The sequence below is a fragment of the Meriones unguiculatus genome, chromosome 3 (assembly GCF_030254825.1).
Source record: "Meriones unguiculatus strain TT.TT164.6M chromosome 3, Bangor_MerUng_6.1, whole genome shotgun sequence".
Classification (NCBI taxonomy): domain Eukaryota; kingdom Metazoa; phylum Chordata; class Mammalia; order Rodentia; family Muridae; genus Meriones; species Meriones unguiculatus.
Window position 1 is genome coordinate 148842234 of NC_083351.1, and position 142899 is coordinate 148985132.

Here is a 142899-nt window from a genome sequence, read left to right on the forward strand (position 1 = left end):
CCATAAACGGAGGCCTTCCATTATCACACCTGCTAGAACCCATTGGTAACCATGGTTATGTAGTCATCTGGCAGAGCCTGGTGATTCCAGCTACTTGAGCAGCTAAGGGTGGAAGATCTCAAGTTTAAGACCTGCCTAGACTACAGGGGAAGTCAAAGGCAGCCTACAACTTAGTGAGACCCTGTATCAAAATAAGCAAAACAACAGGGTGCAGTTGGGGATGTAGTTCCATGTTAAAGCACTTGCCTTGAATAAGCCTAAGTTATATACCAGAGAGAGACAGACAGACAGACAGACAGACAGACAGACACAGAGAGAGAGAGAAAGAGGTGATGGTGGCACATAGCTATAATCCCAGTATTTGGGAGTCAGAGGTAGGTGAATCTTTTTGAGCTCGAGGACAGCCTAGCCTACAAAGTGAGTTCCAGGAAAGTCAAGACTACACAGAGAAACCCTGTCTCAAAAAAAAAAAAGTGTTAGTCATTTTTGCTGCCCAAGTGCCCACTGTGTATAGAAACTGACAAACAAACAAACAAACAAACAAAACTGACTAAAATTGAATTGAATTTCAGTAACAACTGCCTTCCATTTCTATTTCCACAGACAATATTGAGTTAGGCCTCATGTTTTAAAATAGGCACCACTGAAATATTTTGTCTCTTGTTGACAACTAAATACACGTAAAGTCCTGGCCAAAGTTATTCTCCTGCCAATATAAAGGGCATGATGACCAGTATCAGCTGTACTGTGGAATATCACGAACTTATCTGATCTCAAACAAACAATAGGAAGAGAAAAGAAAGCTCCCACGTGAAGAGCCCTCTCTAGAAAGGCAACCACTCATTGAACTTCGTGGGCCATTACTCTTTTCCTGAGATGAGCCTATTTTTCATTCATTATTGTTGTCTCTGAAGTATTAGAAGTCACAAAACAGAAAAACAGTGTATAATTGAGATAGGCAATGTTCTCTTTATGGTGACAGTCAACTACCAGACAGTGAGTAAAATTTCAGTAAACAACGATCAATGAACAATTGCCTTATCTTAAAATTTCTAAATGCTGTACTTCCTGGTTCACATAAAAAAAAAAACATCGTAATTTGAGCTAGTGATATGGCTTAGTGATGGAGCCCTGTGTGAAAGTACGCCCTCCCAAAAGGCAGGGAGACAATTTGCCATTTAGATAATAACAGCAAAATAACTGTTACATTTTGTTGCATATGAATATCCTTGAGAAAAAAACACACACACAAAAAAAATAGCACCTTGAAAACTCGTTCAGAGGATTAGATAAAGGTGCTTGTTATCCAAGCTTAAGGACCTGAGTTAAGATCCACCGAACCCCTGTAAAGGTAGACAGTGTGAACTGGCCCCCAAAAGTTGTTCTCTGACCTCCACACATACACTGTACACACACACAATAATAGATGATTAAAACTGCGTCCAGAATTATTTTCCATTTACATTTGATTCATGGCTCACTTATTTTTAAGTGCGTGTTTGTGTGTGCTCACAAGTGCGTGCATGTGTGCGTGTTCGTGCGTGCACGTGTGAATGCATGTGTCCTAGAGGCCGTAGGTATTTGATCCCTGCAGCTGGAGTTAGATATGGTTGTGAGCCCCCATTGTGGAGGATGGGAACCAAACTTGGGTCCTCTGCAAAAGCGGTATAAGCTCTTAAAGACCCTCTCTCCAGCCCCCGACTTACTTTTTGAAACTCCTTTTGTAGTTTACTATGATAAAATTCTGCCCTGTCAACTGCTATTGACTGATGTCTATTGAGACACCAGTGCTCTCTGAAGGGGACGCCAGTGATTCCCAAGCATCCGCAGAGGACAATGCTGCTGTGTGTGTCTGCAGAATCAGGCCCATTGTCTTGCTCAATCATTTGGCAGTCACTGAGCTCATCGGCTGAATCCAATGGACTGACAGAGAACTCAGACATGGGGAAGCAATGGTAATGTCCTAAAGAAGGCAGTGACTGGCCTGCCTGGAGCAGTCAGAGACAGGATGGCATCCAGCATGCAGCCATTACAACATTCAGGGTGGACTCCAAGTCAGCTCGAGAAAGCAAAACAGCGGCTCTTGTTTTCAACCCAGTGTAAGTTATAGAAAAGAGGGGATGTGGATACTGCAGTGTTATGCTTTCTAACCTTTACTATCTAGCTGTGGCTCAAGCAGCTGCACACTGTCACAGGCAGACAGTGGATGGAAGACCCCGCCATGATCCCAGGGGCAGCAGGCCCAGGACAACCTAGCCAAGAGGTCTAGAAGCAGGGACTTGTCTCTAGCCCCACGTAATGCTCAGGCTTAAATGCTGGTTCAGGATCAAGACAAGGCCTCCAACTGCCCAATTCTTCATTGTAGAGATAACCGTTCTAAGAAGCGTACTACCATAGCTAGGAAACTAGTAAGTGGAAAGGGGTTCAAAGTTGGGGAGCGGAGCACAAACAGTTAATGGGAGGGGAAGAGACAAAGTAGTAGATATTTTCCTCATCTTTGCAATCTAAATATCTATGTGTATGAGTATACTGTGTGACAAAACCTTTCTTAGGGAGATGCAACTGTGCATTAACCCCAGATAGGGAACCCGAAACAGACCAAACCACAGGTACCACCAAAGTCCACCCTGGTGAAACAATTAGTTTTTATTGAAGTTGCTTCTAGGAATATAGGTAGGGGGGTTGCTTATAAGAGCAGAAATGGCCCAAAGACAGCTGTAGCACCGAGGTCCACCCCAGCATGGCTGACAGCTCACAAAATCTGGGAAGCCTGGAGCAGACTGCACAGCCTACAGGCAGCTCAACAGGTTGGAGAACGTCCCCCTTCCGAGTTCTGCTTGTTCTAGGCAGCAGGTCTGCTCCCAGAGTCTTCTTTGTAAGTTCAGCTTCCTCCTCCAAGAAGGACTCTCATATTGCTTTCTATGGCAAGGAGGGGCCTAGTGAATCGGGTTAGTTTCAAGGACTTCCTGACTGTGTTTTGAGTCACTTACCTTCCTGCTTAAGGAGTGCCCCTGAAGGATGGAACGTTAGAGTCTCAAAGGAAACTACTGTGCACCAGCGTTGCGTGTGAAAGTGTGTGTGCACAGTAGTGTGTTTGAGAGTACGGGTGTAATAATCTGGAAAGGGGGTGTCGATTATTTCAAAGCGTCTTCAGAAGACAATGCTTCTGTGTGCCAGGACTATCAGTTTGACATACACATACAATCTGGCGCACGAAAGCAGAAATGGGACTGTTTGGTAGAAGAAATCAGGGACAGTAGGAAGCAGAAAGAAGAGCTGGAGGAGAACAGAAGGAGGCATGATCAAGATATGTGGATATATATATATATATATGTGTGTGTGTGTGTCTGAAAATATCATAATGAAATCCATTATTTTGTACACTAAATTAGTTGAAGGAGCTGGAGAGATAGCTCAGTGGTTAAGAATCCTTGAAGCTTATAGAGGACCTGAGTTTGATTCCCACATGGTGGCTCAAAACCACCTACAACAGTTCCAGAGGACAAGACACCCTCTTCTGTCCTCTTAAGGATACTCTACACAAAAACTCATGTAAAAATACACATATACTACAAGAATATATTAAAGGGGCCTAGGAGGAGATGAGGCAGGGAGGGTGGCATTGGAAGGGGAGGAGGGAGGTGAGTACAGCTGGGCTACAAAGTGAATAAACTGTAATTAATGTAAAAAAATAAAATCTAATTTAAAAAAATAATATATTAGGCCAGCCTCAAGTACAGAGCGTTCTCCAGGCCAGGACAGACTACATGAGTCTGTTTAAAATAAAGGAAAAGAAAAAAGTTTTACATAGTTGTGCAGATTTAATGACAATTTTCTCAAGAGTCTTTGCACACGCCAAACTGTTGCACAGAGGCAAGAAAGAACTGTGCCTCAGTGCGAGCTGTGGAGAAGCCCTTCTCCTTCCCATCTCTCATTCAGCACTGAGTGAGTGCCCACTGGGCAGAGCTGTTTGCAGTGGCCCTAGTGGCCCTTCATCCCTTCCAGGAGCTGTCATCCAGCAGGGAGAGTCATACAATAAACAAACCAACTCAGCACATTACAGCGTATGGAGTAGAAAGCAATAAGAAAGCCTTAAGAGAAAAAGTGTACCTGGTCTGATAACAGGATGGTAGTACAGAGTAAGGACTTTGACCGGAGAAGAAGGAGGAGGAGAAGAAGAAGAGGAAGAAGAAGGAGAAGGAGAAGAAGAGGAAGAAGAGGAAAGTGATATCTGAGGCAAGCCCTGAAGCTGAGGGAGAGAGACATAGGACTTCTCCAGGAAAGTCAGAAGGAAAGCTGGGGGCCTCTAGGCCTACAGCTGGAATGGTCAGAGAGGTTGAGAAGGCCTTATGATGGAGGGCCTTCATGCAAGGTCTCCAGTCCTTGTTCTGACTTACAAGCTGCTTCACAAGTTGCTTACAGGCGGAGGCCAACATTTGTGCTTATCACTGACATCTTGCAAAGCAGTCTGTCACACAGAAACAGGAAACCCAGAAGACTCAGCGGATTCAGATGACGCATGACACCTAAGCTATTTAATTCTGGTTTCCCCAGAGCCTGACGCAGAGCCTGGCATCTGCTGGCCCACGTCAAAGCTCAACACATAAATGAATGGAAAGATGACCCACCAGGCAAAGCGCAAACCTGGAGCAGTGAGAGAGGTAAGCCCCGTGGCGGTAGTATCTAGTCCCCGCCCCCTTCCAAGACGTGCATCCTGACTCTGTCCGGAGAGAAATCCCTTTAGACGCCAAAGTTACTAGCACCCAAGGCCCGGCCATGCCCTCAGCGCGCAAGTTCTCCCTCCCTAACCCTACCTCCTCCTCCTTCCCCCAACTCAGCCTCTTCACACCCGCTATGTCTCACCTTCACAACGATTCTCAAGTCCACGCACTCGCTCCTACCCGGCACCCCCACCAATTCCACCTAAACTGGTAGTCGCCAACACGCTCAAGTCCTCCCACCTCACATCCACGCACGCGCACATCCTCGGGCCGGGGGAGGAGGGGACGCAAGCGCACCTGTGACGCGTCTGAGAGGTCGCGGTGCGGGCAGGCTCTCAGGTGCCTTATGCGGGAGCTTTGGTGGATCCGCTTCTTTTATCCCGGGAGCGTGACCGGGAAGAGGGGAGGAGGGGCGTGGGAAGCGCTCCGGGCACTGGGGGACCCGCAGGATGCCGCGCCGCTGTGGCCACTGTGTGCACCTCTGCGCGGGCACTGCAGCGAATGCGCGGACTTGGGACTGGTCCAGCTGCACATCCTGGGTGCCCACACTCTGTCCGTTTTGGTCTAGGGACACCGACCGCTGGAAACTGTGAACTGGGTGAAAAGAGGAGAGGGCCTTAGCTTGCAAGTGCAGCTTGCACTTGAGGCCGGAGGATAGCAAGTTGAGGCCATTCTTGGCTGCAGTGTGAGAGCCTCCCTGAGAAGAAGGAAGGAGAAACAACCGTGGCCGAATGCTCTCTGCCACTTCCCGGTGTTTCAGAGCCTCAGTTTACCTGTCCGTGAAATGAGGAGAGCCGGGCTTTCAGCACGTATCAATGCTCATCTATGCGAATTCTAGTCTCAACTGTGGGCTGGATGTCTGACAAATACTGGGAATAAACAAAACAGATCCAGTTTCTGCTTGGGTGCAGTTTGAAGTCAGCTGGGAAAGATTCCCAAACTTGAAATTAAATCCACAGTAATGCAGACTGATGGCAGTGAGCTTCTGAAGTAAAATGAAGAGATTTTAGTTTTATTCTGAGCGTCCTGTGTTCTGGGCACGGGTGCATAAAAGCGCTCAGGCTCCCTATCCTCCTCTTAATCTGTCCTTTTGGCCACAGTTTGGCCATGTTTGGCCGAGCTTTGGAACCTTTAAATATGTTGGAAAGCCACACTAATCAAGGGTTAGAATATGTGTGTGTGTGTGTGTGTGTGTATAGATAAAGAGTACATAATAAATGTACCTTCCTCACGGTGTTACTGTGAGAAATAAATACTGTGTGACGTTTTAGCCTTCTGCCAGGCACACAGAGGTGCTTGGTACATAAATTGGTTGTGTTATTGGCTGGCAGAATTGTCCAGATCCCCACCTTAGGCAAATGGGATCTGACTCTCAGCCCCGCCATCTCTGGAGAACCTAGAGTATGTCTCTGACTTTCCGTAGGCTAGGGGCTCTGCTCCACAGACATAAATGATGGCACTTCTTCTGGGAGGGCTGCCGGGATTAAATGAGTCACACAGGCTGGGCTGTGTTGTCTCCCTGACACAGAGAGCCCTCCTTCCTGAAGTGAGTGGGCTAGGTGAGGTATTCCCGCCACTCCTCAGATCCCTAAGACTACCCAGAAATGGAAGACTGCAAGTCTCCAGAGTGAGCAAAAAAGCCTTAGAGCCTAAAGGTGAGAGGTCTGGGAGAGTGGACTTTCCTCTGGCTGGCAGGGTTCCTTAAAGCCACATCCAGAGCCTCTGACACTTCCTGCCTGAAGGATTCAAAGCTGCAGGTGCTGGGTAATAATAACGACAATAATGAACAAACAAACAGACTTTAGGCATGGTGCCGGGCAATTCTTAATTCCTCACAAACATTTGAGAATGGTGGCTTCCTCCCCCCCCCCATCTTTCACAAGTTCAAAAATTGAATTTCTTCTTTCACTGTCTATGACTTCTTTTCAGCTCTCTCGGTTTAAAAAGAGAGGCTCTGCTCTTGTGTCCTGCCCCTAAGTTTTTTGATGGCTAGAGACTTATTCCTCATGTTCCTGGCTGGATTCTGTTTAAATGTCATTTCAGGCATTTTTTTTTTTCCCCAAATCACAGAGCTCCCAGGGCTTTCTTTCATATTCGCATGACCTTCTGTAACCTACCAGGTCTGAGGTGGTTTGTTGATTCATTTAACACATTAGAAAGTCCCAAGGGGTTGGCACTGTGCTACTGAAGTCTCTGACTCCTGAGCCTGGCTTATAACAGGTGCTCAATACACACTTACTTTTGAGAAAGGGAAATGATGCTGAGGATCAAACACAGCACCTCTTTGCCCATCAGACAACTCCTTCACCACCAAAACACATCCCTAGGCCAATACTCTTTTCATTTATCAAAGGATTGAATGAAATTTATGGGGTTAAGCCCATCTCACTTCAGGTTCAGGAATAGGCTTTTCTCAGTACTTCTTCTGGCTGTAAATCATGAAACTCTGTAGTACTTTGGTGGGGTTGTTGTTTTGTTTGTTAAGACAGGGTTTCACTATGTAGCCAGGCTGACCTAGAGCTCACAGAGACCCAAACGTGTGTGCTACCATACACTTTGGGTGTTTTTATAAGAAGCTCTCTGGGTGGTTTTTATAGATGACCAAGGTTGAAAAGGAGAAAGGCTGAAAAGTTTTTTTAAGGAACAAAGGTTCACTCTCATGTGTGTAAAATGAAAAAGAAATATGAAAAGGATGTGGCATGGCTGCAGACCCCTTATCTGGCATATGCAGTGCTCTGGGTTCCCGGGGGGGGGGGGTGGTGGGGAGGATGAAAGGGGGAAAATACAGGGAAAAGGGGGAGAAAGAAACTTGTTTTGATCCCTATAATTATGCAGCTAAATCAGCCCAATGCTTGCATCGAATTTAAGGGACGTAGGGAATTGGTATTCTGTGAAAACTCAACAACTCCCTGCCTCGCCTGCTCCCCTTATGCAAACGCACCTCGGCTGAAAAGAGTAGCGAGGCTGGGAAGTGCCAGAGGAACTGGAGCCGGAGGGAGGGAGGTGGGGCATTTGCTTCAATTATCCGGATAATTGTCCCCCACCTCAGGCCATTGTTATTAGAATGAAACAATATTCTATTGGATACTGTCTCGGCCTTTTCATCCGGCTCCCCGTGGTGTCTCGCACACGCTGGGCACAGAGTAGGCACTCAATAAATTTTATTTCGGTGACAGACAAGAGCTTTGAGGGTGGGAGAGTTGTGCCTGGTTAGAATGTGGAGGTAGCAGTTAAGGCGAAGTGGGGAACTGAGGGGAACTGATTTGCTGCCATCAAAATTCTCTTCCTATGGCCAGAAGGCCGGGAGACAGGCAGGCTGCTTTTCCTGAAATTCTGAGCCAAACCCCTGACTCTTTTCTCAGAAGACGGCCCCCTCCCTCTCTCAGAGGGCTCAATTGAACTCCTGCAACTGTGGTGAGCACAAAGGGGAATTCAGGTTTCTCAAAGGCCCATCTACCCTGAATAAACACCAGGCAGAAGCAAAAGCACTTTTGGTACTGCCTCAGCATAGGGGCTGCAACCTGTTACCTCTCTGGATCCTGATCTACATTAAAAGCAACACCACGGGCCTTTCTGTAGCTCACCGCTCAGCCAGTGCAGGAATGTGGGGACTGGGACCCACGGCTTTCACGGTGGGGAGGGGAGGGAGAAGGCGTTTCGTAATTGCACCCTTGCCTTTAATGAGATTCTTTTACTCCCCACTAACTCGTTTGCAGGTTATAGCCTCATCTGGGGACCCACGTTTTCCACATCCTGGGAACAATCGCCTCTCGAGGGCCTGAATGGAAAGCGAGCGCCCCATTTCTACTGAATGGCCGTCTCAGTTCCTCTGAGGCTGGAGGGCTTTTGATGGTCACAATACAAGTTACGCCCAAAGAGTGTCTCTTTGGTCAGATCGACAACGCTTGGTTTCACGTTTGCAAGTTAAACGGGCCAAACCCCAGCTGAAACTCCCACGCCAGACGCCAGGGACATTTCCCTCCACCCTGCTCAGAGCAAAACTAGGGAAAGGGTCTGGGCAGGGGGAAGAAAGGGGGGTCACTGGCAGGGAGGAGGGGTGGAAGAGAATGGGTCCTGATTCTCAGCAGCAGTCTAGAAGTAAGGGGAAGTGCGTTTTCTTTAGTATTTCTTTCTTGGTTTTTGTTTTATTTATTTTTTTTTTAATTTTGCTTCACTGACAGCTTTAAGCAACAATAAATAAATAAATAAATAAATAAATAAATAAACCGAGAGCATTTTTCTCCTTGTCTTCACCTAGGTAGCTGCTTTCCTCCAGCCCCTGAAAATGTGACTCCTTCATAAAATCAAAATTTATGATTATTCAAATCTTGAGGACTGTGAAAAGAGAGGAAGAAAGAGAGAAAATTAATATTGCAGCTGCTCTTCTGATTAATGAGAGATAATTGCTCATGAAAAGTCACCCCTGTGGCATTTTGTTGTCTCCTGGATCTTTGTTCTTTTCCACTATTATTGAGGACTTTCTTGAAGACTAAGCGGTTCTTTTCAATTTTTGGGTATTCAGAAAGGGTTGCCTGGTTACAGAGAATGGGGAAATCTCGGGCTATATCGGGTAAGATGTGCCACAGACAGCATTACCACAATGCCACTTGGAGAAAAGGATGGATACAAGTTAACGATGCGCTTTCAATAAAACATTCATAGACTTGTTCACGCTTTGATAATGACCTCATTAAAGGGAGCTGGGGGCAAGTAAGTCCTGTCTCCTGTTTGTATTCGGCTAACAAAACCCAGCTTTGAGATCATTCATCGCTTTGGAAACTAATATGAAATCAATGTAAGAGGAGCAAATAAATCCGAGGCAGTCCAGCCAACTCCCCGGCTGTCCAGCCCTGCCTGCAGCCTCGGTTTGTAGCTGCAGAACGACAGTGGGCAATGCTAAAGCAGAGAGGGGAAAAAAAGAACTGAGGCTGGGAGGGGGAGCGCTTTGGGGGGGGCACAAAACGGGAGTTATGCTTGAAAAAAAAAAGAAAAAGAACGGTTAAGCACATCAACAGGTCAGAACTCTGGGGCCTGCTGAAAAAGCCATGCTACTTTGCCCATGAAAGGGAAAACTGGAAGAAAGGAAATTGACAGAGGAATGTGAGGCTCTGGTCAGGTTCCATCACGAGGTGTGGGGGGTGGGGTTGCGATGGGGGGGTTGCTATAAAACCATTTGAAACCTAGAATCCATGTGTTCAAGTCTCAAGGCTGAGCTGGAAGGAACCCAACCTCAAAAAGCCCAGTGGCAAGAAAGCACTGTTGTACTTTTTACAGCTGCTTTGATTCCTTTCTTTTCTTTTTTTTTCTTTCCCCCTAACTGGACCGGATAAGATGCTCTGTCTTGGAATGGGGAAAAGCAATTTTGTTATCTTTGCATGTGTGACACTGCCTAGCGCTCAGGGAAGACAAAGCCAGCCTCTACCATCCTCAGCAAAAGAGAAGGAAGCCAAGGCTTCCCCCTCCCCTTAAAAGAACTAATTTTCTCCTTGAATTATGAAAGTAATGGCTAAGGTAACAGCCTGTACTCTGTACCCGACTGCTTAATACGGAATAAATCCTTCCACGTGGCTCCCCGAGTCCTGGCAATTAGAGCTCATTATAGGCTCATAAGAGCCCTCATTTTGGGGCTTACTTAATGGACAATGAAATTTTATCAGACAGAATCACTGAGAAATAAAATTGTGCACTGGGGCAAGCACTTTGGACGGGTGCTGCCAAGCCACCCGCCTGCTTGGGTGCATGAAGGTCCTCCTTCGCTCCGGGCACTTTGCAACTCTGCCCAGGATATAGAAGGTTTGCTTGCTTGGGGTGGGTTGGCATGGGTGTGGAGCTGACCTCTGGAAGAAAGGGGAGGAAAAAGACAGGCACAGAGGACTGGGGGAATGAAAGAGCAACCGTTCTGGGAAGGGATACAGCCCCCCAGTACTTGCTCTTGGTGGGTCTAAGCTATTAGGGAAGGGCTTTGCTGAACAGCTCTCAGCCTGCTCTGAAGCTTCTGTCCCCCTGCAGCCATCGGCATCCCTCCCCAGGCCACTCGCCTCTCCCCAAATCCCTTGCGAGTGGACACTGAATGCATCTATAGTCCAACATAAACCAAATAAGGTGTGAGCCGCCTGCCTATGAGTCCCTAAAATGAATGGATCTGCACACAAACATCATTTCTGGAACATTAACAGAGCGAGATTCTTCTTGGAAGCACACACCAGAAGCCACTGAGAAAAATGTCATGCAAGCACCGGCCCCAGGCATGACTGTAGATAACCTGCCCAGTCAGAGGAAGAAAGAGGAAAGGGCTGTTTCCTCAAAGCACCAACCTTTTTGAACCCACTGAACAATCTAGGCCTTCAACAAGTATCGTGGAGCCAGAGAAATGGCTCAGTTAAAGGCACTTGTTGATCTAGCAGAGGATCTGGATTTGGTTCCCAGGACCCATATGATAGCTCTTAACCAAGTTCCAGGGGGAGCTGGTGATTTCTAGCCTCTGAAGGCAGCAGGCACAGTTGTGTGCACATCCATCCATCCACCCATCCATGCAGGCAAATCACTCATATACATAAAATAAGTGTTAAAAATATTAAATAATAACCAGCCACAAAGCTCTCTCAATTGTTGAGCTCCAAATACTTCTCTTGGTGTTAGAAAAACTGCAGTGCAGGAGCTGCCTGGATCTTCTCTAGTCGGAGAGAGGACGTTGGTTAGGGCTGGGCTGGACTGGGTGGGCTGGAGGAAAGCGAACATCTTTGAAGGCCCCACAGGCAAGCCGTGCAGTGCAAGAGTAGTTTCAAGTGAGCGGGGCCCCGTGCTCAGCCCTTAGACTCCTTAATTGTTGTCACAAGATGTTGGATTAGCACATTTCTGGAATAGCTGTCTGTTTACACTGCGGAGACCCACCGTCCACTAACCACTTTCTAATTGAATTCTAATCACATTCAAATAGCTCAATAACCAGCCTCAGCTGCAATTCATAAAACTTTAATTGCCATCCATAAATCCTGGGCTCCCTAGAGCGGGGCATCCCTACAACCCAATTATACTCCTCAGGCAGGCAAGAGAGAGGTGGTCACAGAGATGGGAAGACAGGAACCATGCCTCCAGCCGGTCTTCCCTCTCCTTGAGCACTTCTCAGGCTGAGAAAATCCTTGTCAAGTTTCTTGCCACATCTGTGAACTCACATTCAAAGTTAGCCATTTTGGCAAAGGGGCAGGGAAGTGACAAACTGCTGTCCGCCCCCCCCCCCTTGACTTCCCCGCGAAGATCAAGAGCCTTAGAGGCAGCAGCTATCCTCTCTCTAGCTGTTAGATGCACAAGTCTTCCTGAGCCCCCGAAGGGAGTTCTGGTACCAAACCATCCTCATTGGTAGAGGCAGGATTCCTCCCCTGGCTGCGGCCCCTTTCACTTTAGGATTTGAGGATGCCAAAAGCATCCTTATTGAGAAAGGTGGGGTGATATTACCACATCAATCGACTTAATCCAAAAACCTCCTCCAGCTCCTACTCCAGCGTCTAGGAGAGCTGGTGTTCCCTCTTCAAATTTTTTTGCAGCGGAGTTTCCCGGAGATTAGGCTTGGAAACTATGTAACCACTTGAAATAAGAAAGGCCTGATTTCTCAGGGCCCCGGGCAGAAGGCCCAGCTGCTGGTTAGAAAGGTGAACAGGGAAGGCTCCTGGGTCTGAGTGACCTCAAGAGAACCCCCAATACAAAGGCATTTGGGACTTGGTATAACATCGGTCTGGAGGGCTTGATTTCTAAACTGGAGGCACACTCGACCACCGGAATGACCTTGGCCAAGTCTGAATGCTGGGGAGCAAGGGCAGGTACGAATATGGTGAGCATTATTACCAGCGACCTCCACTCCACGCACACACACCCTGTTCCAGAGAACAAGTCTCAGGCTGTACTGCGCGGCCAGGGTTGGCGCGGAGGAGCTTGAAGGCATTGAGTATCTCAATTTAAATGGCCTGAAGGTCTCCACCTGTGCGTCACAGCGAAGAGTTGGACCGAAGAGCAGGCAGGGGAGGGAGGCAGGAAAGAGGATGCGTCGCTGAGACAGCTTCTCTGCAGAAAAGGATGAAAGAGGGAGAGGAGGTCGATCCCCCAGCAAAATTAACAGACCCTACACTTTGCGGAGTCTCCCCCTCCCCCGCGTTCTTCCCTGCCTCTCCCCCCCCCCCCCCGCCCCGTTCAGTTTCTGTTGTGACTCGGGCAGCCTATCCCGAGGGTGGGGAGCTGCGGAGGAGCCTGAGCTGAGCGGTACTCCGCAGCATCACGTGCCGGGGTGGGGGCTATAAAATCCTGGAGCCGGGGCGCAGGGCGGGGGACGTGAGGACCAACCTCTCTCTAGGGACCCCTTTGTTCGAGTCCCAGACGCCGACACCTCAGCGTCCCCGAGGGCTCGACCGCCCGCGTCCGCCCAGCTCCCCGGACAGAGCCCGGCTCACAGAAGACGAGAAGGGGACGCAGCAGCCCGCAGGACGAGCCACCCTCCCGCTCCCCTCGACATGTCGCGCTCCTTCTATGTGGACTCGCTCATCATCAAGGACTCGTCGCGGCCGGCACCCTCGCTGCCGGAATCGCACCCGGGGCCGGATTTCTTCATCCCCCTTGGCATGCCGTCCCCGTTGGTGATGTCGGTGTCCGGGCCCGGCTGCCCGTCCCGCAAGAGCGGCGCTTTCTGCGTGTGCCCGCTCTGCGTCACCTCGCACCTGCACTCCTCCCGCCCGCCCTCAGGAGCCGGTGGCGGGGCCGCGGGGACCCCAGGGGCTGCGGGCGGCGGGCCGGCTGGTGGCACGGGCGCCCTACCTTTGCTCAAGAGCCAGTTTTCTCCCGGGCCCGGGGACGCGCAGTTTTGCCCACGGGTGGGCCACGCACACCATCACCACCACCCTCCCCAACACCATCATCACCATCACCAGCCCCAGCAGCCCGGCTCGGCCGCTGCTGCGGCGGCGGCGGCGGCTGCGGCGGCGGCGGCGGCGGCGGCCTTGGGACACCCGCAGCACCACGCACCTGTCTGTGCCGCCACCACCTACAACGTGTCTGACCCGCGGAGATTCCACTGCCTCACCATGGGTATGGCTGGGTCCCAGGGTTACCTTCTCGCTCCCGGAGATAAACTTTGCGCCGCCAGGGCTGGGTGGAGGTGGGAGCCCGTGGGCGGGGATGGAGGGAGGTGGGATCTTTTTGTGGGACTGTTGAAGCGGTCCCCGGAAACGCCAGGGGCGGAGGTTGATAACTTGTCAGCCTCTTGCCGAGGCCTTGGGCGCTTCGCTCTACAGGTGCACAAGTGTCCTGTGCTAGCTAGCTACGGGCTCCGGGGACCTGGTGGTGACTTCAAGAACACCAGAGGTTCACTGATTGAGGTTTGGGGTGGGTGGGTATGTTTGAGTCTCCGTCTGGCATCTTAGCATCCCAGCTGGTGAACAGCGTTCATGCCTTTGGCCGAGGCTGCTGGCGGCTTGGCTTTGCTAGGCCGGTGAGGACAGCAGACAAGTGGAAGGCAGCAAGGGTTGACTGGTTTCTGGAGACCCATCCTTTCCAAGGAGGATGGAGACGCCTTTCCTGCACCTCACCCCTCTCTGGCTCTCTTTTGGGTCCCTAGGAGGCTCCGACGCCAGCCAGGTACCCAACGGCAAAAGGATGAGGACGGCCTTTACCAGCACGCAGCTCCTGGAGCTGGAGCGAGAATTCTCCTCCAATATGTACCTGTCCCGACTGCGGAGAATCGAGATCGCCACGTACCTGAATCTCTCAGAGAAGCAGGTGAAAATCTGGTTTCAGAACCGTCGCGTGAAGCACAAGAAGGAGGGGAAAGGAGCTTCGAGGAACAATCACGCCAGCTGCAAGTGCGTGGGTAGCCAGGCTCACTACGCGCGCTCGGAGGACGAGGACTCCTTGTCCCCAGCCTCGGCTAATGAAGACAAGGAGATCTCCCCCTTGTAAAAGCGGAGGCTCCTTCTCCCTCTACCTGACCCCGGCGGCGGGTCCCTGCCAAGTCAGCAGAGGGACCAAAGTTCTAGTTCATTGCCCTCCTCCCACTCAGAAAAGAAACTCAGAGAGGTCCGGGGAGTTCAAAGCTGGGCCCAACTTTGAAGCTCCCTCTTGACTTTCTATCTGGGACTGCATTCAGAGCTACAGCTATTTTTTTATGTAAATAATCTAGAATTCGAGCCAGTCTCATATAACAGGAGAATACAGGGTTGATATAAGTTTAACACTGTATGGGGGAGTTGGTTGAAGCCGCATGTCATTTGCCATCCCTGTCTTTTTAGAACTTGATCAGAACAGGGGTTTCTTCATTGTTTTTGTTGTTGTTGCTGTTTAAAAATGAAACCATTGCAGTTGCCATTAATATAGAGAGTTAAAAATCCGTAGGTCTTGTTTTCTGAAATTTCTCACGGGGAAGAGTTTTATTCCAACTCTCTGGAAGTCCCTTTGTATGTGAATAGTTTTATATAAGATACATATTTATATTTATTTAAATAAATGAAACAAAACGAACGTTTTTAATTTGTTGTACTTGTCTTCATTACACACACACACACACACACCCTTACCTCACCAGTCACGTGGGTAAGGTAAGGACTTGGAGGTTAAGTGCTGACTGCAGTTTCATGTGGGTCACTCAGCTGATGGAGCTCGGAACTAAAGACCTTGTGTGTAGCAGAAACTTCTTAACCAAAAAGACCTCCAGTCCTCATCCCAGGCTGCTCTCCGGGTAGTCTTCCTTTCACCAGCTGGCAGGGCAGGGAACTCTTGGGCGGGTGGGTGGGGGCACTGACATGCGAGGGAAATGAAATGTGAAAACTCCCACACCCATGGTGTCTTGTTTGTTTGAAGCAGGGTTCAAACTATGTGGCCCAAGGTGGCTTTCCACTCCTAGGGACTCACCTGCCTCTGGCACCCATGCCAGGCCTCCAAACAGCTTTCACTTGCACATGATCCTAGCCAAAACAAACAAACAAACAAAACAAAACAAAACAAAAAAACTAAAAAAAAAAAAACCCACAAGACAAAAAAACTACTTACTTTTTTTCTGGCAACAAAAAAACTACTTACTTTTTTTCTGGCACTTTCTCCTCCTTTCTGGTCTCTCATCTTGCTCAGGACTAAAACCCAAATCCTTTGAAGCAATTCACACTGTAGGGACAGTTTTTAGAAGACCCACAGTCCACCAATCAGATCAGTGTGAGGAAAATGACAAATGACATCTGCGCATGACTGGAAACTTCAATGTGCCTGGTGGCTTCTGTCAGTCAGAGTTAGCTGGGTATCCCCACGGCTGAGGTAACAAAAGCCAGGAACAGAGAAGTACCTTTTCTAAATATTTACAATCTCATATTTCCAAAACAACCCAGAGGGTATCTGGAGAGCGATACTCTCCTCAGGGAGCAAACTTTGTTTATTATTTCTGCCTCTGTTACTCAGTCAATTTTACCTGACCGTGTCCAGGAGTTCATTCCTGCCAGCCAGTAGCCCTTCTCTCAGCAAGAGACAGTTGGCCTAGGTGTCTCAGCCTGGACCTGTGTCTGTGGGAGAGAAGTAAAGAGAAAAAGTGGTTTAGGCAACACCTACCAGTGGGATTCCTGATCATTTGTATAAAAATGTCACCCAATAGGTTCAAGTTACAAGAATTGTTTAACACACATTCCCTTCTTCCCTCATCTCCTCATTTCTGATTTTTTTTTAAGTCCTGTTCTCCCCAGCAAGAAAAGGGAGGGAATGTGATCATTGCATTTATGATCCTCACATTTTCTGAGTCAGTTACTCCTCACTCCAACCCCATAAGGACACACACACTCATACACACACACCTCACTGCTCAGGACAAGCTCATTCTCAGACCCCTTTAGGGCACCAGGCAGGAGGAGGGACCACACAGTGCCCTGGCCAATGGGGACCTGTGAGACCCTTTGTGCAGAGGCCCAGGCCTGCTTTTGTGCAGTAGCCCCAAGCCAACTAGTGCTCTGTGACCAGAATCTCTGTGACTAGGGGAAGCAGGGGTGTGGCATGGGGGGGGGAGTGTCCTGATGGCTGGCACAAGCTAGCTGTATTTCCTACTTCCTGAAAACCAACCTCCTCTCTCCCCAGGAAAAGGGCCACTAAGGCCAGTGGGAGGAAAGATGTTTGCAAGGGCTAGGAATAGCCTTTAAAGAGAGTCCTTTCTTTGCAGGAAGTAAGCAGGACAAAGGGCCCCTGCCGCCTTGCTGCCCATTCCAGCCCAAAGCAAAACCTCTTCTGAGAAGCAGGCAGACCCATTGCCTTTCCATTTCTACCCTTGCATGCTCCCCATTGTCCTGCACTTGAGTCAGGCTCACATCTAGAGGTTGCATATCTTGTGGCCAGATCTCTGAGTCACTTTTGCCAGTCCTGGAGCTGTGAGGGGCCTGGCTCTTGAAGCAGGTGAGAGGAGAGCTAGCAAGCTCTGCTATTCTGACTAGGGACTGCTATGATGCTGCCTTTCTCTTTGTGTCCCCTCTTCAAGGAACATCCTGAGGTCCCTGAGGTCATTCTCCACAGACAAAAAAGACTCAGCCAAAGATACTTATGTAGAGCTTGGATGTTCTCTGATTAAAAGAAAAGGTCCTCTAAGATTCTCAAAGAAGTCCTTTCAAGACATTCATTAGAAGGCAGTTTCTGTCACTTTAACAATTGAACTAGGATAGACATGGTGTCCTCTTCAACTCCTACCTGACCTCTCTCCCAAACCCACCCCAGTTAAAATTTTAGAATTTAGAATTTAGAATCTGATCATTCACATTGGGTTAAAGGCCTTTAAGCCAACTCTCAGACACTAGGCTCAAGCACAGAAAGTCTGCCAAAAAGCTTCAGATCAAAGCCATGTCCCCTTGGATGCACTGGAGAAGGTTTAAGACATTGGGAGCCACTGTGGACAATGTCTCCTGGGCTCATGCTTTCCACATATCCCACTTGAAACCCACCAAACGCTCTTTATCCAAAACACAACCAATCAGAATCTCTAAATACAGCCAGAAGAGAGAAGTGAAAATGGGAAGTAGAAACCAAGAAAGTATTTGACTAAAGAGAGGGTAAAGTGAGAACCACCCATGGTGTTATGTACAACCAGGAGAACCCTGGGCAGCTGGGAGCTCAGAATACAGAGAAGATGACTTTTTTTTTCCTCTGTGCCCTGGCTCAACCAAGAGAGGAGAGGAGGAGCAGAGTTCTTCCCCTTCTACATGCAGTGACCAACATGTGCTCCAGGCCAAGGGTCTGACAGGGGTTGTATCCCCAAGCAAGGCTTCTCAACTGTAAGACTTGGCAAAAGGGACCCAGCAGCTCATTCATGGATGGTCAGTGGTCCAGGTGACTGTTACACTGGTGCCAGTAGGCCTGTCTTCTCTGGAGTTCTAATTCCAGACAGGTTTGCCTTGAACTATGCACCAAAGCTCTGTTTCTTTTCTGCTTTCTTCACCAAATAAAAACAAAATTTGGAAGGCGGGGTGGTCTCCCCTTTCTGGCTTCTTCTGTCACACAACCCCCCCCCCTTGACTTGCCACCACTTCTATCCAATTATATCTGATTAGGATTGTGCCCATGTGGTTGGGCCAAGCTGACTGGTCAGACAGTTGCCAGAAAGGTAGTAGTGCCAAGTGAAAGTGGTCACAGGCGGCAAAGGGAGTTGTGTGTCCTCAACTATGCAGTGATGCAGGTATCATGCATGCGTGCTTGAGGCATGCACACACAGAGAAAGAGGAGTGGGGAGAGAACTAAGAAGTAGTGATGGAAATGAAAAGCCAAGAATAAGAAATAGAAGAATACTAGTCTTTCTTGCTTGCTTTCCTTTAAATACAGCATCTCTAGCCCATGCTGACTGCAAACTGCCTTTGTAGCTAAGGACAACCTCTTCCCTCATCTTCCCAAGTGCTGACAGGACCTGGTTTTTGTGATGCTGGGGCTGGAGCCAAGAGCTTTGTACAGACAATGGCCGGCATACTAACTGAGTTCCAGATCCAGCTTTTTTATTTTTTCTCTTCCTTTTTTTTTTTTTTTACAGGCCTCACTCCTTGAGGAAGAGATGTCCTTGAGGAAGGTGAGAAGGCGCTCAGTGAAGGCTGGGGCTTGGGGAAAAACGAGTGAACACTGGGGTGAAAGGGAAGAGAATTCTAGGATGGGAGCTAAAGCCCAGCCTTCGGGATGTGAGGTAGAGAATGACACTTCCAATTGAACCCATTTGCTAGAGGAAGTTGGGTTTAAAGGAGCAATCACTTCTTTAAAAGGAGCTCCTCCCATCTTTCCCAAACAGAAAGCTGCCCCAGAGGATGAATGCAGCTCTGTGCATCAGAGCAATTGTTCCTGTTTTCATTATTCACAGAGAATCTTTGAATGTACCTGTTAAGGTGACAGACCTTTTAAAAGGGAACATTTTCCCCCTGCAATTAATTGGCGCATTTACTAGGCTTCTATTAACATAATTTAATATAAATCTATTTTATAAGTCTTTAGGCTCACATTACTAAAATTGAGCTCTTTTTAGAAAAAAAAAAGTGCCCACAGATGCCTCTTTCTTAAATTAGGTAGAATGAAATCCAAAAGTTGCTATTCTAAGCCAGCTGGAAATAAAGAAAAAAAAAAGGCAAAGGAGTCTTTTGTATTGTCTTTGTTAATGGGGGAGGTTTGGAGAAAGCAGGGGGCTTATATCACAGGAGAAATTCCAGCGGGCCCTGAGCTCTGCGACCCAGAGTCTGATACTTAAAGAGACTCAGGCAAGCTGCCTTTGAGCCAGGCTGGAGAAGAGTGAGAACTTAGAGATACGTCCTAAGAACAGAGTTGAATCAGAGCTCAGATGAGAAGCAACAAAGGCAGAAAGAAACAGCCACAATCCAACTGCCCAAGAAACCTGAAAGTAAGTTTCTCCTATCTGGAGAAAGGAAACCCAAAAGCCAGGGGACCTCACAGCTCCTAGTGGCACTCTACCGTAGAGTGTAACCTTGGCTCTTGGGGTTCAAGTGCACTCTCCAAAATTCTGGGCGTCTCATTGTCTCTAAAAACAGGATCTGTGCTTCTTTGATGTACTGAGGTCGGTAAGCCGCCTTCCCCTCCATGTTTTCTTTTTCTCCTACCTGAGTCTGTTTTCTTGAACCCAACTGTAACTTTTGTTGAACTTTCCCATCCCCAAACACAGGAAGGCCACAGGGGCTGTCCACAGAGAATCTGGACAGGTCGGAAGTGTGTGCTGTGTGCCCAGGAAAGGAACTAGTTTCAGATTAATGAAGCAGTGACAATTTCAATCTGCTTAAAGGCGGAGGTTGGCACTGCCCAGGCCCAGTGCGGGGAGCTCGCCAGGCTGGGCTTTATATTGTCCCCATTTCTGAAGAGCAGACAAAGATGGATAGAGAGACATTGAAAAGGAAAGAGAGTATTTAAAACAGCCCCATAAAGCAAGCTGTCACTTTAAGACAAGAACCATAGTGCTTTGATGACTTTGTATTTGCGGCACCATTTCAAATAAGGGACTCCAGTCTCTAGAGAGAGGGAAAAAATGAGAGGGAGAGGGGTAAAGAGAAGAGAGGAGAGACAGGGAAGGGAAGAGGAGGGGAAAGGAAAAGAGAGAGAGGAGAGTGAGAGGAGAGAGAGAGAGGTGAGCACCGTAGCGAGACTAATTCTAGAGCAGCTTCTTGCTTTCTGAAGTTCTGGGAGAAACAACGCACAGCAGGTGCAGGGCTAGGGGTCTGGGGGGGGGGGGGTAAGACAGGTGGGAGTTGCCGCGATGGGAAAGAGCTCCCAGCCCGAGTGCAGCCGGCAGCTCCGAGAGCCGCGTCCAGTTTGGCCTCAGTTTGCTGGGAAGTGCGCGAGAGAGCGCTGAGCAGCGCCCGCCCCGCACCGTTGGGGATTATAATGGAAATTTTTGAGGGCTTGAAAGAAAAAGAATAGGAAGGGGGGGGGGAGGGCTGCTTTAAGAGACCACCTTCACAAAGCCTAATTTAAATTGTTTGGGGTCAAGCAGCAAGCCACCTCCCCCTTTTCCTTCCTAATTAATGACCACGATTAATTATTAGGCATCTTCAAGCTTCAGCGGGCTTTGAGTAGTTTAAAAGCTAGGAGCTGGTTTTAACTTGGGAGAAGGGAGTTGGAGTGAGGTTTGTTGTTGTTTTAAGGGTCTCATTCTGAGGCCCCAGGCTGTCCTGAAATTATCTACGTAGCCCAGGCCAGAGCAATCCTCCCACGTGATAACACGAGACTGGAAGGAAGGACTTTAGACTGGTCTGTGCTTACACTGTCTGTCTGCTTCCCTCCTGTTCTCTTTTAGGTTGATTTTTTTTTTCCTGTCTTCATTTCTTCCCCTCTCTCCCTCTTTTCTTCTTCCTCCTCCTCTCTCTGTCTCTGTCTCTCTGTGTCTCTTCTCTGTCTCTAATCCTGTGTCTCTCCCTCTCTCCCTCCCTCCTCTCTTTCCCACCTTTTCCTTTCCTTTCTTTCTCTCCCTACTTTTCCTCTCCCCTTCCCAGTCCCTCTCTCCTTTCTTTCCATTGTATCCACCCTGGCCTCAGCTCAAGTCTCCTAGCTGGTACCCAGTCTTCCACCGACGGCCTGAAAGCAATGATGCAGGTGCTGCAGATAGCATTTGAGGCGCAGGCTTTGAAACCATGGCCTGGCAGTGGGTGGGGCAGAGTTTCACCGGATGTTGGTCCCTTGTATATTGCTGTTGTTGTTTTGTTTCTACCAAGGACACTTTTTTTTTTTGTTACTTTCTATTTTATTTTATTTTTAAGCCTCAGAAACCGGGATAGGAGACCGGGTGGGCTTTGAATGCCGGCGAAAGGGCTCCCCGGTCGGTGGCGCTGGAGGGAGACACATTTAGTCACTGTTTCATTAGACACTATTTGAACCTTGCAACATGTGGTACTTTCTGGGCAAGCTGAAAAGGGAGGATTATGTAGGAGGGACACAAGGAAATTAGCGAACGGTTAATTTAACTCGTTTTCTGCTAGACTTTTCGATACATTCCTAATTGACTGAGGGGCAGGTGAAGCTCCCGCCCCATGCAGGCTCATTCACGGTGGGAATAAATGGCTTTTTCAACTCACACTGCTCACAATATATCATCAGGGAAAAGACATGCAATGAGTATGTTGATTTTTTTTTATTAATGGAATTACACCCTGCCATGCAGGTGTGAGGGTAAAAAAACCTATACTGCAATGAAATAAGATTAACAATGAAATTAGAATTTTATTAGCTTTCTATGTCACGTAGACCTGGATTTGAAGTGTCAAAACAAGCAACAAGAAAAGATAGTCTGTAGGCAGCCCTGCCAATCAACCAAGAGAAACGAACCGCGTGGCCTCTAACTCTAGACCCGCTTGCAGTTTCTTTGGCATCTCCCATGGGCTGCAGGTAGGAGGCTGGTGCTTGGAGGACTTCTCCGCCTCCAGGGAAATCTCTCGGGCTTGGATTCGGAAGGTTGAGTCCAGAACAAGAAGCAGGGGACGCTGCTAAGGCCTAGGGTGGCCCCGAGGCAGCTCCGAGGTCAGCTGCGCCCTGCTGGCCTCCAGCTTTGCGTCCTCCAGATCAGCTGCTGGGGCTGGCAGTGACCCCTGGGAATAGAGAGAAAAGTCCGAGGGGGCGGGGGACGCAGGGCGCGAGGCCCGCAGGGCGCCCCTTGGAAACCCCGGGCAGTTTTGTTAAATGGGGGGTGGAGGGGGAGCGCCGGAGCGTCAGCGCAGCTACCTGAGTCTGGCAAGCGCAGAGGTGCCCTATGCAAATGTCTCACTATTAGACCAGAAAGAAACACTTCAAATGGCCCTTTGTAACCTTCTATAGAAAATCGAGGTACTCTGCATGACAAAGCACAATTAAGCTTTCTATTCAGGAGTTCTGCAGCTGGTAGCCCATTGGGAAAGTGGGAGGAAACCAGAATATATTACTAGTGTGGCAAAAGTTTTTTTGTGTCTGTGTCCTTTTCGGGGTTGGGACTGGGGAGGGGCGGAGGGTGGACCCCGAGGGGAAGAAGGCTCCGCCTTGGATCCTTGCCACCTGAACGACCGTCGCCCCTGCCCGCTGGAAAGCTCCTCTTGTCTGGAAGCCAGAGTCTTCTGAATGGTCTCCACAACTCCGCGAGAGCTGAGCCGGCCCAGGCAGACCCCATACCCGGGCTGGGCAGAACGGGTGTCAGAGTGCAGCCTCCAAGCCCGCAGCCAGCTCCGTCCAGACGTCACGCCTTGCACCACTTCGCAGAAACCAGGCGTCCCAGGCTCTGCCAGGGCCTTGGGACAGGATTGCGCCCTGGGGTGGCGCACTAGCTCCCAAGAAGATGCGGGGAGGGGTCCACATCACTTCCTGTGGATTCATTTTGGCATTTCCCCTCCTCCCTCCCCCCCCCCCGCGAGAAATGTTTGATTCTAACTGAGTGAGGTCCTTAACCGACTTTACCATTGGCTGTTTACCAGTCTAGATCCCTCCCATCCTTCTCTGCACTTGTTGGAGCCCTGGGACCCTGCCTTGATAGACCGCATCGATTTTACGTGAGGTACGCGGCGGAGTCTGCAGGCCTTGGCCAGTGGCTTCGGTCGGCTGAGTCAATGAGTGACACCCCAAGTGACCTAACAACTTGAGGGGGCGGGGCGAGGCGGGGCGGGGAGGGCCCGTTGGAAATGGGGCTTCATCCCAATTGCTGCTTCTCTTTAGAGATTCTCTTTCACACAGAGACCTTTCCCGAGAGACTCTAGCATTTAACCAGGCTCCCCTCGAGCCCTCAGGCACGAGTGGAAGTTTCTTCAGCTTCTGCTGATTCGCGAATCTCTGCAAACAGTCCCCTTTTCTTCTAAGTTTGACTGCACTAGGGGCCGAGCTCGGAGCCTCCACACAGGCTAGACAAGTGCTCAGACACTGAGGGGCATTCCTTAGCCCCCTCCCCCCTTTAACCTCAATTAGTTAATTACTTTAAGACAGAGCCTCTAGACCTATGTCGCTTCAAGCTAGATGTGCCTGTGCTACGGCACATGCGTAGAGCTCAGAGAACAGTTTTCCAGAGTCTGCTCTCTACCGTGTTAGTCCTGGGGATCCAACAAGGGTCACTAGTCTTCATCCCCTGAGGCGGCTCACCCACCCCTCATTTCACTTTTTACCTTAAAATAGCTCTAAGATGCCAAAGCTGGCCTCTGCGGAAGCAGTAGCTCACCAACACCCGTGCTGTTCACTGTGACGTCAGTCTTAGTGGTCACTGTGGTGGTTAGTTGTAATGTCCGCTGTGATGGTCAGCCATTGTGGTCACTGTTGTGCTCACACTGTGGTGGTCAGTTGTAGTTTTCACCGACAACTCAAAAGAAAAAAAAAAGAAAAGAAAGCCAGTTTCTTAAAGAAACCCAGCTCAAAGGCTGGCGACGTGTAACTCAGCAGCAGATCTGGAGGCTTCAGGTTTAATCTCCAGTACTTATAGATGGATGGATGGATGGATAGATAGATAGACAGATAAATAGGTCCTAGGCAGATAATTGGGTTACAGGTAAATAGATAGGTGGATGGATACTAGATAGATGATAGCTGAAGGATGGGTAAATGATAGATAGATAGATAGATAGATAGATAGATAGATAGATAAAGAATATGAGGCTGGAGAGATGGCTCAATGGTTAAGAGCTCTAGTTGCTCTGCAGAGGACCTAGATTCTATTTTCAGCACCCAAACAACAACTCACCGAGCATTTGTGACTCTGGTTCCACAGGATCTGTCACCTTCTGTCCTCAGAGGGCACCGCATGCGTGTGGTACACAGACATACAGACATACATGCAGGCAAAAAAAGCCCACGTGCATGAAATAAATAATAAAAAAAATTAATTAAGGAAACAAAATAAAGCCAGGCATGGTGGCACAAGCGTGTAGTCCCAGCATAGGCAGGCGGTGAGTTCAAGGCCAGCCTGGTCTACAAAGTGAGTTTGGGACAGCCAAAGCTACACAGAGAAACCCTGTTTCAAAAAATAAAAACAAGAACAGACAAACAAAAAAACAAGAAGAAAAAAAGAAAAGAAAAGAGAAGAGAAGAAACAAAATCAATGAGATTTTGGAGGGGGCATGGGACAAGGCCTGGATGTTTGTGTAATCCCTTTGCTTAGGGAGTAGGGCCTCTAGGAAGTGACTTGGCGTCCCCGAGAATGAGATCTGTGTCCTTGTAAAAGAGGCCTGGGTGGCTTAGTGGGTACTTGCTGACAAGCCAGATGGCCTAAGTTTGGTCCCCTGGTTTCACATGATAGAAGAGAGAACGGAGCTTTGAAAGTTGTCTTCATATCTTCTCATGCTCACTGAGAAATAAGTAGAAATAATAAATACCATCAGCACAATATATAATAAATGTAATTTGAAAAATTTCAAACCCTCCTTGGAAAGTCTGAGACCCTCCTACATGAGGGAGGACACATGGAAATGACAGCTATGCAGAGTGGGGCCTTCAAGCAGACAGGATAGGCCTGCTTCTTCTTTTTCATGTTGGATTTGCAGCTCCTAGAACTGTGAAAAAAATACATTTCAGTTCCGTAGGAGCTATGCATTTCACAGTGTGCTGTCACAGCAGGCTGTGCCACCAACTACTGGACTGTACGGGGAAAGCATGGACAGCAGAGAGAGAGAGAGAGAGAGACAGACAGACAGACAGACAGAACTTGTGTGAAGAGCTAAATTGTTTCTCTAGCACTTGGATAAAGCGTCTAAATTTTTGAATTCCTAAAGTCTATCAGACCAGCAACAAAGGGAAGAGAGATAACGTTTTCTCTTTCTCTCCTCCTCCTCTATTGGAAAATTCCCAAACCTGTAAGGAAGTGTGCAAAGGAAATATTCACCATGTGAAGAACACCACTGTAAAATGTACACCCCAAAAGAACATATAGTATATTTTAATTGTATTCTGGGCAACAGCTTACCCTCAATAATGTATGAGTACTTGTTTTAATCTATCAAATTCTGAGGGCGGGAGGGAAAACAACATGGTTTTGAAGGTCTATTTCATAAATTCGGGACCTTTTTTGGTCAGAGGTTATCCAAATGGGTTGCACTTGCAGGTGTGACTCACACGCTGTGGTTTCTTTCTCTTTTTTAAAAGCTGGATGTGCTGGCACATGCCTGACATTCTTGCAATTGGGAGCCCAAGAGGATCTTTGTGAGTTTGAGGTCCTACATAGGGAGGCGGTGTCTCAAAATGAAGAAAAAAATAATAAAAAATATAAATTAAATTGGGGCGTGTTGCCCACGTAGACTTAAGCTTACTAAATGTCTTTCCCTAGGAAGCCTGCACTCAGGACGAATGGCTGACGCCTTTTCTCTGCCTTGCTTCTGAAGTAATGCAAATGAAATGGTATCTTCCTCAGAGCTCCTTCATGCTATACAAATTCAAAGTTATCTTTGAAAATCAGCCTCCTCTTTCAGTCTTACCAAGAACTTTGAAAACGTTCCACTTTGAAGTGGAATAGAAGGCAAGAAAGGAATACTGAGCCAGAGGATAAAAGGCCCGATGGGCTTTAGCCCTGGCCTCTTCATACAAGCCGAATGTCGCTTTGTGATCATTTTACCTCTTTGATCTGTACCTTCCCTTGTCCATAAGAGTGAGGGTTGTAAAGATTAGATGAGATACGATGGGGACAGTGCTTTGCCGCAAACACTGGGATTGTCCAGATCCCTACAATGTTGAGAAGCAAAAGATAAAGGGGTTTTAATATCAGACTTACGCAATGAATGAGAAGATGGTCAGGGTGGAGAAGGATGTGGAGACCGTGCCATCATCACAGGTGTGGCTGAAGGAACTAAAGGTCAGCTAATGTTGACCTGGGAACATCCCAGTGGGGTTACAAGGACGGTTGGCATTTCCAAACGGGCCTCACTGAAACCCTGCCACGTGGTTTGGCCTTCACCAGAACTATAACTTGGACCTGGAGTCTACACCAGGCTCGGGTGCTGAGGCTTCATTCCCAAGACAGCTGTGTTCAGAGGTGTGACTCTCGGGAAGGACCGAACTGTGAGGGCTCTGACCCCGGCAATGAGGATCACCTATTAAAATGTTGATAGTGTATAATTTGATGGGCTATTGGGACATGGTGGAAATCTAGGAATTGCTACCTTATCTACAGAGAGTGGCATTCGGGGTGCTCCCTTGGGAACTATGTCCTGTCCCTTGCTCCTTCCTGGACACCAGGAAGTAAGTAGCCTCTGCTGGTCACATGCTTCTACCGCCATAAGGTCTGCCTTGCTTCATGGCCCAAAGCAATGGGCTAAAATCTCTGAAACCATGAGCCAGGGTAAACCGTTTCTCCTTCAAGTTGACCATTTCAGGTTTTATCAACAAGAAGCTGACTAATGCAACCAGAGCCACTTTTTTTGTTTTATTTCAAGATAGGGTTTTATTAAACTTAGGTTGACCTTGAACTCACAGCAATCCTCCTGCCTCAGCCTTCTGAGTCCTGGAATATAGATATGTGCCATCATGCTCGGCTGAGACTTCTTAAAAGTATTGTTTAATTCAGACATTGAATAACTACCTTTTCTCCCTAAATTTCTTCTCAACATCACCTGCCTCAGTTTAGAAATCAGAATGAGTGAATGTCTATGTCTTCAGATGTCCTGGGTCTCTCTGTGGGTGTGGATTTCCCACCTGATTCTTCCTCCTCTTCCTCCTCCTTCTTTTTCATCATTGTCTTCTTACAGATGTGAATCAGCATGCCTGGCTTGTGTAGAGCCATTTCAAAGTCAGGTGACAAAGTCTGGACTTGCCCCAGAGGTAGGTCAGCATTAAATCCTGATGGAAAAGGAAATGAAATGGGAGAAAGGCAAAGACCTAAGTTTGGCTGCTGAGACCTACGTGGAGTGGGAAGAATCTGAGGGGAAAGATCTGGGTGCAGTTGGAAAGTCTCAGAAGGAAATGACTGAGGCCCAGTGAAAAAATTGTTTCCAGATGCAGACTGATGTTTGGAACATCAATTCCATACTACACATATGATATATTTATATCATTCCATCAAATTAAGATTGGTGTCTGGGACATCTGTTCTCAGCCTCACAATCTTCTCTCTTTCTCCTCAGAGAGTCAGTCCTTTCACCTTTGCTTACTTAAGACACAGTGAATTTATCTTTTGCCTTCTCAGTTTGAAGAAAAATCTGTTGATGTTTCACAGGCAAGTAAAAAAGAGGAGCTAAAAGGGTCTTATTAAAAATTTTCAGCCAGGTGGTGGTGATACACACCTCTAATCCCAGCACTTCGGGAGGCAGAGGCAGGTGGATTTCTATGAGTTGGAGGCCAGCCTGGTCTACACAGTGAGCTACAGACCAGCCAAGGCTATAAAGTAAGGCCCTGAGTCAAGAAAATATAAGTAAATAAGAAAATAAATATATTTATATAAATATATAAAAAAAATACAGTCACTTCTAAAGATCCCAAGAGAGGTTCTTTTTAATTTTTTCCCCTCATAGCTTATTGTCTTTTTCTGAATTCTTTTTTTGTGGATCTGTCTTTTGTGATTACCCACAGGTGTAGCAGCTCCCGTATCTGTGGGTTCTGCCAAGGTAGCCTGTTGGCCCCCGTCACAGCTGTCAACCCATAATTAAGCTGTCAGAAACGAGCTTGTCACTTATTTTCAATATAAACAATTGGTTGCTGGTATCAAAGTATTTGTGAATGCCAGGATTAAAAAGAAAACCATTTCTGTGCCTAAAACAGCATCCTTTTAAAAAAGAAACTTACAAAATAGTCGAGGTTTCATTCAAAACATGAAGATTTAATTTGAGCTGCAATGGTTGGCATTATAAAGAAGCACAGATTTTGAGAGACTCAAGTGACCTTGTTGGATTGACAGGTACACACATTATTGTAATAGCATCACCATTGCCACAGGTAACAGCATCACCATTTCCACAGGCGTGGCTTCATTATACAGAAAACACAACATTCACTTTCAATGGCCAGAACTTTGCTGTTTGGAGCTGTTCTTTCTTTCACTTGCAGAGGGATGGATATGGTTTACTTTATATGTGTGTGAATTTTTACCTTTATCCAAGGTTTAAATAAAATTAGCTCCAATTCTTAGTCTTCATTAGCAGGGACAACAAGAAAGTTAATTTAAACTGTAAGGAAGCATTTCCCTCCCTGGCCAAGATTGGCCATGATCCAGGGGAGGTGGGCTCTTTGTCCTGTGCAGCAAGGTGAGTCCAGTCTTTATGAGAAGCACCGGCCTTCGTGGCTTCAATACTTTCTTCTATAAAACTGCTAATCAGGCTGGTCCTCCCTGTCTGTCAGGCAGATTCAGAGATGAGGTGCCTGCCATCCCTGAAATGTTATAGCTTTGGAAGCCTTCCTCAGGGTTCCTGAGGCTGTCATGCTTGCTGGCCAGCCTCACTCACTTCATACAGCCCCACTCAGTAGGAGGCATGTACAAACAAGCCATAAATGGCTACCAATCCCGGAACTCACCAAAGGCTGTGGTCATGGCATAGTAGAGCAGTGCCTTCTCACTATGAACAAAAGCCTGGTTGGATTCCTCAGTACTTCAAGGAAGAAAGAGAAGGGGCTGGAGAGATGGCTCAGAGGTTAAGAGCACTCAGTGACCTTCCAAAAGATGATCCAGGTTTGATTCCCAGCACCCACATGGCAGCTCACAACCACGTATAACTCCAGTTTCATGAATCTGATGCCCTTCCCTGGCCTATGTGAACACCAGAGAGATACACAGTGTACAGACATACATGTAGGCAAAACACCTACATATATGAAATAAAATTTAAAAAGAAATAAAGAGAATGAAGAAAACTAGACATGGTGGTTCCTGGCAGTAATCCTAGCATTTGGGAGGCTGAGGAAAGAGGATTGCCCATTGTATACTTCTCTACCCTTTGAGTCCTCTCTCCCTCAGAAAAGGATGTGAAGAGCAAAGCCCAAAGACAGTTTGGCAGCTTTCATCTGAAGTTTGCAGACAGTATCTATCAGCATCTCTCTATGTGTCCCTGTCCCCATGTGCTCTCTACTGAGGTACCCCAGAGCTGAGAGGGAAATCTGGTCTACTTATGGGTACCTGACAGCAGACACATCACTCTCTCCAACAACCTCTCACCAGAGAGAGCAAGAGACGAAGGAATGTTCCTCTCCCAGGCCTTCGAGCAGGCTTGCCGTGTAGCTCTCCTTGGCTTTAAGCTAAGCAGTGGAGGGCGGCCTTGGACTTCACAAGACTGAATCACGTATGCAGGAGCAGGAGAATCACAAACCCATGGCTGTCGTGGGCTACATAGAAAGTCTGAAACTAAGCTACAGGGGGAGTTTCTATCTCAAAACAGTAACTGTTAGAACATCAGCAATACAGGATGGGATGTAGCCCAGTGCAGAGTACATGTTTAACATACACAAAGCCTGTGGTTCAATCCCCCACAACACACCAACACACACACACACACACACACACACACACACACACACACTAAAAATGGTCATAGGAATGGGCCCTAATCCAAAAAGGAATATAGCCTTTTAAGAAGAGAGGCCATTTCAACCCCTCTCTTACCAAGGACAGTGAGAAGACTGCCATCTTTAAGCTATGACAAGAGCCCTTACCAGTCCCTTACTGATTAGGCTGGCATCTTTTTTCCCTTCTAAAGTTTATTTGTTTGTGAATTTTATGTATATGAGGACTTTGCCTGCATGTACACCTGTACACCAGAATTGGGCACTGGATTTCACTGTAGATGGTTGTGACTCTCCAGTGTTGTTGCTGGGAATTGAACTCAGGACCTCTAGAAGAGCGGGGCAGCCAGTGCTCTTGACTGCCGAGCCATCTCTCCAGCCCTGGGCTGGCATCTTGACATCAAAATTTCCAGCCTCCAATACTGTGAGAAATAACATTTCTGGTGTTTAAGCCACTCTCTGTGGTATTTTGTTACATTATCTCAAGGAGACCAGTATGGAGAGCTGATCTTCTCTTCACTGCCCAATCCCTGCTTTGCAGACAGTTGATAAAGATTCTGCCAACGCCTTGTTTCCAACCTATGCCTTAGGGAAGGAATGGAAATGCCAGCAGCTGAGGCTGGAGGAAGGGTCTGTTCGGTGGGAAAGGATGAATGTGCATTTCAGGCAACTGTGAGCCATAACAGGTCAGATGACGGCAGTCTATCTGGACAGTGAAAACTATCTCAATGCTGAATAGAAGCACCAGGGTGGGAAAACGGACAGTTTTTGAGCCAGGGAGGTGAGACCAGGTCAATCTTGCTTTTAGGCCCTGACATTAAATCTTTGAACACAAACTCTGCTTCCTGACTGAGATGGTAGATGTTACGTGTCACTTTGACTGGATCCTGGGTACTCAGATAGTAGAAACTTTGTTCTGGGATGTTTGCGGATGAGATTAATGTTTGCTTCTGGTGCACGGGCACGCTTCACCCAGAATGCTGAAGGCCTAAGTAGGAAGGCTGAGTAGGAGGAACTTTTTTCTCTCCCTGAGAGAGATGAGACATTGGTCTCTGGCTCAGAGTGTGTGTGTGGGTGTGTGTGTGGGGGGGGAGGTGGCTGTACCAATGTCCTGGGTGTGGACTCTTCAGTCCCTATAAGCCTGTGAGTCGGCTCCTTTCAGCAAATGCTTCCTGGAGCTGCTCTCTCCAGTGCTGTCTTCCCATTGGCTCTGTTTCTTCTGTAAAACTCTAAGAAGGCACTGACCAAAGGACAGAAGCAAACACACTATTGAGCAACCCACACTAGTGGCTTTCTGTTTTCCTTCTTTTCCTTCCTTCCTTCCTTCCTTCCTTCCTTCCTTCCTTCCTTCCTTCCTTCCTTCCTTCCTTTTTGTTGTTGTTGTTTTGTTTCTTCAAGACAGGGTTGCTCTGTGTTACAAGAGCCTTGGCTATCTGGACTCAATCTGTTGACCAGGCTGGCTTTGAACTCACAGATCTGCCTGCCTCTGCCTCCCGAAGTGCTGGGATTAAAGGCATGCGCCACCGTGACCGGCTTACTAGTGGCTTTTCAATCTCCATGAAGGAGCATGGATTGACTTCACCTAGATTTCACTGTAGAGAAATCACTTTTCGGAATTTGTAGTAAAGTAGCATGTGCTGTGTAGACGCCACCTTCAAGCTCAGCTTCTGACTGTCACGAATGGGTCACGCTTGAGGAGTTGAGGCTCCATCTTTCCGGAGCCAGAGAGAGGTTACAGTTATATTAACAGAAGTTGTGTGAAAGTGAGGAAACAACCTGCCATCCCACCTTTCTCAAGATGGGGATAGCGTGACCTTTCATGTTGTCGTTTCGACAGTTTAAAGTCACCAAGGAAACAAGCCTCAAGTCAAGACTGTGAGACTAGATTAGGTTAACAGAACTGATGGGGGAAGACACAGCGGGAGGGCTCTTTGCAGATGGTGCTTCACACTCCTGGATTTCCCACACTTCGCAACTGCAAGAAAGATAACGTTCATCTTAAAGAACAAGCCTCCCAGTCTCAAGCACTATAAAACCGGCATTTATTTCTGATAACTAAACAGTTTCCCCCACACAACATAACTATGGGTACTGTGGTGGTTTGAAAGAAGATGGCCACCATAGTCTCATAGGGTGTGGTATTAGTAGCAGGTGTGGCCTTTTTGGAGGAAATGTGTCACTGTAGGGGTGGGCTTTGAAGTCTTATATACTCAAGCTATGGCCAGTGTGACTCACAGTCTCCTTCTGCTGCCTGCAGATCAAAGACCTCTCAGCTCCTTCTCCAGCACCATGTCTGCCTGCGTGCCACCCTGCTTCCCACCATGGCAATAACAGACTAAACCCCTCAACCTGTAAACCAGCCCCAATTAAATGTTTTCCTTTATAAGAGTCACCATGGTCACGGTATCTCTTCATAGCAATAAAACCCTGAGACACGTACCAAGTGACGTATTCAAAACGTTGTTGTTTTTCTTCTGTTTAGATAGAGTTTGACTTTGTAACTCAGGCTGGCCTAAAACTCTCTATGTAGCCCAGGATAAACTAAGACAGCAATCTCCCTGCTTCAGCTGGGACTTGGGGCTAAGGTTCTGAGCAACCATGCCTGGATTTTTGGTCTATGCCCCTCTTCATCCCTGATACATGCTCATCCCTTCCTGCCCCAACATCAACAGTTTTCCAAATGACTGAAAGAATCTTAATTTATGACGTGTCCATTTCTTTCCAGGCTCTGGAAGGAAAGCTGGCTGTCACCCAAAGACCATTAAGACCTCCTTTCTTGCCAAGCAGCTACTGTGGTTTGTTCTGAATATATTTGCAGAGCTGCCTTTAACATTTTTCCCATCCTCAGCCAAGTCCATATTTCAACTTCTCAAAGATTGCATGGTGCGTTCAGAGCTTCAGTCTGTGACCTGCCGGCTTCAGTCTGTGTGGCAGCGATGGAGAGTTTTGCATGGTGCTACAGTTAGGATATAGTTTCCTCCCCCCCAAAGTTTCCTGTGCTGGGTTCCCAATGTGACAGTGTTGAGAAGTGTCAGAGTCCTTAAGAGAGACCCTATTGTTCTAACCCTTGGGACTGGATTGGTTCCTTGTCCTGCCTAGTTTTATGTCAACTTGACACAAGCTGAAAGGAAGTAACCTCAATTGAGACAATGCCTCCATAAGATCCAGCTGTAACTCTTTTCTTATGTTTTTTAAATTTATTATTTATTACAGTTTATTACTTACTACAATTTATTCAATTTGTATCATGGTGGTTGCCCCCTCCCTCTTCTCCTCCCAATCCCTTCCTCCCTCCCTCTTCTCTCCCTATGCCCCTGTAAGCCTTAATTAGTGATTGATGGGGGAGGGCCCAGCCCATGTGAGTTATAGCATCCCTGAGCCCGTGGTCCTGGGTTCTTTAAGAAAGCAGGCTGAGCAAGCCATGGGGAGCAAGCCAGTAAGCAGCACCTCTCCATGGCCTCTGCATCAGCTCCTGCCTCCAGGTTCCATCCCACATCCCTCAATGATGGATTTTGATGGGGAAGTGTAAGCCAAATAAGCCCTTTCCTCCCCAACCTGCTTGTGGTCCTAGTGTTTCATCATAGCAATTGTATCCCTGTAGTGGTTAATTTTACATAAACTTGAATAAACTAGAGTCATTTGAGAGGAGGAAACCCTAACTGAGAAAATGTCTCCATAAGATCTGGCTGCAGGCAAGCCTGGAGGGCATTTGCTTAATTAATTGATTGATTGGGGAAGGCCAAGCCCATTGTGGGTGGTGCCATCCCTGGGCTGATGGTCCTAGGTTCTAGAAGAAAGCAGGCTGAGCAAGTCAGGGAGGAGCCAGCCAGTAGGCAGCACCCCTTCCTGCCTCCAGCCTCCAGGTTTTGGCCCCCTGCCCTGACTTACCTCAAGGATGGACTGTGGAAGCCGAGTTAACCCTTTCCTTCCTAACTTGTGTTTGGTCATGGGGTTTCATCACAAAAATAGAAACCCTAACTGGGACACGACTCTGAGGTGTTGTCAGTGAGCCTGCCACTTCCCCTTTTGTGTGTGTGCTATTGTTGCTCTCATGGGAGCCCCTGTGTTGTGATACAGCGTGGGGCCTTCACCAGAGACCGATGCTGAGATCCTCCTCTTATGTCTACAGAACCGTGTGCTCGCTCAATCCCTTTGCGTTATGAAGTACCCAGACTGAGGTATTTTGTCATTAGCAACACAAATGCATTAAACAACGTTGGGCGTCTTTTCCTTCTTCTGTCTCCACATGTGAATATTCTGAAAATTCTGTCCTTTTTTTCTGTTCCTTATTCTTTTCTCAGATCTCCCACTGTTTTCATGGGAGCAATCATTTCTTTCATAGGGATAGTTAGAAGATGCAGCATCTTCTGTGTGTACGTGTCTATATAAAAATAATGAATATATCATTATGTACATATATCATTAAATTTACCACTTATGTCAGGCATGAATTAAGATTCTTATACTTGTCAGGCATGGTGGCACACACCTTTAATCCCAGCACATAGGAGACAGGGGCAGGCAGATCGCTGTGAGTTCGAAGCCAGTCTGGTCTACAAAGTGAGTCTAGGACAGCCAGGACTACATAGAGAAACGCTGTCTCAAAACAAGATTCTTATACATTTTTTTTTTCTAAGACAGGATTTCTCTATGTAGCCTTGGCTGTCCTGGACTCACTTCGTAGACCAGGCTGGCCTTGAACTCACAGAGATGCACCTGCCTCTGTTTCCCTGAGTGCTAGGATTATAGGCGTACAACATCATGCCCAGCTCTTATACATTTTTTTAAAGACAGGATTTTTCTATATAGCCCTGGCTATTCTAGAACTCACTGTATCTACATTTAAAAAAAGAAAAAGAAAAATAGAGAAGGAAAGAAGATACAAGAACCTTAATGTAGGCAGCTACAATCCAACAGTCTTAAAAGGCTGAGGGTTGAGAATTCCAGGCCAACCTGGGCCAAAAGCCTACTCCCCCATCCCAAAAAAAGAAAGAAAAAGTAGACAAATATTTTACTTTCCATTCATATTTAGTGCTACTCTTTGACTTTAGGCCCCTAATATTTATTTCTACCTATTTTCACTTTATTGTTCTCCATTCTACTGAACCGTCTGATGACAGCGCCTTGCCACTTCCCTTTCCAAGCACGCTCATGTTTGTTGAATGACATCCAACTTTCCCGGCTACATGACCAGGGCTCCCTTCAGCTTTTCCAAACCAACATTTCTTTTTCTCTGAGACAAGGCTTCTTTCTGCAGCCTGGGCTACTTCACCTTCACAATGTAGATTAGGCTGGCCTCAAACACCTAGAAAACTGCCTGGCTCTGCCTCAAGGTATGTGTGCCATCGTACCTGGCTGCAAAACCAGAGTTGTTTTCCTGTTGGTGATTCTCATATAGCCCTGGTCTTGTCAGGCTTGATCCACTGTACTTTTATGAACGTCTCTGTGTTATCAAGGCATGAGCCCTTTGCTCTGCTGTTCTTGTCTAAGGAGTCTTTCTCCTCCTTTGTGGTCTTTTGAATGACAATGACCCTCATAGACTCATATATTTGATTGTCTGATCCCTAGTTGGTAAACTGTGTGGCCTCCTTGGAGGAAGTGTGTCATTGGCAGTGGACTTTGAGATTTCAGAAGTGGAGGTCAGGCTCGGTCAGTCAGTCTGTCTGTGACCAGGTGTGAGCTCTCAGTTACTACCCCAGAGCCATGCCCTTCATGCCTGCCTGCTGTGTTTCCCACCATGATGAACATGGACAAACCCATGGTTAAATGAATTTTTTTTAAGTTGCCTTGGGCATGATATCTCTTCACAGCAATAGAAGAGTAACTAAGTAACCTGTATCTCTGACCATCTCCTCCAGACAGTTTAATGTCGACTCAGCATGCTCTTTTTCTCTCTCTCTTGTGGGATTCCCTACCAAGTATTAAAAACTTTCTTAGCGGTAGTAGGGCACACCTTTAATCCCAGCACTTGGGAAGCAGAAGCAGATGGATTTAAGTGAGTTTGAGGCCAGGCTGGTCTATATATAGATTCTAGGACAGCCACAGCTACATAGTAGAGAGAATTTGTCTCAAAGAAAGTTAAATTAAATTAAATTAAATTAAAAATCTCTTTTAGGGGCCAGAGGGATGGTTCAGAGGTTAAGAGCACTAATAGTACTTTCATAAGACCCAGGTTCAATTCCCAGCACCCACGTTGCAACTCACAGCCATCTATAAGCTCAGTTCTGAAGCATCTGATACCCTCTTCTGACTTCAGTGGGCACCAGGCATGCGTGTGATATGCAGATATAAAAAGTGAACAACCAGGCTAGGTGTCTACAGTGCTAGGGAGGGCTATGTAGTAATTTAGTGCTTTGCAGCATGCTCTCTGCTACAGTTCCCTGACTAAGTAATATTGCCAGCCACACTCTTGGCTTTTAAGATGTCTGCAGTTCAGTGGGGCAGTAGGAACAGGTGGATCACAGCAGTTCCGTGTGATAACGGCCTCAGGGGCACCTCCGAATGGCTGGCTGCCTGGATGAACTGAGAAATTCAATCTCCCTTGCAATTCTGCTGCAGAGGCCCCTGAAGTCACAGCGTTGCTCACGGGTGATGATCCACGATTTTCACAACTGATATTTCTGTCTCCTTAGAGAAGCTGCCAATGTTTTCATGCATTTTCCTAGAGACTCCCATGCTGGTCTGGTCATTTTATAGCAACTCGATACAAGCTAGAGGAGGGAACTTGAACTGATAAAGTGTTCCAGTCAAACTGGCCTGTGGGCAAGCCTGTGATTGGCACACACTTATGCATATGTTCTTGATTGATGAGTGATATAAGAGCGTCCATTTCACTGTGGTTGGTGCTGACCCTGGGATGGTGGCCTTGGGTGCTATAGGAAAGCAGGTTGATCAAGCCACGGGGAAGAAGCCAGCAAACAACGAACTCCTCCATGGTGACCTTTGCTTTAGTTTCTGCCTCCAGGTTCCTGCTGTGCTTAAGTGCCTGCCCTGACTTCCCTCAGTGATGGACTGTTACCTGGAAGTGTAAGATGAAATAAACCCTTTCCTCCCCAAGCTGCTCATGGTCATGGCGTTTTATTTTTTTATTTTTATTTTGTATACATTGATTTTTTTTGAAAGATTTATTTATTATGTATATAGTGTTCTGCCTGCAGGCCAGAAGAGGGCACCAGATCTCATGATAGATGGTTGTGAGCCCCCATGTGGTTGCTGGGAATTGAACTCAAGACCTCTGGAAGAGCAACCAGTTCTCTTAACCTCTGAGCCGTCTCTCCAGCCTGGTGATGGTGTTTTAATTTTTTACAGCAACAGAAACCCTAAGAAGAGCATCTTTAAACATCTTTAAAAAGGGGATGTATTTCAGTTGATAGAGCGCTGGCCTGGCATGCATGAGGCCCTGGGTTCATTCTCTAGCTCCGCCTAAACTAGACATGGTGATGCATACTTGTATTTCCAGAACCAAAAAAAAAAAAAAAAAAAAGAAGAAGAAGAAGAGGTGGGAGGATCAGAAGCTCCCAGATTCCCATGGCAAGTTTGAGTCCAGTCTGAATCATGTGAAACCCTGTCTCAAAAACAACCTGCCCCCATCTTTAAACTCCTGATTATCAGGAAAAATAACCAGGCCCAAATGAGTTACAGTAATGAGCCTCATTATGTCCAATACCTCATAGAAAAATACCAGCTCTCTAAAGGATGAAGCAGGAAGATTGCTTTGGGTTCAAGGGCAGACAGTGCTACATAATGAGCTCTACACCAGCCTCAAAACTAAAAGAAGTCAAAGTTATCGCTGGTTTTATATAGTTCCTCACCTGGAAGAAGCAAGGTTAAGTGGCCTGAGACCGGGAAAATCCCAGAAGTCTGTCTGATTTAGGGGAAGGGGTGATTTGGAGGATAATGCAAGTGACAGCTCAAGTGCCAGTACCCAAGAAGAGGAGAGGGAAAATTGGAAAGATTGGGTGATTTTTAAATGAATTTAACAATTACATGTATGTGTATTTCTACATGTAGATATGTGCATGTGAGCGCAGATGTTCTTGGAAGCCAGAAGGGAGGTTTGGATCCCTTGAAGTCTAAGTTTTGATTGGTTATGAGTCACTCAAAGTAGGTGCTGGGACAGAACTCAGGTCCTGAACAGAAGCAGTAGGTGCTCTTAACTGCTGAGGCATCTCTCTGGCCCCTGAAAGATTAGCTAGTTTTGATGGGTGTGTAATTTGGTGTATTCTTGTTTCTGTAACAAAAATACTAGGTACTTCATAAATAATAGAAACGTATTCTTCCAGATTCTGGAAGCTGGGAAATCCAAGTTCAAGGTGCTGGAGATTCAGTGTCTGGTATGTGTAGGTATGTATGTATGCTCACTGTACCTCCAAGGGAGCACAAAGCTGGGGTGTTCACTCTATGCCAGAAAGAGTATGGGGGGGCAGTATTCACTCTCTGCCTCCAAGGGAGCACCTTGCTTTTCCATTGTCACAGTGGGAGATGCTGTCCTCTTAGGATAGAAGAGATGGATGGCAAAAGGGACTAAGGGAATCCCTTCCATGTCTGCTGTAAGGACAGTATCATGGCTGGAATCATAGCTTAGCTAATAGAGTATCTGCCAGGCTTGCACAAAGCTCTAGTGTGATCTCCAGCACTGCATACATCCATGGTGGCACATGCCTGTAATCCCAGAACTAGAGAGGGGGGGAGCAAGAGGAACAGATTGTTCTCTGCACTACATATCAAGGTCAAGGCCAGCCTAGGATACATGAGATGCTATCTCAAAACAACAACAACAAACAAAAAGCACCGAACAACCCAAGAAAGAAAGAAAGAGAATGAAAAGAGAGAGAGAGAGAGAGAGAGAACATTAGTCCCATCTATGAAAACAGAAAGCCTGTGTCTTAGTCACTTCCAAAGGCCTGCCTCTTAAAGTCATCACCTTGACTACTGGGCTTCTCGACGCTAGAGCAGCGGTTCTCAACCTTCCTAATGCTGCCACCCTTTAATACAGTTCCTCATGTGTGGTGACCCCCAACCCTAAAATTATTTTGTTGCTACTTCACAACTGTGATTTTGCTACAGTTATGAATCGTAATGGAAATATCTGATATGTGACCCCCAAAGGGGTTGCTACCTACAGGTTGAAAATTGCTGTTTTAGAGAGACACATATAGCCATACCACAACACTGAGAGAGTCTGATAAATAGCTCTCTTCCTGTGATGTGCAGGAATTCCTCCAAAGAGGCCCCTGATTCCATGGGTTAAAAAAGGAATGCTCTTGTCTCAGGAGACCTGGGTCTTGAGTTTAATTAGTTAGAGACTGGTTTGAACTCTGCCCTCACTGGATACCGTGCTAACATCTCTAGTATACCTTACCTGTAGTTCAGTCACATCTGTAGTGGTTCATTTCTTAGGTCAGCCTGTGTCAAAATAGCAAGGCAAAATCAACAAGTCTAACCACTTGAGGCCGGAGAGATGACTCAGCAGTTATAAGCACATACTGTTCTTACAGAGGACCCCAGCTCAATTCCAAGTCCTAAAATATGTGAGGCAATTTGATCAGCCGTGGGCCTCTGTGTTAATCATCATCTGTTGAAAGAAGCTTCTGTGATAACGTGTGAGAGCTCCATTGATCTGTGGATATAATAGGAGGTCATTAGGAGTTGGCTTAATACTATGTGCGCTTAGCTGAAAGATAGTAGCAGGTTCTCCGGGAGGGTCTACAGCTGCGAGGAGAGGGATGGTTACTTTTCTTTACTGATAGAGCCCCTTGTGTGCAATGGGCATCCTACAGCTCACAAGCACCTGGAACTCCAGCTCTAGGGGATCCAGAGCCTCTGGCCTCCGCAAGCATCGGCACTCACATGCATAGACACACTTATACACAATCAAAAATAATAGTCAGCTATAGTGGTGCATGCCTTTAGTCCTGGCTCTTGGGGGAGGCAGAGGTAGCTGAATCTTAGTGAATTTGAAGCCAGCCTGGTCTACACTACGAGTTCCAGGGACAACCAGGGCTACATAGAGAAGCCCTGTCTCAAAAACAACAGAACAAACAAACAAACAAACAAAAAAACCTCAAAAAACAATCACTTGGTGTCACATGCCTATAATTCCAGCGTTCAAAAGGTGGAGGAACATGGATCAGAAGTTCAAGATAACCCTCGGCTTTGTAATGAGTTCAAGGCTAGTCTGGGCTGCAAGAGAACCCAAACAACAGAAACCAATAGCTTCCTGAAAGTCTACTGCCTGCTAAGGGCTCAGGGCAACCCACAATGCTATTTTTAATAAACCGAGTGGGGGTTCTAAACAAAAAGCTTACAAAACCTGGTGAGCTCTGTGGAGGAAGCACAGACGCAAAGAAAGAGGCTCAGCTTGTTCAGGAAGGGGTTTCCATGGAGATAACATTGTCGTTGGTGTCCTTTACAGCAGCGGGAGGAGCAGCCCAGGGAAGGGAAAAACCTGTGCTGGGACTAGGATTGAGCAAGGGAAGTTAGCACAGACCCCACCCAGAGGAGCACTGGATGGGGGTTAAAGTGCAGTCTGCTATCCAGAGTTTTGAGTTCAAATCTTCATTCCATCTTTTACTAATACTATGATCTTGTGACATTTTGTTATTAGTCCTCCCCCCACCTTCCACCACCTCAGCACACCCACGTGTGCACATTTAGGGTTAATTGAAATGTACAAGGTTCTAAAGGGGGCTCTAAACTCAGATTTTACCGTTCACCTACAGGCCGGGTGTAGAGACATATAACTATAATTCTAGCTCTTGGAAGGCAGAGGCAGAAGAATGGGATCCAGGATGAGGCCAGCCAAATCTAGAACCCAGGGAGAGCCTATCTCAAACAATAAAGAAGAAAGACAAACAAAAACCCCTAAAGATTTTAGGCCAACCATTGCAAACTCCTTTACTTCCACTGCTTAGAAGGTACCGGCAGAAAGGTCAGGAGTCAAAGGCCATGCCATCTTCACCTCTCAGCTACATAGCGAGCTGAAGCCTCTCTGGGCGACATCAGACACCAGGTCACCCTTCTCTCCAGAGTCTCACCGCATCGAAGATGGGCTCTGAGTTTTTAACAGTTACGATGCTTTATTAGGGAAACTTCACAAAAGAGATAAAATCTAACCCACAACTCACTTTCAAACGTGGTGAAATGTTTATGAATTCTAAATTAACAGTGAGTGACAATAGCACAATGCGGTGTTTTGCAGACATTTAATTAACCACTCATTAATTTAGATTTTAATGACACTTTTTTTTTTTAAGTGAGGGGTTTTTTTGGTATTTTTTTTTTCCAGGTCTGAAATGATTTCTGTGGATTGGCAAACTCCTGAGGAACTCGGGTCCTGACTCCATGAGATCCAGACGGGAGCTGGCTTTACACTCCTCAGTCCCCAGGCCCCCAGCATGCATTTCCTCTGCTCTGGCCCCTGCCTGAGCTCTGGGTTCAACTGCTCATGCCTGGGTTCCTTACTCCTCACACCCCAGCTCCCTTTAACTCAAAGTCTATCTCCCTTGATATCCTAAAGTTTTTCAAGGACAGGCTCTAACACTGACTTTGTAGCACACTTCTCAGGAGCCGGCGCAGATGGGCCTCCTAGAAAGAGTTCAGCAGACCTTGGCTGAGGAGATGGATAGCAATGAACTTCGGTTTCTACACAGTCCCTACTTTTCTCCCATTTCTTCCCTTCTCCATTACCTTCTGCCTCCTCTTCCTCAATTCTTAGTATCTGATAAATGCTTTCCCCTCATTCTTGTAGTCTTATAAATGCATTTTGAAGAAACTGGCTTCTGGCCGTCTTCACACCCCTGAATTTTATCTTCACCTTCCTTCCTTCCTTCCTTCCTTCCTTCCTTCCTTCCTTCCTTCCTTCCTTCTTTTTCTTTCTTTCTTTCTTTCTTTCTTTCTTTCTTTCTTTCTTTCTTTCTTTCTTTCTTTCTTTCTTTCTTTCTTTCTTTCTTTCTTTCTTTCTTTGACAGGGTTTGTGTATGTGTGTGTGTGTGGTGTGTAGCCTTGACTGTCCTGGACTCACTTTGTAGACCAGGCTGGCCTCAAACTCAGAGATCTGCCCACCTCTGCCTCCCAAGTGCTGGGATTCCAGGTGTGACCATGCCCAGGTTATCCTCATTTTCAAATGAGTGCCATACATATGATGGTTGGTGGTGTAGTTCAGCTGATAGAGTGTTTGTCTGTCAAGGGCAGGTAGCCTTTGGTTTGATTCTCAAGTGTAAGTGGTGTACACTTACACCAGTTCTCAGGAAGTGGAGGTAGGAGGTTGGAAGTTCAAGGTCATGCTCAGATTCACTGAATTCCAGATCAGCCTAAAGACATACAGAAGCAAAATACATATCTCAGTTTTAGCAAATGAAATACAGGATGGGAGGGGTGAGGTCAACTGTGCTCTGGAAATAATCTTAATTTTTATGGGAAAGAGTTTTTCAAATGTTGAAAGTCTCTCAATAGCGTATAAACATGCTTTCTTTTTGAAACTCCTTCTGAGATATTTTCTCACTACAAATCTATTTTGCTTATTAAATTAATGTAAGTCACTGGGTCAAAAATTAAACGGGAAAATTCCTGTCAGAGTTGAGCACAGCAATATCCAACTAATGTGGACCTCTTCAAAACAAGACTGCCTCTTACTAGTCATATTTGTAGTCCCTAGAATGCTTGGGATCTGAAGTCTTCCAATTGCCAGCCCATAAAAATGGCCGCCTTTCACTGTGGACAGATGCCTTTCACAGTACTGAGTCCTGCAGACTCAGTTTCTTCTGGATCCAGCCAGGCTCCCTGTCCCGAGAGGCAGAGAGGAAATGTACACTTTGGCTGAGGGCACTTCTGTTCGGGCAACTGGAGACAAGACCACTCTGAGGTCAAGTGCCCTAATCTCATTTCTTAAATCAACAAACAGCTCTCGAGGACTAGGAGGGCCTCCCAGATTGCCCTCCTGGGATCTTTAGTCCTGAGGAATTGAACTGAGAATGATCCCTTTAGTTCATTTATGGATTAGAAGATTTTTTTTCCTGGCGGTGTTTAAATTTTGTAATCCTTTGGGCGCGTGTGCGTGCGTGTGTGTGTGTGTGTGTGTATGTGTGTGTGGTGTGTGTTTGTGTGCTTCTCCTTATTTTGGGATAGGGGCTCATGAAACCCATATTGACTTCTGTGAGAAATGTTTTTTGTTTTCCTATCAAGGTGGCTAGCCCATCAAGGACTGACAGGGCATGAATCTTCCCCATCTTGTAAAAAAAATTATGCAAAGAAATTCAAATCATTTTTTTCCCTCACCTTATAAAACTTCTATGCAAATCTTTTCATCTCCCCAACCAGGTAAAACTTTCATTTATGAAAAGGCCCATTACCTCTCCCTTCTACATTTCCAGAACTTGATGGCCTGGAGCAGCCAACCCCACCCCTTTTCTTCATTTTTCTTCGCACTGACTCTTTAACACTAGCCAATCGTGAAAGACTGTAAGTCCTGGCCCCAGCCAATGGGGAAGGGACACAATCACCACCTGTGTTAGGATAAAAGAAACCAAGTGAGGCTCCTGTCTCTCCTCCCCACAAAGAATGTTTGTCTTTAACACCTTGACTATGTAGCGAAGGATGACTTATTCTAAGAACTTGATATGTAGGGACCAGGTTTGCCTCAAGTGCTAGCTAGCATCAAAGGCATGCACCACTGTTGGCACTGTTTTTTTTTTTTTGTTTTGTTTTTGTTTTTTCTTTTGAGGGGGGCAGGGGATTCCTTATGCCTTTTCTTCCCTCTCTACCTCAATCCCTTCCAACACCGGGTAGGAGAGAAAGAAGGTTAGCAGAGATAGGGGGCGTAGTTCTCTTTATACTACTTCCTGCTGGTTAGGGTTATCAGGTTCCTTGGGGCAATTCCAATCTTAGCTTCAGGACATCTCAATTTTTTTTTTCTTCTCATCACAACAACAAGGAGCAGCAGTGGGGGAAGCAGCAACCTTCTCCTTCCTAGGAGTACACCCCTCACCCCGTCCCTCTCTGGGCTCTGGCATTTCTAACCCTCTGCATCCCCAGAATTAAACTATCTGCAGCTGGCAAAGATCAGGCTCCTTTCACAGACGACAGGAGGCAAATAGTCTGCTGCTGTGGACAGTCCGAAGCAGCCCCATATCCCACACCTGGGATTAAAACAAAAACATAACGTGTTACATAACATGACTGAGGTTTTTAAAGAAACCCAGACTCCCACTACACACCACGATACCAGCGTCCAGTCCTTGATTCTCTCTTCTCAGCTTCCAAATGCCAGGTGACAAGGCGAGCTACCCCACACCTGGCTCTTAGTTGTTCAAGATAATAATCTCTTGCCCAGTGCACATTTGGCAGGCACCTCCCTCCCCCCATTCTGTGCACTGTCTCTTCTCTCTGGAGATTGTTTCCTTTGCTTTAATTTTGTATGAGCCTGTTCGTCTGTTACTGCGATTACTTCCTGTGCAACTGGAGTTCTTTTCAGAAAGTCTTTGCCTACCCCTGTAGCTTGATATGTCTTACCTAGGTTTTCCTCTAGCTTTTTTCAGATCTTGCTTTAGAATTTTTAATCCATTTTGAAATGATTTTTTTTTTCCCCAATAAAGCCCAGTCTGGCTTCAAACTCCTGACCCTCTCGCTCCAGCCTCCTGAATGAGGATTAAGACGTGAAGCACCAGGCCCAGCTGAATTAAGTGTTTGTGCAGGGTGAGAGATACAGATCTAGTTTAAATGTTCTCCATGTGCAAATGAAACTTCTCTTAGGACTATTTGTTCTAAAAATGTATTCAATGTTTGTCTTTAACATTTTTGCCAAAAAAAAAAAAAAAAATAGCTGTGGCTCTATTCTTATTTCTCCCATTCTCTTTCATTGCTCTAGCTATCTGATTTTACTCACTCATTAGTTTGTTTGTCTGTCTGTTTATTTATTTGCTGTCACTATGGCTTGTGTAGTGTAGTTTGAGATCAGGTGTGGTGGTGCCTCTACTGTTACGCTTGCAGCTGAAGACTGCTCCAAACAGTCAGGATCTTTTGTGCTTTTGTATGAATTTTAGAACATTTTTTTTCTATTTCTGTGACGAGTGCCATTGAAATTTTGAAATGGGCTGTGTTGAATCTATAGACTAGCTTCGTTGACTAGCTTGGTGGCTATTTTTTATAATGCTAGTTCTGTCACTTTTTGAGCACAGGCAGGCTTTCCATCCATCTTCAATTTTTCCTTTCGGTGCTTTGTTTTGGTTATGTAGCAGATGACCTTGAACCCCTGCTCTTCTTGCCTTTTCCTCCCAAGTCTAGGATTACAGATGTACCCTACCACACCTAGCCTTTGGTTTTTTTTTTTGTTTTTTTTTTTTGACAGGGTCTCCTCATGTAGCCCTGACTGGTTAGAATTCCCTATATAGACAAGGATGAGCTTAAACCCACGACAATCGTTTTTTGTTTGTGTTTGTTCATTTTTGTTTGATTTATTTATTTATTTATTTATTTATTTATTTATTTATTGAGATAGTGTTTCTCTGTGTAGTCTTGGCTGTCTTGGACTTACTTTGTAGACCGGGCTGGCCTCAAACTCACAGAGATCCACCTGCCTCTGCCTCCCTGAGTTCTGGGATCATAGGCGAGTGCCCTCATGCTAGGCTGAAAGAAGCATTTAGTTGGGGGCTTGCGTATGGTACCAGAGAGTTAGTCCATGATCATCATGGTGGTAAGTCTGGCAGGCAGGCATGGTGCTGGAGCAGTAACTGAGATCTTATATTTGAGCCTCAAGGTGCAGGCAGAGACAAGGCAAGACTGGGCCTGACATGGGCTTTTGAAACCCCGGAAGCCCACTTTCAGTGACACACCTCCTCTGAGGCCATACCTCCCAATCCTTCCTAAACAATCCACCAACTGGGAACCAAACATTCAAATATATGAACCTGTAGGGACCATTCTCATTCAAACCACCACACCTGGGTTCCAGGTTTATCCTGGATTAAGCCTTTTCCCAAGTGTTTTATTCTTTATGGAGCCACGTGAGTGCTGTTTCTTCCGGATTCCTTTTTCAGCAAATTCACTGCTGGCGTATTGTATGGTGCACTGTATGATTTTCCCATGTTACTTTTGTGTTCGATCAGTTTGCTGAAACTATATGACACAGGTCTAAGAGTTTGAGAGGAACACACTCTAAGACTTGACCAAACCAAGTCCTGTATTTGCTGTCTAAAAACCTGCTGTCCTACAAATTAGAAGTTCTACACATTTTTGGGAACACTGCTCTTGACAAAATACGCACAGGGTTTTAGTATTTGATTGTTTACATAATGAAAAGAGGGGTTTTTCTCTCTCTCCTTCATTGAATTTTGGCTTTTCACAGTGTGCAATTTTGCCGAATTTGCGATCATTATGTACTTGTCTCAAAAAGAATGAATTTTATCATTAAAAAAAAAAAACCCTGCACACAACTAGAGGAATGATCAGCTCGCTACCAACATCCCAGTGCAACCTGTGAGGCTTTTTTTCTCTCCCCTCTGCTCTGAGAATATTTAATTCAAGCTGCAAAAACTCCTATGTACAGCAATTAGAAGGGAAAACTGAAGCCAATTGAATTCTCTTAATCAAGAAATAATTAATTTGTGCACAACAGTGTTGGAGTACATACAAAAGATTGGACGAGTTATCCCTCCCTCTCTCCCTTTCACGAAGTTACAGTTTCCATCTTGCTTTGTTTGTGAGATAATAAGGAACGCTTGTGCAAAGTGAGACAAGATGAAGAGGGAGACTTCCTCATGAATAGGAGAAATGAATGTTTTTTTTTTTTTAATTTAAAGGAAACTGTATTTAAAACACAATTTTTTTGGAAAATATAATGAAGTCAAATATAAATATTGTGAACAGCTGTTCCCTAAGAAGCTGCCGCACTGAATAGCCACCATCTGGAGTCATTCACAGAGAGAACAAGGTAAGCATGCACCTGTTCCTTTCTTGAGCACCACGTAATCTTTGTCCCAAATTATAAACAAGTGCAGCAGTTTCCATGAAAAATGTAATATCCAATTTGCCAAGCAGCTTAGATGAGAACTGATGAGAATTTAGATGGCTTAGAAAGGTGTAAGTTTTGTATAAATTTTTTCAAAGATTTTATTTATTTGTTTGTTTGTTTGTTTGTTTGTTTTGATTATGTGTGTCTGTGTGTGGGGTTTGTCCTTGTCAGTACAGTGCCTGAGGGGGCCTGAGGGAGGGCATCTGATAGTCAGGAGCTGGAGTTATAGGTTTTGTGAGCCTCCTCGATGTTGCTGTGAACCAAACTGTGGTCCTCTGGAGGAGCAGTAATTGCTCTCAGCGGCTGGGCCATCTCTCCATCCTAAAAAGCACACTCGTAAGAAGTGCTTTTTCTGATTCAGAGTTCATTGCTTCCCTGAATTTTCTCTTTTAAAGAAATGGTTCCTAGTGGGGCAGTAATGGCGAGCACCTTTAATCTCAGCACTCTGGAGGCAGAAGCAGGTGATCTCTGAGCAAATTCCAGGCCAACCACGGCTACACACTGAGACCAACTCCAAAATAAAATAAAACTCTTCAAAGCGGCTGCATGATCTACGTTTGTAATTTTATAAATTATTTCGTTTTTAATTGTGTGTCTGTGTGTATGTCGTGTGTGGGGATAGATGCTTGTGAATCAGGTACCTGGATGCCAGAGGTAGCAGATATCCTGGAGCTGAGTTATAGGCAGCAGAGAGTCACGTGACATGTGTCTTAGTTAGGCTTTCTATTGCTGTAATGAAACACCATGACCAAAGAGCAAATTGGGGAGGAAAGGGTTTATTCAGCTTACACTTCCACATTGCTGTTCCTCATTGAAGGAAGTCAGGACGGGAACTCAAACAGGGCTGGAACCTGGAGGCAGGAGCTGATGCAGAGGCCATGACGGGTGCCGCTGACCAGCTTGTTCAGCCAGTTTTCTTATAAAAGCCAGGTCTGCCCGCCCAGGGATAGCATGACCTGCACGGGCTGGGCCCTCCCCCATCGATTACTAATGAAGAAAATGCCCTACTGTTGCCTACAACCCGATCTTCTGGGGGCGTTTTCATAACTGAGATCACCTCCTCTCCAATGGCTTTAGCCTGTGTCAGTTTGACATCCCGGACACCATGGATGCCGGGAACAAAGCTTGGCTCCTCTGGAAGAGTAGCGCGTGTTCTTTGAGACTAAGCCATATGTCTTATGTTCTTCGTTTTTTAAAACATGCACAAACCTGAACAGACACTATATTGTGACCCTTTGCCACGTTTTGGATGTTCTAAAGACGCTACAAACGAATCTGAGCAGCACATAGAGCCTGCTGCTTTTGCCTTCCCAGAGCTGGAGTCACCATGCGCAGGCAGAAAGGTCAGGGTTTTGCATAGGTAGGTTTGTTCAAACGTTATTGTATTTTGTAATGTCGAAGAGTGTATGCAGATGTGCTTTCTAAACAGTATTTAATTTTATTTTATTGCACATTGCTGTTTTGTTTGCATGTATGTCTGTATGAGTGTAACAGAAGCTCTGGAACTGGAGTTACGGAGAGGTGTGAGCTGCCACCTCTGTGGGTTCTGGCAACTGAACCCAGGGCCTCTGGAAGAGCGGTCAGTGTTCTAACCACTGAGCCGTATCTCCAGCCCCGCCGAACAGTATTACAAAACCACGATTTAAACAGGCATCATAGGAAGTGGCAAATTTGGGAATGAAAGCAAAGGCTTAAACTCCAAAGCCTTATTTCTGACGTCTAATGCTGTGCCTGTCTGTTCCAGGGGAGAGAACTGCCCCCAGGAGAGTGGAGATGTGGGCTGAGGGGCGGCTCAGTGGAGAGTCCATGCGTTCACCCACGCTTCAGCGCTGCAGGAGTGGAGGGAGGCCAGCAAGATGGCTCATTGGATAAAGGTGCTTGTCACTCAAGCCTCGTGACCTCATCTCCAGAATCCTTGGCGGAAGGAGAGCCCCCGAAGTGACCCTTCACGTGTGTGCCTCGCACTTGAATGCCTGCACTCAGACACAAACACACACCGAGTGAAAGTTTAAACAAAATGAGATAAATTGAGATGGGTGATGGAGGGAGGCGGCTGTTAATTCTAATGTTACAAGTTAAAAATTTGAATTATAAACGTTGAGCTGTTCTCATTACGCGTGATTTCTTTTGATAAGATTCTGGCAAATGTAGTCTAAATTTGAGTTTAATGCACTTAAAATAAAATTTATGCCACTTATCGAAAAGAAAAGGTGGGCCGATTGTTAGTTCAGCTTTTGTAGCGGGATAAATGAGTCAGAGCCTTACAGCACCTAAGCTTTTCTTAGGTGATAAAGGAGGATTCTTGCAAACCTTTGTTAACTCTTTCCAGTCACATGAGGATTTGTTCAAAAAGCTGTAATGCCTGGGCCAGGAAGGTGGCTCAGCAATAAACGCCTTTATCCACCAAATCTGAGGACCTGTGTTTGATTTCCAGTATCTACACAGTAGGAGGAGCTCAGAACAATACTGTTTTCCTGGGAAGCTAGCAAACAGTTATGTCATGCATACTTTAGGGCATTGTCAGTTCCCAAAGGGACCGGGTCTGTGCTCACTCAGAACCTCTGGCTCCTCCCGGCACTGACCCTCCCCTAAACCTCTGCAGCCCAGGGGCGCTGTTCCCCTTTCCCCCGAGCTTCTCTTTCCTATGTAATCCAGACATTTGGGCTACACACTCTCTTGGCCTGTTGGTTCACTCGTGACCTCTTGGTCCACGGCTCCTCTTTTGGTCCATTCACTCCCCCCTCCCACCACTTCTCTCCATCTCTTCTCCTGGCTCAGGTGAGTCTAGACCCTTCCAGATGCCTCTGGCTGAATTCTCCCTCATATCTACAAAAGTATCCTTCTCCTCAGCCAATACCTTGGTGTGGTCACGTCTTCATTTCCACTTAGACGTCAGCACACAGTAACTGCATGTCAGGCCAGGAACATACTACAAGAAAGTCTAGGCACTTTGTGGCATTGAGCCTAGCAGACCGTTGGCAGTGACATCCGGTGTGCCCTGCAATCTGCCACCTTGCTGCCCCCTCATGCCAATCCTAACACCTGTTACTCTCTAGCCTCTAAATATCACGGAGGTGACTGAAGTTCAGAAAGGTTAAGTAACCTGCCTGCAGTCACACATCTTGGGAATTACAAGCCATGTTTTCTGACTCTAAATTAGGAATTTGCATGTTCCTGCCTGGGTCAGATATGCAAATAATGCCACCTCTTTTTATGAGACAGGGTTTCCCCATGTAACCTAGACTTCCCTTGAATGCACACTCTCCCTGGCACAGTCTCTCAAGGGTTTGTGCAAGCACGTCCAGCTAATAGTACCAACTTGGTTAGTAAGACCAATTACTTTGTATACCAGCAATGACTACTCAATAATGAAAAGCTAAATTCCACTCCACATTTAACTTTTTTTTAATGTCCCAGAGAAAATAATTTTCTTTTTAGACATAGAGTCTAGATGTATGTTTGTTTGTTTGAGACAGGGTCTTAATTTCTTTTCTGGAATCTGCCTGCCCCTGCCTTTTGATTGCTGGGATTAAGAATTTGTACCACCATGCCCAGCCAGAAGTAGAGGTTTAGTTATATACACAAAAAAGTCTGACATACTAGTGCATGCGTACCTGTAATCACATCACCTGAGAGGTGGAGGGCTGGGAAGATGTTCAAGGTCATTCTCAGTTGCATATCAAGTTTGAGTTTGAGACCAGCCGGAGATGGGAGTAGAATCTCAATGCTTTTAATCTCAGCACTTCGGAAGCAGAAGTGGGTAGATATCTGTGAGTTCAAGGCCAGTCTGATCTACATAACAAGTCCAGGATAGCCAGGGCTATAGAGAGAGACGCTGTAGGCTCCCAGAACTCTTCCCAAAAAGATTAGCTTAGCGCGCGCGCACACACACACACACACACACACACACACACACACACACACACACACTATTCTGGGCCGCAATAAACCCTGTCTAAAACACGAGGAAACAAAACAACCACTAACAAACACCGACCGACCTTATCTTCCCTCAGGATATGGAAGAGTTAGTTCTCTTTTCTCTTGTTAGTTAGTTCGTAGCTATCTATATCTCCCTCACCACCCCACACTGAGAATGGAAACTGAGGCCCTCACACATGCTCAGGAAGTGTCTAATGCAGAGCTGATTCCTTAGTTCTTGCATTGGTTTTTGAGACATGGTCTTACTATGTGGCCCAGGCTGGCTTGGATTTTACAGTCCTAGTCCCTCAGTCCCCCAGGACCCCCCCCCAAAAAAAAAAAGGCTGGGATCATGGGAGTGAGTCAACAAGCCTGATTTAACAGTGTCAGCTTGGTACCGCTTGATATCCAAATGCTTGTTTTAAAATCATCTAAATTCTATTTGTGTAGGTAAGCTGGGCTTACCTCACAGCTGCCTAATGTTGTCATGGAAGGCAGATGCAGGTCTTAATGGAAGAATAAAGCAGGTGTGAGAAGAAACCAAACTGAAGCCATTTTGGATTGCACTTCCACTTCAAATAGGGGTCAAATAAAGTTTAAGTGAAGCCCTCCCTGGGTAACTGACATCCTGGTTGGCAAGTTGAGATATGAATGTTAGGCGAGTCACCACGCCATAGTTGAATAACCCAACTAATAGGAACAAGATAAATGTACCACAAAGACATGTTCCTAAGGAAGTGCCCTATCCCTAAATTCTGATTGGTGGGAAAACATAACTGTAGCTTGGCACAGATGTCTGTGGGATTCAGGCTTAAAAACCTCTAACATTCAGGCTGGAGAGATGGCTCAGAGGTTAAGAGCACTGACTGCTCTACCAGAAGTCCTGAGTTCAATTCCCAGCAACCATGTGGTGGCTCACAACCATCTATAATGAGATCTGGTGTTCTCTTCTGGCATGCAGGTGTACACGCAGGCAGAACACTGTATACATAAAACAAACCAACAAAACAAAAAAACCTCTAACCTTCTGGCTTGGGGTTAGAGTCAGGGGCTCAGTTCAGCTCTCAAATCTGTTCTGCAACCATGATTGATCAGTAGTGGCCTGAGTACAATAAAATTTTGTCATCTGCTTAAATATTTATGAATGTTCTAAGACACAGTCAGCTCCTGAATCTGTGCCATTGTCCCTGACTGGTCCCTGTTGCCCAATTCAAATAAAGATCTTGCTTTGCTGGACTCTTATGGCTGCCTGGAGTGTTCTGGATTTTTGGGCCCCAACACCGGGATTTACTCTGGGTAAGATGAACTGGCCAAACTCTTCAAATGGGAGGCAAGTTTCGCAACACCAACCATCATTCTGCTAAGCCAGAGAATTGGAGTGTCTAGAGTTCAGCTCACTGTGGTGAACATTATCACTGAGGTAGGCGTTATGTACGCAGGTTCCTGTTATTCTGCTTTTCTCTCTACTGTCCCAAACTGCTACTACCAGGGTCCGGTGTTAGCTGGAGTCTAGACTCCAGGGAAATGTGTGAATCTCATTGTTTTCCTGCCTCTACCTAAATATGCTTCATTAGGCTACCGTTGGGTGTAGGATCAGAGCAGCCAGGCCAGCTCCAAGCCACTAAATGGATGAGATTACCAAGAATGTTCCAAACTCATCTTAATTTCTGAATTTATTTCACTGTTGAAAATAACAAGCACTGAAGGCACCAGCAGCTGTTTGAACCTACAGTTGTGTTGGTTCTGGAGTATACATGGCCTTAATCTATTTTTAAATGTACTATCTTCAGGCTTTTATTTGGTCCCAGTGCTTGGGAGGCGGAGGCTGAAGGATTGCCTTGAGTTTGAGTCTATCCTGTGCTACGTCCTGAGTTCAAAAGCAGCCAGAGCTACAACAGTGAGATTTGGTAAAAAAAAAAAAAAAAAAAAAAACAAAGCAAACCAACAAACCCCCCAAATATACAGATATATACAATTTTTTTGTTTGTTTTTGTTATTTTGTTCTTGTGTTTGTGAGTTTTTGTTGTTGTGTACTTGGTCCTTGAGGAGCCACTGCTTTGTCCTTGAGTTTGTGGGTGCCTAGATTAAGTCTCCAGACCCCTTCGGCCAACATCCCACACCTATGTCAGCTTCCACAACTAACGGTGTTCGTGGAGACATAAGACTGTTGACTTCCTGGGTTGAAAGGATGGAAGTGGGCGGGGCACACGTGGAAGACTGAAAGGGTCAGAATCCAGTCCTTCCTTTGGAAGGAAGACCTTTACATGCCAGGAGAGGTAGTACAAGCCTGTAATTGCTGCACTTCGGAGGAGCTAAGTCAGGAAGACTGCTGTGAGTTAAAGGCTAACCTGGGCTATCAGCAAACAAAACCAAGAGCCTTCTAAAACATATCACTTCCACTTCACGGGAGGATGGTGGGTCTCTTTTAAAGACCATACTCTGGGCTGGGCAGTGATGGTGCAAGCCTTTAATTCCAAGACTTGGGAGGAAGAGGCAGGTGGATCTCTGAATTCGAAGCCAGGCTGATCTATAGAGTAGAGTTCCAGGACAGCCAGGACTACCCCCTGGATGAGGGAGGTACCATCTGCCAGAAGCCTTGATGAGCCCCAGAAGCAGCTCTGAGAATCAGATGGTCAATGGTACATTTTTGAAGGCACTGCCACTGTGCCAGTGAGGTTTGGCTTCTGTCTGGGCAGAGAGCCTTCAACCCGTGTGCTTTGGGAGATTCTAGAAACAAAATTGCCTTGGAAAAGGAGAGAGAGGGCTCATGTGGGCAGCCATTATCTAAGAGAAACAAAATAAAACAAAACAAAACAAAAACCCCAACTGTGGCTGGGTGTGCGAGCTCCTGCCTCTACTCCCAGGACTTGGGAATCGGAAGTTCAAGGGTGGTCCCAAACCTGAAGCCAGCCTGGGTTACTCAGGTGAGTTTTAAGCTTTTATAAGCTAGAAGAGAAAGACCTTGTTTCAAAACAAACAAACAAAAACCAAAAACATCAACAACAAAACAGGACCTGGGCCATAGCTCCATCTGTTGGTAGACTGCTTACCCAGCTTGCATGAAGCCCTGGGCTTTATCTCCCAACACAAAGGAACACGTTTTGACCCCCTCACTTTCAAGGTAGACACAGGAGGATCAGGAGTTCAAGGTCATCCTTGATATATTGCAAAATTGAGATCAGCCTAGGCTAGGTGACACCCTATCTTTCAAACAAACACTGCAGAAGCAAAAAACAAAACAATGAAAATCAGAACTAGGATGCCCCAACTTCCTTCTGTTGCAGCAATAAAATATCAAGACAAAAACAGCTTAAGGGAGAAAGGGTTTATTTTAGTTCACAATTCCAGGTTACAGACCAATCTGATATCAACAATCCTCCATGAGAGTCTTCTCCCGGGTGATTCTGGGTGTGTCAAGTTCACAATACCGTCTCATCACCACACAGGACAACAATAAAAACTGAATAAAAACAGAAATCAACAATAACAAATGAAAACTGTTGAGTTTCAGACCTGGGAAAAGTGGCTAAGGTGCCTATTTAACACATGAAAGTGGACCTGGCCTCCAGGTTCTCCCAGCATTCCTCAGTCCCTACCTGTTACAGGGCACACCCAGCCCTCTGAACTTACTAGGCCAGGGGAAGGGCTTCCTCTTCCCCAGAGACTCTTCACTATATAATCCAGACATTTTGGCTCCCTCCCTGCTGTCTCTGCATTTCTCTTCTCTTCTTTTCTCTTCTCTCTCTTTCGCCGCTAGGAGATTTTAGATTACATTTTCCTCACCCTAATGGTGTCTATCCACGAAAGCTACCTGAGGCAGCCCTGGGAACTCTCAGGAGGCTGGACAGACGAAGGTCACCTCTCCCGGTGGTCTGAGCCTAGGCTGCCAAAGCCAGCTTTTCTGTGCACTCCCGGCCTGGCTGGAATCATTTCTGCCTTCTCCTCTGGGCAGGCCTGTGGTGCAGACACCATTTCCTTCCAACGTGGAGCTTGGGTTTGGCTGCACAGGCTCATTAAGAAACACAGTGTAAAGAGAGTGTCTCAAATGTTCCTGGAAGATGTTCAGCTGGTCTGTGTCCATGCGGGGTTCTCCCTCCCAAGTCTCACTGTCCCTCACTCCCAACATGTCAGCTCACAGCTGGGGCAGGGTTAACAGGATGAAGTCAGTAGCCCACATGGCTGAATGACATTGTTAGGTTCCTTGCAGATAGGGGCAAAGGGCTTCTGGGGCCAAAGCTATATTAATGTGGGCAAGAAATGGGATTTCCAAAGGCCTTCAAGAATATAATACTCTTTTACAGACAAGTTCCCAGAGGATCTTATTAAAAAAAAAAAACACAGGCTGTTTAAAAGTAAAGGAAACCAATGGTTGTAAAAATCTGTGGAGGGGAAATCTTACCATTTCTTCCCAAACATTCATTTACGATGTGATTTTTCTTTTCCCTGAAGAAGTATCATTCAAATGAAAAGTTTCTAGTACTTTAAAATGCTTTTCATATTTATTGAATGATTATATGTGTGTGGTTTGTGTATGTGGTGTGAGTGGTATGTGTGTGTGTGTGTGTGTGTGTCTGTAGAACAGTAGACAGAAGGCAACTTGTGAGAGTACATTCTATTGCATGGGTCCTGGGGCTCAAACTCAGGCAGTGTTAGTATTTATTTAAAAATGATGCCACACACACACAACAGATATTATATGGAAGAGATTTATTGGATGGAGGTGAAGAAGTAGAGAGGAAAAGGAGAGAGACATGGTGCCCCTCCCCCCAGGGAAGAAAGCGAGGCAGAGAGAGCAGGAGAGAACAAGAGAGGAAGAGAAGAGAGAGACAAAGCTGCGGGTTGGTCCTTTTATAGCCTCTGCGAACCGGGCCTGCCACACACCTGGTGGGTGACACATGATGACATCATAGGTTACTAGGCAACCCAGAAGCAGGCTGCCTATACCCTACCAGTCAGGCTTGGTGGAAAGCGCCTTTACCTCCTGAGCCATCTCGCTGTCTCTCATGAAGATTGTTTCTGACCTGCCTGAACTTTGAGAGCTCAAAACAGGATCATGAGCCAATCAATGCCAGGATGACTGAGACCAGGATGTGCTAGAGGAGGCCTGGTCTTTCTGTGTTCTTCCTCCACCTTCCTGAAGATGCTTGTGTTGGATCCTTGTTGAAGGTTTGCAAGGCAATGCCATTGACCAGTGCAAAATACCCCAACAAGCTGACTGCCCAGAGCCATTGGGCACGAAGCAGCTGGGATATTTGTTTCTTGTCTCATCAGCAAAAAGAGGCACCAAAAGTGCAGGGTCAGGAGATTGGTCATAAAGAACCAGTCTGAGCCAGAGAGCCGTGTCTCACAACTTTAATCCCAGCACTCGGGAGGCACAGGCAGGCAGATCTCTGAGGCCAGCCTGGTCTATAGAGCAAGTTCTAGGACAACCAGGGCTCCATGGGGAAACACTGTCTTGGAAGAAAAAAAAATCAAAAAACAAAACAAAACAAAAAACCATTCTAGCTGGGTATGGAACCACCCACTTGTATTCTCAGTGGAGGCAGGAGGATCACTATGAGTTCAAAGCAAGAGTAGGCTACATAATAAGCTTCTGTCTGTAAAACTAATATAATGCTTTTTTTTTTTCTATTACCTGTTCTAGCTCCCAAGTAATTGAGATAGAGACCTATCAGATTTACTCAACAAGCTTTGAGCACTGTAACTGGGCAGATAGTCATCTATCCTAACCCAGTTATGATGCTGGTCTGGCTATTTCCCAGCCCTGTGCCCCTTTACCTGTCCCCACAGTCTCACCTTAGCCTTCTGCCGTATCTCTCTGTTCTCCTGGTGAACTCCGTATGGCAACCTTCCCTCTACCTTTTTCCTCTCTCCTCTACCTGAGACCCCTTGACTCTGAATGGAACGGAAGCCCAACCTTCCTATCTCCTCTGCCCAGTCATTGGCTGTTCAGCTTTTTATTAACCAATCAGAGCTAATTGGGGAGCATTCTTTTATTTTACTTTTTTAACTAATTCAATTTGCATCTTGGTCATAGGCCCCTCCCTTCTTTCCCCCCAGTCTACCCTCCCTCCCGCATTCCCTTTTCTCTATTCCTCAGAATAGGGGAGCCCTCCTACCCAAATAACCCAGCACATGAGGACTGAGTTTGTCTTCCTCCCCTGTGACCTGGTAGGGGAGTCCCAGGGAGAAGTGATCGAAAAAGAAGGTGACATATAATCTGGGGAGCATTCTTTACACAACGTTGACACAGAAGACTCTTCAATGATCGTGACAGTGCCCAGGTCTGGAATGCAACTGACTTCAGGGATGGGAATGGGGAGATTAAACAAATGACAGGTAGAGAGCATTTAGTCCATGCCTTGTATGAAGTAAGAGTTCCACACGATCCTTAAATTAGAGCCTCTAGACACTCAGGTCATTCTTATTGGGAAGTCCATTGAGGGAGGTTCTGGGGCTTTCTTTAGGAACTGGGAGCCTGTTGAAGGAAGGGACTGCTCATTCTTGCAGGTCTTTGTTCCCACCAAGGGGCAGAAACTAGGAAGATCAAGTGAACAAGTGGATGCAGGAATAGAAACCACCAAGCATGATGTGGGCTCATACAGCTTTAATCAAAGGAGAATCATGGGCTTAGGGTCCAGTGATGTGATAGGTAGCTCTTGTCAATTTGACACACAGCAGAGTCACATAGGGAAAAGGAGACCCCATTTCTGTGGTCATCTGAATGATAGTGTTCTTACTGGAGGAGATATCTGTGTCACTGGGGTGGGCTTTGAGGTGTCAAAAAGCCCATGCCATCCTGCCACCCCCAGTCAGTTCCCTCTGCCTCCTACTTTCCTATTAAGATGTGAACTCTGGGGCTGGAGAGGTGTCTTAGAGGTTAAGAGCACTGGCTGCTCTTCCAGAGGTCCTGAGTTCAATTTCCAGCAACCATTGGGTGGCTCACAACCATCTATAATGAGATCTGGTACCCTTTTCTGGTGTGTAGGCATACGTGCAGGCAGAACACTGTATATATAATAAAGAAATAAATTTAAAAAAGATGTAAATCACTGGACGTAAACTCTTAAGCAGGGGTGTGGTGGCATAAGCCTTTAATTCCAGCATTCAGGAGGCAGAGACAGGTGAATCTCTATGACTTAGAGGATACCCTGGTCTACAGAGTGAGTTCCAGGACAGCCAGAGCTTTGTAGAAAGACCCTGACTCAACAAACAAACAAAACAATGAAACATGCAAACCCTCAGCTGCTGCTCCAGAGCCACGCCTGCCTGCCTGCCGCTGTGCTGAGACACTGACGCTCAGACACTCTAATCTTCTGTAACCACGAGCCTCAAATCAAATGCTTTTTTATAAGTTGCTGTCCTAGCACTGTTTTGTTGCTGTAAAGAAACACCTCAAAGCCCACCCTCCAGTCACACACTTCCTCTAACAAGGCTTCACATCCTAATCCTTCTAATCCTTTCAGATAGTGTCACTCTTGCTGAGTAAGTATTGAAATACATGAGCTCATGGAGGGTTATTCTTCTTGAGACCACCACAGCTGCATTAGTCATGGTGTTTCCTTACAGCAGTAGAAAGGTAACCAAGGCACAGCCCTCAGATTGGTCTGTGGGTATGTCTATGTGGACTTTTCTTTTTTTTTTTTTTTTTACCTCTTTTTTAATGATGTGGCATGGTCCAGCCCACTGTGGGCAGTGCACACTCAGGCAAGTGGGCCCTCATGGAACAAAAAGGCAAGCTGAGGAAGCCATTGGGGGAAAGCCACCAAGCAGCACCCCTTCATGGCTCCTGTGTCTGACCTGCTTGTGTTAATTCCCCACTTCCCACAATGACAGGCGATGTCAGCAGAATAGGTACGCAGAAGAAACCCGCTTTTCCCTACTTGCTTTTGGTCAAGGTATTTATCCCAGCAACAGAAAGCAAATACGACGCTAGGCTGAAGAAGACCCGGTTTCTGAAATAGGAACTGGGCATAAAGGCAGGTTAGGCTGGGCATGGTGGTACATGCCTTTGATCCCAGCACTCAGGAGACAGAGGCGGGCAGATCTCTGTGAGTTCAAAACCAGCCTGGTCTACACAGTAAGTTTGAAGTCGGCCAGAAATGAGTGAGATTCAGTCTCAAAAACAGACAAAATAAATGAATGGGAAAAAAAAAAGAAAGAAAGAAAATGTGAGCTTAGGCTATGACTTATTTTTGCTAGAAATTCATTCTCCGCTCGTCTCTGCTGGGATCTTGGCTGATGCATGTTTGCTGGGGTTGGCTGGATTATTTAATTGCTGTTTTCTGTCTCTAACTACTGTGATTATGATTCAAGTAGTGGATGTCTCGGGGGCTATATAAATAATAATTATTTTAATTATGGTCTAACCTGTATGACATAAGCTAACAATGTAGCCGATGGTATTGTGTGCGTGCACTCTCAGGGCGAGGGAGAAGTCTCCCATTGTGAGAGTTCAGAAGGGGTCTCCCCTCCACGCTCATGGTAATTGTAGAATTATAACTCCAAAAAGCACAATGCCACAGAAATCACTGCAAGCTTGCTGAAAGCAGTGGCTTCAAAATAGACCATGATCTAATGGGCTGCATTTAGATAATGTAAGCGCTTCATTCCAATGAACTGCTTTCTCTTTAGTACTATAAAAATTAGATATATGGACCTCCCTCCCCCAGTTTCTTATAAAAATAGGAAAATGCTTTTAAAGTGAGATTGAGATAAGGTGCCTGGCTAAGTACCTGGCATCCAGCGGTATTAGATATCATCATTGATAGTCAGTTATATCTAAGCAAAAAGTTGATGAATATGATGCTCTCCAGGCAATTTGGGGGGGTTGTTGGTTTTTTTTTGTTTGTTTGTTTGTTTGTTTTGAGACAGGGTTTCTCTGTGTAGCCTTGGCTGTCCTGGAACTTGCTATGTAGATCAGGCTGCCCTCGAACTCAGAGATTTGTCTTCTCTGCCTCCCAAGGGCTGGGATTAAAGGCGTTGTGCTTCGCTACCACCGCCTGGCACTCTCCCTGAGAGATTTTTAATTTAAATTTTATCTTAAATGTGAGGCAGGGTCTCATGTAGACCAAGCTAGCCTCCAACTTGATATATAGCAAAGCTCAAGACACATTGGCATGTGCCTTGAACTCCTGAAGCTCTATTCCTCTGTATCTCAAGTATTAGAATTACAGGCATGAGCACAGTGTCTTGTAGACCCTTATGGACTCAGCGAGCGTTATTCTTTTACCTGAAGCCTGTGGAAGGGCCACATTAGACACGAGTGGGTAGAGAAGGTTTGGAGCTAGTCCATGGAGTATGAAGATGAACACGGAGCAGGGGTCTGATAGGTTGCCGAGGAAAAGAATTTCAATAAGTTAGTCTAAAGATGTTCTTGCTTGCTTTCGTTCTTGTTTATTTGTTTGTTTGTTTGTTTTTGTGTCTCACATACCCAGCCAACAACAAGTCTCTACGTAGCCGAGGCCTACCTCCAGCTTTTGCTCTCCCTTGCTTTCACTTCCCAAGTGTTGGGGTTAAAAGCCTGGACCACATCCCAGGCTTTAAAGATGTTAATTGGCTTTTAATGGTTTTTGTTGTTCTTGTTTTTTCAAGACAGAGTTTTTCTGTATAAACTTGGCTCTCCTGGACTTTGTAGACCATGCTGACCTCGAGCTCACAGAGATCCACCTGCCTCTGACTCCCAGAGTGTTGGGATTATAGGAGTGAGCCCTCGTGCCATACAGATCACTTTTATGTGCCTTCATGCCTGTGTATGTGTGTGTGTGTGTGTGTGTGTGTGTGTGTACATGCATATGCTAGGGCATGAATATAGAGGTCAGAGGACAGAGGACAACTGAAATTCTTGGGTTGGAACTGTCTGCTTCTACCTGTTACTGACTTTATTTTTCATGCTAGACTTGAACGATATATTATCTCACAAAGCTTGCAGGAAGCCAAGCAGAGGGGGCTAGCTTTGTAGGCAGAGAAAGACTGAAGAATGCAGAAACAACAGAGAAGGTTGATCCTCTCTTGAAAGTCACTCTTCTGAAGACACAGACAGCAGCCGGGCACGGTGGCGCATGCCTGTGGTCCTAGCACTCAGGGAGGCAAAGGCAGGAGGAACTCTGTGAGTTCCAGGCCATCCTGGTCTGCAAAAGCCAGGACATCCAAGGCTACACAGAGAAACCCTGCCTCGAAAATAAATAAATAAATAAATAAATAAACGGCACTGACAGCAAGAGAGGCTATAGAAGGGTAACTGATTGATGAGAGCAGTGGTTCTCAACATTCCTAATGCTGTGACCCTTTAATACAGTTCCTCAAGGTGTGGTGACTTCCAACCATAAAATTATTTTCTTTCCTACTTTATAGCTGTAATTTTGCTACTTAGAAGCTCATGGTTTAGCTTCAACTTGATGTTAGAACCTTAGCATGGTCAGAGGTATCGGGGCACACTTTTAATCCCAGTACTTGGGAGGCAGAGGCAGGTAAATCTCTGAGTTTGAGGCCAGCCTGTTCTATGGGGGTGATTCCAGGATACTTAAGGCTACGCAGAGAAATCCTGTCTCAAAAAAAAAAAAAAAAAAAAAAGAACAAATGATGATGATGATGGTGATGAAGATGACAGACAGTGATGGATGCCAATGGACCAAGATGATGATGAGTATGCTGGGACTGGACTCAGGGTCTGCATATGCTGGGCCTTGCCCTGTCCCTGGATTTCTGCCAGGCCTGAGGTAAACCCCTGCTCTGGGCTCCTTCTTGGGCTCCAGTTAGCCTCAGTTGCAGCCCGTAGTAAATTGCACACCTCTGCCTTTGTCTGTTAGATATAAATGGTTTTGTTTTTCTATCATGGCAGTGCATACCTGTGATCCCAACATTCTAGAGGCCGGAGGAGGAGTCCAGCCCAGACACCCAGTGAGACTGTTTAAAACAACAACAGTAAACCAACAAACAGCCTTCCCCCATCCAAAAACAAAACAAAGAACAACAACAAAAACAAACAAACAAACAAACAAAAAACCAGGCTGGATCTGTAGTGGCCTTAGGTTCAATCCTCAACCCAAACAGAACAGCCTTAGCCAGAGGAAAATAAAAATACATTTAAGGCAGGCATGGTAGTCACTCATGAAATTCCAGCACTCAGGGGGCAGAGACAGGAGGATTGCTGTAAATTCAGGACTAGTTTGGGACACAGATTCTGTTTCAAAGAAACAAATATGTATTAGGTTTGTTTGTTTGTTTGTTTGAGACAGGGTCTTTCTGTGCAGTTAGCCAGTAAGAAGATCCTGTTAAAACCAGTGTGGTGACACACACCTGTAATCCCAGCCCTGGAGAGGCAGAGGCAGAGGCAGAGGCAGAGGCAAGTGGATCTTTGAGTTCGAGGCCAGCTTGATCTAGAGTGAGTTCCAGGTCAAGGCTACACAGAGAAACCCTGTCTCGAAAAACCAAAAAGCTCCTCTTAACTCTGGAGCTACAGGCTGGAGCCGCTTTATCTATCTTATTTCCCTGGACACCATCATATCCCGAGCACCCAGGAGACCATCAAGTTCACTGGTATGACTCTGTACAAATGAATCGTTTTTCTGAAGTCAGATGTTTTATACAGGAAAAGGATTGCGTTCAGTTTAAGACACCAGCCACCCTGCCAACATGCACGTTTCTATGGTGCTGAGGTATGCTGAACTTGTGGATTTGAAACATACTTTAGTGACTAACTCAGGGGAATTCCTGGAGCCAGAAGAAATTTCTTAAAGGCGCACAGTTCAGAGGGTGCACACTGCTGTGAGAGAGGGCTGTGGCACTTGAAATGAAGGCGCTGAGGAGCCCTGCTCTTCTCCTGGATACCCCTCCAGGCTTGACTTGACTTACACACAGGGGACACCTGCTCTGTTAGCCTGGCAGAAAACAGCCAGCCAGGCTTTCAGGCAGTTGCCTGATGATGACTGTGTTCTCAAAAATCTCAGGTCCAGTGCCGTGCTGTGTACACATTTAACGCCAGCGCTCGAGAGGCAGAGGCAGAGATCTCTGTGAGTCTGAGGCCGGCCTGGTCTATATATAGGGAGTTCCTGGACGGCCAGGGCGACACAGTGAGACCTTGTCTTGAGACAAACAGACAGTGTTTTCTTTCCAGGACTCTGTGGTCTCTCCCCATCTTTCCTACCCTCTTAGCTCTGGAATTAACAAGGAGCCCCACGGACAACAGCCCTGCGTCTGTGATTTTTTTTTTTTTTTTTAATTTTCTTGGCCAGAAAATGGAAAATTCCTGTCTCTTCCTCTTCAGTCAGAGTGTTTTGGGTTTTTTGTTTATTTGTTTGTTTGTATAGTCCTGGCTGTCCTTTCTAGACCAGGCCAGCCTCGAACTCACATCGATCATCCTTTGCCTCCTGAGGGCTGGGATCAAAGGTGTGCATTGCCACGCCTAGCTCAGTCACAGAGTGTTATAATGGAGAAGATTTTTTTCTGAGGTGGTGTGTGTATGTGTGCGTGTGTGCGTGTGGGGGTGGGGGGGGTGTAAAAAACACCAAGCATAAAACACTAAAGAATAAAATGATAAAAAGTGGGGGGGGTGTCTCTGCATGTAGCTACTTTGGCACAGTGCCTGCCTAACACACAGGGAGCCCTGTGCTCTGTCCCTGCACGTCACCCCAGCACTCTGAAGGTGGAGACAGCTGAATCAGGAGTACAAAGATTAGTGAGTTCTAGGACAGCCTGGGCTACCTGAGAGCCTATCTATAAAACACAAACAAAAACAGGTGTGTTGACCCTTGGCTTTAAACCAATCACTTGGGAGGCTGGTACAGCACCCGGGAAAGTAGAGGCCGGAGGATTTCTGTGAGTTCCAGGCCATCTGAGGCTACAAAGCGAGGCAAAAAGTAGAATGCCATTGTTTCAGACTACGATCTTAAACCAGAACAACAAATCTAACGGGAGCCGCTCACATTGGAGTTCTCTGCCATCAGAGGGAAACTAAGCAGTCTATGCCGCTCTCAGAGAGGGAGATAAGACTGAAGTTCCCGAATAGGCCGTCTGCATGAAGCCCCGGCTTTGATCTGCACACAAAAGCAGCAACCTGAAATAACAGGGCGGGAGCTAATCTGGTATTTTCCCATTGTTCGCTTCTTGTCCCTATCTTAGCAGGAAGGTGACTTTGAAAGGAACAACCTGGTTTTTTATTTTTTATTTTTGTTTTCTCCAAGCCTGACTGTTTATTATATCAATTCACTTGCTATAACCACTAGAATACTTACTTGATTTGGTTCTACAGTGGAAAGTAAAGCTAATTAAGATCATGGAACTACTTCAGTGTGATGTCTGATTTGACAAATGTTTTCTGGGTTATCTAGGTTCCGATCCAAACAGTAGGATATTGAGGGTGATGGCAGAACTCCAGAGCGTGGGCACAGGGATCCAAGGCAGGGCGTTAAGCAAAACAGCTGGAGACTGTGACCCGCGGTGTAAACAAAGGATGAAGAGAGCTTGAAATAAGGCCTTGGAGACTCCCTGGAAGGGAGGGAAAACATGGGTGATTTCAGGACTCAGGAAGTGAATATATATATATATATATATTCATATATATTATGTATTTCATATATATTATATATTATATATATATATATGGAAGAGGCCTGTGGGAGTGATCATGGTGGAAGGGGGATGGATCAGGCGAGGGGGCTTGGAATTTGACAGGGCTAATTTACAAATACAAGACAAGAGGCGGGGTTAGAGGAGTGGATAAGATTAGCTGGCTCCTTTGTAGGTAAGAGCTGACATTCTCCTTCCAGAAAGAGTCCTCATTGTTCAGGCCAATCAGAGATCCATCTGTCCCATTTACCTACACAATACAGTGGAACCCTCCCCCACTCCCAAACTCCAGGCTTTCCTTCCACTCTTTTGAGGAGTGCTGGGATTTCCAGTGTATGTTACCAAAGCTGGATAGCAGTCGGTTTTTAAATTTTTTTATTTGAATTTTATGTGCATTGGTGTTTGTGAGCTGCCATGTGGGTACTGAGAATCGAACCTGGGTCCTCTGGAAGAGCAACCAGCGCTCTTAATCATTGAGCCACCTCTCCAGCCCCCAACGGTTAATTTCTTAACAAGGATGGATGTTTTAAACTTCTGGGAAATAGCTTTGCATTTCTTGTAATCAGTATGTTCCTGGTCAGTTTAGCACTCACCTTTGGGCCTAATAGTTTCCCTGTATCTTTTGGGTTTTGTGGCATCTACCCAGAAAGGGACATACACTGGAGTTTCGGGATGATAGAAGCCCAGGGTAGGAGCTTGATGTCCCTTGACGATGTGCCCTTTGTGCCCGCAGGAGTCATTTCCAGTGGTAAAAAGTGTGTCAGCGTCTGGGAGAGACCCTCTTGCTGACGGGAGAAAGATACTCCCCATCCGTCGAGAGGGATGGCAGCTTCCACAGCATCTGTGTCCTTACGGGAGGCTGTGCACTGGCCTCTCTGTAAGGATGTGAGGCAGGCGCACTGGACAAATGAGCATGATGGGCAGTAGACCCAACAGGCCAGGCAGTGGAGGTGTGGGACCACTGACACACAGTAGGAAAACCGAGCTGAAGGCAATGGCCCCACCCATCATCCGTCTGTCTGGATTTAGAAAGCATCCTTTTGTACGGCGGAGACATTTGTTTCTCACTCACCCTTTGACTAACACAGAGACCCAGGCAGTGTTCTCTCTGTGGAAATGTGTATAGGATGGTACATGGGACCTAAAGACGGCTGTTTGCCCAGTAGCTTTGGGGTGAAGCCTATCATGCTTGGCGAAGGTCTGTGTGTTTTACTTTTTTCAGGATTTTGAGGTTCTGGGGGTCCACCCCAGGGCTTCCTAAAGAAATGTTCTATACACAAGCATGGCTCTGCCCCGTGCATCTTTAACCAGTCGCCTGGGTGTCACTTCACTCCAAGATTGAGAAGTCATCAGATAAGTCCTCCGGTGGGGCAGGGCAGGGCACCCGACTTTCTCTGGTTTTATTGGTAGCTTTAGGGGAAGCAAACAGTGCTCAGGCAGATAAGATAATCAGCCTTCCACTGAGCCTGAAGTTAGGAATGGCCTTTCATTTGGAACTACGCAGAACCTCTTCTGGATGCTGACGACAAGACTCAGGCACACAGTTAGCCCAGTGCTGGTTCCTCCCGGCAGCAGGCTAGGTATCAGGTTAAAACATGGATTAATGATTTTTTTTTTTTAACCTACACTAACAGCAGTTATATATACAGGATAGAATTGTTGAATCTAATTCAAAATTGGTCACTGGAGAATTCAGACCTATAGGCATCCCTTAAAATGTTTAGTGTGTGTGTGTGTGTGTGTGTGCGCGTGTGCATGCCCTGGTACATGTGGTCAGAGAACAACTGTATGGAGCTGGTTCTTGCCTCCCACCCTTCCTCAGGTCTCAGGGACTGAACAGGGGTTTCCCGAGGCTCGCTGGACAGACATCATCTTGCCTTCCACCCCCTAGGCCCCAAGAATCTTTGACAGGCTTATTTTAGCCAGTTATTACATTTCATTTATGCAATAATCTGCTATCTCTATCTCATGGAGAATGGGGATAAATCTTCAATGTACTTTTATCCATTCTTACCGGGGAAAACTTCCCCTTGCATAGCTATTTAAGGGAAGATAGATTCATGTGCTGGGTAAGGGCAAGCCTGGCAGCCATCACAGTCATGGCTAAAGTTGAGCTGAATAAAAACTAGGTGTGAGGAGGCAGGAGTGATGGCTCATACCTGCAATCCCAGCACTTGATGGGGGGTGTGGACAGGATATGAGGCTCAACCAAGAATCCTGAGGACATAGGTGTGAAGACCCTAACTCAGACAAATACAAGAAAAAGAAATAAAAACGCTGCTAGCCCTGAACTGTCCATTTTGCACATATGAATCGTTTGAGTGTGACTGGTGTCTGGCAATACGATCACCCACCAAAAGTCAGATGTCTGGGGATGTAGCTCAGTTGGTAGTGCTTGCTTGTGTGGTCCTGTGAAGTCCAATCTAGTTAGATTAAGTTGCTTTGGTTCCCTTGGTCTTCATGCTTCTAAGTGAGCAAAATGGCTAACTCAGTTTTCCTCAGAGCCATCATGAGAAACTTCCCTAACGATGCTTGAAATTTGGTTTTGCTCTTAAAAGTATTTGTTTGTTTTTTTTGTTTCAGTCGGGTCCTCTGTACGTCATATTGGCTGACCTAGGCCTCTCTGCAGAGCAAGCTTTTCTCAAATTCACAGAGATCTGCCTGCCAGTCTCTGCATCCTTGGGGCTGGGGTAAAAGGCCGTGTGCCACCATGCCCAGCCCTTAGCAGTGTCTTCATTATGTTTTTGTTTGTTTTTGTGAGTGGGAGTGGTGCATGCAAGCTACTGCAATAATAACTTCCTGAAGTTAGAGGGCAACGTGGATGGAGCCGGCTCGCTCCTTCCGTGTGGGTTCCAGGGACTGAGCTCGGGCTGTCCAGACTTGGCAGCAAGCGCCTTTACTGGCTGGGCTAGGCCATCGCAGCCACGAAAGCAGGGCTTCTGCTTCCCACCCAGCTCAAAATTCAGGAATTTTGTATCCTCTTTGAGGAGCTTCCCTCTGGCCTTTCTTCCCCGGCAGTGATGGCGCGGTCGGCGGCGGCTTGTTCCAGCGTTAGAGGAGGAGGAAAGCTCCCAGATTCCCTGACTCGGTGACTTTGTATCTTTTCACAGGCTGCTGCAGAGCCTAGCCTAGCGGAGGGAGGGTTGGAAACGTTGCATCACTCTCCTTCCCCCCCCCCCCCCGCACTTAGTCTCACCAGCTTCCCCCCCCCCCCCCCCCCCGCGTCGGGAGGAGAATCCAAACACAGTCTCACCCTCGGGTGTAACCTCGGGCGTGCTGAGGGCTAGCCTCGAACTACACAGTCTTCCAGGAGTGGCAGGGGGCGCTTAGGCAAAGGTGAGGCTGTGACCTAATTTCTCTCCACGAGTTTTGGGAACTCGGCTTGTTTTCAGGCGGGGATTGTGAATGCGTTAAAATGGATTTAGATTCTGACCTGGCCTCTTGCGCCCTCTAGTGGTGTAAAATCACAACCTCGCAGAAACTGTCACTTAACCAAGCCCCTCCCCCGCCCCTCCCCTCCCACGGATGAATCGCCTTTAACCTTCTAGCTATCTGCTGTGTAGTGAATTCAGTTCATAACTACACTCACAACGCAATAAAACAATGAACCAAACGCACACAAAGGAGACTTGACACAAATTGTGGCATCTTTGAAAGGTCTCCGGTATCTTATTTCATGGAATGAACCCAGTAAGCTGTGAGTACTTAATGGATAATGGAAAAGATGCTCTAATCCAAGGCGGTCCCTCTCTCATTGTCAGCCTGTGAAACATTAGCTCAGCAGGCTGAAGGGCAACGCGAAGGCCTCTTATCTTCCCAAGATAGCTCCACTCCCAAGATGACTGTAAAGCCTCAGATTTGGGGTCGCCACCACTTAAAACTCCCAGTTTCACCCAGATGCCATGACCGCAGCAGCCAATCCTGGGTGTGGGTGTGGGTGTGGGGGTTGGGGGGTCGTCTCCTGAGTAATGGCAGCTTCTTGGAAGAGTGTGTTCAGTATCGCAGCAACACAGTTCCTTGAGGATACTGCAAACTCTCCCCCCCTCCAGGACTGAGATGACATTGCTGTCTCCACACCCACCCTAAACACACATGTGTAACCTACAAGCCATATCTGCATGCTCATATGTGTGTGTGTGCCCGTGCGTGCAAGCGCACATGCTCGTGATGTCGGAAGGCAGAACCCAGGGCTTTGAGCATGCAAGGTAAACCCTCCACCGCTGAATTCATTCCCACCTCAAATGCGACTTCTAGCCTTGGGATTACTCAGAGCTCTAAGTATCACCTCATGGAAGAATTCTCTTCAAGGAAGACTTTGTAACTCGCTGAGCTGACTGGTTGCCCATGGGAGCCTCCAGCACCTGCTGGCCACAGAGCACTGTTCCCACCTGCTGTTTGATCAGGGCCTAGTTTGTTTTCTGTCTGTCTCCCCTGCCCAGAGCTAAGCCCCAATGTAGCAGCTGTTTGTCCATGACAGCAGCTAGAGTCTAGCGCAGTTCTCAGCACAGGAGGTGTTAAACAAACATTTGTCAGCTTCCGTAGTCCCACAGTAGATGCTGCACGAGAGAGGTCAAAGGCAAGGGTGATTTCTGTTCTCATCCTAAGCGACGTTGTTACTCTAAAAAGCAGGTGCTCAAAGACCTGGAGGCAGCCACGCAGAAGGCTGGCATGCGCACCCAACATTGCTTGCCTCCTCAGTGCCGTTGTGAGCACAGCCCATCTCTCTCGGTCCCACATTTCTCTGCATTTGTTTTGCATTTCTAGGCCCCAAAGCAGATGGCCTAAGTGCCTGGGAAGTCTATGGTAGGACTGATGGTCTGGGGGAAGAGTGCTTTCTTACCTCATAAGGCGGAGCAAATGTACCTTTAAAACACTTGAAAGTCAAACAGCCCTGGATGAGGAGGCCAGGAGCAGAGTTCCAGGCCAGCCTAAAGGACATAGCTGGCTCTCCCCTCTCCACTCCGTCAAGCCAACCAACCAACCAACCAACCAGCCAAACAGCAAAAACAACCCCCCCAATTTTTTTTAAAGTTCTATGTACACTGGTGTTCTGCCTCCACGCTTGTCTATGTGAGAGTGTCAGATCCAATAGAACTGGAATTACAGACAGCTGTGAACTTCCTCGTTAGGTACCAGGAGTTGAACCTGGGTCCTTCAGACAGTGCTTTTAACCCCTGCACCATCTCTCCAGCCAACCGCCTCCTTTAAGAAAAAAAAAAAAAAAAAAAAAGTAAATGCCTTGAGGTTCCAGAGCAGAAACAGCTGTTACAAAAGTCTGCGGCTGTGTGGAGTAAATAGAATGATGGTTGTGGATGTGGAGCAGGACTTGGGGTGTGGCTCAGTGACAGAGCCCTTAACCAGCCTGTGGGAGATCTGGCTAGGACCCTGCATAAACCTGTAGTCCCACATCTCCACACAGAAGGATGAAGAAGGTTGCTTGGGCCAAGGAACCAGCCAGCCAGCCAGCTAGCCAGCCAGCCAGCCACCATCCTCCCCCAATCTATGTAAGGAAGAATCAAAAACCAATATGTACATCTTGTTATCTCTTCTGCTTTCCTTTTGAGTCACACCTTACTTTCCAAAGATAAAGATGCAGCCACAGTGGGGCATGCCTTGTGATCTCTGGCCTCAGGAGGTCGCTGAGGCAGTGGAATCAGAAGTTGGAGGTCAGTCTGCTGGTACATATAGAGCCGCTGTCTCCAAAAAAAGGGAGAAAGGGGGGAAAAAAGAAAAATCATCAAAACAACTCTCCTGCTTAAACAGCAGCAGCAGCAAAACCAGAACAGAGAAAAGAAAGACCTGAACACCCACAGGGCCAGCAAGATTGAGCTCAAGGCTGTAACATTGTACAAAAAAAGTTTAACTGAGCACAGGGACAGAGCAGCAGCCTGGCTAGGCAGGATGAGTGGAGATGCTGGGCAATTTTGTGGGTTTCGGTGTTCTTATTCCTAGCTATTTTTGTTTGTTTGTTTGAGTGAGTGAGTGAGTGAGTGAGGTTGTATCTGGAGTCACAATGATTAAATATCGTCTGATTTTTATCAGTTGGAGTCAAGTGTGGCTGTAACAGAAAACTCCAGAACAAGATGTCACTTGTGTCTGCCACATTTGAGGTCTGGGTAGGCTTGGGGCATTGACGGGAGGAGGGGCTTACTGTACCACAGAGGATTGTTCCCCATCTCAAGGTGGCCTCAGTCCGTGATGCTTTGGAAAGCTTAAGTCACATGCCCCTCTGCCCTTCCCCCCCACCAATAAAAGAAAAAAAAACAACAAAAAACAGGAAAAGACCTGAGATAAGTGTGTCATTTACTTTGAAGGACACTCACCCAATTTCACCCTCAGCTAAAGTTCACACCCTATTGGCTGGAACTGTTCTTCAAGACCAAATCTAACTGAGAGATTGTTAAGGAAGCCCACAAACACCTGAACCTTCAGAAAACATTTCTGGAAAAGAGAAAAAGGAGAATGGTAACTAGAGAAAAATATGCAACCTTTGTCCCTGGAACAGGCTCACTGTCTGTTCTCCTAATCCAGACAGCGAGCCTTCCCTGTTTCTCCAGGGGCTGGGTGGGGCAGACAGAGAGCTAGAACTCAGTACAGTAAGGACAGTTAGGACAAAGATCTTGTTTAAACCCTGCTGTGGGCCAGTGGGTGATTGGAAATCAAACTGTGAACACGAATTTCCATTTAAGAGTCTGTGTGAAGGAGAATCTATCTCATTTTTCCAGTCATACAATAGCTAAAGCTTTCATAGTTCATAGAATGCTCAGTCATTCATAGCTAAATCTGGCTAGGATTTATCTTGAGGGATCTAGGTAGGAAGTGCAGACTCTAGCCTCATTCAAATGACCCCCATTGTCTGCATTCTGAAGGTTCAAGAGATAAAGATTCCTGGTCCTTCCTCAACCTCTTCCTAGAAAAAGAAGGCTTTTTTTTTTCTTAAGGCTCCCCCCCCCCAAGATTGTTCAAAATCCTATCCTAGATTTTCTTGTGATGTTATTCCTTCTAGGATTTCTTCAATACAGCCTGTTCAAAAGTGACCTCATCATTTTTCCTTCTCAAGTTTGCTCCTGGCTGACCCCTCCCCAACTGAGTAAAGGCACAGCATACACCGGTGGCCAAAGCAAGGATTGCCTCTCCCTCACAGCTCCTACCCGCCCCGAGAGTGCTGTGCCTCTCTGAGGGTTCTCACCGCCAGGGGCAATTCCTCTTTGTTGGCCTGAAGTGGTCGCCTTCCTCAGACTCAGCTCTACTTCAGTATTCCTGCCCCCTCCTCAACCAGTTCTGGCACTTCTATAGAATAAGGCCAGCATTCTCTTCTGTTCTATCTATCTATCTATCTATCTATCTATCATCTATATCAATCAATCTATCTATAAATCATTCATCCATCACCTATCTCTCTCTCTACCCAGCTAGCGAGCTTTTTAGGAGCTCAGAGGTCCCTTTCCAACGGGAAGCCCCGCCCCACCATCTATCTGCTTGCGTATGGGATGTGAGACTCCAGTTCCAGCAAGCCTCTACTTTGCTGCTGGAAGGCAGGGTTGAAGCCTTCCCGCTTGGCACGGATCTTGGCATCTCCCGGCTTGGTAAGGCTCCATTGTAAGGAGTGACCGCGCATCCATTTGAATTTTGAATTATTTATTTTGGACTCCCCCACCCCCATCTATCCTGTGCGTTTTGACGGGGCTATCATCCCATTTAATGGGTGAGCGAAGAGTCCGCTCCCCCGGTTCTTCATGTCACAGGCTTTGTCTGCCCAAAGCTCAAACACACACACACACACACACACACACACACACACACACACACACACAAACAACAGAACACCTCGCAGGACTCTGCTGCCCTCCTGGGACTCGCCGAAGACAAGGCTCTCTTTTTCAGAGGCGGCTGACCTAAGCAGAGCCAGCCCTCCTCCCAAGACACAGCTGTGTGCTGCAAAGCTGGACGGCGGAGGCCCCTAATAAAGAGCAGACCTCCCCATCGCCTCCCCTCCCCCACCCCTCGCATGGCTTTTCAAATTAAAAGTTAAATAAAAACCGAAGGGCCGAGGAGAAGGAGAGGGTAGTGGGACAACCACGGGATCCCTAGAAGGAGGAGACTGGTCTCTCTGCAGAAGGAAGAAGCAGGAGGCCAGCTTCCCGCTCGGTCCTGGCCAGACACAGCTATTCAGAGCGCAGAGGCGTGCGCGGCCCTCGTCGTCCGGGCTGGGTAACGAGGCAAGCTCTCGTCCTCAATAAGGAACCCTAGAGAGAATGCCCGAGGCCCAGGGAACTGCTCTCCGCTCCTCCCTGGACATCCCGGGAGCCACCGCCGCTGAGGAGGTGGGCCACAAGTCTTGGAGAGAGGGTAACTAGTTACACCAGCCCTCCGAGTTCCTCAGAACGCCCTTCCCTCGCCTTGAGAGAGTGGGCTACCCCTCGGCTTGGGATGCTCCAGGGTTGGGGTGGAGCCCTCCTCCTCTCCCCGCAGGAGCTCCAACATCTGGTGGCAGCAACTCCAGCCCGCTCCGGGCTCCCCAGGCCTGGGAGGAACCTCCTCCCGAAGCACTTAGGAGTTGGTAGGAGCAGCCAAAGGCGTTCTCTTTTGCTATCGACCAAATGCCCCTTTATTTTCAAACAAGGAACCGGACCCTCCTCCCACCCCCTTCATCCCTTCCTGGCCGTCAACTTCATTTGAAAGAAATTAACAAGTTGGTTTAGATGTGAATTTTCACAGGCGAGGACTTTGATGGCTGTAACTGGTTCAACAGAAGGACACGAATTCTCCAAGGAAGATAGGGAGAAGCAAAGCCAGCGAGAAGTGGGGAAGGAAGGCCCCCAAGGCGCCGCTGCGAGCCTCGGGGACCAGGGACGCCGGGCTTGGCACGCGGGGCTTGGCGCCCGGCGCGCTGGTTCTGGGATGCAGGTTCAGAATTTATTTCCTGCCAGTGACCAGCCTGAGGCGGTTGTCCAAAAGCTCACGGGACCCTCTCTTGAAGGTTAAGTCATCTGGAGCAGCCAGGGTCTTTAGACCCGGGGACCCTATATTCTGGTCGCCCGCAGGCCAATGGGGCATAAGGCCAGGATCTGCTGATCTGCTGCCCTTTTCCATCCGGTTCCCCCAAGTTCCGGGCCCCGCGCGAGCTGGAAATCGTCCGCTCTCGGCTGCTGGAACAAAACAGCTCATCCTTCGCTCCAGGGCGAAGGATCCAAGGGGTCCACAGCCGCAATCGGAATGCGAGTTGGGTTCTTGGCACGTTCGCTCAAGCAGAAGGCCATTCCGTTAGCGGCCCCGAGTGACCTGTACCCATCAGGACATCAGGACCGGGGAGAGAAGACCTTGGTGCTTGCCCTCTCCCGCTCCGAGACCACCCAGGACTCGGGGCGTCGTGTGTGTGGGGGTGCGATCTGGAAGGATTTTTTTAGATCAGCTTGGCTGGCAAAGAGCTAGGCTGGCCCCCTCCCCCCAGCACCCTGGGCCTGAGTGACGGCCACCGACGGGGCCTCCCCTCCAACCCCAGAGAGCGAGCGGAGGGCGGAAAACCAGATTCAAACCCGCCTATGAGCAGTGGGAGGGCGGGGGGCAGGACCCGGGCCTCGGAAGCCAACCGCGTGAGCGCACAGGCCTCCTGCCCCGACGTTGCTGCGGACCGCGGCGTTTATTTTGCTTCGGCAGGGAGGGAAGGCAGACGTTCCGCCGGGCCCCCCGACTCAGCCAGATCCCCCCCCCCATCAACCATTTGCTCGCCTGCGCCACCCCCTACTGGGGCGCTATCCCCGGGAGTCAGCTCCCCGGGCCTTTTAAACCTTAGGGAATGTCACACATGGAAACCTTTAGCAAATGTTTGTTAATGATCATAACAAAGGCATCATTTAAATTAGGCAGGTAATTACTACCAGAAGAGCGACTGGGTGCCGAGACCTCATCCATTCCTCCGCTTTAAACTCCTGAGGAGTTACAGCCCCAGGATACCCGAGCCGCCCCGCTTTGGGGACCCCTCCCCCCAAACCTTTAAAACTGTTCTGAAACGAACTGTGAAGTTACCGTTTGGGGGCGGAGAAGGCAGGGGCCCTGCCTGAGAGAGAGACAGAGAGAGAGAGAGAGAGAGAGAGAGAGAGAGAGAGAGAGAGAGAGAGAGAGAGCAGGGGTGGGATAGAGCTGGTAGAGTTGTCCGAGGCCCTCCTCGGCAGGGGACCAGCCTCAACCTCTGCCCTCCTCGGGTACCTGCTACAAAACCCCAAATCTGGACTCGCCTTTGACAACAGCTGACCCTCCCCATCTCTCCCTCCCTCTGTGTGTAGGGGTGTGTGTGTGTGTCCGTGAGACGCAGGAGTCGTTAGTTAGCATCCTGTTCATTGTCTACAAGCATTACGGTACTCCGCCAGCATTCCGAACAAGGGGCCGTTCAGACACTTCGCCCTCGATGATTTCCTGCAGGAACATGTGGAAGCAATAGCGAGCGGGGCAGTCACCCGAGCTGAAGAGACACCAGAGGCGGGCGCGCAGAAGGGCGGAGGAGGCTCGGGGCTCCCGGCCCAGCCCCAGGCATCCTCTCCCGGGGCCTGACACCCCCGTACCGTGGGCACAGCGCGCAGCATTTCGCGGGGGTGGGGGGAGAAGCCTCGGTGATTGACCTCGGCCTCCTGTCCACTCTCCGGGGTGAAACAGGCGACCGTTATTCGACTGTGTGTTGCTCCTCTGGCCGCCTTGTCCCTTTCATTTTTTGACGGGTGAGATGGTGGTGGCGGTGATGGTGGTGGCGGCGGTGGCGGTGGCGGCAGTGGGAGATAAAGGATTGCCCTCATCTCCCCCCACCAAGAGAATTCCAGGCTGGAGCGCAGGTCGGAGGCCCTCCCTTCCCCCACCGCCGCGGGACGCCCCGCTTCCCCCAGCTTTGGTTCCTGGAGTGTCAGCGCCCCCTTCCCCTCGCCGGCAGCATCGCCGCGTCCCAGCCGGCTCTCGCTGGGTGGCTCAGGTTGGCGGGTTTGCAACTCCATCACCCCCCCCCCCCCGAAAGCCTTCCTAGGCTGCGTCGTGTGCCCTCGGAGGGGGGAATTTCGGAGGCCGGGACACTTCTGCCCGCACGACGCCGAGGGCAGGCTGCGGCCGTCACGCCCAGGTGAGCTTTTCCGTAGGAAGGGAGAAGCGAGGAGGAGCAGATAACCCCCGAAAACAAAGGCAGGGACAGATAAGTGGCCTCCAGGGGTAAAGGTCGTCCCTCCGGAGGACATCCCAAAGGTGCGCCGGGCGACCGTTATTTGCGTACCGCCTCACACCCTGGCCTTTCCGAAACCCATCATCTTCCTATTAGACCCCACAGTTTCCTAATCCCATTAAGGGATTAGCAACGGCACGGGCACTTTCCCTGCAGACCCCAAGTTCAAAACGACGCGGCGGAGTCCGTATTTCTCCCCGGGGCCATGCGTGTAGCTGGTCCCGGGTTTGCCTACGGAAGGGCAATTCTGAATTCTAGATTTACATTCGTTCTGAAAATCAGCATCAACTTGACGTGCGTTTTCTCTTCGAGGAGAGTACAAGAGCGCGCGCGCGCACACACACACACACACACACGCACGCACACGCACACACACACGCACACTCGGGAGGCCAACTCATTTTGGAAATGCTGGCTGTTTGTAGTTTCACGAAGCCTCTCTTTCCCGGCAGAACGTCAACGCCTCCCCCCTTCGGCCACCCCCCCGCCCCATCTGGTTTGCTTCTCCCCCCCCTCCAGTTGTTGTTGAAGTCAGGGGGTTGGGACTGGACCCCCTGATTGCATAAGAGCAAGAAGCCGAGGAGAGGTCTAGAGTCGGAGCGATTGAGAGAGCCAGGAGCCGAGGGAAACTTTTATTTTGAAGAGGCCGGGTGGGGGGGGGGGCTTCATTTCCTGACAGCTATTTACTTTCAGCAAATGATTAGTTTTAGGAGGATGGACTATAACATTGAATCAATTACAAAATGCGGGTTTTGAGCCCATGACTGTCGGAGCTCGAGGGAGAGAAACAAACAGAGGAGCCGCGGCCGAGGGCAGGAGGCTTGGGGCTTCCTTTTCACACCGTGTGTAGGATTTTCCTCGCGAACCGACCCAGAGGAAGGTAAGGGAGAGGGAAAAGTGACTTTTGTTTCTAAAGGAGGTGCCTGATCTGTCTGTTGGGGCTCGGAAGAAGCGAAGGGACTTCAGATTTTGGGCGACGAGGAAAACACAGACTCGCGCGCGCGCGTGCACACACACACAGCTGGATTCCAGTTGTGTGTCCAGAGAGTAATTTATTCGGAACAAACTTCACCGGGATGAGGGGGAAACCATAGAGTAGGTCCAAGGATAAAACTTTTTTTTTCTTCCCTCAGACCTATTTTTAAAAGCCATGTTTTCCTAACAAACCTATAGCCTCCCAAGGAAATTGTTAGGTTTACATTTTTGAGGTTTTTCTGCAGGGTGTGTGTGTGTGTGTGTGTGTGTGTGTGTGTCGGGGGGTGGCATTCGCGCGTACCGGGACGCACACCAAGTAACACTTTTGGGGGTGGGAGCAGCGGTGCCTGGCCTCTTGGCGGCGGGTCCCGGCGGAGGACAGGTTCGAAGAAGTATTTTCGTCCGCCGCCCGCGGCCCGCGGTTTGGCGGGACCGGCGTGGCGCGCAGCTTTTGGGGGGGAGGGAGGAGGAGGACACCGGGAGAGGTGTGCGGAGAGGGGGCGCCGAGGAGGGCCGGGAGAGAGAGGGAGGGAGGCGCGAAGGGCTCGGCCGGAGGAGGTCGGACCCCGGGGGCCCGGCCGGCCGGGCACACTCGGCGCCAGGCGAGCCCTGGTAATTGCTGGACGGCGCGGCTGCCGGGGGACAGCCGGGGAGAGCCGGGGTCGGGCGGGAGCGGCGGCGGGGCGCGCGGGCGCGCGGGCTGGAATAATGACAAACACATTTGGGTCCCCGGGAGTGGAGACGCCGCCGTCCCGGCCCCGCATTCCAGCGACCGGGGTTGGAGGGATCCGGAGCCGCGCTCCCCGCCCCCACCCTACCCGCGTCCCCCGGCGGAGTGGGTCCTCCGCGCACGGCCCGGGGTGGGCTGGGGGGCCTGACTGCTGCCGGGTCCCGGCCACCAAGAGGGACAGGCGTGGGTGCAGGTGAGCCTCCCGCCCGCGGACCCCCGGGGGCCTCTCTGCCCCGGGATGACGGGTGCGTGGCGCCAGCCTCCCGGGGCGTAACCTCTGCCTTGTGTCTCCCCATCCCCCCCCCTTTTGTGCTTTCAACACTCACCATCCTGCAGGACTCGGGAGCTGTCTCCACGCAGCCCTCCCTCCTTCACCGTGCACCCCCGCGGAGATCTCTCTACCCGCGTGAGGGTCCCCCCCCCTCCATCCCCACTCCCAGACTCTGGCCGGGCCGGGGAACCGGGCTGCGTCCTCTCCCTCTTTCGGCTTTCCAACTTCTGGGGTCTGTGAGCCCTTCCGTCTGGAGAGGGTGCAGGGCGGCGTGGCTCGGGCCCGGGTCCCCGCGGCGGGATCCAGCTGCGGCCAGGTGTGCGGGAGCTGCTGGGGCCCCGGCGGCCGGGGAGAGGAAGGGAGAGAGGAAGGACTGGCCTGCTCGTCTGCTCCGGGAAGGTCTCGCTGCGGAGCGCAGGGGCTCCCAGCCCCGCCGGGACCTCAGGATGTGAGGAGAGTGCTTGGGAGAGCAGGGGTCACCCAGTCCTCCCCCCCAGGGTGTGCGTCGGGGGACCCCAGCTGGGGTGGGGGCGTGGGGAGCACTGGGCTGCCCAGCCTCGGACCGAGCTGCCCAGAAAATTAAAAAAAAGCCCCAGGATGGGCGGTGTGGGAAACGGTCACTTGGCTCCGTGGCGGGATTGCTCAAGGTTCTGGCCCGAGTGGCTTCTCCTGAGTGGCCTGGGATCAGACTCCGGCAGCCTCGGAGAGCCGGAGCGTAGAGCGCACGGTGGCCCACGGCTGCACACCCCCGGGCTAACGCCCGAAGTGTCCGGGGAGGCGCGGGGCGCTGCGCTCCCGGGGTGCGCACGTCTTCCGAGGTCCTGTTGGCGATTGCACCGACCTCTCCCGCAGTCCGAACCTCCAGGGCTAAGGCCGTCCCTAGTCCCCTCCCTCTCGGACTCCTGCTCCCCGCGCCCCTCTCGAGGCCCCTTTCCACCCCACACCCCGCCACGCCGCTTGGCAGCCTCGGTCGGCCCCTGCTCTGGGGCTCTGCGAAGGGTCCCGCTTTTGGATGGACCCTAGGACGGCTGCATAACGCCGCCGGTTCTAGCCCCGGCTCCCTGCTCGGGCTTTAAGTTTGGGGGAGCCCCGCAGGGGTCAGACCCAGCAGCCGGCCTCCCCCCGCCCCTTTCCTGAGCTCGGGGGGCTGCTCCTTTCTGCCCCGGGGCGCGGGCAGGGGAAGGGATGCGGGGGGTGGGGGGCTCCGGCCTGAGCATCCAGCGGCGAACGCGCCCGGGCGCCGGGGCAGGCAGGCTCTCTGCCTCCCGGGGACAGGCCCGACCTGGGGAAGCGGTGGCCAGCGGTGCGCTCGCCGGCCAGGGAGGGTGGGACCCCCTCTGGCTCTCGGCGAGTCGCATCCAGGTTAAAGGTGGCTGGGGGAAGGTAGCCGTGCCGGACCGAGGGCTGGGAGCTGGAGAGGTGACTCAAAGGTGAGGCTCTGCCACAGCCCAGCCCGGAGCGTTGGGTTGGCTGGCCGGGGGCGTCGGCCCTGGAGAGGAGGCGCAGAGAGGGGTCCCGAGGACAGTGCTTAGCGTGTCCCGACTGCGTTCTGGTCCCCGACCCCAGCGGTGCCTGTGTCTTTGCCGATGTGGTTCGGTGTCCTTTTCTTTTGTTTTAAGGCGCAGGGCGAACCACGTAGACGAGTTGAGACATTAGATGGTAAGAGGGGAGAGAAGAAAGCCACGGACTCGGGGATTCTCCTCCCTGGTCTTCTACTTCGATTCCCTCCCTCCCGGGAGCAAGAGAAGCCAGAGGTATAAAGGGGAGCGGGGGGTGCCCAGGGACAGGGCGACAGAGGGGCAAGGCGGGCACTCGACCAAGCCAATTCGACAGAGGGCTCAGTCCAGCCTTCAGCGGCTGCGGGCGCCGCCGACCGTCCCGCAGGAGGCGCTGTTGCTCGCCTGAAATACTAAACCTGGCCCCCTTCCTCCGCCCAGCCCAGTCTCCTCTCAGGTCGCAGCCGAAAACAATGCAAACACCGAGCCCAGAGCCCAGGGCGCGGCGGCCTCGGCGGCCTCGGCGGCCGTGAGCTCGGGAGGCGGGAGCTTGGGGTCCCGGGGCAGACCGACGTCGCCTCGTCTCCGGTGGCGAGCGTGTGGCCCGGGGCTTGAGGGACGCGGAGGGAGCGAGGGTGTCTGGTGGCAGAGAGAGAGAGAGAGAGACACGGAGAGAGACAGACACAAAGAGAGAGAGACTGAGAGAGAGGTCGCGGTCCGGAGCGCAGGGCGGAACTTGGAGAAACGGCGGCGGTGCGCGCCGCGCCGTAGGGGACTCGGAGCCGGAGCTGCGGGCGACGGCGGAGCCGGTGGGTAAGATCCGCGGGGTTGCCGCGCCCTCTAGTGGTCCCCGCGGCGCCACCCGGGTCCCACCAGCCCTGGGCGGTCGAGCGGTCCCCGGGGTGTTGAGCTGGGGGCCCGGTGCGCCAGAAATCCCGGCTCACCTGGGTGGCTCTTGAGTCTCCCTTGCCAGCACCGCGTTGGCTCGGAGGCGTTGGGTGGGCGAGGGTGGGTTGAGGCCCCGGGTGAGCTGGAGAGTTGGGGAGTTAGAATTTTAGCAGAAGGTGGGATTCCGGACTGGGCGCGGTCCTGGAGGACAGTCGTCTGTTTGTGCGCTCCAGGCCGGGGCAAGCTCCCCAGGCCTGTTGCTGTTTGTTTGGCGACCCTGCGTTCCTGAGCAATGGGGATAGTCGTTTCCAACCAGCCAGGCTGCAGGGACCCCGCGGGGACGGGTTTACGAGGAGTGACAATGGAGTGCCGGAGAAAGGCGTTGTGGTCTCTCTTGGCAGCGTCCGGGTAGCCTTCATGCCTGGAGGGTGGAAAGTCAAAGCGTGTTGTTTCCCCTAATCCCAAGTGGCCAGTCCTGCTAAGTCTTTGGGGCCTGGTGAACGGCGCTATCTTCCCGCTTCCAAGACACGGCTGCGTCTTGGTCCCCCCTCTGGGCATTGGTGATGATGATAATAATGCTGATGATGACGATTGTTCCCGGGGTCCCCAAGGACATCTAGGCATTTTAGACAGAAGTTGTCTTATTTCTGATCCCACTCCTCGGAGTTTAGTTGCAAGCCAGCGCGAAACCTAAAAGTGCAACCCTAAGATACTGTAAAAGTTGGTTCGATTGGTTTCAATGGCGGCGGCAGCTCCGAGACGACCAGGACACTGGTTCTTGAACCAACACTGCCATCTGCTGTCTGTTCTGAAGAACTGAGTATACCTCTTGGTGGGCTTGGCAAATTCCAAGCTAGTAGGGAAGTTGATGAGTTGTTTTTTTTTTTTTTTTTTTTTTTCCTCTTTAAAATTTTTACTTCAGGTGGGTATTTTCCCTGCATGCCTGGTGTCTTCTAAGGCTAGAAAAGAGTGTCAGGTTCCTGTGTTTGAGCTGCCATGTGAGTGCTGGGAACTGAACCCAGAGAGCAGTCAGTGACCTTCACAGCTGAGCCATCTCTCCAGCCCCCACTTTCTGCTCTTAAGGAGCACGGAGGTGATTTTACTGATTTTTCTTCCCTACAAATTCCACAACAATCACTGGAACAGATTTTATTTTCAGACATATGTCTAGCTTCCAACTCTGTGTGTGTGTGAGTGTGTGTGTGTGGTCTGGCGAGCAGAATCAGTCCCTCCAAATGCTAGATAAGTGTGGTACGGCTGAGCTACTTCAAGCCTTAATTGCTAATCTTTTACATTTACATAATGAACACCGTTTGTGTGAGCGGACCAGTCGGGAAGGGAGCAGGCTCTCTACCTTCTGTAAACCTAGAATGAGGGCTTGCTGACTTCAAGCCACTGAGCAATTGTTCTACTCATTTAGTGACAGTTTGAAGGAAGCGTCACTTTATTTTCTCATAGTTTCACCTCTGGTTCAAGGAGACCAAGGCTTATGAACTCAGGCTGTTCCGAACGATGCTTGCGGGTAAAACTACCCCACCCCACCCCGCTCCTTTATTGGAACATCTAACACTGTGCTCCAGGAGATCAAAACACCTCAGTTGGTGGGGTACGGGTCCCGGGAAACACAGACGTCGCCACCATTGCAGACCCGTATTTAAGCTGCCTGGGCTGAAGTTATAAGACTGAGGAGAGAGAGAGAGAGAGAGAGAGAGAGAGGGAAAACAAAGCAAAACAACAAGATGTGTTATTTTCATAGTTAGAATTAACTTGGGAGAGCTGAAATTAAACAAACCTCAGAAATCTGAGTCCCGAAGGTTGTTGGTGGCTTTGGGGCAGAGAGTCCGCCTCCTGGGGTGTTTAACTGGGACAGGGTGGGGCGGATTTCAGTGTCCAGTGTCCGGGCAGTGCCCTTAGTGTCAGAGAAGCTGGCCATGGCCTTGGGGGAATGGCAGCTCTTCTGGGAGGAATACCTTGATATTACTCGGTTCCTGTTTACTTCCCAACTTACCCTGCGGTCCCTGGTAAGAGACTATAACCTACAGTAGTTTTCGTTTTTGTTTGCTGCGGGGTGGCTGAGTGTGGTGCTGCAGGGAGATCTTGAATTCAAGATCAACCTGGAAGGACTAGAAAGGGAGAGAGGGACAAAGGGAGGGATGGAAAGGGGTGGGCCGAGACAGTGGCTGCAGTCAGATTTGCTTCTGTGTTTTAGGGCTGTATCTATTAGCTGATGATGCAGAACTGGCACAGCAATACCAGCTAGAGGTTCACATCCGCTTCCCCAGTGGGCAGAAGAAGAAGTTGTGGGACCTCCAGGCCTTCACTTTCTTAGTAAGCAGGATGTAAAGGGCCTGGCATCGTCTAACATCTTAGGAGCCTGCAGGAAGAGTCACACTTTGGGACTGTGTACACTGGTCCTTTAAGGACGCAGCGGAGGCAAACCGACGAGCCAGTGATGGCTGTTTCCAGCGCAGAGCTAAGACCTAAGTTCTGAGGGGAAGATGGGAAACCCCGTCAAGAGTTGGAATCAGAATCTAGTCTGATGTGATTCGAATAGTGTCTTCTGAGAAAGGAGGAGAATAACAGGTTGCATAGGAACCATGGCACCCGCTTCAGAGCGAGCATGGCTGCAACCGCACATTCTGGATTGTCACGCCAACTGTGACATGCTTTTTGAGATCAGAACACGGAGACCACAGTCCAACATGGAATTGACACAGGAGAAAGAAACAACATCTTTCTCTCTCTTTCTTTCTTTCTTTCTTTCTTTCTTTCTTTCTTTCTTTCTTTCTTTCTTTCTTTCTTTCTTTCTTTCTTTCTGTGATAAAGTCTCCTATAGCTCAGGCCAGCCTTGAACTCTGAATCCCTTCATCTCTACTTCACCACGCCTGAATAATAAGTGATTTAATTGAAAGTGTGTATTTATTACTTGTGTGTGTGCCACGGTGCACACACGGAGGCCGGAGGACAACCTGTGGGAGTTTGCACTCTCTTTTCACCATTCAGGTCTTGCTGCTCTAACTCGGCCCACCAGGCTTTGCAAGCAAGCATCTTTACTCTCTTGGACCATCTCACCAGACCCATTCATGATTTGTTTTATTTATTTATTTATTTTTAGTTGAATCTGTTATTCTTTCCTGCAAAAGGGTCTAGTTCCCATTGTACTGGCTCGCAGTGTTTACAGGCCTCAGATTTTGTCATAACCTCCGTTACTTGTGTCTTTGTGTCTGACCTGTGGATGTTCCTGGCTGGGAGCAATGAAGAAAGACACTTTCAGGGTGGGAGAGCACAAGTACAACCAAGATTCCCTTCCAGAGATCTTCCCCATAGCGAGCATGGAGAGCCTCTTTCTCTTCCCTTCCGCTCTGTTTCTCACTGTGGGGCAGACACGCTACAATTATTCATGGCTACATTGTCTGGGTCGCAAATGAGTAATGGCATGCAACTTCATAAGTGCACCGGGCTTTCCTAGCCAGGGAACTGGACCTTATCAGAGACTGGGGTTTGAAATCTTAAGCAAACACATGTGGATATTCACTATTTTGCATCATTATCACTCCCTCAGAGGCCCCTGTTTTCGCTGCCCGCTCTGTATGCCAGTAAATCATCATCTCTGGCAGCGAGTCCACCATATCTGGACACACAGAAGGAAATTTGCTAGAGCCTGGCTGGGGCAGAACGCTCTTCGGAGCCGGCCCTGTCAGCGTGCTGAGTCCTTCTCTTGAGCTTAGTGGGGCTTGAAAGATCCATGGCTGGTGAGCCTCGCTGGAGAACTGCGGGATTCGAATGTGATAAACCTCCCAGCCGGCAAGCTGGCGCTGGGAGCCGCTTTGAAGCTGGCCAAGTGGATTATCGGTGGGAGGTTGATATTCGTGTGTACAAACACACAGGCCCTTACTGCTAATTGTGGTAAATCAGGCAACCAGCCTGGCTCTGGGGCCCCCCCGTGGCCGTCACCACAGCAGTTTGGAAACCCGACATCCTCCAGCAACCTGCCAAGATCCTCAGAGACCATTAAGCCAGACAGCCTCTTTCTGAATGCATTTGGTTCACAACCCTGCAATTAGGTTTTCTAATTATGGTGTACAGAGAAGGAGAGGGGTCAGGGGCTGGGTTGTATTAGGGAAGAGTGGGCGCCGAAGGGCTGACCTTTCCCAGATCCCTTGGCATTGCTGGCTTGCCGCTCGACCCAAACTGGCCAGCTGCAGGTTCAGCCAGACACCTTGCCTCAAAGCATAGTGTCGAATGACTGAAGCTAGCGTAGAATCGTTGAAGAGGACATCTGATGTCAACCACTCGCTTCCGCATACACCTGTACTCGTAGGAACATGCATGAACAAGTACTCACGTGCGTGTACACACACACACACACACACACACACACACACACACACTCCTGGATCTGCCCCCGGCTGTGTGTTTTTTTGGACCAGTTGATAAACTTCTGTGCCTCACAGCGAGAAACAGTGTGGGGGACAGATGGAACGTTCCCCTGCGTACAGATTTCTAAAATGGAGCCTTCCTGTTCCCCAGAATTTGGTCTGCACAGATGCTATGTCCTTGACAATGAGGGATGCTCTTCATGCCTCCTAGGTGATGGTATTGAAAGTGTCCATCAACCGGGCTGGGCCTCTCCCCAATTCCCTTTCCCATCCCTTCATTCGTGTGCCTGTCCTGGGCTCTCCGAGCTTCTAGGAGCCTGGCTGTATGTCCAGGTCCCACCAGAACACAGGCTGGGAGCCCATATTCTCACATGCCTCACATCACAGAGGCCACCAAGATGTTGGTTAGGATACACCGAAACCACACTTTGCTGTTGAATTATTTGTCCCAGTCCAAGGAACTTTCTTGAAAGTGAGAAGATTCAAACTCCTGATGGGCTGTGACGCAAAGCAAGTGACAGCCCACATGAAGCCGAGACTTCTCCAGCTCAGATCCTGAGAAAGTCCTTAACGTTCATTTCTTTTTTTTTCTCTCTTTCTCTGTTTTTCGAGACAGTGTCTCCAAGAGAGGCTCCACCATGCTCTTTGATACTTCCCACTTAGCTGTCTGTCTGTCTGTCTGTAGCAGCTTAAGCTGGTACCATGAAGGATTCCCACTGCAGGAGAACCTAGCTCGTCTGTGGTTTTCCATTTGTCTAATGCTGTTTCTGTTTGGCTTTTGGCTTTTGCAGTTCTCAGGAGCTATGGGGACCTCCCACCAGGCCGTTTTGGTCCTCACCTGTCTCCTCACAGGTACGTATCCTCACACTCATCCCTGCTCTCTTAACTTGCTGTCCCAGGGAGCGAGGGTGATTCTCTTTGCTCCATGGGCCTCTCACCTGCACATAGGCACAAAGGGGGTGAGAAGACAGCACCGATCTTCTAGGGTGACCAGAAACTTTTGGTGCTCTTTGCTGAACAGCACTAACTCCATTTCAGAACAAGTGCTTTGCATCGCTGGTCCGAGGGTGTGAATAAAATGACATTGAAATGTTGTCTAAATGTGCCCGCTGCCCTCTTCCTCCCCCTGGGATGGGCTTGCAGCAAAGGCGGAGCAGACGGATTTGAGTATGTTCAAATAAAATAAAGACTCAGGCGTCCTTCAGCAGGCTTGGTGGCTCAGACCTGTAATCCCAGCCACTGGGGAGGCTGTAGCAGGGAGACTGTAAATTCATGCTGAGCCAGGGCCACATAGTGAGTGTCTTTAAAAAAAAAAAAAAAAAAAAAGTGGAAAGAGGGTTGTGGAGATGCTCAGTGGTGGCACACACGCCTGGCGCTTGGTAGATTTCATCCACCTATGTATGTGTCGCAGACGTTAGGTACCGAGGGAAACTAGAGGCCGCTCATTAATAATTAAGCTATAAGGTGTCTCCTTTTCCGCTATAGACAAGGGAAGCTAGACTGAAACTTGGAGCTTGGAGATCCGTTTCAAGCCCCTCCCTCCCCGGGTCTTATTTACTGTTTGTGAGTTTAAACCCATGCCTTCCTGCTTTGGCTTTTGGAAGTCATTAAGGGGAGATGGCGTGCCAGAGGCGCTGCAGTGGGGAAAGATGTGAGATTGCAGAGTGAACCCCGCTCTGCTCTGTGCTTTGTTCCGTCTATCTTCCTGCCCCTCTTCTCACATCTCTTGCCCACTTTTTTTTTTTTTTTTTTTTTTTTAAACCAAGGAAAACTTCTGCAGGGCATATGCACGGTAAAGAACGCATATGTGCTGGAGCCCAGACCGCACTGGGATATTTTATGGTCACACATGAGAGTGTGAAATATGGAATTGGAATCAGACATCCTTTATCCATTTGAGTGTTTGGAGGGGTGAGTCTGGGGGGGGTTCGGTGGGGACTGTTGAGGCCGTTGGAACACTTGCTAATCTCGGCAGATGCAGAGGCTGTTATAATGGGGGGCCTTTCACGGGCGTCCAGAGTGATGGAGCCTTCCCGCAGAAATGCTCGTTGTTCGTATAAGCTGCTACTGTGGCCGCTCTCAGTGCTCTGGCGAAGCCATCCCTTCTGGCTCACCCGACTCAATGCCTGCCTCTCTTTCCAGGGCCGGGCCTCATCCTCTGCCAGCTCTTATTACCCTCTATCCTGCCGAATGAGAATGAGAAGGTTGTGCAGCTGAATTCGTCCTTTTCTCTGAGATGCTTCGGGGAGAGTGAAGTGAGCTGGCAGCACCCCATGTCTGAAGAAGAAGACCCCAACGTGGAGATCAGAAACGAGGAGAACAACAGCGGCCTCTTTGTGACGGTGCTGGAAGTGGTGAACGCCTCCGCGGCCCACACCGGCTGGTACACTTGCTATTACAACCACACTCAGACGGAGGAGAGCGAGATCGAAGGCCGGCACATCTACATCTACGTGCCAGGTGAGCTGCGCCGCTCTCCTCCACCGAGCTGCTTCCTGTCCTGCGTCTGAGTCACTGTACTAAGCTGCATCGGATACGTAAAACTCATAGATGTTCATTGCAGAGAAATCGAAAGACAGAAAACAGTCTTTTCTCCTTCCTTCATCCTTCCCTCCACCCCTTCCTCCTCCTCTCACTCTCTCTCTGCCCATAAGCCAGAGGAAGACAGTAGCAAACCCAAGCTATCCTCCTGCCTCCACCTTCTACAGAGCTAAGGCTATAGATTTTTTTCACCTGAGTATTTGGGATTTGAACTCAGGTCCTCATGCATGTACAGTAAGCCTTCTCCTTCAATGTTTGTTTGTTTGTTTGCCTGTCTTTGATTTTTATTTTTATTTTTTTGTGACACTTGTTGTCTTAGAACTTGCTATGTAGTCCAGGCTGGCCACCAACTCAGAGCAATCCTGTGGCTTCAGCCTCCTGAGCGTTACAACTTTTTTTTGGGGACAGAGTTTCTCTGTGTCTTGGGCTGTCTTGGACTCACTCTGTAGAGCAGGCCAGCCTCAAACTCACAGAGATCTGCCTGCCTCTGCCTCCCTGAATGCTGGGATTACAGGCGTGTGACACAGTGCCTGGAGAGTGCTACAATTAAAACCATGTGCTACTATGCTTAGCTTTTTTTTTTTTTTTTTTTTTCTTTTTTTCTTAAGATAGGGTCTCCTTCTATAGCCTAGGCTGGCCCTGAATTCATCATCCTCTCACCTCACCTCCTGAGTCACAGAATTATATGCATGCATTACCACACTCAGTTTTTGTTGTGGTGGCTTTTGATATGAGCTATGTTGCCCAGGCTATCCTCAAACTGCCAGATTTAAGCAGTCCCTTCTGCCTCAGTCTCTCAAGTAGTCGAGGCTACCCTCATTAGGACTAGCAAGATGCATGAGTGAAATAAAGCTCATCTGCACTTTCAAGTCAAGAAAGAGTAATGGGAGGCTTGGAGAGACCGCTCAGGTGTTGGGAGCATTCACAGCTCTTAAAGGGGACCCAGGTTTGGTACCTAGGACTGGCAGGGCTGGAGCAGTCTGCTATTCCCATCCAGGAGATTAGAGCCCTCTTCTGGACTCCAGCTGCACTGCACACATGTGACCTAGGTATATACACCCAGCCAAAATACTCACATAAACAAACAAACAAAGAAGTCTCATGTCAAAAAGGAAAGACTTGTAGCTGGGGACAGAACTCAGTGGCAGCGTCCTTTCCCAGCGTGTGGAAGGCTGGGGATTCCACCCAGAGAGGTGTCGATTGTCAGTGTGTCAGAGCTTTATTCATTTTGAGAGGTCTTTACTATGGTGTGTTTTTTATTGGTATGCTGCAAAACCCTCAAATGCAGTCATTCTTTTTGGTCCAGTCACTGTGAGCAAGCACTTACGGGTGTTATCAGGTACAGAGCCTTGTGTAGGAGACAGACTCAACAGGCAGCCCTTGGACACTTACAGTTTAGCAGGGTAGTTTCCAAATAGCCAATCAGTCTCAGCTTTCATACAAACGTGGTGCATTTTGCTTTTGATGGATTGGAAGGAGTTCTCTCTGTCTTCGCCGCTAACATTTAGGAGAATTTCCACGTTAATGATACGATCTTGTGTGCTCTGAGAAGTGGGTGCCAAGACGGAAGTCATGCAAAGATTTTATAAGAGGCCTAGGAAAGGGATGGGGGATTCCTGCATGGCCCCGCTCCACTCTGTTAAGTGGGTAGATACTCACTTATCGGCTGGGAGGAGACAGCCTTCTCGCCCACGGAGCTCAGCTGCCCACAGTCATTGCTAGGAAGCGTTGCTGGGGAGAGCGTGACCTTAGGTTGTGGGGACCACAGGGCTAGGCTTTGGACAGTTAAGTCCTCTGTGGTCACATGTGCTTCCTCCAGAATCCAGGCTTAGCTGAGAGCTCGAGATGCCTTCGGTCCTACCACCCACCTTGCCTTTGTTCTGAGCCCTTGCCAATCGGTGGCTGTCAGTCCAGCCACAGGTAGGGTTGTCTCCTGACACAGGCCACTGCACAGAGCAGGACCCTGGTGTCGCTGATACATCATATAGATATTATTCGGTAGTAGAGAAGATAAATATGGGAAGGGAAAGCCCAGACTGAGGTATTATGGACACCAGTCTTTCTCTCTGAGACCGAAATTAACGTATACCTGCTGTTTGAGTACTTTGTTGACAGGGCTCAAAAGTTTGGGACTCTGAACACAAGTTAGAATGGGAATTGTCAGTATGTTGCTGGGTAGCGGAAGGAGCTTTGGATTTACAGGAGGACTGCCACACACACACCCTGCTTTTACTGCATGCACAGGGTGCCGGGATCTGAACTCTGGTCCTCGGGTTTGCATGGTAAGCCTTTTACTTTCTGAGTCATCTCTTCAGCCCTGAGATGTCTCCATTTTTGTTGTGCAAAGGGCAGATATTTAGAATGTCACTTTAATGCCACACATTAATGCTGATGAAAATAATGACAACAACAACAACAACACAGAGGTTCCTTCAGTTAGAGTTTTATAACTCTGGAGGGCTTTCTCCATGCTGTGAACAGAATGGACTGGTGGGCTTGTTAGAAGTGGTTCTCTAAGCTTCAGTTGGTCTAAACCAGTCAGCAATTTTTCCCCCTATTCCCACATCCAGTACAAACACCACCCACCACTCTCCTGTGTTCTCCTCCTACGGGACTTTCTCCTGGGCAGTTACAAAGCTCGGCCCTTTCTGATGGTGGCGCCTGAGACTCCTAGCACTTCTCACCACAGCAGCCTAACTGGAGACGGCAAAGAAAGGCTTCAGGCTCTGGAATTACCCGCCCTGGGATCAAGCCCGGGGTCTTTGGATAGCTGAAGGGCCTGCTCCGCCTCTGCTTCCCGAACTCTCAGCCCCGCCCTCCATCCCGAGCTTTTCTTTATTTCTTGAGTGATATCTGTGCTTCTTGTCAGTGATACCAGCGATGGGGAGTAGGGCTTTCTAAGAGCAGTTCCTGCGATAAGGAGAATGGCTGGGCAGCGTAGAAAGTTGGGTCAGGAGGTCATCATGAGTTCAAGGTCAGTAAGTCCACTCTGGGCCATGAAACATGTTCTGGTCCAGACTGGGAAATAGAGCCAGACCTTATCTTAAAGAAAACCAAACACAACAACAATGCAAAAATAACAAACAAAACAAAAGAGGCAGGGACTATACCTTATCTCTTAATTTTCAAAATTCTGATTTGGCTTCCTGGCTAGTATTTCTAACTATTAACAGCGTTTAGCTGTTGTTTGATTTTAAAGTTACTTTCTGCTTGTCAAAAAAACTGATGTTGGTGGATATAAATGCAATGGTAACAGTCACACCTGGAAAGAATAATGTCGGGTTGGGGGTGTGTAGTTCAATGGCAGAGCTCTTGTCTAGCTGTGCGAGCCTCTGAGTTGTATCCCTATCATCACCAACCCAATAGTAACAGTAACGATGATGGTGATGATGATGGTGATGATGATGATGATAATGCCAATAGATTTTTTTTTTTTGTATATGTATGTAATATTGAAACGAAACCCTGATAGAGTCTTCTTTCTTTCTTTAACATCACAGACCCGGACATGGCCTTTGTGCCTCTCGGGATGACAGACTCTTTAGTGATCGTGGAAGAGGACGATTCCGCCATCATACCTTGCCGCACCACGGATCCGGAGACTCAAGTAACCTTGCTCAACAATGGCAGGCTGGTGCTTGCCTCTTACGACAGCAGGCAGGGCTTCAACGGGACCTTCAGCGTGGGGCCGTATATCTGCGAGGCCACCGTCAAAGGGAGGACCTTCAAGACCGGCGAGTTCAACGTTTATGCCTTGAAAGGTACTTCCACCTCTTTAAGTGAGAGCCACGGGCAAACGAGGCTTTTTAATTGGCTCATCGCCACCTGGCGCTAGTTTAGGAGTTTAAGAGTCTTCACCACATAATGCGGCCGGCCTCCGTAGCTACACTAACACAGGCTTAAAAATCAGCACCGGCTGCACTTGCTTCTACGTGTAAGATTGCACGCTCCATGAAAAATACTGCGAGGAATTCTGTCTTGCATAAGCCTCTTACTATTTGATTCACATTCTTGACCAAACAGCCCCAAGAAACAAACATAACACCCCGGGGGGCTGGGGGCCTAGATTAATTTCAGTAACTTAAGAATTGAGCAGTTTCAGTGTTGACGGGAGACCGTAGCTAGGCTGAACCTCTTCCCTTTGATGTGAGGGGGTAGCTTGACTGGCAAAGTCTCTCACGTGCTGGGGGTTGCAGTGGAAGATTTTAGGGAGGACTTTACACGGACATGGAGCAGAAGCAAAAAAAAAAAAAAAAGTCACTTGCCTCTTGTTACAAACTTATTTTGTGTTGGGCTCTGGGGAGGGGCAGAGTGGAGAAGTGACAGCCCAGGAGCGCAGAGACTTAAGGTGGCCAGAAAGAGTGCAGCCACCTTGCCAGATAGTTCAGGCCATGTGGTGTTCTGGTTGAAAGAGACCGACTTTTACCATTGTTCTTATTCTGTATTTCTCTAATATAACCACATCCCAGGTTGCATAAGGCTCAAAGTCAAGGCTTCCTAGATTGTTTTTTTCCAGCATTTGTCTTGATTGCAGTAGTTTTAAACACGACTTTTCATTCTTTCCAATGAACTTGATTGAGCTACAGGCTGCCTCTGAGATCCTAACTATTTCCTTCGTCGCCTCATTCTAGCGACGTCAGAACTGAACCTGGAGATGGAAGCCCGGCAAACGGTGTACAGGTCAGGGGAAACGATCGTGGTGACCTGCGCTGTCTTTAACAATGAGGTGGTGGACCTCCAGTGGACTTACCCCGGGGAAGTGGTAGGTACCCCAGATACGGGGTGCGCGGGGACCGACACACCGGGCGGGGGGCGGGGGGGCACCCTCATCACGTGCCTCTGGTGTTTCCCACGGCTGGACACAGCTCTGAGCTTCTCCAGGCCTCAGCTTCCCGTCTGGACAGGGGGCAGATCTGACGCCAGGGCCTTTAACGGTTCTCGGTCAGGGAGAGGCTGACATGACCGCAGAAGGAAATGGGGTGTTCACAGTGCACAGACTCCCAACTGGAAAGTCGGAAGCAAAGAGAACGTTCGCTAGGAAAGCAACAAATGCCTGGATCTTTAATACTAGCTGACTGCGGGCGTAGTCACGCGTCCTCACTGTCTCGACTCCCGTGCCTCGGGGTCTTGAGGCACCTGATAGTGCTGCTAGGAAATACGTTATTCTAGTCCTCAGTCATCAAGCTGTACAGTAGCACACCAGAGCTTACTCACGCCATCTACCTGGACCTTTAGGTAAAGTGTTCTGATGGCTACAGTGAGTCCATAAGAGCTGTGCATGAAGAACATGAAACTCTAATGCAGAAACCGTGTTTAATACTGTGGATGGGGGCCTCACAGGGAACAAAACACACGCACATACAATGGGGGAAAAACTGTGTGTTAAATCTATACATGTATGTATTTTTCTCCCTACTCTTTTTTAAAGATTTATCTACTTATATATGTATATATATAAGCGCTGTACTTGCATGTGTGCCTGCAAGACAGAAGAGGGCGTCAGATCCCACTCTAGATGGTTGTGAGCCACCATGTGCTTGCTGGGAATTGAACTCGGGACCTCCAGAAGAGCAGACAGTGTATAAACTCTTAGCCGCTGAGCTGTCCCCCAGCCCCTCTCCCTACTCTTTCTGGACCCTGGTCTTTTTGTCACTGGATGACTTTGCTTGGTGCTGAGCACTTCTCTCCCAAGCTTCGGCTGGCTCTTCCTGCCTCCTGGCGGTCCATTTAAAATTCCGATTATTATTGGTGAGTGTGTGGGGCAGCACCCTTGGGACAACACGGTGTGGAGATTGGAGGACCACTTTCTTGGAGTCAGTTTCCTCCTTCCACCTTTCAATGGGCTCCAGGGGTTTGAACTCAGGCTCCCAGGCTTGTATGACAAGGGCCTTCACTTGCCGAGCCGTGTGTTCTTACGTTAGACCTTATCAAGGGAACGCATTCGGGGACACTCACAGCAGTATGTCCGTATACTCTTTGCACAATGAAGTGACTTTGTATTTTTCTTCATGCTGAACCTCTTTTAATCCTTAAAACATAGAACTTCCTTTGTGAGGGACAGATAATCCTTTTTTTTTTTTTTTTTTAATTAGAGTAATTTCTAGAAGGATGGGCAAGGGGTCACTGGCAGGAGTATGGGTCACGTGCCAGCGGCCACATTGCTGAAGAAAACATCTCCCATAGCAACCGCTCATTGCTTACAAGTCCTCAGGGAGGAGTGGCGCCTTGCTGGCCCCTCCCCCTCTATATTCTTATTTTTATTTCTGTTCTTTCGGTTTACTCTCACTCTCGAGCAGCTTTAGGCTCGACGCAAAATGGCAAAGTCCCCCTGCCTCCCGCATATGCTCGGCCTGCCAGTTGCTAAGTCTCCCACGGAGCACACGTCGCTTAGAACGGATCTCACGTCTTACATTAGGGCTCACTCCGGGAGGGGCCTTTTAAACGCTCGTTTTCTTGTGTGCTACCTCAGAGAAACAAAGGCATCACCATGCTGGAGGAGATCAAACTCCCGTCCATCAAACTGCTGTATACTTTGACCGTCCCCAAGGCCACCGTGAAAGACAGCGGAGAGTATGAGTGTGCAGCCCGCCAGGCCACGAAGGAGGTCAAGGAGATGAAGAAAGTCACCATTTCTGTCCACGGTGCGTACGATTTCCTCAAATGTCAGTCGCCCACGGTCCCCGGGATCTGTATGCAGTGGTTCTTATTTCATGGGAACTCTTCGCTTGCGCAGAGAAAGGTTTTGTTGAGATCATGCCCACCTTTGGCCAGCTGGAAGCCGTCAACTTGCATCAGGTCAGGGAGTTCGTGGTGGAGGTGCAGGCCTACCCGGCTCCCAGGATATCCTGGCTGAAGGACAACTTGACTCTGATCGAGAATCTCACCGAGATCACCACTGACATCCAGAAGAGCCAGGAAACAAGGTACGGGAACCTTCAAAAGGCACTCCAGGGACACGTGTCTCCTCAGGTTGGTGTACGCCTGGGAACCCAGCCCAAACAGCCGCCTACCAGGTGTAGCGCCTGAGCTCAGACCTGCTTCCGGTCACACTTTAATCACACTTCGTGATAACATCACAGCCTGATAGGTATTTAAGGGAAAACGAGAAGCAAGGACTGAAAGGTTCTGGCCCCACAACGAGAGTTGGGATCTAGCTAAAGAAGAAAGAAAGATGGGATGTTTAGATGTGCTTGGACTCAGTGGAGTCCTGGTGGGTGTCACATCTCAGCATACGTATGAACTGACTCCACCTGTGAGGTAATTTGTATGTAAACCTACATGGAACAAAATGCCATTGTTGAGAGCTCATCTGCCCCAGTCCAGGATTCCACTGAAAGTAAGTGTGGAGTCTGAGGAAATCTGGGTCAATGGGTCATTCTGGTCCGGACTGTGGGTGACCATGCAGGATGCTCTCATCTCGAGCTGTTTTCCTGAGCTCCTGGTGCCATTGACCAGCCCTGGATACTTATGTGTAGAATTCAGGAGCACTTTTTTTTTTTCCTTTCTTTCTTTTTTTTAGACAGGGTCTCATTCTGTAGCCTAGGCTGACCTTAAACTCAACAATCCTCCTGTTTCACAGCTTCTTGGATTATAGGTATGAACCGCTGTACCATTTTGAAGTATTTGTTTAGATAATTCTTCTCCTTGTTTTCCTCCTTCTCCTCCTCATCCTCCTTCTTATCTTTTCCTGGGACAGGGTCTTGCTATGTAGTTATGCCTGGCCTAAAACTCGTAGTGACCCTTCTGCCTCAGCATGCAAGTGCTCAGAGATGCAGGGTTGTCCTGGCCCAGCTAATGTTTCTCCTGTGTCTGAGCAGGAATTGTAGGCTGTAATAAACAGCCTCAGCAAGGCAGGCTTGTCAGGGGAGTGGCACTAGAAAGCTGCTTGTTACTGAGATTTGAGAACCCTTCAGCACTTTGTCTTTTCATTCCTGGGTGGGCCAGGCAGTGCCAGGTGAGAGGACTACCCACCTGCCTTCATGGAGCTTAAAAACACCAGTGAGCCTACTGCCTTTCTTGGCTAAACAAGCATAGGCTATGAATGGCCTGGATCATCTGGCTGTCACAGCTGGGTGTATGTAGGTGGCCTCTAAGGAAATCCAGTCCGGAAGCCGGTCCAATAGTGGGCAGAGAAGAGAGCTAGCATAGTCTGCTTTTCTACAGGCCCGGCACTTGCAGAATCGCTTGGAGCCTATGAAATGCTTTCCCACATTTAATATCATTTAATGAACCCTCAGAATAATTGTGCTCTATGGGCACAATTATCGTATTTTATATGTAAGGAAATGGAGGCGTGGGGAGTCCAATTATTTCTCCACTTTTGTTCCATCCCAGATGCTTTTTTATATTGAGATGTTTTATCATGAAATGAAAAGCCAAATGTGAAAATACCGTGTGCTCTCTCTCTTTTTCTCTCTCTCTGTCCTCTGTTTCTCTGTCTCTCTCTCTCTGTCTCTCTCTCTCTCTCTCTCACACACACACACACACACACACACCCAGGCACACAGCACAAGCAGGCACACACACCTATAAGTCAGAGGACAATTTGGGGGAGTCAGTTGAAGAAGGGTTTCTCTTGCTTTTGCCACTGTGCTCCAGGCTAGCTGTCTTGAGAGCTTTGAGGCAATTCTCCTGTCTCCTCCTCCCATCTCGCAATAGGAGGCTGTGGATGGGCACCACTGCACTTGACTTTTCTCATGGGTTCTGGAGACTGAATTCAGGTTAGAACAGCAAGCACTCTTACCATCTTAAGTATTTTCATTTTACAAAGGCTTTGTTTATTTTCATTCAGAAATGAGGTCTTGCCAGAATTGGTAGCTCCTGCTTGATTTTCTATTGTGTCTATTAGTGAGACCTTCAATGTGTGGAAGCTAGATTAAGAATTTTCGAAAAGACACCAATTTGACAAGAAAAAGAGACTTTTTTTTCTTTTCAGAAATAAAATTTCAACCAAAGACAGTGATTGCTTAAACAATTGGTATTTATTTAGTTCCTATTTATTAAAATAAAGTTCTTGTCTCTTAAGGTATCAAAGCAAATTAAAACTGATCCGGGCTAAGGAAGAAGACAGCGGACATTACACCATTATAGTTCAAAATGATGATGACGTGAAAAGTTACACATTTGAGCTGTCAACTCTAGGTATGTAAAAGCCACGTAAAGGTCATGCTCGCTTATGGGCGATTATCCCCCAAAGACAGCTTGGCTCTTCCCTTCAAAGCCTTGGAGGAAGGCTTTAGGATACACTCAGGAACTGGACATGAAACACGTCAGGAACATCTTATCACACCTGACAATTCAGGTCCAGGCTGAGCATTCCTCATCCAAAAGTCTGAAATGCTCCAAAATCTGAAAATTTAGTTTTCATCAGAGAAGGAGTCGAGATAGGGTCTAAGTACATAGCCCAGCCTAGCCTTGAAACAGTAATACTTCTGCCTCAGCTTCCCAAGTGCTGAGATTCCAGACGCGTGTGACCATATCTAACTTAAAACCTGAAATGTTTTGCGTGTTCACATGATGTCATGAGTGAAAAATCCTGACCTGACATCCTGTGACAGGTCAGAAAAGATTCAGGCATATAAAAATAGTGCATAAAATTACCGCCTGCTTATGTGTGTGAGTGTGAGAGGTAGATGAATTACATAGGCTGAGTCCTTCCCTGAGACATGTCGTTAGGACCCAACTTCTGAAAAGGTCAGAATTCTAAAACACTTCTGAAGAAAGAACAAATTGTTCTGTGGAAAAAATTTAAAGTATGTATTATTTTTAGTTTAAAATTTTATTTTATTTTTAAACATATTTTAAAAAATATTTAGTTTGAATTATTATGTAGAGTATGTAAAAGTAAATTGAAGATGAGTATTTTTCAGCTTCCTATTATTATTGTTTTTATTATCATCATCATTATTATTTGGTGATTGAATCCCATGTTTTAAGAGCAAATCAAGGGCCAGGAGAGATCGTTGAATGGTTAAGAGCACTTGTTTCTCTTGCAGAGGACGGGGGTTTGGTCACAGAACGTGGTGGCCCCCAAGCATCTCTAACTCCTGTTTCAGGGGGTCCAATATCCTCTTCCGGCCTCCACGAGCCCCAGGCACTCGTGCGCCCACAGACACGCCGGCAGACCACTTGCCTGTCTCTAACTTACTTGACTACCAATTGGCAAAAGGACCTTTAAAATCTAGTGATGTCCCCTGGACGAATGTGGGTGAGGGCCTGATGCTTTTTGTCAAATCTGTTAGTCAAGTCCCAAATGCAAAGATAACTGGGGGATCTTCCTTGCCTTCCAAACTGAAGGCCCCCCCAGCACTCCTCCCTTCCCTCAGTCCAGATCCAAACCATGAAGACACAAAGTCCCCAAACACTGACTCTGAAGTAGCTGAGAGGGTCTGTCCAAGCCTGAGTGTTTCTCTCTGTCTTACACAACCGTTGCTTTGAGGAGCATTTCTGAACTTTTGGGAATGCCTCCCTTGGAGGGATGCCCCTCCATGGCCAGGGACAAGAACTGCCAGGTGCTGACCTCTCCCTCCCTTTGGCAGTGCCAGCATCCATCCTGGAGCTTGTGGACGACCAGCACGTCTCTGGCGGGGGACAGACTGTGAGATGCACGGCGGAAGGCACACCTCTCCCGGACATCGAGTGGATGATCTGCAAGGATATTAAGAAGTATGGAAACCAGATGCTCCCTATTCTTGTGTGGTCAGAATGTTTCTTCCTCGACACAGAGGACCTCAAGTACACTTTCTTTCTTTGGTTGACCCCTTCTGTGTTTGCGACTGATCCTTCCTTGACCCAAGGCTCATATTACTCACAAACTATACAATAGATTTCTGAAAGTGGATTCCATCCTAATGTGTGTGTGTTCTCAAAGGACCTTTATTTTCCCTTTTGTTCTTCATTGTTATATTTCTCTTTTAAAACTGCCTTTAATGTGAAGACAAGAAGAATTTTAACAACCACTCTTGTTCAAGCATTTTAACTGTGCCAGCCTATAAATATGTGTGCATGTGTATGCACACACACACACACACACACACACACACACATTAGCTCACAGTCCTATTTGTGAGACAAGGTCTCACTGTGCAGCCCAGGCTGACCTCAAACTTAAAATTCTCTTGCTTTGCTCTCCCGAGTTTTGGGGTTACAGGTGTGCACCACCACCCCTGGCCAGCTCGCGTTTCTTATTTCTTATGGTAAACTTTGTTTCAGTGGCTAGACTGGCAATATGAGCAGAAGAAGGGAAGGCAGTGCCCACATGACTGCTCACACCCACTGTTCTTTGGAAGCCAGACAAGGGCATGGCAGACCCTAAAGGCGGAGTAGAGGTGGTTGTGAGCTTCACAATAGGAGTGCTGGGAAACCAAACATGGGTCCCCTACAAGAGCAGTATGTGAGCTCTTCAGGGCTGAGCCATCTCTCCAGCCCCTCCTCCACCTCCCGAAATGGGCCCATGCACTGTGGATTCACACTTCTCCCCGTGGCAAGTAGCTATGTTCAGAATGCCTTGAGTGTGTCTCTGATGGAGGCTAAGTTTTCTGCTCTTCGCCTTACCCAGAGCTGTGGGGTGACTTTGGGCGATGGGATCTCTAGGTTTAATAGCACAGTCCAGAAGACTACTGTAGCCCTAGGGACCCCTTGAAAGCTCTTCCTGGGGTTGGGGATGAGGAGGGAAGGTATTTTTGAAAAAGTGGAAAATTTGGATTGTTGAACACATTTGATGCTATCTTGTCAGTTTGCTCAGAGGTTCAAGATTTGAGATTGGTAGTTGTATTTTGTTGAATTTATCTGCCGCCTCCACAGACTATTAGCTTTTAGTCATCCTCCTGAGATTATTCCCCTTGAGCAGGTGCAAATGAATGTTAATGTGAATACGCACGACGAAACGAGAAAGCTAACCTGTGGTGACCCCTAAATGCGTGCAAGCTCCGAAATGTGGAGGGGGTGGGGTCCCTGGTCTTTGTGACTCCTGGTAATCAGATCTCCATTTGTGTCACATCCTCTCCAGATGTAATAATGACACTTCATGGACAGTTTTGGCCAGCAACGTCTCAAACATCATCATGGAGTTCCATCGCCGGGGCAGGAGCACCGTAGAGGGACGAGTGTCCTTTGCCAAAGTGGAAGAGACCATCGCGGTTCGATGCCTGGCAAAGAATGACCTTGGCGTTGGGAACCGAGAGCTGAAGCTGGTGGCTCCCAGTGAGTTTCTCAGTAGGCAGGACAGCCCCGGGTCACCAGCCAAGCACTGTCTTCCTCAGGTGGGATGTGGAATCCCAGACGGGGGGGTCACTTAGTAGCAAAGGTCCCGAGATGGAAGTCCAGCCCTGTGTGCGCTTGAATCACTGGCCAGGTCATCACGACCTTCTGTTTGCATTCAAGGACCCAGCCGCACTTGCAGAGGCTGTGGGCATTTTTGCTTGTCGTTTATTGCGTAGCCTCTTTAGTGCGTAGCCTCTTTAGTCTGAGCATTGGTGTGGGGCTGGAGAATGAGGAAGAAGCTTTTGTCTCCTGCTCCTTAGAACGGGTGGGGCGTGTTGGTCTTCCAAGAAACAAAGAAAGGAATGAAGCTCAAAATAGAAACAAAAGGCAAAATGCCTTGTTTCAAATTCACCTCTGCCATGAGGCTTGTGAGGTGGATGTTTCTGCAAATAAAGTCACTCCTACCTTATTTTCAGTCCTCACTTTCTCTGTTCAAATTGTCCAAGAGGAGATCTATGGAGCTTCTTTGGAACAAGTGAATAATCACCCTTAATTTCATGAGGCAGTTTAAGCCACCCCTGAAGGGAGCTGGGGAGCCCCACCAGCAGGGAGACACTTCTTTTCTGCACATCCACCCCCGGAATAACTGAGGAAATTCTCTGCCGTGTCTCTGTCTTGCCCCCAGCCCTGCGTTCTGAACTCACGGTGGCGGCCGCGGTGCTGGTGCTCTTGGTGATTGTCATCGTCTCTCTCATTGTCCTGGTTGTCATTTGGAAGCAGGTGAGTCTTTGGAGCCATTAGAATGAGAACGGCTCCCGCTTTCGGTATTTGGTTCAGAGAAGGGGCTTGCTAATTACATACATGAAAGACCATGTTAGATACATGTGTGGTGGACTGTGATACATACATGCATGGTGGGCCTTGTTAGATTTGTGTGTGGTGGGCTGTGTTAGGTACGTGCGTGGTGGACCATGACAGACCTTCCTGGGCCCAGTCACTTCAGTTTGACACTGAAGCTCGGTTGTCTGGAGACTCTGGTACTCAGTTACCTGCCCTGGTCATTGCAGAAGCCACGGTATGAAATCCGCTGGAGGGTCATTGAGTCCATCAGCCCTGATGGACACGAGTATATTTATGTGGACCCGATGCAGCTGCCTTATGACTCCAGATGGGAATTCCCGAGAGATGGACTAGTACTTGGTAAGTTCCTGTGAGGCTGGCTCCCCAGGACTCCAGGGTCACCTTGCTAGTTATGGACCTGGGACAGAGTTAGGGACTTGAACTCTGCTCATAGAGCTGGGTGTGGTGGCTTATGCTCTTTACCCTACCACTGGGGAGGCTAAAGAAGGAGGACTGTGAGTTCAAGGCCAGGCCGTGCTACAAAGACATCTTGAGAAAGAACTTACTGGGGCTGAGAACGGGAAGTCAAGGACTGAGAAATGGTCTAGCCTTTGTAAGGCCCCAGATTCTATCTCCAGAGCTGAAAAGGGAGCTAATTAGCTGGGCATGGTGGTATATGCCTGTAGTTTTGGGGTAGGAGTGGTGGAGGCAGAAGGATCATGGATTCAGTGTCATTATGGATTTCAGGCCAGCCTGGACTACATAAGACCCTGTAAGAAAATACCAAAGGAAAAGAAACTCTTACTTGTACCATTTGAATGTTTTTGGCCTTGCAAAGATACCACAATGGGAAAATGAACCAAGTCTCTCTGACTGAAGAGGACTAGCTGAGAAGTGAGATAACTCAGCGTGCTAGAATCCATTCCAAGGGCTCATGAAAATACTTCTTTATGTATCTGCAATGCAGGATGTGTTGCGGGGTGCACACCTCTGATCCTGGTGAGGTGGGAGGACTGGCAGTTTAAGGTCATCCTTAACTACACAGAGAGTTTGAGACTAGCCGGAGCTACGTGAGATCCTGCCTCAAAAAACCCCAAATAAACACCCTCCAGCTATACACACACACACACACATACACACACACACACACACACACACCCCCTCTCAAGCAAAACATAAAAATCAGGATAATTTGTCACACTTTTCAAAGACTTCAAATAAGACCCATTCTAAATAAATAAAATCCAGACCTGAGGCAAAAGAACATTGGCCCTCGAGGCTGTGTCACGGTCAAGGGGCTCATCAGATGCAGTTTTTAGTTATCTGTCTGTCCCATCCCACAGTGAAGCAGAACTCTCACCTCACAGTCACCCAAGCTGAAGGCAAGCAAAGCCTCCCACTGGAAGCCATGCTTCTCTATCCTATTTCCCAAGAAGGCATGCAGAACTTAGAGAAATTAAAAGAAATAAAATGGGTGGTGTGTGTGTGTGTGTGTGTGTGTGTGTGTGTGTGTGTGTGGTGGCAGCAAAACCTCTTCTGTTCGTCACTTTGTCTCTGTCCTCTTGGCAACACCAAGTTCCTGGAGGAACAGCACCTTCCAGGCTTCGATGCCGGAAGCACAGACCGGAAGAGAGAGCATGTTTATCCACTCTTGGCGTCTTTCTCTGCCTGGGCTGCCCATGATCAGACTGGCTTCCTGGAAAGACCTCCCTTAGACCACAGCCTCTTTAAGAGTGGAGGCAACAGTTTTGATTTCTTTGTCTCCCCACACAAAGAAGGGCTGTGCCGGCATGCACAGCCTCTGGCCCGGGGACCTTCCTCTATGACAGAGGAGACCGGTCCAGGTTTTCACTTGTGCATTCCTCAGAATCAGTGGCATTTGGACTGCTGAAGATTTCCAGCGGTTAAGGATTTGTTAATGCGAAGGTTGCCTCTGTCTGCATGCAAGAGACAGAAGGGTGGAGAAACAGGGGGTTTGGGAGGAAGCCATGGAGGCAAGGCCCTGGCAGGAGCCCATCCTCACACCAGGGAGGGCTGTGCTTGCCTCTCCTCTGTGTTTCCCTTCCCGTTGCAAATGTTTTTTGACAAAGGCAATTACATTAATTCCCTTCCCTGTGGGCTCAATTCTTTCTTGACGTGATGACTTGGAGGAATAATTAGGCTTACTCAGTACAGGAAAAACAGCCACCCAGCTGTACACCCTTGTGTGCTGGCCTCTGCCAGCAAAGCCGAGGAGCCTGGAGCTGCTGTTGACGGCTCTGTGTGCCCACAGGTCGGATCTTGGGATCTGGTGCGTTTGGGAAAGTGGTTGAAGGCACAGCCTATGGATTAAGCCGGTCCCAGCCTGTCATGAAGGTGGCTGTGAAGATGCTCAAACGTAAGTGTTTCTTCCCAGGGATGCTTTGAACATGGAGATAGGAAATGATTTGAGAGTAAACTTGAATGTAAAATTAGATTGTGATTCTTTAGACTCTAGGATTTATGCGGATTTAGGCTTAGGGTCCTCTCACCCCCCATTAGGTTCTTTTGCTCATACCCCTCATTGTTGAAAATCAGATGTTCTCTTTCTAATGACTTTTTTTTTTTTTTAATCTTGAAGACTAGGGACTATGGGGCTGGGAAACAGCTCAGTGGGTACAGCGCCTTCTGTGAAAACATGAGGACCTAAGTTCTGATCTCTCAGCGTCCATACAGGAAAGCCAGATGTGGTGGTGTGCTCCCATAACCCCAACACTGCAGGGAGGCAGGAAGAGACAGCTCACTGGCCAGTCAGGTTACTCCATTCGGCAATCTCTCAGGTTCAGTGAGAGACTCTGTCTCAAAATATAAGGTCGGGCAACAGTTGAAGAAGACATCCTGATGTGAGACTCTCTCCTCCATGTGTATTTGTAGAGGCAAGGGCATTCACGCACACACACAAACACACACACACACACACCCACACACACACACACAGAGTCATCAGAGTGTAGACTGAGGAGATCATATGGTCCTCTTCCTTTAGAGTCCTGGTAAATAAATATCAATGAGTCTAAAGGTGAGATGTTTTTGAGAACCGGGAGTAGGTCATTCAGTTGAACTGAAACCTGGTGTACTTCAACAGCCACAGCCAGGTCCAGCGAAAAGCAAGCTCTCATGTCTGAGCTGAAGATAATGACGCACTTGGGACCACACTTGAACATTGTCAATTTGCTGGGAGCCTGCACCAAGTCAGGTAGGCTCCCTGACCTGGGCTGAGCGTGTTCAGGGGAACAACTTTGGAACTAGTCTCAGGTTCACATTCCCCTCGCTGCACCCCAAACCTGCCTCATGAGTATAAAGTGGAGCCCACTGGTTCCCTTGGCCTTTGGGAAGCTCATCGGTTCTGAGTATTGTGGCTGCTTTCTGCTCTCCATTTTCATACCTGACTGTGTTTGCTCCCCTCAGGCCCCATTTACATCATCACAGAGTACTGCTTCTATGGGGATTTGGTCAACTATCTGCATAAGAATAGAGACAGCTTCATGAGCCGACACCCAGAGAAGCCAAAGAAAGACCTGGACATCTTTGGATTGAATCCTGCAGATGAAAGTACAAGGAGGTAAGTGCCAAGGGAGCCAGCTGTGTGCTTGTCACATGCCTCCTAAGTGGAGAAAAACCCGTCCCAACAGATTCCAGGCCTGCACCAGAGGCCACAAGGCTCGGAGCCTACCTGGCCATCCATGTCAGCATGGATGTCTATCTGTATCTATCTGTGTCTGTTTTGGACTAGGTCATTACATAGAAAGGCTGTACTGCTAGGTTTAAATGACAGGGGAAGCTGGGATCCTTCTAGGAGACATTCTTTTTTTTTTTGTATGTGATTCCTCAGGACATGCAAATGCAGCTCTGGCAAGGGATGCCATTTGTGCCTTGCAAGGAGCTGTTGGAGGATCTCCAGACTTGAGCTGTTGTTGGTCCTTTCAGAACCTGGGACAGTGATACACACTTGTCTCTTCTCTGTTGTTAAAACTTCTAAGTGAAAGCACAAGGACCCCTCTCTCACACTTGGATCACTTAATGGGCTCCAAATTGGTGTTCATTATATTTGAGTTGTGGGAACTGTCTGCCTGAGCCACGGGGCCTCGTGGCCACTGAACTGACAGCAGACAACGGTGCCTGCCTTCCTGTCACGAACTCCTCAATGGCTGCTGACTCAGAACATTTTTTTGTTTTTATGGGAACGTAGCCCCCAACTTTCCTGTGGCTCCTGGGGGTGTATGCGCTATTTGTGAGGATGTGTAGAGGAAGAACTGGAGACAGAGGAGTAAAAAATGAAGATGAATCGTGGCAGCTTCCATTTGTGGGGCCCGGTTGGGCCTACAGCATTTCTCTTCTCCTGAGGTAGCATTAAGAGCTTGCTTCCTCCCAGGGGACATTTTTTTTTTTCTTCCAGTGTCATCAGCATCACCCTTCCTTCCTAGCACACCTGGGTTTGAGATGACCCAGGCATTCATGACTGATTACCGTTCATCTGTCTGCCTGGACCACCCCATGAGCATCGGGCACACGGAGACTGTTGATGCTCATCCCCAAGCCCTTGATAACTCCCTCCGTTAATGGCACACTGTAGGGACCCACATTAGCATGTGCGTAGTTATCTATGAACACATTAGAGGCCACTGGGGGTGAAATTCATTTGTCTTTTTTTTTTTCCTCCTTTCTTTTCCTTTTCTCTTATGTAGTTACGTGATTTTATCTTTTGAAAACAACGGAGACTACATGGACATGAAGCAAGCCGACACCACACAGTACGTGCCCATGCTTGAAAGGAAAGAGGTTTCTAAGTACTCTGACATCCAGAGACCGCTGTATGACCGGCCAGCCTCCTATAAGAAGAAATCTATGCTAGGTAAAAGTGCCAGTGCCCCTTCTGGCAAATACGATCTTTCTGGGGTTTAACATGCTCCTCAGAGGAAGGGAAAGCGGATGGGAGGTGGTCACGCCCAGCTGGGTGACCCCCTAGGTGCAGGCCTTTTCAGCTGGGCCTAGACATCTTCTTGTAGATTTGTGGTCTGTGAGTGAGAAGACTAAAGACAAGGGCTTGGCAATGTAGCTGGATGGTATGTTGCTTGCCTGGTGCATATATACTTCATTCTCCAGCCCTGGGGGGGAGGGGGGAAGCTATCTAATATTGTAAAGATAACAATAAAGACTAAAGACAGATATGATGTAATCCATTTCTCAAACTTTAAATGTAGTTGCTTTAAATAAATAATCCATTCTGCTATAATGATCTTTTCTTGTTAACATGTCTTTTGTTTAAAAAAAAAAAAAAAAATGAAAGCGGCAATAATTGGTGTCTTCTCAATGGCCGAACTGAAACAATTTTACATTGTTTCCTGATGGTTTTCTTTTGTTTTGGTTTTTTGTTTTTCTGGGAGCTCCATAATCCTTGCTTCTTAGCTTTTCTAACACACAGTTTGTGATAGTAGCTGGCAGGTAGACAGTTTGAGGTTACATTTTCTGACAAGTGTTTCTATTGACTTTTGTTGAAAGCAGCCCCTTCTGTTTTGAAAACAGCTATGTGTCTGTCGGGGAGGAGTTCATTTGTAAACTCCAGGCTGCCACATGGGGACACCACAGCAGACGGAGCGCCTCATACCTGCCCTGGTGGCCACTCCAGGGCTCTAGCCAAACCACACCCTTGAAGTGTGTCTAGATGGCCTGAGCTTTTTCTGAGGCTCTGCTGCTTGAGCCTCTCCTCAGCTGCTGCAAAAGGGCAGGGCTGCCATGGAAATCGTTTCTGAAAAATCTCTAATATGCTCTGAATGCTTTCAGAGTTCTTAAGCGAAAGGGACGATCCATTAAAAAAAAAAAACATGCTTGTTTTGCAAAATTCAGTGTGTAATAATATTTTCCGTATCTGAAGCTTTATTCACTTCCCATTGCCAAATGGGTGAACTTCCAAACACTTCTCAAAAGTTTATCCAATGAGAGTTGTTGGAACCAGCGCTTCCTTTCCACTCCCATATGGTTAAAAATAGTTTACATTGCTTCCCAGGCAGAGCTGCTGGACTTGGCACCAGAGTTAGGGGACCTGAGTCATGCTCGGCCTATGTCCTGCTGGCAGGCAGACCACAGTTTTCTGGCCTTCCCTTAGCTGGCTGAAAAAAAAAAATATGAATGGCCCAAGTTACTCATCACTGGCCTGAAAATCGTCAAGAAGTACTGAGAACTGCCTTCCTCAAAAACCCAGGGGCCCTTCCAGAGGGGATGAATGGGGGAGAGTGGATGAGTTACAGGCACTGTCCTTTCGGTTGGCTGCCTTGTCTGTGGGATAGTTGATTTAACTGGCAAATTATACACAGAGTGAAAGGGCAATGAAGCAAACTTCAAAAATTTCACAGACAAGCTCAGTGTGTGTGAGTGTGTGTGCGTGCGTGTGCGTGCGTGCGTGTGTGTGGTCTCTAAGATGGCTGTGGTGATAGGACTAGGTGGAAAATGGAATCCAAGGGCAAAAACAAACCTGAGGATCCATGGAGGAGGTTGGTTTGACTAATCATTATGCGTGTAACTACTCCCCTCCCCAGGTATGTGTTTGTGCATGCAGGCTGGGTGTCTCTTATCTGAAATTCTTGGAACTGAATGCGTTTTGAATGTTGTTGTTTTTTTTTTCTCCTTCAGATTTTGGAATATTTGCATATACATAATGAGATATCTTGGGGTTGGGAGCCAAATCTAAATACAAATTCGTATCTGTTTCATGCACACCTCAGACACATAGCTGACAGTAATTTTATACAGTTATTTTTGTGTGTATGTGTGTGTGTGTGCTTGTGTTTTGACTATGATCTGTCACATGAAGTCTGGCAGGGGAATTTTTACTTTTGCCATCACACTGATGCTAAATAAGTTTTGGATGTTTGAAGCCAGGATTTTGAGCCAGGAATGCTCAACCTGTGCATATTTGTTTTGGAAGAAAGAACTATTAGTTCTTTCTTTCTTTCTTTTTTTTTTAGTATTGGGGGTTGAAATGTGTGTCGTGAATGCTGGGCAAATGGTGTAGCCCTGTGCCACACCCGCACCCTCCTTTGCACAGTTTCTGTACCCTGTGAAGTCTAAAAACTATGAAAAAGAATGCTTTTGGAAGAGATCTTTGGACAAGCCTCTGCAACCTGCCAGACCCAGGGTATCAGTACTGGGGGGTCCCGATACTTTCACCCAACACTGACATGTTTGACTCCTTCCCACAGACTCAGAAGTCAAAAACCTCCTTTCGGATGATGGCTCCGAGGGTCTGACCTTGCTGGATTTATTGAGCTTCACCTATCAAGTTGCCAGAGGAATGGAATTCTTGGCTTCGAAAAATGTAAGTTCAAGGCAACAGAGACCCCTTCAGAAGGCAGCCCTAGCTTCAGAGGAAAGGGCCATGGAAAGAAATGCTGGGAGGAAGGTCTTGGAGCTGCTCCCATCTTAGAGTAGCTTCTCAGCATCAGGCTTGGAGTCTGACCTCACTGATGTTTGTCTGTCTTTCCCCATAACCTCAGGAAGAGGCAGGAAGGAGAGGGCAAGTTCTTCCTGCCAGGGCGCATTTAAAGCACCACCGCTTTTGCCAGCTTTGCAGGAGTCTTGGTGGCCTTAGCTGGAGCCGTTCTGAAGCTTGCTTTTTTTTTTTTTTTTTTCTTTTCCTTTCCATGTAGTGTGTCCACCGGGACCTGGCTGCCCGCAACGTCCTCCTGGCACAAGGGAAGATTGTGAAGATCTGTGACTTTGGTCTGGCCAGAGACATCATGCATGATTCCAACTACGTGTCAAAAGGCAGCGTATGTTCCCCCCGCCCCCATCCTCACTGCTTGTCCTCCCACACCCTCGTTACTCTTTGAAGTCGTGGTTATGTCTTAATTCAGGAGTCACGTTTCTGATATAGGTTTATTGCTTGGCTCCAGAGGTCTCAGCAGGGAAATCTTAACAGTCAGACACCCTGGGGTTGGTTCCAGCGGGTACTAGGGCTGGTATGTAGCATCACCCATTTCCTAGATCGCTACAAGGTCAGTGCTTAGTATATGGAAGCGCCCATCAGGGGCTGGAGAGATGGCCCAGTGGTTCAGAAGAGCACTTGCCGAGGGTCTGGGTTCAATTTCCAGCCCTCACGTGGCAGCTCCCAACCGCCTGGTACTCCAGGTCTAGGGACCCGATGACCTTTTCTGGCTTTGATACTCTCTAGGCAGGCCTGCGGTGTATAGATACTGCAGGCAAAACAGCAATACATGTAAAAATTAAAAAAAAAAAAGAACAATTAGACACAGCCACTAAGCGTTAATTCCTAATAAATAATATCCCGTAATCAATATACATGGACACACAAGTGTGTATTTCCAGGGAGGTCTCTAGTTTTTAAGCTCTTATCGGACGTGCAGCAGGCAAGCTTAACCTTTAGCACACCAAGACCGCTTGGATGAATAGAACACTCCGTTGTCTTTAAAGATGGCTTCATTACCACCCTCTCTGTCCCATCAGCCTGCAAGCACATGAGGAGTTCGGGACACATCTGCCACCCATAGTTATAATTAAGTGTCCCTCTGCTCCACTGGTACAAGACAGCTCATAGGGCTGCAGCATCTGCCTGGGCAGGGGCAGTGGCCTCTGTCCATGCTCTGCGCCCCAGCTCACGCTCCATGACCGTATCCGCGGCTCCTCGCAGGCACCCTGGCCGAGTTGCCAAACTTGGGTGAAAATGATTTCTCACCATAGGTTATGAATGTCTGCTGTTCTCTTAGTCATCTGGGGTTGGGGGGGCGGTGGATGAAGGATACTGGCATGAAGGATGATGCACTATGTATCTGACCACACTCAGCATTTTGCCCGAGGTTTAGACCACCTTTTCGGAAGAGACACATCTCGGGGTCTTGTCCTTTTGTGGTGGAAAATCCCCACTTGTTTTGTATCGTCTGGAGGCTGTCATTGGTTTCCAGGTTGCTGTGTCTGTGCTTACTTTTGCTCCTAGGGTTACCTGAAAACTGGGGGACTGGTCTGCTCAAAGGTCATACTTTATTGGTAAATTGAAGGTTAAATATTTTTAAGTACACCATTCCTTCAGAAGAGATAAGAAGTGACGTTGGCCGTTCCTTGTTTGTTGTTTGCTAAGAATTGACACTGTGGGGCTACGGAGAAAGCTCAGAGAGAGGGTACCTGCGTCTGACCTCCAGAACTCATGTCAAAAGACAGACATAGTGGCCGGGGAGGATAGGCAGACCCCCAGCAGCTCCTTTGCTAGGCAACCTACCTGAATTGGTGAGTCCCAGGCCAGTGAGAGATCCGTCTCAGAGAAAAAAAATAAAACAACAACAAAAAAACATAGGTGGACTGTATCCTGAGGAACAACATCAGAAGCTTTTGGCTTCCATATGTGTGCACACAGGCAACAGGACACACACACACACACACACACACACACACACACACACACACAGAGAGAGGCACACACAACCTACCTAGTTGCCTAGCAAACACAGAAGAGACATGATGCAGGGAAGATCTTTAATGCCTTGTTCACAGCCCAGGGAGGAGCCCTTTCTGCTTCTTCTTCTGCCGACATCAGAACATAGCCTGTGGGTTAATCACCTCTCTCCTTCCCTGCAGACTTTCCTGCCTGTGAAGTGGATGGCGCCCGAGAGCATCTTTGACAACCTCTACACCACACTGAGTGACGTCTGGTCTTATGGCATTCTGCTCTGGGAAATCTTTTCCCTTGGTACGGGCTTGGCTGCTCGGTTTGTGTGGCTTATTCTGCATAGCGCTAGAAGGGATCTGTGTCTGTCCCGGATCCAGAATGCCAGCTTCTAGGATGACACATGTAGCATCAACCCCTGGCACTGTAGCTGCTTCACTCCACAAGTCTGCCCTGACCATGTCTGAGTAGAACCAGAAGGGGTCTCTGTGGGCTGCTTCCTCACCCTGGCCACCACCCTTTTTCTCTCCCCCGTGGCTCCGGAGTGATTTCCCCCCGCCACCCCCATAGAAAATGCTTCCAATGACGACATCTGCCTTTTCACTTTGGACTCCATTAGATAGTTCACCAGTAGTTTTCTCCCCCTAACGTGATGGTGAATGATGCTCAGCTGAGAGGCAGTGTGGCAAGGAAGAGGAAAAAAAAAAAACAAAACCCTTAACATTTGGTCACTTGTCACCAGGGCCTGGACAAATCAGGTGCCTGCTGCCAGGGAGGGTGGTAAGCGAATGGTGACGAGGTATGACTGTGACCTTTGCAGGCATGTGGCACTTGGAGGTAAACCCTGTAAGCTGTAATGTGGGTTCAGAGGAAGGACACAGGAGTCTTGGAGCGATTTTAGAAGCTTCAGAGAGGGAACTGAACTTGACCTGGCCTTGGCTATCTGTTCCACACAGTGCTCTCTCTTCTAGTTTCTTTCCTTTTCCTGAAGCCGTGAACTCTCTCGAAACAGCAAATTACCAGCCTTTCAGGCCCTAGCTTTGACTTTGGCTCTAATTATGTGGACAGTTCTGATGAAAACGACATTCTTACCGTTAGTGGCTTAGAAGGCCTCCCCGCCTTGTGTGTTTGTATTTGCAGATGTAGCAGTTAGAATCACTATCAAACGCTTTGGTATTTCCCTCCCCCCCGTCAACGCTGCATCCTTTTGGCCCCAAATAATTGAACTTGATTAACCAAGACTGCTATGGCAAGTTGGACCCATCCTCCTGAGTCAAGGGGATGATACCCTACAGGGTCTTTGAAAGCATCAGGACATGAGGATCAAAGGTGTGCGGTACAGCAGAGACCCTCCTTCATCTGGTTATCCTTTCTGGCTCTTAGGTGGTACGCCCTATCCTGGCATGATGGTTGACTCTACTTTCTACAACAAGATCAAGAGTGGATACCGGATGGCCAAACCTGACCATGCCACCAGTGAAGTGTAAGTCTCCCCCCACCCCCTCCCATGGGCCCACTACGCCTGTGCTTCAGGGTCTGGGATGGGGGTGAGGGCATGGCTGCCCTCCACGCGCACGCCCACGCTCACCCTGAGCTCTGCCTCTGCAGCTATGACATTATGGTACAGTGCTGGAACAGCGAGCCGGAGAAGAGACCTTCCTTCTACCACCTGAGTGAGATCGTGGAGAATCTACTGCCCGGACAGTATAAAAAGGTCGGTTTGAGCCGGTGACAGCGGGTAGGAGGATGAGGTTCCAGGAGGAGAACAGGCTGGCAGTTATGCCAACGAGCAGTGAGGCCGAGCACTGTCTGAAAGGAACACTTTCAGAGGAGGACACAGACTGTGTGATCTTGTGACCATGGCTTCGGGGAGTGCTCTCCGGGACCCCAGTAGCAACGATGAATAGAACTGCCCCCCTTCCCACAGGGCTCCCTTTCATCTTATATTCGCGACACCTGTAAGCACTTCACCCCCCCAGACATTTGAGGCTCTGAAGTGAGAGTTCAGTTAGAACTCTCAGGACATCTGAGGCCATTAAATCGCTCATTTGAATGTACTTAAATTCATCTGAAACCAGCTTTTTACCAGCTGACTGGAGGGGACGGTCCCAGCTGTTATCTGTGACTCCAGCTGGTTTCCTGTGGCACAGAAAGCATTGTTCAAGGGAACAAATGTGATTTCATGGACCTACGCGGGAGCCGTAAATGAATAGAGCAATTTTCTGCTGACGCCTCGAGAAGGGAGGCCACGCACGCACGCACTCGTGGGTGATGAATCTCATCTCAGGCTAGGCACTGCAGACTGGTCCATTTCTCTTCCTTCTCGAGCTGTGACATCAGTACTTTGCCCTGGAGCCTCCCCTCATTTGACCTGAAAGTTCAGTGTGTCAGTCTTGGTTGCTCTAGCCCCTGTGGTGCCTCTCATACAAGACCCCGGGGGGAAGGTAGCAAGAATTTTCCCAGCTCAGTTGAAGATTCTCTGTCCACGGGAAGAAGATACTACTGCTAAGCAGGGGTCTTCCCTTTCTGTCAGTTGTGGATGGTGCTGTGCTATTCACAGATGGTTCTCTGTGGTGCGTTGACTTAGAGTTCTTTGGGTGTGTACATCAGAGGAAAATAGTTAGGTCATATGGTAATTATCCTTTTAGTTTTCTGTCTGCTTGTCTGCTTTTTGGTTTTGTTTTAGGACAGGGTTTCTCTGGGTAGCCTTGGCTGTCCTGGACTCTCTTTGTAGACCAAGCTGGCCTCGAACTCGCATCGATCTACTTGCCTCTGCCTCCCTGAGTGCTGGGATAAAAGGTGTGTGCCACCATGCCCGGCTTTGTTTGCTTTTTGAGTCAGGGTCTCTCTGTGTAGTTCTGGCTTTCTAGGAAGTCACTATGGAGGCCAGTCTGGCCTCAGACTCCCAAATCCTGGGCTTAAATATATTTGTCACCATGTCACAACTTACTTTTAGTGGTGTTTTTACTTTTGAGGAGTGTTACCTCCATATAGACTTCCGGTATGGATGTATGTAACCGCCTTCATCAAGACAACCTTGTCAGTATTTGTCGGCATTTGCTTTCTTCTTGATAGCCACTTTGACTGGATTAAGTGGCTTTCCTTTCCTCCAATGGCTAAGCATATTGAACACATCTATCTATCTATCTATCTATCTATCTATCTATCTATCTATCTATCTATCTATCTATGGTTTTTTGAGACAGGGGTTTCCTGTGTAGCCTTTGGCTATTCTAGACTTGCTTTGCAGATCAGGCTAGCCTCGAACTCACAGAGATCCATCTGTCACTTCCTCCCTGAGTGCTGGGATTACAGGCATGTGACCACACCCAGCAGTATTTATTGTTTTGAAAGTTAAATATTCAGTTTATAAGCCAATTTATTGATTAAATATTGTGTGTGTGCTTTGCAGTTCTTTACCTAGCTTACATACGAATCCATTGTCTGTGTATTTGGCAGGGCCTTTTCACCCCATTCTTGGGGCTTTCTTTTCACTTTTGTGATTGTTTTGCTGCACAAAAGCTTTATTATTTCCTCTTTTCCTTCTTTATTATTTTTTATTATTATCGTTTTGAGACAGGGTCTCACTTTTTGTCTCTGGCTGAGCTGGAACTTGCTAGATAGAACTCACAGAGATCCTCCTTCCTCTGCCTTCCTAGCACTGAGATGGAAGGCATGACCACTTCACCCGGCTCTTTATTTATTGTTGTAGACACATCTTACCATGTAACCCTGGCTGGCCCGGAACTCCCTGAGTATTCCCAGCTGACCTCAGTGTCGCAAAGATCTGCTTGCCTCTGATTCTTGAGTGCTGGGATTAAAGGCATATGTCACCATACCCAGCCTTGTATTGAAGCTTTTATATTTTATTTGATCCCATTTGTTATTTATTCATTCATTTATTTAATTTAATTTAATTTAATTTAATTTTTTCATGTGTATGTGAGACAGGGTCTAACCATGTAGCCCTGGCTGGCTTGGAACTCACTACATAGACCAGGCTGGCCTCGAACTCACAGAGATCCTCCCACCTCTGATGCTGGGATTGATGGCATGCACCACCTGCTTGGCCCCATTAGTCAGTTCTTGCTCGTTTCCTGTGCTTTCAGAGTCGGCCTCAGAAAGCTCTTACCTGTGGCTATATCTTGGAATGTTTTCTTCTAGAAGTTTCAAAGTTTCAGGTCTTTGGTTCATTTTGAACTGAGTTCTGTGTGAGGTGAGAGGTTTGGCTACTTCCATATTCTTCTAGTTTTCCCAATTGTTAAACAGGCTGTCTTTTCTCCAGTGTAAATTATGACCACCTTCGTCGAATAGTGGGTGGCTACATCTGTGTGATTATTTCAAGATTCTCTATTCTATCCTGTTGAAGTATAAAACTCCATGGCTCTGTAGTATAATTTGAGGTTGGGTACTATGTGTTCGGAATTATGATATTTACAGCATTGCCTTTTTTTTCTTTCTTTTTTTTTTAAACTAAAGATTGCTTGCTTTGGCTATTTGGGGTCTTTTGTTTTTTTCATATGTATTTTAGGATTGTTTTCCTTGTTCTTTAAAAAATGTTGTTGGAATTTTGATGGGGATGGTGTTGAATCTGCAGAGCACTTTTGGTCAAATGGCATCTTCATAAGCAAAATGAAATTGTGACGTTTTCAGAAAAATGTTTGTAACTGGAAATCATTACATCAAGTGAAATATGCCAGGCTCAAACAAAACAAAACAAAACAAAACAAAACAAAACAAAACAAAACATCAGAAAACAAAAACCTCACAAAAAAAAAAACAAAAAAAAAACCCCTCAAAACCAAGTACCATGTTTCTTCTGTATGTAGAGACTAATTTAAAATTATGTGTGTATACATACATACACATAAATATATACACAGGTGTATTTATTTATCTAAATATTTTCTTTTTAAACTTTTACTCATGTATATGTAGGACTGTTTGTCCATATGTCTACTACATGTGTGCAGGTGTCTGTGGTGGACAGAAGAGGGCATGGAAATTCCTAGAGCTGGAATTATAGGAGGTGGTGAACCAGCTAATGTGGGTGCTGGGAACTGAACTCGTGTCCTCTGTAAGAGCAACAAAAGCTAAGACTGAGCCATCTCTCTAGCCCCTATATTTGTGTGTGTGTGTGTGTGTGTGTGTGTGTGTGTGTGCGCGCACGCGTGCGAGTGCACACATGCCTATGTGTGTGTCTGCAGGTCAGGAAACAGACAGGGATTGTGAGAAGAAAGAAGGACCTTAAAGTGGGTGGGGTTAGAGAGTGTAACGAAGTGTGATAAGAAAGCAGGCAGACCTGTCTGGAGGAAGGAAGGGAAGCAACCAGAGGGAAACAGGGAGCGGGAAAGAAGGTGATGGGGAGAAGAATGGACGAGAACGAGCTCAGCAGCAGAAATGTAAGCCCATTGTGTTGTATTAGAAGCGAGAAATCGCACCTCCTTCCCCCATCACATACACAAAGGGGTGATAGGATTTTTCACATCAAAAGCCAGACTTCCCCAACACTCAGGGGTCAGGAAGATGCTGGCAATGGTGCTTGCAGAATAAGCCCTCTGCATAGTCTATGAGTCCCTTGTGAGCTCTGGAGGGACTCAGTGATGGGGCCCTTTGTCTCCAAGTTTGTCCTGGGTGGGAGTAGCAGGCACCCCATTACAGCTAAAGACCTAGGGAGAGGTTCTTTGTAGCCGAAGTCTTACCAGCGGTCTGGTGGCGCTGTCTGTCCCTCTTTCAAGTCCCACATGTCTTTCTGGTTATGGTTAGCAAATAATTCCCCCTCAGTTCTCCTTGTGGAAACACATACGCGTAAATCACATGTTCTAAACGTCTACACTCGTTTTACAGTTTGTCAGTAACACTTGAGTAAATGTCTTAAATGAATAATTTCAGAGCTATGAAAAGATTCACCTGGACTTCCTAAAGAGTGACCATCCGGCTGTGGCACGCATGCGTGTGGACTCCGACAATGCGTACATCGGCGTCACTTACAAAAATGAAGATGACAAGCTGAAGGACTGGGAAGGTGGCCTGGACGAACAGAGACTGAGTGCAGACAGTGGCTACATCATTCCCCTGCCAGACATTGACCCTGTTCCGGAGGAGGATGACCTGGGCAAGAGGAACAGACACAGGTAAGTGTGGGTTCTTGCTCATTTTCCTCTGTGTTAGCCTGGAGGACGTGGGAGACAGAGGTGAAGGGAGGGCTCATGGGAGACAGAGGCCACCAGGGATGTGAACTGTGCTCGGGCAACAAGGTGCCACGTTCCCAGGTGGGCTGTGAAGTTTTGAAAATGCCCCCTACATGATTCTGAGGCGTCGTCTCTTCCCCAGGTGAGTGCTTCTCTGGTGAACAATCTCTGATCCGAGTCCTTAGATCACCTGGCCACCAAAGCTGTGATGGGTAGTGACAGCGACTTCTCCTCTGAGGCCTTAAATGGTCATGGAGTTGAAGACAATGTTGAGAGAGGTGGGGTTGGGGATCTAGAGAAGGAAGGACAGGTAGAGTGCCCTGGCAGGCCAGCGACTCAAGGGCTCGTACACCTAAACCTTCTGTTTTAAAAATGTTTGGTACACAGGAATATTGTGAGGCTTACAGCTACCAATTAGTGGTGACAGGGATTGACATTTTGCCTCATTCATTTCATCTAGCTTATATATATCATCATCATTGTCATCATGATCATTAACACACACTCAAACACACACACACACACACACACTTTTATTTGTCACTCAGCCACTCAAAGCTAAGTAGAAAACACCAAGATACTTCATCCCTAGTATTCTGTCATACACTTCCGAAGAATAAGAACATTCGTGCAATGCCCATCATGACCGCATCAAAAGAAGTTAACCAAACACTCTGGGCAAGCCTATTTCTCTGGATATCAACATTCCTTCATTTCTTAGTTGCTTAGTTCATTTCTGTTGCTCTTTGTCTCCAGTAGAGGCTGCCTCAGTTTCCCCCTGACACATTAGCGTGTCTGTTGGTATCATTCTTGTTAACGTCTTGTTGGTGAGGCTTCTGCTGTATCCTTTTATAGGTGGGAAAATGAAAGCATTTTTCTCCTGTCTTCCCCTGGGCCTTCAGATTCAGAGGGGCTGGGTGAATGAGAAGAGGGAAGGGCACAGCAGGAGAGTGAGGGAAATGCGGGACCCCAGCCTCCTGCTCAGGAGGTTCCAGAGACAGCCAGCTGCTGGTGTGACTTCACAACTGACTTTGTTCCTTTGTTTTCCTTTCTCAGTGCCTTTGCTTACCCATAGGATGGGCAGGGAAAGTAGAAACTTGTTAGCAGCTTCCACAAAAGGCCGGTGGCAGGAAAGAAGGCGAGCAGGGCTGTGAAGATGGCCGTGTTTTGGTTTTGTGTTGGCTCTGTGAGGCGATGGCTGGCTCGGTAGCAAACTTGCCATGCTTGGCTGTACATGCTTCAGTAGGAAAGGACCTTGTGCAGAGTCCTCAGACAGCCACCCTGGAAATGCAGCCCCTGTTGTCCATCTGTCCATGACCTTAGCCTTTGCTTTTCTATCCCATCAGCTCCCAGACCTCGGAAGAGAGTGCCATCGAGACGGGCTCCAGTAGCTCCACCTTCATCAAGAGAGAGGATGAGACCATTGAGGATATCGACATGATGGATGACATTGGCATAGATTCCTCAGACCTGGTGGAGGACAGCTTCCTGTAACTGGCGGCTTTGGCGGTTATCTTCTACTCTCGGAGCCACATTGGGATCCCTTTAGGAAAACCACTTTGTTGCAATGCAAAGGTTGAGAAGAGGACCTGGACCTGGGTGACGTGGAAGGAGAAGTTCCCAGACAAGGGCCTCAGGAGCCTCTGTGAATGAACGGGATACTTGGCTTGAACTTTGTCCGCGTTGCCCCTGGCATCGCGTCAGTAGCATCTCAGTGGCGTGTGAAGTTTGGAAATGGATGGACAAGGGAATACCAGGCCACAGAAGACGAGTTTTGCGTTTCCAGGGCACTGGTGAGATTCCCACATGCGCAATTTGTACGCAGCACAACTCCTGCATTGTAATTATGTAAATAACTCTAACCGAGGCTGTGTTTAGATTTGTGTTAACTCTCCTCTCTGGACTTTGGAAGAGACCACTCAATCCATCCACATACTTCCCTCTTGGAATCAATCCGGTACCAGCTGCTGTTGACTTTTCTCATGAAGTACATGCAAAACCACTTTGAACTTGGAAAGGTACCGGAGCCTTTGTGTTTTTACTGTCTTACTAGTATTAAAGAGGCAAGAGATTAAAACTAACCAACCTTGAGTAATAGATTTGGGTCTCTTAGGAACCCAAGAACTCCTCTGTATCTTATCATCTATCCCTATAACGCTACTACTGTTAACAATAACGCTAAATATGTAACCTATAACATGACTTCCCTACAGAGAAAGCACAATTAGAACAACACCCGTACTAAGCAGGTGACAAGTTTGGCAGTTTTTGACATTTATATGAAGTAACATGTTTCTCAATGAAATAGAATAGGTTTAGCGGATTAAAGTTAGCGAACTCTAGAGAGCAGAGCAAAAGTAGTAAGTCATCCAGAAAGCCAAACGTTTTCCATGTTGTGTATGAAATAGTCTTCCTAACCCAAGGCACTAAAAGCAGCTAATCACCTCTGAAGTAGCGGGATTAGAAGCAAGCAAAGCAGTGTGTCCTCAATGTTCTCAGTAGAAAGGCTTAAGCCTGGGCCCAATGTGACTTCTCATGCTGTGACCTAGTGGAAATGAATCATCTACAAAGGGACTCAGATGGACACAAGTTTTTCATGACCAGTGATGACTTTGATGGGTCCCACCCATTCCTACTTTTTAAACCTTTGACCTTTAAGGATGCTTCAACATCAGCCCCTCACTCTCCTCTCTTGGCTTATAGAAAAAGAGCTGGAAACCCCAGAACCATATGGTGCTGCTGAATGAAGGTTAAGTGGGCATTATCTTGGCTCTTTAGTTCCCACTGTTAACTACAGTTACAGTCACTAGTCTCTGGGTTTTCTGCCCCAGAGATTTGGAATTACTAGGTCTGAAGGGAGCAGGAAGCTATATATATATTTTAATAAACTCCTTGGCGCCTCTGATTAGTCAGTGCTCAGAAACACTAGCCTGGGTTACAGAGGGTTGCCGTGGGTGGGGTGGGACAATTTTGAAATTTGGAACTGGGCTAAAAGTCAGCCATGCAGGAAGGCTACTATTTAGGTTCTTGGCTTCATGTCAATAATATTTGAGGCCACGTATCCAGCAATTCCTACCCTTAATTTAAGTTTCCAGGCTTAGCTGAGGCTGAGAAAGCAAAATCTTGGTTTGGGCAGACATCTTCCAGTTCTAGTCAATGTGGGTGCCACTTCCCACTGGATGGGATGTCTGAGCTCGTCCACTCCAAAGCATGCCCACAAACGATGCAACCCCATGTGTCAGGTCTTTGTGTAGCCAGCTCTGTATTTGGTGGAGAAGATGGAAACGTTTTCCTGATTGGGGGGGGTTGAGAGGGAGGATAGCACAACCATCTTAACTGTCAAACTGGTTAGTGTGAGTTCATTGGCATTCTCTGCGATGCGCCTAATTGCTGACTCTGTACGAATGAAGCATGGGCTGTGATTACTGCAATCACTGCATGTTCTTCCAGCAGGTGATGCTTTGGAAGCCTCAGAAGCAATAACAAGGTACTTGACTACCTACTGGTATAATCTCAGCGCAAACCCCAACTTTCCCTTCTCACAGTAAGTGTGAAGACTGAGCCAGATTGGCCAATTAAAAAAAGAAAAAAAAAAAAAAAAAAAACCCAACCCCAAAACCTGACTAGATTCTTTAGAGCCAATTAGCCTGGAAATACATTTGCGTTTCTAGAAATGCTCAAGCATTCTGTTTATCACCCATTTGCACAGCCTTGCTTTTGTCGGTTCTTTTTATTCTGATGGTACTTGGGGCCTTGTACGCCACATGAGGTTGGATGAAGCTTCTCAGACCAACAGTTTCCCATCCTCAGCAGCACTCTCCTTTGAGATTAAGTGGAAATACATTCATTTTTGTTTTCTGAGACAGGGTCCCTCTACGTAGCTGAGGCTGTCCTGGAACTCACTGTGTAAAACCAGGCTGGCCTTGAACTCTCAGAGATCCACCGCCTCTGCCTCCCAAGGGCTGGGCTTATAGGTCTGAACCACCACACTCAGCAGGAACACGCTTTTATTTTTAAACAGCGTTTTGACTGTATTCCTGATTCATTTCCTTTCTGGCCTCCTGCAGAGTCCCTGGAAGAAAATTTAGCAATCTTCCCTGCTTTCTATTTTTTATTGATGACAATCAAAGCTGGCTGGAGGAACACAATTTGTGAGTTTCTAAATGATCAATGATGTCCTTAAAATGTGGCCTGCCAACCTGTACAAAGTGGTCCTATATTTGTGAAGAGGGACGTAAGATAAAATGATGTTATACATCGATATGTATATATGTGTTGCTATGTAGACTTGGAGAATACTGCCAAAACACGTAATGACAAGCTGTATCACTGCCTTTGTTTATATTTTTTTTTAACTGTGATATTCCCCACAGGCACATTAACTGTTGCACTTTTGAATGTCCAAAATTTATATTTTAGAAGTAATAAAGAGAAAAATACTTACATGTCCCCAAAATGGTGGTGTGGTTGAATGCGTGAGAGTAACTAACTCCATAGGGAGGGCCTGCCAGTCAGTAGGAGATGGCTTCCAAATACCCCTGTTCATGTTTTGTTTTAAAAAAGTGTAAATGGAGATCTTTATATTTCAATAAATGATTTATTATATATGACTTAAAAGTTTGTTTTCAGTTTGGTTAGAATACCGTTCAACGCTCTTCCTACACCATCGAGTGGATGCTGAAAATCTCCCATACACCAACGTGGTATCACACACGAGCGGCCCCCTCGTCTTTTCTGGACAACATTTGGTACAATGATGAACCTGCATCCGTGCGTCATCACCTCTGCTACGCTGTGGCGTCCTCCCTGAAAGTTATGTGCAGATGTATGTCCTCATTTTGTCCGTCTCCTGGTATCCCATCCTACAAGTTAGTGCCATTAATGAATGGAAATTATTTTGGTAATAATTGGAAAACAGGTTCCTGTTTCAAAATAACTCCCTATTACCCAGATTCAGACAGCCTAGAGATCCAAGCCTGTACCCTTCAGTGCATCCAAGCCTGTATCTTTCAGTACAGGCTGTTCGTTGAGTATTGGCTCCCCCTTGGTTCAGCCCCGGAAGGAGACAGCTTTCTGGGACTAGTAACACTTCTGTCTAAACAATAGATACACAGTTCCATCCTTTAATAGACAATCCTGCCTAATTTATCTGGTCTAGTGATTTTTTTTTTTTTTTAATTAGGAGGGTTAAAAACTTCTAAGTGGATCTTTTACACTTATTTTGAGTCTTTCAATGGCAGGGAAGGTATCTCAAGACTAGTGCTTTTTCTAAAAACCACGTAACTGAATAATGATAGTACTGGGATTAGAAATTCCAGATATATAAACCCCACTAATATTTGCATGATGAGCCAAGGAGAAAGCAAGAGATGCTGAGAATGTCAGCATGCACAGGCAGCTTGTCTGGCTTCTTTGGTATTTTCAAAGACAAGTGATGGACAAGTTCAGCCTGAAGAACTATTCTACGTGTTTGCAATCAGAGCCTTTTCTTTTCAGGCTGAAATACACCAGTTCTAATAATGGGCATTGTGATTTTAACAGTGGCGTGTTTCATGAAAAGCAACTCAGGAAAACGGCCTACTATACCAGAATCCATCATAAGCTGGGCAATTTCCCTCAGGATAACAGCAGCAGAAATGTTTCATTATCTTCAACTCCAAATACACGCAAAGGCTAAATCCAACAGCATATAATAGTAGCAAGTAGTGTTTATAATAGGGACAATGGTTTCATCCTACATTAAAATGTGTATGAAAATATACATGTGTTCTTAATTAGCAGTTAGATCCCACCTGGATACACAAATAGCATCCATGTCCTAAAGCATGATGAATGTAATTTCCCAAGTAAATTCACGCACCAATAACGTTCCATCATCCACACTTTGCAAACAAAGGGATGGAGAAATCACGGATACATGGTCTCACATGGCAGGGGCACGTATTTGCCTCCCTCTCCCCCCAGTTCTGGCTTATAGGCTAATTGGAACTTTTTAAAGGTTTGTCGCATTAGCCCAGCAGATGGCACTTTGCTTTATCACTGTTCGTGGGTATTAATGACTTCCGCCTGGACCGTGTGTATCCTGTCTGTTTTGAATTTCATCACCTTTCACGCCAGAACCAGGCTTTTTCTGTGTGGAGCTTGGGCTGTAGACTGGCCTACCAAAGTTGGAGCCTAACTAGGGTGACGCTCTCTGAAACAAAGGGATGCTTTTTGCAGGTCTGTGCTTGGCTGTTTTGTCACACTTCGTGTTTTGTTTAGCTGGCTCTCCCTGTGGGCTCCTGGTAGATCAGGTATATGCAAAGCAGTTTCCAGAGCGGATGCATCCTTGCTGAGTCTGAGATGATTATACACACTCTCTTCCTCCCTCGGAAGGCTGGGCTTGGCTCCCCAAGTGGAGAAAATGCGTAAGAACGTGATGCAGTGGGCCGGCCACAGGAAGCCATATTTAAAATTAATTTTCCTCCATGAGTATTTATCATAGGACAGACTCCTTTTTGTGGAGCTGATCTCTTAAAAAAAAAATGTAAGTCTAAATGAGGCAGCTGGCAGACTTTATCCCAACCAGCTCAGGGGGACCATTATGTCACGTAGAAGAGCAGGGCAGAAAATTGTGGTTGGAGGCCACAGGCCTTCCTCGGAGTAATGAAGGGTCTAAGAGAGGAACCCAGGGCACTGCTCACTGAGTTCTCTCGAAGCTGAAGCTTCGCTGTACGCAGGGAATACAAGCAGGGAGCGTGCTCAGGAATGGGAGCTGGCGGCTTTTTCTAGTTCAGATTCCGTTTTTGCTGTGATTCCAGACGCTTCCATGGAGGCTGCATGTCTCTTTCCAAATTTATCCCTCAGTAAAGCTGAGCTGGCCATTGGTTTAGACCCTGGGACTCAGCAATTTTTACAGAACATAAAACTTCGTGTCCACAGCACAAGACAGACAGGCCCGGGGCGGGGGCTGACAGGGTTGCTTTCAGAAAATTGTAAACACTGGAGTTTCTCTTTTAAAAACAGTGATTTTTTTTTTAAATGTGCATGTATGTCGTGTTGTGTGTGGTGTATGTGTGTGTTATATGAGTGTGTGTGGGGAGATGTGTGTATGTGAGTATGTAGGTACCTGCAGAGGTGAGAAGTTTCCCATCCACTGAAGCTGAGGTTGAGGCTATTGTAAGCTGCTCAATGTGCCTGGAGCTGGAGTTAGAAGTCATCTCGAACCACTCAGTGTAGGGTAGGAACTGAACTTGGGTCCTGTGCAAGAGCAGGGCACACTCTTAACTGATGAGTCATCTCTTTAGCCTAAGACCTGGATTTCTTTTTATTGTTATTGTTATTGTTGTTTTTTTCTTTCCTTTTCTTTTCTTCTTTTCTCTTTTCTTTTCCTTTCCTTTCTTTTCTTTCCTTTTCTTTTCATTTTTCAAGACAGGGTTTCTCTGTGTAGCCATGGCTACTGTCGAATTCACTCTGTAGCCAGGCTGGCCTTGAACTCATAGAGAGCTGCCTGCCTCTGCCTCCCCAGTGCTGGGATGAAAGGCGTGCACCGCCGTGCCGGGCTTGGATTTCTTAACGCAGTTACTCCCCAGGAGTCATGGAGGTCAGCACTAAGTGCCCATGAAAACGTCGAAGTTCTCACTGTCTGGTGCCTTCGTGGTGCAGTGCCTGCCTGTAACGTATGCATGACCTCCTGCCCACTTCAGGTCTTATCTAGCCTATGTTAGCGTGTTGTCTATCGTATGCAGTACCCACTGCAATGCACGCCTATGTAAACGGCTGTTGGACTCTATTATTAGAGAATAATGATGCCGACATAGAAGTCTTTGAAGTCTAGTACAGATACTGCTTGCCCTGAGCAAGAGGAGCCATGCTCCAGCAGTGCTGAAGAGGCCGGGAGGGAGGTGTGGTCCATGAAGGGTGTGAACCTACTGTGGGGTGTGACTGTACATGACTCCTTTACCTGGATTCTCTGTGTGGCTCAGCAAACCCACTTTACTTTTGAAACATTTCTGAAATGTTTTTTTTTGTTTGTTTGTTTTTGTTTTTACTGTAAATGTTTTCCACCCATGGTTGGTGAGATCTGTGGGTATAAAAAACCGACAGATCCTGAGGACAGACAGTAGGCTGTAGTTTTCATGCCTCTGTGTATATTTTGTTAGTTTGCTTACAAATAATCCATGTTTTCATGATCTTTTTGTTTGTTTGTTTTGGAGCCAGGGTCTCACTATGCCAGACTTGACCCAGAACTCACTAAGGGTCTCTGCTTTCCAAGTACTGTGATTACAGCTACACCATCACATCTGACTAATGGCATTTGAAGGTTTTTTTTTCAATTCTATTTGTTGTTACTTTGTAGAAATGTCATTAGCCTTGTATCCTGACACCTTGTGCCCCCAATGGGCATATCCTTTAAAAATCTTTGTTCTGCATATAGATTAAAAACTGTCATATGTCTTTCTGGATCTGGTTTATTTCATAGAACGTAATGATTTTTCCAGTTGCACCCATTTCCTCTCAAATGTCATGTGCTCATTGTTTTTGTGGCTGCATAAAATTCCATTGTTTCTATGTGCCACATTTTATTTACCCATCTGTTGATGGATATGTAGGTTGGTCTAATTCCTGGCTGTTGTAAATAGTTCTGTGACACCTTTCTTTCTTTCTTTCTTTCTTTCTTTCTTTCTTTCTTTCTTTCTTTCTTTCTTTCTTTCTTTCTTTCTTTCTTTCTCTCTCTCTTTCTCTCTCTCTCTCTCTCTCTCTCTCTCTCTCTCTCTCTCTCTCTCTCTGATACAAAGTTTCTCTGTGTAGCCCTGGCTGTCCTGGAACTTGCTTTGTTGACCAGACTGGCCTCAAACTCAGAGATCCACCTGCCTCTCCCTCCCTGAGTGCTAGGACTAAAGGCATATGTCTCTCCCCCAAGCTGTTTTGGGTTTTTTGTTTGTTTGTTTGTTTTGTTTCGTTTTTAAGCAGTGACAATAATGTTATCTGTAAGTAGAGACGATTTTACTTTTTCCTGCCTAATGTGGATGCCGTTTATTCTTCTGCTTACAGTATTGCATTGGTAGAGAACTCCAGCACAAAGCTAAACGGAAAACCACATTCTTGCCTGCTTTAGGCGAGGGGACATTAAGGGAAAATTCTCAGACTCGCTATTTGGTGCTTTGCTCACAGTAGGATTCTCACAGACACCCTTTGATGGGTTAAAGGGAGTTTCTTTCTATTCCAATTAGGTGAGAATTTTCATCTGGAATGAATTAAAATGTACGAAGAACTTTTGTTTGCACATACTGGGATAATATGCTTTTCTTTTCCTTTCTTAAAGACTTAATTTCTTTTTTGTCTGTTTGTTTTGTTCTTCAAGACAAGGTTTCTCTGAAGCCCTGGCTGTCCTGGAGCTCACTCTGTAGAACAGGCTGGCTAGATCTGCCTGCCTCTGCCTCCAGAGTGCTGGGATTATAGGCGTGTGCCACCACCGCCCAGCTAAAATTTAATTAATTAAATTTATTTTTTATGTGGATGTGTATAAGCCTGAGTAAGAGGGTGTCAGTTGCCCTAGAGACAGAGTTTTAGGTGGTTGTGAGCCACTGTGTGGGCACTGGGGACTGTATCCAGTGTGTGCTCTTAACTGCTGAGCCATCTCCAGCCCCACCCCTTGAATTTATTTGTTTGTTTGTTTATTTTTTCATTTTTGAGACAAAATCTCACTACGTATCTATTCCTGACTTGGAACTCACTTTGTAGACCAGGCTGGCCTTGAACTCACAGAGATCCACCTGCCTACGCTTCCCAAGCGCTAGAATTAAAGGCATTCGCCACTATGCCCAGCCCTGTCCCTTGTATACAATTACTTTTTATTTCTTTATTTTGTGTCTGCCTGCCTGTCGTCTGTCTCTGTGCGTCTTGGGGCTTGAACTCAGGCCATCTGGCTTGGCAGCAGATGTATTTATCCACTGACCAGCCCTGACCATTCTTGTATTGTCTCATTATGTATCCCATCCTGGTCTCAAACTCACAGTAATCCTCCTGTTTCAGCCTGCTGGGACTGCAGGCATGTAGCACCACACTTGGCTTAAACGTTTGACTTAATTCTCCATTGAACCTACTTGGGCTTGGAAGGGTTATACACTGTTAAGGCAAATATATATATATATATATATATATATATATATATATATACACACACATACAGATTAGGTAACTTATATTTTCCTAAAAGTTATCTTTGTCTTAAGTTATTAGATTAGTGAGCACCAAATTCCTGATAACACTTATTCTTTTCTTCTTTAATATTGTATGGTTTTCAGCATTGTCCTCTTGCTCACTTAGGGTATTGATTTTTTTTCTCTAGCTTAGGCTAGCCTTAAATGTATGGCAATGCTCCTGCCTCAGCCCCTCATGTATTGCAATTACAGGTGCAATCCGCCATCCCTGTCTTGATGTTTCAGTTTTTAGTTGATGATTGTGAGTTAAGTTTGATCAACTGTGTTGATAATTTCAGCTTTTGCTTCCACTGTTTCTCTCTTCCCGGTTTTTTGTCCTATTTCTGTTTGAGTGATTTCTATTCTTTATCATTTCATCTACTATTTTCAGCTTGAGTGTGTTCTGATTTGTCCTCCAGCTTTTAAGGGTAGAGCTTTATTTATTTTGAAATTATAATTCGTTCTAATATAGGGATTTTGTTGTACAAATTTCTTTCTAAAGCATTGTTTTAGCAACATCTTACAAATCTTGATTAAATACCATACAACAAACAATTCAAAGCATTAATTATCACAGTATAAAGACAGACAACAGCCTTTCAATAGGTTAAGGGAAAATGTAATAAAAATCTTAGAATTGGGTGTTGAAGGCAGAGAAGAAACCAAGCGAATAACTAAGCCAGGACTCACTGGTTGTCCTTCCCCCTGTGAAGTGCATGTGTGACTACGTAATAGTGAGAGCACACAGGTGGATGTCTCTTGGCAAGGCAGGGACAGCACCCGTCACTGCTGGAAACCAAAAGTAGTCATTTCAAAGAGAATGGTGCTGGTTCAACACGGAGCCCAAAGAAGCATGGCCTCTGTGAAATTCTAGGGTGTCGATCAGAACTTAGGCAGTATGGGGTTCAAACCTAGGAAGTAAGAAAGCAATCTGGTAATAGGTGTTGCTATGGGTACAGGGTCCTTTATCAGAGAGAGCTTATCTTGGCTTCTCCAGTGTCCTAGTCTGTATCCTCAAGAGCTGTACCACTATGAAACTTTTCACCCCGAGTAACAAAGCTCCTACCCCACCACACACACACACACACACACACACACACACACACACAATGGTGTGTGAGAAACAGCTCTAGAACTCATAGAAAGTGGCTCACGGGTTAGCACAATCGCCATGGGTTTGTCTCAGAGGGGCAGAACCCTGAAGACTACGTGTCCCGAGTGCATCCTGCTGTTATGGAGTGTAGCTCTGCTCGTTCCCTTGCCAACACCACACCCCTCCTAATCTATGAGTTGTATGAAAACACTAAGGAGACTTCCAGCCCCTCCCTGGGCAGTATCACCGGCACTCACAGCAACAATGCTTTATCTCTTTCAGGCGTTGCTGCAAGAGCACAATAATAGTGATTATTAGTTTATTATTAGTATTAATTAGTATTATTAGTATTAATCAATAGTGATTTCACCACTACTCTTGAAAAACAAAACAAAACAAAACAACCCAGATATGTAGATTGTTAACAATGACCACCGCCTTTAGAAAGAATTTGGAAAAATAGATGGCTTAGCAAGGTTAGGTAAAGATGTTCTTTTTGTTTTTTAATATAACTTATTATTTTTATCTTATGTGAACTGGTGTTTTGCCTGCATGTATGTCTGTGTGTGTCAGTTCTTGCAGTTACAGACCCACATTCACGGGTCCACTATAGAAAGTTGTGAGCTGCTTTGTGGGTGCTGGGAATTGAACCCAGGTCCTCTGGAAGAGCAGTCAGTACTCTTACCCACTGAGCCACCTCTCCAGCTCCGGTAAAGATGTTCTTGCTAGTGGCTCTGATGCAGAGAATCTTAGGAAAAAGACTGTTTAGCAAGGTTTGGTAAAGATGCTTTTGCTAGTGGCTCTGATGTAGAAAATCCTAGAGAACAATTTGAGGTTGAGAAAAGTACACACTTAATAGTGAAGCCAGGGACCTTCTGAGGTTGGTGAACAGAAACAATAGCCCAAGGTAGCACTGGCTGACGCGACGCTCTCAAGCTGGGCCTGAAACCAAGACAATAATTAATTTCCTCACACTTGTTTTGGCCCTCAGCTTCCTGATATGGTTTAATAAAAATTATTGATGAGTAGATGCACACCTTAAAGATTTAAAGTAGAGATGACTGATTATTTTTTTTCCATAAAAGCTTAGATTTGTGAATCGTTCAAGATTTTTATAAGATTACTTTTTAAGATAATTGATTCTTTCCTTGTAACTGTGAAGTGCCGCTTGTCTGGGGAGAAAAGCTGGCTGAGAAATTACCTTGCTTGCTCTCACTCTGTCAACATACAAATAAGTTATTTAGTTACAAATGCATATGGGTTCTTGGGAATAACTTGTTTTTCCTATTTGCTTTTCACCCATGGTATGCAAAACATTTGATAATGTGAGGGCATTATTGGGGGAATATGTTTTTCTTCTGTATACTCCTTATAATTTTTCACTTGAAGAAAAATAGGATGTCACCACATTGTGATTTTTGTACTGCCTGAAAGATTCTTCTGGGATACATAAGCTGTGGGAAAAAGAACAAAAACATGGTTTGAAGCTCGCTCTTCAGAGTTGGTTCCATCCATCAACTGTATGCACGTGGCTGGGGAGGTTGGAGTCTGTTTCCATCCACACAATATGCGAATGTGTGTGAAGATGTAAATATCTACCTGTGTGTGTGTGTATGTAAGTATGCATGCATGTATGTGTGTATGAGTATGTGTAAAGTTAGAGAAGCTTGGAGAAGAAGCATGTTGAAATCTACCTGCTGGAGTCTGTCTTACTTCATCAAGTGTAAGTATAAGTGTGTGTGTGTGTGTGCGCGTATATGGTCTTTTTCTCTCCTTTTTTTCCTTTTCTTTCAGATGCTTTGCCACTATCAGTGGAAACCCCCCTCTAGAGCTATGACCCCTCGCCCCCGCTTGTGTAATAGGTGTCAGCCCATGCCAGGAAGCTACCAGCACTGGCCTGCCACAGACAGTTTAGTTCTGGCCCCTCAGTTTGCCACGGTCAGTAGAAGCCACAGTCAGTAACTATCAGTTCCGGCCTGAAGAATTGCCCTCGGAAAAAGTCTGTTGGGTCACTAGCCAGCAGCAGAGCTACACCCTGACTCAGTTTCCCCAGTTGAATATCGAAGCTGGCCTTATATTTTCTAAATATCGTTTTCATGGCTTTTCCCCCTAATAAAATGTTGCAAAGCAGGACTTTAAGATTCTCAAGCAGAAGCAATTGAATTCTGTTCAGTAAAATGCACATGTAATTTCTGGGCTCAAGCTCCCTAGTGTGTGTATTACAGGGCAAACTTTTGCCTTTCTCACTTTGTCCTTCCAGTATTCTTCTTCTTGTCTGAAAGTTAAAACACATTTTCAAGAGCCGTCTTTTGACTATAAAGTTGAAGCCCATACAGGTAACAATGGTAGCCTCAGGGACCTAGCAGGTTCCTTGAAGGCGTTCTTGCATAGGTCCACGCACCTACAGCTGCTATTCTTTGCATGAGGAAGATACGTGTTTAAGTGGCTCCATGCTTCCCATCTCTTGGCACAATACGCTCATAAGTGAGACAGCTTTTCTGCACCAAGTTAAACAATTGCATGCTGCGCCTGTCCTCCCTGTCCTCCACGTGCCTGCTTCACTGGCTTTCCCAGACCCTGGTCTCCTCCTGCATCGCTCATTGCTTTTGCCACCTCTTGGCTGATTTTCTTCTCCTCTCTTCCCACCCTCTACTGATGGCAGAGTGCAGTAGGGCTCAGCCTCCGCGTGTCCCCGTGCCCCGCCTCAGCTGCTGAGGTGTGCTGTGAACTCCCAAAGGCGCACCTTCACACTGGGTCACAGGCCTCTCTCCTGAACTGCACATCCGTGCGCCGGCTGTTTACCTGACATAGTACTTAAATGACACACAGCTGGCCTGTTAGTGTCAGAACCACCCTCCCCCCGCCCTCAGGTTTGATGTGCCTTCAGCCTCCATCTCCTCAGCTGATGAGAAAGCTCATACTGTAAGTGCCCATGCTCTGGTCTATCATGATTTCAATTCCACGGGAGCCACGTTCATCTCATTGTCTCTGCTGCCGCCTCCTTCTTTCTGTTTCTAGGGCACAGGGACACCCACGTTATGACCAACATCTCCCTTGCTTGGCACGTGCCTTCTCTACTTACGTTCTGGCCGTCCCTGCACTTCCTTCACATGTCTGCTCAATGTCACCTTTTCCAAGAGGCCAGCGCGGCTTCTCTATTTCGTATCGTCACCAACCCAGTCCCCTCACCTATTCCACTCCAGCCCCAAATACTTCCTGTCCCATCAGCCCTTTGCACTCGTCCCTCCACATATGGCTTTCTTATATACGGTACGGTTTATCAGCACACCTCTTTCTTCTGCCCTTCCCTACATCATCTAAAAATTTCGGTTAGCTAGCCCCTTTGGTCTACTCTTTACCCTCCTGGTCTCCTTGCTCTCCTCTCTCCCCTCCACCCTCTTTTCACTTGGCTGGGCTCAGGGTCATGTTCACTCTGGTCTCTCCCAGATGTCTCTGCCTCTGGCTACAATAAACCTTCCCCTTTTCTTACAATAAACTTTCTCTTCCGCCATAAAAAAATATTTGTTTATTTTTTTTAGAGTAGAAGGGTTCATTCCATTGTGTGCGTGTTTCAGAAGAATGCTTGTGAGAGTCAGTTCTTTTCTTCTATGTGGGGTCCCAAGATCGCAGTCAGATCGTCACACTGGACATCAGGTGATTCACCTGCTGAGCCATCCCACTGGTCCTAAGCATGTACGTTGCTGCTGTCTGTTTCCTCTGCTAGAGTGTAAGCTGCACAGTGGCAGGATTTGTGGCCACTATGTTTGCTATTACTCCCCTGCTGCCTAGCTCAATGCAAGGGCCAGAGGAAGCACTCAGTAAACATTCATCGGAGCGTTGAATGAATCACACACCCAGGGGGCAACGCACAAGACAGGAAAACTTCAGGGCCATGGAGTGAGATAGCAATAAGCCAAATCTTTGGCAATGATCAAAGCCAAACTCAATGTGGGCTCAGAACTTCTGCCCACAGCATGGATCTAGAATACCAACTGACCAAAGGCCCTGGTTTTTGCTTGTTTTGTTTTATGTTTGTTAAAAAAAGGACAAAATTCTGAAAGTAAATGTTTGGGATGCTATGAAGAAAGACCAGATCTGAAAACTGCTCCTCGCATTTCCTAAGTGCTTCTCTTGAATCCAGAAAAATAAAGAGTCTCCTGAAAGTGACTAGCGTACTCATGGTCAGAATACTTGTTTGAGTCAGGGTCTCCTGTAGCTAGGCCGACAGAGGATGATCTTGAACTCCTAATGGTCCTGCCTCCATCTCTCAATTGCTAAGAATATGGATGTGTGCCGTCATGCCCTGCTTACCATCAAAAGTAAAGGAAGAATTGCATGCTTTGTTTTAAAGAAAGCACGAAGTGGTTTCACTTGTCTTTAAAGTTTTGCTATGTAGCAAATCTCACTGTATGGTCCTGGCTGGCCTAGAACTTGCTTTGTAGGATCAATCGGCTTGGGACTGAGTGTTAAGACTGAAGGTTGTAGTTTCTGTTTTTGTTTCTTCTTCCAACGGGTAAAAAAATTCAAAGTGTTTTCCTCTTTTAAAATATAATGTTTTAATGTATTCTTTGAGAAGTTCATGCAGGTATGAATAATGATTGCATCAACTCCTACCGTCCCTTCAACTCTCCTCCTCCAGCTCCCCCAAGAAAACCCCCAACGTATTTTCTCCAGTGTTTCTTTTCTCTGATAGTTTTTAGGATCATATTCAACAAGGAAGACCCGCCCCCGGCCCATGTTATTATGAAAAACTTCAAACATACAGAAAGTTGAAAAGCTCACCAACCAGATTGTGAAATTGACAACAACCACCTTGATGCTCAACCTTCCTCGTGCTGCGACCATTTAACACAGTTGTTCATGTGTGGCAACCCCCCCCACCATAAAATTATTTTCGTTGCTGCTTTATAACTGTAATTTTGCTGCTATTATGAATCATAATGGAAATATTTTTGGAGACAGAGGCTAGCCAGTGGGGTCGAGACCCCCAGGTTGAGAAGCACTGACCTAGACTTTTCTTGGCCTCTTACCCAAGTCTGGGGTGACTGAGGAGAAGGAACACGGGAGGCAGTGCAGTTTCCCGTCCCCAGCACTTCTGGAATGAAGTGTGTGGGTGGTCTTGGGCGGCGGCTGTTTTCATCAGGCTTGTGAGTTTGTAGAGCTTGGAGTAAAGTTTTCAGAATCCTCTTGGCGCGATGAGATGTCCGATTCTCTCCGCTACTGGATCCAAATAAGCAAACACCGGCTAGCTTCAATTCCTCTTCTGACTCTGAGTCCACGGTAGGTTTTGTATTGTTTTGTTTTGTTTTGTTTTATTTTATTTTATTTTATTTTATTTTATTTTATTTTATTTTATTTTATTTTAATCACAGATCATTCACTTATATCCCAGCCGTAGCCCCTCCCTCTTTTCCTCCCAATCTCATCCTCCCTCCCTCATCTCCTCCCTGCCCTCTTCCAAGTCCACTGATAGGGGAGGTCCTCCTCCCCTTCCACCTGACCGTAGCCTATCAGGTATCTTTGGGACTGGCTGCAATGTCCTTATCTGTGGCCTAGCAAGGCTGCTCCTCTCTCGGGGTTGGGGGAGATCAATGAGCCAGTCACTGAGTTCATGTCAGAAATAATCCTTGTCCCCCATACTTGGGAACCCACTTGAATACTGAGCTACCATAGGCTACATCCGAGCAGGGATTTTAGGTTATATCCATGCATGGTCCTTTGTTGGAGAAACAGTCGCATAGAAGACCCCTGTGCCCTGATATATTTGGTCCTTGTGGAGCTCCTGTCCCCTCTAGGTCATACTAATTCCCCCTTCTTTCATATGATTCCCTGAACTCTGCTGAAGGTTTGGTTATTAGTCTCAGCATCTGCTTTGATACACGGCTATGCAGAGTCTTCCAGATGCCCTCTGCGGTAGGCTCCTGTCCTGTTACTTGTTTTCTCCTACTTCCAATGTCCATCCCACTTGTCTTTCTAGGTAAGTCCTGATCATCTTACCCCTGGTCCTCTTTCTTGTTTATCTTCTTTAGGTGTACAGATTTTAGTACATTTATCCTATCTTATAGGTCTAGTACCCACTCATAAGTGAGTATGTGCCTTGTGTGTCTTTCTGTTCCTGTGATACCTCACTCAGGAAGATCATCCGAGGTAGGTTTTGATGGGAGCGACTCGGCAAAGGAGCCGGTGTGTGCTTAGAGATGTGCTTCCACGTGGGGCACAGCTCACAGCGGTCAGCTTTTATAGTACGCCACAACCGAGGGCGTGCCACTTGCTCAAGATGCTCTAAGTCAGTGACCCTACAGTGGAAGCCCTTCGACCTTCCAGCTGCGCTGCGGGGTGGGGCCCAGGGGCCCTGTCAGAGCAGGCAGCTGTGGCCCTTCCTTTTTGCATCCAGGAGCCTCAGCAGCTTCACCGTAGTTTGCATCCTGCTGTGATCTGAGTAGGCAGAAAGTTCTCTGGGAAATCTAGAATTGCCTCATGTCCTCTTCAGTCGCCGTCATGTAGACTGTACTTTGACTGACAGAATTTTCCTCTCAGCATCTTGAAACTGTCTGGGGTTTTCCTTGGAAACTCTGCATTTTTTTTTTTTGAGTAACTACTGTAATTTTGTAGGAAAAGAAAAAAGATTAGTCCTGATAACTAGGATTCTAACTTTTTTTTTTTCAGTGTAGTTTTGTGTAGATTTCAGGAGGTAAAATCCAGCCAGTCTAGCTCCTTGTTGCTCTTTTGCTACAAACCAACCAGGGCAGTATTCCTGGGTTACAGTATGGTGCTTTCCATTCGAGAGATGATGAAATGGACTCCTTGTTCGTATTGTGCTCTTGAGGGGCTCATTTTGTTGGGAAAGGTCAGCAGCTGATCAGACAGCTAATGGCAACAGTGAATTCACTTCTTAAGTGCGGACTCTCATCACTTTCAAAAACACTATTTTTTTTATCCTTTGAAAATTTCATACATTTATACAATATGTTTTGATTCTATTCATCCACTACTGTTATGACACGAAAAAAAAAGAGAGAGAGAAGTTATTTTGGGCTTGATGGTGCATGCCTTTAATCCCAGTGTTTGGAATGCAGATATAGATGCATCTCTGGCTTACGTAGTGAGCTAGCCTGGGTTATATAGCGAGCACCAGGCAGGTAGAGCCACAGAGTGAGATCCTGTCTCAAAAGTGTTTCTCCAGGTATCTGTGAGTTGCCCCTGAAGTCAAGGGCAGTAAGTAAGCATTCTTAACCACTGATTCAGCCTCCTGTCGTTACATTTGATACCAACTTTAGGACATGACACAAAGTGATTCTGCTTTATTGTTATGTTACTCGTGGTACTGGGAATCAAACACAGGACCTAGGCGGGGAAGGCGTGATGACAGGAGCTGAGGTGTCGGGTCAGGAAGTCAAGAGGAGCCCGGAAGTGGGGCTAGTCAATGGAACCCAAAGCCCCTCCCCTTGTGATCTGCTTCCTCCAGTGAGGCTCCACCTGCCAAAACTGGATGGCACCAACCTCACCACCAGCTGGGATCAAGTGCTCAAATGCGTGGGCCTATGGGAGATGTTTCCCTTTCACAGTCAATGCACACTGTGTAAATATTAAGGAAAACAGTTAGTTGTGGTTATGCACAGGGGATGGGTGGCAGGGTCGGTAGTGTGAATCTCATGTCCCCTGGGAAAGCCCGATAGCAGGGAGGATGCAAACAATTTTGCTGGCTAGTTTAGCTCTGGGATTGGTAGACACTGAATGGATTATGGTGGCATTAAAACAGAGGCAAACAAGCAAACAAATTAGGAAAGATGGAGTCAGAACAGGAGCCCACCTCCAGATGCAGAGCTCTTTCTATGAAAGCCTCTACAGTCACCAAATCCTTCTCTTCTGCCACAGCCCCATTCCTGACCTCCCAAGCTCCAGCAGCAGCAGTTATCCACACTGTCAACAGCCCAGTGCCTTAGCTGGAGAGCTGATCCAGTCTGCAAAGCTGTCAGCACCCCTAGGAGGACTCTTTAGCTTACCCTCTTTGCCGGAGCTTCACGCTCTTGCCTTGATGTCTTAGTGTCACTATTGCTGTGACCAAACACCGTGACCAAAGCATGTTGGGGAGGAAAGGGTTTACTCACTCACTCTTCCACATCACTCTTCGTTGTCAAAGGAAGTCAGGTCAGGACCTCAAGCAGTGCAGGGACCTGGAGGCAGGAGCTGATGCAAAGTCCATGGAGGAGTGCAGCTTTCTACCCATAGCATACTCTGCTTGCTTTCAGGGGTGGCACTACCCATATGGGCTAGGCATTTCTGCATAAGTCACTAACTAAGGAAATGCCCTTCAGGCTTGCCTACAGCCTGGTATTTCCTTTGTTGGAAGAGATCTATCTATCTATCTATCTATCTATCTATCTATCTATCTAATGTATATGAGTTCTCTATCTCATGTACACCTGCATGCCAGAAGAGGTCACCAGATCACATTATAGATGGTTTTGAGCCACCATGTGGTTGCCGGGAATTGAACTCAGGACCTCTGGTAGAGCAGACAGTACTCTTAACCACTGAGTCATCTCTCCAGCCCTTATAGGCTGATTTTATAGAGGCATTTTCTTAATTGAGGCTCTCTCTTCCCTGATGATTTATGTCAAGTTGACATAAAACTAGCCAGCATGCTTGGTTATCCTGCCTTGACTTCTTAGCCTTGAGCCAAGCCATCATACTGAACCATACCCAACCAAACATAACTCTGTTTCTAGAATGATAGTTTGCATACGGTAGACTTAGTTACACTTCTTTTCTTATGTCCTATGTCTCTTTATTTTCTTAACATCTCCCAATAGAACATCAAAGGTCCTTCATGACAGACAGACAGACAGACAAACAGGATAGCTATTTTAACTCAATTGGTTCTCAATAGTTGAATTTTCCTGGTATGCAGAAAATGGGCTCAGTGATAATTTTTCTTCATCACTGTGAAGTGTTGGAAAATTCTGTTATGTTCTTGTGCCTGGAACAAGGACAATATATTTAGGGTATCAGGTGCTTAGACGTGAAACCGATAGGTGGGAGTGGATCCTCACAGGTCCTGGGATGCAAATTGGTGAAAGTTCCACAAGGGGTTGCTAGAGAGCAACAGAAACGCCAAAGTTGTTGGGGGGAGGGAAGGAAGGTCTCTTTTGGCCGCATCCTTGTTTCCTTTGTCTTGGTAGGAAGTAGATGTTTTCCTCATGTTGTGCTAATATTTACTTAATAGACCTGGCTGCATGACTGCACCAGTCCCTTAATGTCCTTTCTATTGTTTGATGGAAGTCCTTACGGTGCTTTCCCAGTCTTCAGCTCCTTGAAGGTCATTAAAGCGAGTTGTAGAGGCATGGAGGGAACGGGCCAGCTCCTGCGCCTCAACTTAGAGCACACCTCTTTACATCAAGCCTTTGTCAAAGGATGTGGCTATATGTAAGAAGACTTCAGAAAATGCCACTGACTTCAGGTTGACCAGAACCTCCAGGGCAGCTTTGGGAGGGAGACCAGGCTGTAAGGCAGCCTACATTCACTGCTTTGGTTGGGAATCTGGAAATAGAATTCTAGAAGACTGAGTAGGCTAAAGGGAATTACAATAGCACAATACATACATACATACATACATACATGCCCACACACATGTAGATGGATAAATATGCACACTCATATATTTATTTATCAATTCTTTCCCTAAAATTTTGTGAAGGAACTTTGTACTAAACAGAGATGCGTATCCCATGCAGCTGAGAGACTGGTCCTTTCCAAGTTTTGCAATCACTCAATTATCATTACCAAATTGTGATGACAATGAGCACTATTTTTGTATTTCTTTTCAATATCTGAAATTAATATTCCCTTGGGATTCAGAGGTATTCAGCTGCTAATACACCGCAAGGGGGAGCCCATTTGGGCATTTACTTTTGAAGTTGCAGCCCTAGCTCAACACACGGAAAGGAATGTGGACATTTTCTCTGATTTTTTTTCCACATTAGCCTGACCTGATATGTTGTTTTCTGTGTATCCCTGCACAGTTTCATTCTAGACGTCACCATCTTGTTTAATTGCCACATGAATAATCTATTGACTACATTAGGTCTCACTGCTGCAATGAAATCTGTGGTTGTTTTCCAAATGCCAGGGATGCAGAAACCATCTTTCTGTTTGTTCCCCAGCCTTAGAGAGCAGCTTATATCCTCAAGGTTACTTCTTTTAAGATGGCCAATGGCCTTCGAAGCCCAGTCATCAGGCCCAAGCTCCAGGGAGGTAATAAAGACAGGGAGAGAGTAACAGGACATATGCCTCCGGCTCTCTTAAAAGCTATCTTTAAGAAGTCTCCATTTTCTCATTTGCAAAGCATGCTGTGAAGTGTAGTTTTCTAGCTGAACGCATGGAGACCCTTTCCAACGTAGGTAGACACAAGAGAGATGGATATAGGGTAGGCAACCAGGAGCTTCTACAATGTGCAATAATACCACTTTCTGATACCCACAGGAAAACAGAGATTGGATGAGAATGTGCAGGAAGCCCAGGCCTGGGAGTTCTGCTTTGTATTGTCTGTTCACTGATGGCGAGGTAGAATCCCCCAGGCCTCTCTTCCCTTGACATTTTTAGGTTTCCATCCCATCTTCATGATCATGGTTTCTAATGCTGCTTTTCTTTCTTTCTTTCTTTCTTTCTTTCTTTCTTTCTTTCTTTCTTTCTTTCTTTCTTTCTTTCTTTCTTTCTTTCTTTCTTTCTTTCTTTCCAAACTATAGACTCACAGAGCTATTAACTGGCTTAGGGGACCTAGCAGGGTCTTTAAATTCAGGGAGTCCCCCAGTGAGCCCAGGGATCTGTTCTTCTAGTGCGCACACCAGCTCTCAAGCCCAGCCTGGGGTTTGCTCTCATTTCTTCTGCTGGCTTCTTACATCCTTCAAGTTCTGTTTTCAAGTCATTCCTGGATCCTCCCTCTACTCCATCTCCTTGGTCAAGATTAAGGGTGGTTTCCCCCTCATCCAGCGAGGCTCCATGGCCTCTGCAGGTCTAAGCTTTACACTTGCTCCTCTAATATATCCTCTACACATCAACTAGAGAAATGGTTATAAAAAAAAAAAAAAGAAAAGAAAAAAAAGACAGCCAGTTCTGTCACTTCACAGATTAAGGGTAATCAATGGCCTTATTGTCTGCAGGGAAGTCCGAGTCACTCTGGGTTCGATGGCCGTGCTCACACTATGGTGTGCCTTTCGCCCTTAATTCCGACCTAGCCAGTTGCTTTTCTTTCCTTCCAGCCACTGTAACCGGTTCTTTGTTACTCCAGGCCTTGGCACATGGCCTTTCTGCCTGGAATGGTCTTCCCTCTGACTGCCACCTTTTCATTTTGTGAATCTCACTGCTTTCTCCCCACTTTGAGACAAACCCACAAACACCGCCCCCCCATCACCCCAAACCATGCCCTGTTACAGGTCATTCCCATAGCACACTGTTTTTTCCTTTCAAATGCTCATCTGTCTTCAGATTGCTGTCTGGGCTGTGGGTTTCGGAGGCCGGTCCTTCTCCGGTGTCTCTAACGCCTGTAATGACACTTGGCATCTGTGCATTCACTGACACAGTCCATCAATCACTTACCCTTAGCTCAGAACCATTTGTTGACACCCTTGTTCTCATTCGTGGCTCAGCTGCTGAAAACAGGCAGGGTTAAATAACTCTTGTTTTAATTCACAGGAAGCCTCTTGCGTCTTCATTCATCTTCAGCTATTAATTATGTGGACAAAGCAGGGAGAGGGTATGTTAGAGAGCTCCATATGGATGCAACTTGCCAGGCCCTTCCTTAGAGTCAGGGATACTTGAGGTAGGACATTAGGAACCATGTAGGCCAGCCTGAGGAGGGACAAGAAGAAGGAGGGACAGGAGAGGAATAAAAGGGAACAAATCGGAAGACCTCCCACTCCAGCCTGAAGTGGAGGTTTCTGGTTTTCTCTAAGACTCAGTTCTGTCATGGTGTTTCACTGCAAGCTGGGCTCATGATGCTTTGCTGGAGGCTGGCTTGTGAAAGGGCAAGTGATATTTTGCCGTGAGCTCACTCATGAGAGGGACGTGACTTTGGCCAGCTGAGAACATCTGTGGGTGGACTCGGAGGAGAGGAGGTAGAGGCCTACGCACAGTGAGACATCACTTTTTGGATATTCGTGCTTCAACACTTGACTTCTCAGAGAGAAACATTCCAGAGAGCTTCTCAGCGTGATCCAACTGAGTCTTGTGGCTTTCGCTGACTTGGGTTTGCTGCTTGGTGTTGGCCTTTGGACTGCACTGCTGGTATCCCGATGACTGAGTTTGGTAATCCCCTAAAGACCCATTGACCCTAATCATCAGGAAGTAGATAAAAGAAGTCTACAGCCCATTTCCCCCCTACTAATCTTCTACTTAAGGTCGGGCAGTTGGATGGGAGGTGAAGGTGTTTAAGAACTCTAAATAAAGTAGGCTTGGTGAAAAATCTAAGCCTACATCAGCCCTTGTTGGCATCACTGCTCCTAGCCTCATGCTGGGCAAGCACATTATATAAAGCAGAGTTGGAGAAAAGTCAGCTCAGACATTTTTAAAACAACTAGTTACCTTTCGTGCAGCTTCCCTGGAGTAAAGAGAAGCAATCGGGCATTCATCTGTTCCTTCACCTTACCCCCTTCCCTTGCCCCACTGCCTTTCCACCCCACATGCCACCTGGCTTGTTTCTTGTTGGAACTGGTTCCATCCCTGTGCTAAGTCAAACATGCTTATGTTCACCCTCCTTCAGGCTCCTGGATTAGGCCATGGTGGCTGGGTGACATGGTGGTCCTGTGAGTTTGTGGCCTGTCATAGCTTCGGGGGCATTGAACCTGAAGGGCTTGGATATAGCAAGAAAACTGGAAGGGGCTCTCAGGATCAATCACATCTGGGTTTGGTGCTGGAGACTGGACCGGGAGCCCTGTGCACACTAAGTGTGTTTTCTACCTTTGAGTTACACAGTCCCAGCCTCTTAGGCTAAAGCTTTCCGTGTGTATCAAGCTAAATAAAAATAGTTCCCTGAAACTGCTTTTGCTCACACATGCGCACATGCAAACACACAGGCACACGTACACCCACGCATGCACCATAACTCATACAGAATAAGAATTACGAGGCGTCCGAGGGTGCTCTGATAACGCTGCAGGCAGCACCAGCTGTTCTTCTCTACGGTCATCTGTGGCATCAGCCATGGCTTATGGCCGGTGGACATCCCTCAGCATCTCTTGACAGACAAACACTGCCTTGTCCTACAGAGTTAGCCCAGGAGCCAGGCTAAATTGACGTCACAGACTGCGGTCTGTATGCCTCCTCTTTCAACATCTGGACTGCTCCTGAGCAAACCTGTCCTCTTCCTATTTTACATGCAGGAGAGCGGAAGATGAATGAAGAGCCAAGATTCTTCCTGTGAAGTCTGTGAACTTGGGTGGGGGCCGGGGGTGGTGGTAGCTGATTGAATCCACCTAGTCTCAGGCCTGGTGGTTTACCTGAACAGGTGAGGGATCCCAGACATGAAAGCCCTTCGGAGCATCTTTTCCTTCTCTCAGAAGCTGCGCATTGACCACAAGAGGGAAGCATCACACCAAATTCGTCCTTGGTCAACCTGCTCTTTGTTCTGGCTTTCTTATTGTCATCCAGTAGGGAAAGATAGGTGAGCGCCCACTGAAGGAGGCTGTTGCTTAGCCAGTAGCCAGGGAGATCAGGTCTGTCTGGGGTCTTGAGCACAGCCAGGAGGTACTCTGTGAATAATCCTCACTGCTGATGAACAGAGTTTAATGTAGAAATGATATGAAAGCACGGAGAAAGATAAATCCGGGGGAAATTCTTAGATTCAGGAGAGTCTTCAAATGTTGAATACTTAATCGGAGAATCTGCTTCCAGCGCTGGTCCTGTGGTGTGTCCTGAGTGGCATGATTTTAGACGAGGTTTTTAGATTAACTTTTTGGGTGGCACGCATGGGCCTTGTCTAGGTCGCAAGGTGCTGTGAGGATGAAGCTAGAGAAAATGGTCCAAAGTGCCGTGTCGGGTGACTAGGGATGGTGTTGGCCTCACAGTGCAAAGCAGGTGAGTGAGGACAGTGCAGCTGGGTGCTGCCTCATGCTGAGAAAACCTTCCTTGCTGGGGTGTGTGTGTACACATGCCACAACTTGGCAAAGGTACATTTACATCTTAGTTTAACTTAGAGTTTAGCATAAGGGTGCCCACGGGCAAGTCCAGTGACTCCAGAGATGAGAAGAAAGATAGAGAATTAGTGTCCACCAGGAAGGACATAGCAACACCTTATCTAAAAGAAGAAGAAAGGAAGGGAGGGTGGAAAGAAGGAAGGAAAGAAGGAAGGAAGAAAAAGGGAAAGAAATTGGCTCATCAGGATATTCCCAGCTTAAAACCCTGAAGTCCTGGAATGTGCCTATTTCTAGAAAAACAAACACCAGGTTCAGCATGGTCTCCTCGAAACCATTGTCTGAGTTTCTGGTTAGCTCCTCAGTTCTTCTCCTGCAGTGTTCTGAGGTCATGGGGGAAGAAGTACGTTTCTTTTGTTTCAGAAGGAAAGAGGAGCCCAAGTCTTTGGTTTCTGGGAGAAAACTCTGGATCCTTTGTGGCTCTCTTGATGGAGGCATAAACTGTCTGTGGCCTTGCCCTTGATCTCACGAAGTCTGCCCGATGCTGTAGAAGATCTCTCCATGACTGAGTGCTTTACTTTGGTCAGCTCACTCTGAGGAGAACTTGGGGAATTAGGAGAGCCTTAGGCTCTTCTGATCTCATTCACCTGCACAACAATGTTCATTAATTTATGTTCTCTGAGAATCAGCTGTAGCAAGCCTGGGCTTTCCCCAAGGGTGGATGACGTTTGCCAGAATGCCAGTTGAAGCAAGGCCAGCCAATACGCATCCTCAACCTTTATCATGTAGAGAAGGGGGCTTATGCCTCCTGTGCTGGCAAAACACTAACAGGAGCCCTAGAGATGTGGCCCTTACAGTTCCTCCCATAATCATCCAAACAGCAATGGCTGTGGTGAAGGATTTTGGAGATGTGCTTAAACTCATGAATAATTGACCTTCCAAGAGGGAGATGGCATCTTTGCCTAGACCCAGACACGTGAATATTCCAAGACCGTGTCCAAGGCCAGGAACGGTGAAGTCAGAAGCTCTGAGAGTGTGAGACACAGCCTGTTGAGGGTTCTTTGTCTTTAAGGACAGGCACGGGATTGGGGATGGGAGGGTGAGGTAAGGGGAAACTTGTCCTACAACTAACTGCAAGGAAAGGAGTTTAGCTAACAACTAGAATGACCTTGAAAGTGAACCTTGCCCTCTCTGACCATCTAGTAGAAATGCATCCTTTTGGCACTTTGATTCTGCCTCAAGAGATCCTGGGCTGAGGACCCAGCTGGACCATGCTGGACAGATGGCAGAAACCCTGAGATAATTCAGCTATGTTGTTAAGCCACTAAGTCTGTGAACATTGGTTACTTGGTGTAGAAAACAAACACGATGCCTCTCTTTGGGGTAGGGGACCCAGCATGGAGTATGGGGGCCTCCTAAAATTTCTCTTTTTATCACCTTTCTTCTTAGAATCCTAAGTGGATAAAAAGGCTCTTCCTTCTGCAGCTAGGCCTGTGGCTTCCTGTTCCATGGGAAAGATTTCCTTTGATACAGTTGTAAGGGACTCTGTAATCACTGACTCCTCCAGAAATGGCTTCTGCTCTGGACATCTTAGCATGATAAGAGATCGAAGATCAATAGAGAGTATGACCCTCAACATTATCCCCATTTTATGCTACAAAGATGTAAACAATGTGTGCAAACACCTGGAGATCTGAGCTAGAAGAAAAAGGATTTTCTTTCTTGTTTTTTGAATAAGTCTTTAACCATTCTCTCTGTGATTTGCTTTCTTTTTCTCCCAAATTA

General features: G+C 47.4%; 2 protein-coding genes across 7 annotated transcripts; both read left to right on the top strand.

Annotated features, from left to right (window-relative positions):
- Positions 1–13056: 13056 nt before the first annotated feature.
- Positions 13057–15226, top strand: Gsx2 (GS homeobox 2). Its single transcript, XM_021652852.2, has 2 exons — positions 13057–13790; positions 14320–15226. The coding sequence occupies exons 1-2, from the start codon at positions 13220–13222 to the stop codon at positions 14658–14660; spliced, it is 912 nt and encodes a 303-aa protein (XP_021508527.1). The 5' UTR covers positions 13057–13219; the 3' UTR covers positions 14661–15226.
- Positions 15227–75678: 60452 nt separating this feature from the next.
- On the top strand, positions 75679–120331 carry Pdgfra (platelet derived growth factor receptor alpha). 6 transcript variants are annotated; one of them, XM_060380763.1, is made up of 23 exons: positions 75679–75697; positions 85324–85384; positions 86675–86992; positions 90574–90834; positions 91705–91835; positions 93543–93714; positions 93807–93996; positions 96099–96214; positions 97612–97738; positions 99081–99274; positions 99960–100054; positions 100342–100474; positions 102387–102491; positions 103218–103328; positions 103541–103694; positions 104818–104984; positions 107329–107444; positions 107776–107898; positions 109715–109826; positions 110907–111006; positions 111132–111237; positions 115416–115657; positions 117061–120331. In XM_060380763.1, the coding sequence occupies exons 2-23, from the start codon at positions 85336–85338 to the stop codon at positions 117206–117208; spliced, it is 3270 nt and encodes a 1089-aa protein (XP_060236746.1). In that variant the 5' UTR covers positions 75679–75697; positions 85324–85335; the 3' UTR covers positions 117209–120331. The 6 variants fall into 6 exon arrangements, with proteins under 6 accessions (XP_060236746.1, XP_021508529.1, XP_021508531.1 ...); XM_021652854.2 differs by lacking the exon at positions 75679–75697 and adding an exon at positions 76489–76673; XM_021652856.2 differs by lacking the exon at positions 75679–75697 and adding an exon at positions 79767–80078.
- Positions 120332–142899: the final 22568 nt, after the last annotated feature.

What these genes read in the sequence shown, in the direction of transcription:
- Pdgfra (XM_060380763.1), top strand. Translation starts at nt 85,336, where the DNA reads ATGGGGACCTCCCACCAGGCCGTTTTGGTCCTCACCTGTCTCCTCACA. An exon ending in CAGAAGAGCCAGGAAACAAG is followed by an intron (nt 93,997 to 96,098) that starts GTACGGGAACCT and finishes TTGTCTCTTAAG; the next exon opens with GTATCAAAGCAAATTAAAAC. An exon ending in GGCAAGAGGAACAGACACAG is followed by an intron (nt 115,658 to 117,060) that starts GTAAGTGTGGGT and finishes CTATCCCATCAG; the next exon opens with CTCCCAGACCTCGGAAGAGA.
- Gsx2 (XM_021652852.2), top strand. Translation starts at nt 13,220, where the DNA reads ATGTCGCGCTCCTTCTATGTGGACTCGCTCATCATCAAGGACTCGTCG. An exon ending in ATTCCACTGCCTCACCATGG is followed by an intron (nt 13,791 to 14,319) that starts GTATGGCTGGGT and finishes TTGGGTCCCTAG; the next exon opens with GAGGCTCCGACGCCAGCCAG.